General features: G+C 41.5%; 8 protein-coding genes and 2 long non-coding RNA genes across 16 annotated transcripts in view; 7 read left to right on the top strand and 3 right to left on the bottom strand.

Annotated features, from left to right (window-relative positions):
* Positions 1-6,570, top strand: part of arpc2 (actin related protein 2/3 complex, subunit 2) — an 8,752-nt gene extending 2,182 nt beyond the window's left edge. The window contains exons 3-10 of the mRNA XM_051427221.1: positions 227-339; positions 1,832-1,877; positions 2,144-2,330; positions 2,587-2,680; positions 3,412-3,538; positions 3,636-3,736; positions 4,823-4,923; positions 6,085-6,570. Coding sequence (XP_051283181.1) covers positions 227-339; positions 1,832-1,877; positions 2,144-2,330; positions 2,587-2,680; positions 3,412-3,538; positions 3,636-3,736; positions 4,823-4,923; positions 6,085-6,106 — 791 coding nt within the window. The 3' untranslated portion in view covers positions 6,107-6,570. The remainder of the gene's footprint in view (positions 1-226; positions 340-1,831; positions 1,878-2,143; positions 2,331-2,586; positions 2,681-3,411; positions 3,539-3,635; positions 3,737-4,822; positions 4,924-6,084) is intronic.
* Positions 6,571-7,460: 890 nt separating this feature from the next.
* On the bottom strand, positions 7,461-11,351 carry LOC127378391 (keratin, type I cytoskeletal 18-like). Of its 2 annotated transcripts, XM_051427206.1 has the most exons (8): positions 10,886-11,350; positions 10,700-10,782; positions 10,428-10,584; positions 10,178-10,339; positions 9,958-10,083; positions 9,039-9,268; positions 8,545-8,579; positions 7,461-7,793 (listed from the first exon to the last, which is right to left on the bottom strand). In XM_051427206.1, exons 1-8 carry the CDS (start codon positions 11,261-11,263, stop codon positions 7,702-7,704), a joined length of 1,263 nt encoding a protein of 420 aa, XP_051283166.1. In that variant the 5' UTR covers positions 11,264-11,350; the 3' UTR covers positions 7,461-7,701. The 2 variants fall into 2 exon arrangements, with proteins under 2 accessions (XP_051283166.1, XP_051283167.1); XM_051427207.1 differs by lacking the exon at positions 8,545-8,579 and having other exon boundaries at positions 10,886-11,351.
* Positions 11,352-11,524: 173 nt separating this feature from the next.
* LOC127378398 (keratin, type II cytoskeletal 8-like) lies at positions 11,525-16,710 on the top strand. Its single transcript, XM_051427214.1, has 9 exons — positions 11,525-11,810; positions 12,661-12,869; positions 13,064-13,124; positions 13,289-13,384; positions 13,828-13,992; positions 14,211-14,336; positions 14,432-14,652; positions 14,782-14,807; positions 15,672-16,710. Exons 1-9 carry the CDS (start codon positions 11,649-11,651, stop codon positions 15,677-15,679), a joined length of 1,074 nt encoding a protein of 357 aa, XP_051283174.1. The 5' UTR covers positions 11,525-11,648; the 3' UTR covers positions 15,680-16,710.
* On the bottom strand, positions 16,629-23,605 carry LOC127378399 (G-protein coupled bile acid receptor 1-like). The gene is made up of 2 exons (XM_051427215.1): positions 23,214-23,605; positions 16,629-20,495 (listed from the first exon to the last, which is right to left on the bottom strand). Exon 2 carries the CDS (start codon positions 20,455-20,457, stop codon positions 19,399-19,401), a length of 1,059 nt encoding a protein of 352 aa, XP_051283175.1. The 5' UTR covers positions 20,458-20,495; positions 23,214-23,605; the 3' UTR covers positions 16,629-19,398.
* Positions 23,606-28,107: 4,502 nt separating this feature from the next.
* On the bottom strand, positions 28,108-33,729 carry aamp (angio-associated, migratory cell protein). Its single transcript, XM_051427208.1, has 11 exons — positions 33,413-33,729; positions 33,128-33,268; positions 32,919-33,038; positions 32,073-32,212; positions 31,548-31,692; positions 31,346-31,429; positions 31,091-31,206; positions 30,896-30,990; positions 30,136-30,226; positions 28,929-29,083; positions 28,108-28,827 (listed from the first exon to the last, which is right to left on the bottom strand). Exons 1-11 carry the CDS (start codon positions 33,501-33,503, stop codon positions 28,752-28,754), a joined length of 1,254 nt encoding a protein of 417 aa, XP_051283168.1. The 5' UTR covers positions 33,504-33,729; the 3' UTR covers positions 28,108-28,751.
* A 9,150-nt stretch (positions 33,730-42,879) lies between these two features.
* Positions 42,880-98,229, top strand: LOC127378385 (histone deacetylase 4). Of its 5 annotated transcripts, none has more exons than XM_051427156.1 (27): positions 42,880-43,110; positions 46,328-46,746; positions 58,315-58,383; positions 66,601-66,926; positions 70,759-70,909; positions 72,404-72,527; positions 74,159-74,277; positions 81,008-81,136; positions 81,234-81,343; positions 82,128-82,262; positions 82,410-82,602; positions 84,175-84,398; positions 86,752-86,976; positions 87,487-87,682; positions 88,595-88,728; positions 88,830-88,932; positions 89,021-89,067; positions 90,030-90,137; positions 90,512-90,567; positions 90,878-90,965; positions 91,141-91,260; positions 91,802-91,899; positions 92,801-92,919; positions 93,052-93,185; positions 93,784-93,868; positions 94,026-94,170; positions 95,071-98,229. In XM_051427156.1, exons 2-27 carry the CDS (start codon positions 46,725-46,727, stop codon positions 95,108-95,110), a joined length of 3,300 nt encoding a protein of 1,099 aa, XP_051283116.1. In that variant the 5' UTR covers positions 42,880-43,110; positions 46,328-46,724; the 3' UTR covers positions 95,111-98,229. The 5 variants fall into 5 exon arrangements, with proteins under 5 accessions (XP_051283116.1, XP_051283115.1, XP_051283117.1 ...); XM_051427155.1 differs by having other exon boundaries at positions 42,880-43,114; XM_051427157.1 differs by lacking the exon at positions 42,880-43,110 and adding an exon at positions 43,206-43,299.
* Positions 98,230-99,694: 1,465 nt separating this feature from the next.
* LOC127378402 (ribose-phosphate pyrophosphokinase 2) lies at positions 99,695-110,444 on the top strand. Its single transcript, XM_051427220.1, has 7 exons — positions 99,695-100,003; positions 103,205-103,388; positions 105,467-105,565; positions 106,638-106,762; positions 106,951-107,124; positions 108,187-108,346; positions 109,212-110,444. Exons 1-7 carry the CDS (start codon positions 99,882-99,884, stop codon positions 109,302-109,304), a joined length of 957 nt encoding a protein of 318 aa, XP_051283180.1. The 5' UTR covers positions 99,695-99,881; the 3' UTR covers positions 109,305-110,444.
* A 1,189-nt stretch (positions 110,445-111,633) lies between these two features.
* On the top strand, positions 111,634-114,118 carry LOC127378417 (thymosin beta-12). The gene is made up of 3 exons (XM_051427243.1): positions 111,634-111,795; positions 112,962-113,071; positions 113,191-114,118. Exons 2-3 carry the CDS (start codon positions 112,972-112,974, stop codon positions 113,220-113,222), a joined length of 132 nt encoding a protein of 43 aa, XP_051283203.1. The 5' UTR covers positions 111,634-111,795; positions 112,962-112,971; the 3' UTR covers positions 113,223-114,118.
* Positions 114,119-115,563: 1,445 nt separating this feature from the next.
* On the top strand, positions 115,564-117,784 carry LOC127378428 (uncharacterized). The gene is made up of 2 exons (XR_007888048.1): positions 115,564-116,074; positions 116,679-117,784. It is a non-coding gene; the product is annotated as an uncharacterized LOC127378428 (long non-coding RNA).
* An 8,569-nt stretch (positions 117,785-126,353) lies between these two features.
* Positions 126,354-132,246, top strand: LOC127378427 (uncharacterized). Of its 2 annotated transcripts, none has more exons than XR_007888047.1 (2): positions 126,354-126,438; positions 130,638-132,246. It is a non-coding gene; the product is annotated as an uncharacterized LOC127378427 (long non-coding RNA). The 2 variants fall into 2 exon arrangements; XR_007888046.1 differs by lacking the exon at positions 126,354-126,438 and adding an exon at positions 129,387-129,972.
* Positions 132,247-142,186: the final 9,940 nt, after the last annotated feature.

The following is a 142,186-nucleotide window of genomic DNA, read 5'->3' as shown; positions in this document are numbered from 1 at the left end:
GTAAAGGTCCATCCTGCCAGTAATTGCAGCTAAATGGCACAAACTGTTACGTCTCACATGTGAAATTGATTTGAAATAATTGCAAGGGCATCGGCAGGAATTTAGGTTTCTAATTAAGGTGGCACAAGTACAAAATGTGTCAGTGTGTCAAGTTGCCAGAAGTAAAGGGTCAGGTTGTCCCTCATTAATCACCTGCAGGCTTTAATTCTAAACATCTCTGCTGCAGATTTCGATGGCGTCTTGTACCACATCTCCAACCCCAATGGGGACAAGACCAAAGTGATGGTCAGCATCTCCCTGAAGTTCTACAAGGAGCTTCAGGAGCATGGGGCTGACGAGGTACGACACACACACACACACACACACACACAAAAATGGATAGTCTGGAAAATGTTTCTATGTGCCTGTTCAGACAGAAACAGGGCCTGGTTTTGAGATTAAATACCACATTTTACATCCTTGAACACATGTGCAGCTACTGTATAAACACATCTAGCTCAAACCGGGGTGTCTGCAAGTCCTGGAAAAACCTTATAACGTCTGTAATGATGTTATCATATTCCAAGGGCTGAACCCTTCTTGTGTTTTCAGTCTTAAACTGGAGTTTAAAAAGTATTTTTTTAAAAAGGCATCGTGGTTTTCTGACGAACTGTTGCTGCAACTGGTCACGCAGACTATCTTCTCGGAGATCAACAGCCGCTTTGATCTTAGTCTTTTGATTTGAGTGATAATTTTATTTTGAACTGCAGTCTTGATAATATTTTTAAAAAAGCTGAATGAGGTTATGATTTCTATCTACACACACACACACACACACACACACACACACACACACACACACACACACACACCTCCACCACAAGAGCTCTGTTGCCATGTATGGAAGAAAGCAGCTGCTGAGGCTTCTGGTAGAAACAGGAAGTGAGTTTGTATGACTCACCCCCGGCGAGGAAGTGCTGACTGCGAGCAGCAGCCACTGTGTATGAATGTCTTGGCTGGCGTCCACTGACTTCCCTCCTTGTTCCCTAAAGCTCAAGAGCAGAGGGATAAGTGAATGGTTCAACAGTGTCACATTCAGTGATTCAGCCTGTGTAAAGTCTGGAAAGCAGTCAGGGGAAGGGAGGCCTGTTTTTGTTTTTTTCTCACACTTTCTTATCTTCTTATGTTTGACATATTTGGTTTTGCTGAAATACTGCTCTGATTTTAAATTAGGGATTATCTTTTGACTCCTCGTGGTACATTGTCGCCATACTTGAGCTTGATTTGCATGTTCTTGCTACCTGAGTTTTATTTGCATATTGTTGCGAAGCCCACTTCACATTCCACAATGACAGGTATCCATTAAAGAGGCCCCTGTGTTATAACCCCCCCACATACCCTGTTTCTGCATTTTGTTGCAGAGTGAGTTTTTTTTTCTGCTAGTTCTCTTCTCTTAAACCACATGCTTAGTCTCTGGGGATTCCCACAGTCTATGAAAATCACTGAAGTGTTTGTACTTCAAAATCAATGGTTAAGGTTAATCAAAAGAAAGAACCTAATCATCAATCCTCTTAAAGTCTTGGGGCCCTTTCTCTGTTCTAGCATCAACAAAGCAGCATCAGGGCCAACGTTAAGAGCTTTGCTTTTCAAAATTAAATTTTCAAAAGCTTTTACAGTTCCTGTATTAAAGACATTGTCTTTGCTGTGACCTACGATTTTGCCTTGAAGTTTACAATGTTAATTTCTTTTTTTATTTCTTTTGTTTGTGTCATGGCTTTTCTGTGAAGTTCTTCTTTTGAGAACTGTATTTAGAGAAGTGTGATATAAATAAAGGTCATATTTTTAATTTCAGCTGCTCAAGAGGGTCTATGGGAACTTCCTGGTTTCAACAGAGGCTGGTAAGTTACTGATCTCCTTTTTATAAATGACTGTCAACCTATGTTAGTTTGCCTTTTGAATTATTGATTGAGCTATTTAGGCCTCAATCAGATCAGGTTTAAAATAATCTTTCACATAGCACATAGAATGCAAACGTTGTTCCTCATTAGTATCTTTTCCTGTTATCTGTTAGTTTGCACTTAAATTAAACGTTGTGGCTGACTGTGAGCCATAACTCTTTGCATATTTTTCTATAATCTGTAATCATCGTCGCTCTCGGTTTCAGGCTACAACGTGTCCCTCCTCTACGACCTGGACGCACTACCAGCCAATAAAGACGAGGTCGTCCACCAGGCGGGGATGCTCAAGAGGAACTGCTTCGCCTCAGTGTTCGAAAAGTACTTCAAGTTCCAGGAAGAAGGCAAAGAGGGCGAGCAGAGGGCCGTGGTCCACTACAGAGATGATGAGTCCATGTACGTGGCAGAGAGTTTGAAAGCTTTCAGTATCAGATGTCTTATGAAGGCAGAAGGGAAGAGCTTGGTTTCAAATGGTCTAATGGTCTACAAATGTGTTTTGTAGTAGGCATTCTGTATGGGAAAAATGTTTTAGGCCTCACAGGGTCATGCTCTCGTTTTTGTGGTGATGCATTTACCTCCAGGTAATTCTTTACCTCTGACATGTCTTCTCCTTTTTTCTTTTGTCTTCTCCTGTTTTCTCCTGTCTTCTCAGGTATGTGGAGGCCAAGAAAGACAGGGTGACAGTGGTATTCAGCACAGTGTTCAAAGACGACGACGACGTCATCATTGGCAAAGTCTTCATGCAGGTGTGTGAGGCCACATGTAGTCCCTGAGTAAAGCTGGTGAGGTTATATTAGACTGAAACCCACTGAATTGAACATAGCACTCTTACCTATACTAATTTATTTCAGCTAGCTACATAGCTAGCAAGAAAGCTCCAAGAGGCAACTCCACTGTCCATTTCAGGCCTGTTTCAGTACACAGCTTGGCTAGTTTGTATTTCAGGATCCATTTTGTCCTTCAGCTAGCCCTGCAGATCATTCATTATTTGTTTTCCAGAGTTCATTCATTATTTGTCCAGTGAAAGAACTACCTCTGTCTGAATTGACGGCCTGTGCTATGCCATAACTTGAGCAGGCATTTTGCTAAAGAAACACTGTCAGCCTTCTTGCAAGCTGAGGCTACAGGCCAGCGTGTAAATGTATATACACATACATTGTCTCATCCATTATATTTTGCATACAAACGTCTGTTTGTAGAGCTTCAAAAGGTCCCTGTGGGGGAGGATGTGCAGACATGCCCCTTTTGCTAACATATGACAAGCCATATGATGTGTGCTAGACCCGGGTCCAGGGAGCTGGGAGCCAGCACATTATATATTTACATCCATGGTAAATCCACAACCTATGTTCCTCTACATCAGTATAGCATACTGCCGATCACATGACCAAACCAGTAGGGGGCCGGAACTGGCTTGCAGATATCATTCCGTGTGAATTTTCTTCATCTACTCTACACATACCCGTTCTGTCTGCAGGAGTTCAAAGAGGGTCGGCGAGCCAGCCACACAGCCCCCCAGGTGCTCTTCAGCCACAGGGAGCCCCCACTGGAGCTGAAGGACACGGACGCCGCTGTCGGGGACAACATTGGATACATCACCTTCGGTCAGTACCTGGCTGAAACCTGATTGTTAGCTCTGATTATTTTTAACTAATTTACTCATTTGATGCCGATGTTAATGCACTGTTTGGTTGTGTTCAGTCCTGTTCCCCCGTCACACCAATGCCAATGCCAGAGACAACACCATCAACCTCATCCACACCTTCAGGGACTACCTGCACTACCACATAAAGTGCTCCAAGGTCAGTTCAACTTAAACCTGGGTCCAATATCAGAACCAATGCTCGTTCTTTGAGTTTCCTCAAGGGTTTTCTTCAAAAATGCTCTGTAGGGTCAGGGAATGTTTGTGAGATGGAAATGGATACAGTTCCCCAATATTATCTTTAAATTTGTCATGTTTAAAGATTTCTGACTCACTTACCAAATAAAGCCTACCTAGCACCTGCAGAGGAAAAAAAACACCTTATTTTCCTGATATTTAATAGATGGATAGATATACTTTATTGATCCCAAGCTGGGAAATTGCAGTTTGTTTGTTTTTTTTTTTTTTTTTTTTTAAATGAGGCCTTTTAGATAATTAATGTAGTATTTTTTTCTTTTTCTTGGCTCTAAATTTGTAAAGTTTAAATGAGTCTGTTCTGGGATTTAAGGTTCTTAGGTTAGGGGCCACCCCAGCTAAATATATCTGTGGGGCTAACCTGTTGAAAACTTGCTCGACAGCTTTAATCACAGACTGCAAACAAGCCATAAACCTCATCTTGTGTAAAATTATGTCTTTTAAAGTGCCTTCCCCTCAATAGAAAGTCCAGCCATAGGTGAGATCAAACGAAGGCCCTACCTGGCAACGACTTGCTCTGCCACTTTGGCCTTTTGTGTACACATTACACAACATGAGACATCCTCCTAATGGTTCCTCAAATGAACTCTTGTCAATTGTAAACCCTAATCAAAGCCATATTTTGAATGCCTGACATTTCAGAGTAATGCATTAGGCCTTTCTGTTATTTTGCAAGTATCCGGTGTTCAGGAACGGGATTGTGGATGTTTTTACCTCAGACAAAAGGGAGTTTGTGTGGGTGACATGACAGATGGATTTATGGACAGTTGTGAGTGGGTTAAGCTTGAGGAAGAGTCAAAACAACCTTTCACTGTTGTCTTTGTCCCTGCTGCACACTGTGTTAGAGCACCTGACGCCAAATGTTGACTCCTTACTCTTCACAAACAAAAAGTCTGCATTCGCATCCTTGTGTAAGATTCATTCCACGATTAGAGGACGAGTTATGATCACTATTCATGATGAATACCTGATGGGGATCTCCCTCCCGCAGGCCTACATTCACACACGTATGAGGGCCAAGACATCAGACTTCCTCAAGGTGCTGAACCGCGCTCGGCCCGACGCCGAGAAAAAGGAGATGAAGACCATGTCGTAAGTAGACTCTACCCTCCCTTTCCTACCGACACCCACCTCTTCTTCTTCCTACACCATAGCTCAGATTCAGAGTCATCATTCACATCAGAGATCTCTACTGAACCAAAGCATTCATGTAAGAACAACAAGATAAGGGCTAAGGTTGACGGTGTTGTCAGCATGATTTTGCAATCAAAGAGGTTTTTTTTTTTGTTTGTTTTTGATGCCTTGAATCCTATTTTAGGATTTGGACCCAACTCTTTCATATTTAATCTGACAGATTCCTCCTCTCTGCCTGTTGCGCTGTGCATACCGTAAATGAAGACCTGCTGCAGTGTTCATGAATCATGAGCATTTTTATGGGTCTTCATTTAAGATGAACTATGAATGATTTTGCTAAATAAAAGCAGATTCGGCTTTGAGATACACCCACCTCTGCCATTTTCTAAAATGATTTCTCTTCTGTCTTTTTGTTTGTCGACTGCAGTCTGAAGCTCTGTATCTTTGTGTGTTTTTGAGGTGTGTGTATGTGTGTGTGGCCACTGTTTTTGCAGTGTTTGAAGTGAGTCAGAGAGGAATTTTTACAGCTCTCCGCTTTGCTAAAACAGTTGCACATACAGTTTTTTAGCTTTGTAGCTCTGAAATAATTGGAAAATATACACTGTCGGAATACAGAGAGTCTTTGTTGTGTGGTTAATGTGTAACTGGAATAAGTAGGAGGGAACCCCCATAGCTGCCATCTTTTGTGAGTTTCAAATATTTCACGACACCTGGGTTTGGCTACAAAACAACTAAGAAACCGAACCGCTAAGAAATTCTCAGGAATACATACCTGAAATGTAAGTGTCAATTGAAGACATGGCAAAGCTCAAAGCACTTATCAGTGAGACTTGGTCACGCAGTAGGCATTTGATGGTAACTGTGTGTGCTAAAACAGGCATAAACTACATGCCAATGTAAATGAAAGAGAAATATGACAATAAGAATTGCTTTCTTGCCAAGAGTTTGATTGGAACCGCTCTTATGTCAGCCATGTAACCATCCAAAAGTAACAACAGCGGTGGATGTTGAAATATACTGTAGTTCCTCCTGAAGGGTTTGAGGTGAGTGAGTACCAGGAAAGACCTTAAAAGTAAATCCTTTGTGTGCCGTCTAATATGTCTTTTGTTTGACTTTCAGTGGAAAAACCTTCTCCCGCTGAGTCCAGCCCCCCCACCAGAGAAATCCAAACCCCCCTGGACACGCCCAAACGCGCTACACTGAGACTCGACGCCACATCGGACAGGAATCCAGGACGCCTCTAAATGCCCCCGCCCAACCCCTAAACCGTGTCCAGTCTTTCTTTTTTTTTTTTAATGAATAATAATGTTGGCTCTACTTAGGGAAAGCCAAGGCTCAAGATAAATGGAAAAAGGGCATTCCTTGCTTTGCATAGTTAAAGAGAATTATTAGTCCTATATAAATATATATATGAAAAAAATGAAATGAAATTTTTGATACGATATCTTTTACTCCATTTGGTACTCTTTGCTTGCCCTTCAACCCTCACCATGCAATATCCATGTGTTGGATGATTTCAATCCCCCCTTCCTCCCTCTCTGTGCTTTCATGTCGTGTGTACCATTGTCATTTGAAAAAATAAAATAAATCACTCTTACAAAAAAAGCATCTGGTAGTCGTGTGTGCTGACTTTGTGACTCTTGTACAACCACTTATGACTATAGACTGTTTTCTCTCTTGAGCTCATGATATCCTCTTAAAATCATTGAAATAAACTAAAAACTATCCAAAATCTTTTAAGTTTTCACCTGACATTTTGCTTCATTTGTTTGCTGGGAACTATATTTATTTCTTAACATGCCAATTCTGAATATATGTATATTTAATGTGTAGATGGTTTGCATTTTAAGTCCTCATATGTAGGACATTTATTATTTTTTATTTTCATCCAATTGATGTTTAGGCCTTTTCTTATTTTAGTTTGTGGCATTCATCCTACTGCACGTGGAGTAACAGAAGCTGGATGTTTCAGCCACTGGTGGGTTACCTTTAGCTATTTATTAATTTCCTCCGTTGCCTGCTGGCTAACTAGCCAATATGCACTCCACATTGAATGTAGGCACTAAATACTGATTAAATGTAGAGATAGTTTTTTTTTAAAGTGGTCTTACATTGTGGTAAATTTAATATTTTGGCTTTTATTCTGGTAGGACTAAACAAGACATTGCATGCTGTCTCCTTGATGGGAATATTTCATAATTTTTAATTATCAAAATCCTCAATCATATTAATTGATAATAGCCTAGCAATCTGTTGGAAAAGAGCCCTATTTATTTCCCTGCTAAACACACACAAGTGTTTATTTTGCAAAATCATAATATATATATTTTTTTATTAGCTGCTGTACCTCATAATCTTTCTGTGTACACCCTGGCAACTACAAAAGTATCCCTGCTTGTGAATCCTTGCACTTTGTGATTGTTCAAATATATTGTATGAAGATAAAATAAGTGTTGCCGCGTAATTCACGTCTGAAAAGAGTGAGGAAATGAAACTTTCTTTCCAAAGTAAAAGTATTTATTTGATGACATATTAGTAAATACAACTTAACAAGGTCATAGTAGCTTTACAGGTTTATACTGTTACAAGCAGAAAAAAGCTCTTAAAGATCAGGCTTTGGCCTTCCTCTTTCTTGGGCTTTCCATCTTCATTCAAGAGGAAGAGGATGAATCCTTCTCATTTTTTAATTTCAGTGGGGCCGTTGCTCTGTGCTTTCTCGGTCTTGTTGATGTCTCCTTAGGCAGTTGCAGGGGCTTTATCTGCTCCGGCATCCTCTCCTGCCTGCACCTCCTGCTGCTTGGAAACCTCATCATCAGGCTTCTGTTGGTCTGGAAACAAGAATAATCAGATTGTACAGGTTCAGTGTTTAGCATCCTTTTGGTTCTTCAGATTTCCTTTAATATGTGTGTTTCTGCTAGTGACCAGAATGTCACCAGAGTTTGTCAAAAAATGATATATTTCCATATATATATTCTTTCTTTTTGAGTGATTTGATTGTTAAAATCATTACATTTATTCCCATGCAGTGTTAAAATTGGCTGTGATTACATGCAGTTACAGGGTGCAATGTGACGGTTGAGTGCAGTTTAGTGACATGAGCAGCTTTAAAGGGATCATTTTACGTTTTGGGAAATAATGAGAACGATGAGAAGATCCACAACGCTTTTATATGTCGTCCATTAAATATTCATCTAGGGCCAGCTGCCATTCGCTTAGAGAAACAGAAACAAGTTGGGTGTTTCTGTTTCCAGTCTTTGTGCTAAGCTAAGCTAACCAGCTACTGGCTGTATCCTTATATTTAATCAACAATATGAGTGGTACCAATCTTCCCATCTAACTCTTGAAAAGAAAGCATATTTCCCAAAACTATTCCTTCAAAAAGGGTTAGATTTCAAGTTTAACTATGGTTAGTGCATCCCCATAACATTCATATTTCATTCATTATGCAGTGAGGAATGTCATAAGCCAGGTCACTTTCTGGTGGCAGAGATAAACTGTTCGATCATCACAAACATGCTGGAGTCATTGTGATTTTATTTTATTAAGTATGTTTTTTTCCGGCCGGATTCCAGAACTTACCGCCGTCCAAGGCGTCCTCTAAAGCAAACTCCAAGCTGTTAGGGAAGAGGAGGATAAGTATGCTAAGGCAGATAAATCATGTTTTTGTGTGTGCTGTCCCTTTTAACCTTTTAAAGAAGCAGTTCAACATTTCGGGAAATACATTTTTAGTGTATTTCCCAAAATTCCAAATGCAGGATTTATGGAAGATTTACTCATTTAGTCCATCTCAAATTAATGAAAGAAAAATGCAAGAAAGATGTGATTTACAAATTTTAAATGTGAACTTTAATACCTGTTACTGCTGTAGTATCATATTAACACACAGTTTATCATGTTTTTAGCAAAATGGACAAGGGAGTAAAATCTGCAATATTTTCTGGTTTGTTGTTTTCTTTCGAAAGTATTAATTTTTTATTTCCTCATTTATATTTTGAACCCAACAACAGAATTTCATTTGCGCAAAAAATGATTCATCTAAAGCTCTAACATCATGACCATCTGACCATCCTCACCTTTCAACATCGGCCGTCATTCCATGAATCAGATGCTGGTAGCCAGCGATTTCCGCCTCCAGCTTCATCTTCACACACAGCAGGTTGTTGTTGTTTTCAACGAGGCGCTCCACCTGTGACCTCACTTCTGTAAGCTCTGCTTCCAGGTCCTGTATCACCTGGTTGAGAGGGCCCAGGCGCATACCATACTCCAGTTTGGTGTTCCTCAGGGTTTCCTCCAGATTGTGGATCTGAACAGGAATACATGGATCATTTTTAGTCATCGCATAACAGACCAAGAAGACAAAACCTTAATAGAACACATATAAAAGGTGACTGTGACTTCTCAGGAGCCTTGACCTTGTTTTTTTGTGCAAGAGCAGATCTGGGTGGCCTGTCAGACTAAGACAGATCACAGGTGTAAAGCATAATAACAGAGCCGTCAGGGATTCTTGTGTAAAGGCCAGGTAGGGTTAGAGCCCTGAGGGTGGTTTTATAATTCCTGACAGACTTTGGTTCTATTACATGCCTGAAATTTGAAAATTTCGAGCTTAAGGTTTGAGCGTGATATGAAGTATGACTGATGTCCCTGAATTTTGCATATGCTGTAGTGTGATTATATTATAAGTATAAAATAAGTATTTTACCTCCTACATTTTTACACAAATACCTGTACTTTATTCTCCTTACATGTTTAAACTTGAAGGGAATTCCAGTTATTTTTTGCATCATTGTGCCCCTTCCCAACTTCAAGACTGGTTCATATCACGCACAACAGACATAATGTGACAAAAACAATGTACTTTTTTACTTTTACTTAAGGAAAAGAAGATGAATCAGTGCTTCTACTTTTACCTTTTTTTCCACAAGTATCTCTACTTCTACTGTACTGGCTTGTGTGTGTGTGTGTGTGTGTGTGTGTGTGTGTGTGTGTGGTTACCGTGCTGTGCAGACTCTGGATCTTAATTTCCAGAGTCTGCCTCCGTTTGATCAGTTCCTTTAACTCCGTCTTTCCAGACTGCAAGTCCTCGTTGCTTTGTGCCTCCACCACCTTGATGTTTTCAAACTGGAGAGGGCAAGACAAGATGGGAATGGTGAGATACACAGAGGGGGAGAGAGGAGTTAGTACGGAGAAAGAAAACACACATGAGGTCACATACCTTGCTCTGATACCAGTCCTCTGTCTCCTTCAGGTTCTTCTGGGCCAGTTTCTCATACTGGGCGCGAATGTTGTTGAGCTTCTCGGCCAGGTTGGAGTCCTGGGAATCAATCTCCACTGTCACCACAGAGTTCTTGATCTTCTCACGCAGGGCATCCACCTCCTGCAACAGTTATAAGCATCAGACTCCACACAGTCCAATTTCATTAGCTGATTTTAAACTGTGAGCTTTTTCTTTGCTTCAGTCTCACCTCTTTGTGTTCCTTCTCCAGGCGATCAAGCTCCCCTTTCACCAAATCAATCTCTTTCTGGGTCTGCTGGTGGTTCAGTTTGGTATCCTCAATGGTCTTCTTCAGATCCTCCAAGTCTTTCTCTAATTCCTTCCGTGCCTTTGACTCATCCTCCAGCCTGCACACAGGAGGAGGAACCCAACAATGATCCACACAACCACTGACTCTTACACTTTAATCTCAATTGTCATCTAAATTGTTGACTGTTTTAATCTAGACTACATGAAACTCACTTGTTCTTGAAGTCATCATCAGCCAGTTTGGTGTTGTCAATCTGGAGCAATAGTTTGGCGTTGTCCATGGTGATGTCTTTGATCTAAAAAGAGGAATGATTGATAACCATTTTAACACCATTTTATTAGATTTTTTAAAATTTGCATGGATGTAAGCATGGAAAATAAATAAATAAAATGACCAACCTGCTTCTTGAGGTCCTCCAGGGGTTTCTCAATCGCATCCCAGTTGCGCCCCTCGGGTGCTTCTCTCTTGGCCAAAATGTCATCGATCTGTTTCTGCAGATCTCCGTTTTCCTTCTCCAGCTGCCTCACCCTGCCCAGGTAGCCGGACAGCCGGTCGTTCAGACCCCGCAGTGTCTTCTTGTCGTCCGCGGGGGCTGGAGGAGCGGCCGGGGCGGCAGGAGTTGGGGCAGCTACAGGTTTTGGTGGAGCAGCCGGAGCGGAGTCCTTTTCCGGCTCGTTGCGCAGCACGTTACGCAGCCCCTCCAGGCTCGCCACGGACACCCTGGAGCCCCTTCCCCCGGCTCCACCAAACATACTGGCGGCAGTGTTTGAAGGCATGATTGGTGCTGGATGTGAGAGAGCTGACACTGACTGACAGAGACTGTTTCAGACTGGAGAGTCACCTGGAGGATGGATGACAGCTATGTACAGGTAGGTTTTATACCTGTTTATTACACACCAATCCGCCCACAGTGTTACCATTGGCTCCCCACTCCTGGACAAACTGGTGCAGAGTCGAAATTCAAGTATTTCATGTTGACTTTTCCTGTTTTTTAACTATAACCACGCACTTGTCCTTTTCTGATTGGACGCATGCAGGGTTTTGGGGAGGTGATGGGTGGTCCTTGTCCACCTTAAAAGATGGTGATCCGGAGGGCTGCAGGTACCTTCACCGCTCACCTGTTCAGCTTCCAGTTGTCAGCTCTCTGCTACAAGCTTCAGAATGTCGAAACCAAGAGACTACAGCAGCCAGTCCTACACCCCCGGCACTGCGGGACCGGTGAAGAGCTCCCCGACCAACAACAGAGTGGACTCGTCGGGCAAATCCAGGGAGAAGGACGACATGGTTGGACTTAATGACAAGTTCGTCAGGTTGATTGACAAGGTTGGTAAATTATATTATTACTATTTGCGATATATCTTTGGTTAAATTAATTCATTTCCATATAAACACAATTTAATTTTATTATACTTTATTTTATACTTTTTAAAATGTTCTTAAAATTAGGCAATAAAAAAATACAGAAGTTATAACTAAATAAAAACCTGTGTAATACATGTAAACTATTAAATATGATTTATTTAATATAATTCAATAGTTTTTTGGGGTTATTTTCATTATTTATTTCAAAATATTTATTGATTTTGTTTGGTTTATTCAGTAATTTTTTTATTCGAACCGTCATACATACAGATCAATATTAAGTTCAAGATCAAAGTAAAAACAAGCCTTTGTGGAGGAGAAAACCTGTTTCCAGTCCTTGAGCATGACTTACGACAGCCTGCCTGTAATTCTGTGACCTGAGGCCATGAATAGGCTTCACTTCATGTAAAGGATGGTGGAGGTTACATGTAGGACGCCACCTTGTGGATAGTTAGATAACTGTAAGTCCGTGGTCTATAAGGGTCAGTGTGTCAACATAACCTGAACCACACTGTACTGTATTTAGACTGTGCTGCTTTCTGAGTAAATGGGTGAAAACAAACAGCACAACAACACCTATTTCTTTCCAAACAAACATGATAAGAAGCTACACATACATTTTTGGAGTGTGCAAAAAAATCCTCACCTGTCATTATCATAATAATAAGATGTAAAACTTGGCATCTAGCTACAGCATATATCCACACCTGGCATTTCTTTCTTACAGCTGTTTTGTTCGCTTTTTTTGTTGTTGTTGCATTTCTGTCCACCAGCGCCCCCCCTCCCTCACTTTGTCTGTCTCCTGTCTCAGGTGAAAAACCTGGAGGATGAGAACAAAAAGCTCGACACAAAGCTGAAGATCCTCAAGGAGCAGGAGGACTACGATGGGAAAATCGACGAGATCGTCAGGCAGATGGAGAACGAGCTGGAGAGGCAGATCGAGAACTTGCTCCGCGACCAGCAGAAACTGCAGGCCGAGCTGCTCAAGAAGCAGGACGAGGTGGAGGAAACCAAGAAGAGGTCAGCAGGTCACGGTGTAACTGATTTGACTGAATGACTGATTTTCTTTTCTAATTCACTGTTTAGACTCACTAAACCTCCACTATGTCTTTAAATAAAAAAAAAAACAAGCTGTGCACACATACAAGATGTTCTGATTTTGGTCGTCATTGGCACAATTTAATAATTCACCCTTTATTTTCTCTTGGTTTCAGCTATGAAGACGAGCTTCAGAGGAAAGCTGACCTGGAGAATGAGTTTATTGTCACCAAAAAGGTACTGGAACCATTTAGAAACAACAAAACTTGAAATACATGTACTATACAGGTTACCTTTTAAAGAATTTCAGACGATTTAAATCAATTGTTGTGTTGTATTGCATAAACTGTGCTGTATTTCATAGATATGTACATTTTTGGTTTAATGTGTGTTCATAACAGGATGCAGATGAAGGTCACTTGGCGACAGTAGATCAGGTTCTGGAACTGGAGGACCTGATGGGAAAACTTGACTTCCTAAGGCTTGGCTATGATGAGGTAAAGATAAGGTTTATTTTGTTTTCATTGGTCTCTCCCCTTGTTGTTCTTTCTCTCTAATCTGTGAAGCTACAACCTGTTTGACCCAAAGGAGACACTGTAACAACAACTTACATAGTTACATAACAGTATAATAATAAATATATCAATGTACTGTGACGGTGTGTTCAGGAGGAAACCAACAAATTATTTTTTGTGATGCGTATCTTCTCTAAATTATGAGCTAAGAGTAGTGGATAAACAGTTATGATGATGATGATGAAGGAGGTTTAAGCTCCTCTGACTTTGGTGTTATGTGAGACAAAAATGGTATGCAACCATAGCTGTACAGGACAACAGGTCATCAAATATAGTGGGAAAGGACTGTATGAGCATGAAACAGACAGACAAACTGACACTGAACATGAAACTAACTTTGTTGTATCCATGTCTGCCCCCTGCAGGAGATCAAGGAGCTGGAGTCCCAAGTCCAGAACGAGACAGTAATCTTGCGCGACAACAGCCAGCGGTCTCTGGACATGGACGAGATTGTCGACAGTGTCAAGAGACAGTATGCCAACATGGCCTCCCGTACCAGGGAGGAAGCCGAGCAATGGAACCAGAAAAAGGTGAGGAAAAGGAAGCTCATACCCAAAGAAGAAGACATAGCACTTGGCTTTTTTGAGCTTACGAAGTCAGGTGCTTATTCTACATGTCTTTACACCACTAAATCCATCTAATAAATTATTATGTGATTCTCAGTACAAAGCCTGTGAGGCCCGATACTGCATGAATTCTCAATATCATTCAAATTTGACTGTTTTTTCCCTTCTTCACCCCCACTTAGATGGATGCCATGGTGCTAAATGTAGGACAGCGCGAGATGGAAGTGCGTGATTTAAAGAGGGACATCTCAGACATGGTGCGCTTCATCCAGAGGCTCAATGGGGACCTGGAAGCTCTCCGAAGGAAGGTTGGGACTACACAGATGAAGTTCATATATAGAATTTAGGCTTAAATCTTATCCATCCAGACAGCCTCTGATTTTCTCCTCTTTTTTCCTGTTAGGAAGAGTCCCTGAAGAAGGAAATCAATGATCTGAGGACAGAAGGTGACGGAAACCTGGATAAGGCCCGGGAGGACATCGTCCAGCTGGAGGAGGCTCTGAGGCGTGCCAAGCAGGATTTAGCCGGACAGATCCGCGAACACCAAGAGCTGATGAACCTCAAGCTGGCCCTGGACATCGAGATCGCCACCTACCGCAAGCTGCTGGAGGGCGAGGAACAGAGGTATGTGAGCAGTGGGGATCTGGGTGAGAGCAAAATGCCTGAGCTTCTATTCCATGTGTTCTCTCATGTTTGTTGAAATGATGCATTAATGTTTTCACTAACAACTGTCTCTGCTCCATCTCTGTGAAGAATGAACGTCCTCATGCGCAACTCAGGTGAGAATCTTTTTTTCTCTTTTTTGTTGCTTTTTCTGACTTTTCTGGAATTAGCAACCATTTCTGGGTTCATTTGGTCGCTTCTGGGTGTGAATGACTTTTCCCCCACTGGTGCTGGACAAATGTAAAGATGTGGAAATCACTTTGACTTTAGGTTTTGTCACTTTTCAGACCTTACATGCACAAAAAAATCTATATAACATACTAACAGTGTAAAACACCCCAAAAAACACAATATGGTCTCTTTATTGTTGCAGCTGGTAAAGGGGAGGCTAATTTCAATTAATTATATACTGTTGGATAGCTTAATCTTTAATAATATTTAATATTTTATTTGTTGATAATATTTTGTATTAATAATCTCAACCTGTTATAGTAACTAAATTCATCAAAACATGTAGGGGAGAAAAAAATACAACATTTCCCCCTGAAGTGTAGTGTATAGGAAGTATAAAGTAACATAAAATGGAAATACTCAATAGAAATACTAAGTAAAGTACCTCAAAATTGTACTTAAGTACAGTACTTTAGTTAATGTACTCATGGTACAGTGTCCAAATGTACACAAAGTACTGCTTGCCCACTTTTAACTTAAAGCAACTAGCTAAAATCTTCCCTGTCAGGATGTTGTTTAAAGGAATTCTGGGAAATGTATGAAATCACTAACTGAAGTGGAGGTAGACCAAGAAGGTTAAGAGGTACCTAAAAACTAAATTGAATATAACTATAATATTTAGGCCAACAAAACAGTAGTGGAGAAAAATGGACATGGTGAGAGAAACAAATCCATATCATTCATACCAGCATTCTCATGACTGATTCATGTTTTGTGTCCCACTAAAATCAAACCTCTCTTTCGCTCAGATTTCTAAAAACAAACCAACCAATCCAAGTCCTTGCTTGCACGCAGACGTTCACCCTCCAGAGAAGCCACGAGCCCCAGAACCCACCATCGTCCCGGCCACCACCTATATCCCGACAGACGCCGTTATCCTGCCAGCGTACGGCTCCTCCAAGAAACGCCTGCTGATCCGGGTGGAAGTGGAGGCAGGAAGAGTTGTGTCCGAAAGTTCCCATTACACTGAAGAATGACCGGCACTGTCCATCACTCCTCTGTCTACAGCATTACAGTATATCCACAAAATGTGAATTTAAAATATTAAAATTAAGTTAAATTAAATTAAACATTCCTAAGTATAATTATGACAGTGACTTTCAACGCAATAATCCTTCGTTTGTGTGCTCTCTGGTAAAGTGAACAGTCTAACAATAGCATCTTGGCAGGTTTAACGTTTTTTCCTAGAATCCATTCTTGAAGTTGGAGACATCTTGTTTATGTCAAGCAGTGTTTTTAAGAAGGTTTTCTTGTCTGTGTTTGCATTTGCAAAGACTTGTGGTGTTCCTGGTTACGCTCAATGTATTTTTTCGGCTTTCTTGCAGCTGTTTGTCTCAAACCTCTGACAGCTAAGTTTTCTTAATGAAGTGACCCATAAAATGAGGATCAAGCAGGTGGTTAAAGGAGTGGTTCTGGTTTTGTGTTCTGGTGGTCCACATCTTGTTAATATCAGGAGGGACATACACAAAGTTGTTTCCTAGAATCACGAGAGGTCACGTTAAGGGCGGGCATACTTGGATCTGGCACAAAATGGCTTTTCATAATACAAAACCACCCACAAATACACTCTTTTTTTGTCTGTTTCAGTGGTGCTGATGGAAATGTTTTCTGCAAGCCTTGAATGCTATACATTTTATCAACTTTGGAACTGTTCTCTCTCCTATCTGCACCTTATATGTCAATATGTCAAAGCAATCACACGGAAATCAATACAATACAGTGTTTACTGTTAAGGTGACAAGTATTTGCAATGGAATACAATCAATAAATAAAGCAACATAAACAATGTGTCTGCTTTCTTCTTTTTTTCCATTTACTCACTACTATTTACTTAAAGAAATATTTAGATATTTGTGAAATATATTTATATTTCTAGCCTGGCTCTGTCCAAATCTACCCTTTAAAACTTAATGATTAATACGATAAATCTCAGTTGTTTAATCCATGCAAAAAGTGTAAAAATTACACACATCAAATGGCATATTGTAGTTATTACACTTTCCGTATAGACTAAAATAAACAATCAAGACATAACCTGTTAATTAATTAGCTTTGGAGGTGTCGGTGGGCAGATTTTGGTACCCCAAGGCAGGGCCAGGCGGCTAGCCGCTCCAGCTACATTTAACAGAGAGGAGTGAAAGTGGTGTCGATCTTCTCATTCCACTCTCGGAGTGAATATTTACAAAAATGTTGAACCATTACTTATATGTAAAGAATCCAGACACAATTTGGGCACAGTGTGTTTGTTAGATAAAACCGGTCAGAGGCTTTCTACTCATTAGGAGCTGGAGCCCGAAAGTCTCCCCCTGTCTTCATTTTTCCTTCCACCTCCTCCTCCTCCTCTCCCGGTTCTCCTCTGTCTTCCAGACACGTACGTACACAATATTCCGATGTGGAAAACAAACTTGGCTTAGCAAAGCAACACAGACAAAAGACATACAGAGTGTACCCTGACCCCATGATGATATCCCATCTCTCCTAATGTCCCACAACAGTTCAGACCTTGTTTGCTCTTTAATCTCATTAAAGTCTGCTTTTCCAGCTCGCCTTTACTGGCTGTCTCTTGTCCACCCACATACTGTATGTACCCATTTAAAACCACATCTTGATTGGGGGAACAAATAGCACGGCATACAATTTGTTTAATCAAGTCTCAAATAAAAATCTAATTTCCCTTGAATGGATCTTTACAGCAAATTAAAGTTTCATTCTTCAAATACAATTTGCAAGCAGCAGATGTTTCTCTGAAGCACAAGACTGCTTTTTACAGTATTTAACCAACATTTATCTATCATTATCATTTATATGGCAGAAACTGGAAACTCATAACTTTGTGGATTTTCATTTCCATGTCTCTTTCCTGCGAGTTCTTGCTTAAGCCTTAATCCCCTCATGTGTTGTAGATGTATGACGGACTGTGGATGCACCCTCTCCCCTCTTCAGCTTGCATACCAGTATATAGATAAACACTACTTAGGGAAGTAGGAGTAAACATTGCAAGCAGGTGGGTGAGAGATGGAGAAAAACTATGACCTCTTAAATTGATGTCTGAAGCAGGCAGCACAGAGAAAGGAGGATATACTGTACGTCTTTCCTCACAATGTATTCATGGTGAAGACGGAAGGAAAATCCAGTCTATTTCTCTTAGATATAACTGAGCTCAATTCAGCTTCAACATGAGATTTTGACCATTTTCTTATACTTTTTAAATTAATCTCTAGAGATATAATTTCTCCTGTCAGTGCGATCCTCATTTAAGATCTTAAAATGCTCTTTTTTTCTCTCGATGCACAGATCTTTATTTGTCTGACCTAATCAGCTCTTGAGATAGCAGTAATATCCAAAAGAACACTTGACTGTCTTATAAATAAAAGTCTGTGCAATATCAGAAATTTGTCTCAACTCTGTATATTTTATCTGTTCACAGAGCTGTCACACTTTTATCAACAAAAGAAGATATTCACAGATAAGATATCACAATCTGTGTATAAACTCCTGCCAGGTCAAGATAATTTGCGTTAGACAGATTTATTATTTTGCTCCTTATCTCTAGGAGGCTTAAGAGAATTCAGTAATGTCCAAATGAGTAGATATATTATTTATTATGAAACAAAGAAAAGATTATTGTGAGATTTTTCACATGAAATGTTTATGGAAATACAAGAAAAATAAGCTATATTATTATAATGTTACCTGCTAGACATCAGTACAGTAGCAATGTATGCATGCTGATGTCTAATTAGCCTCACAGAGTGCTAGTATGGCTGTGGCCTCTAAAAGGACCATTCAGACTGGATTTATTTCTCTAAGGGAGGTGGAGTGATTTCATCTGATTTTAATTCAGTGCGTACGTGGGTAATTTTCCACCCCCGGCCCAGTAATAATTACAGCCTTGTATTTTAAAGTGTACCTGTGAGGTTTTTTCCCATGATCACCTGCTTTTCCAACTGCATTTTATTTATCAGCCCAGTGTGAAATGTGACTGGAAGTTAACACCAACATAAAGGCCTGTACGATGACAACAATTAAAGCCATCAGGAGAGCAAGACCCCGTGATGGACTATAGCTCAGTATTGGTATTGTCTTTCGGCTAATCCTACAAAATGTCCATCTCTACGACAAAGCAAATCCTTATTTTTCAGTGGTTAAAAGAATGAGTTAAATTACGGAGAAGCAGAGACAATATTTTTACATTTTCTGTATCTCCTGATACAGTAATATTGTCAGTTAAATTATGAAAATCTGTGGTAAACCTTCAGAAAGTACAGTCACCCAGTGTAGTGGTGGTAAAACAATGGGTGGCCTTTTTTTGGGATCATTGATAAGTAAATTGTGAAAGAATCAACGGAAATGTGTTATCCCCCCCCCCCCCGGTGGCCTTAATCAGTATACTGTGGGCATGATGTTCATCAACCCTAGTAACATCATTTCTTGCGGAATACATCCTCATAAATATTCATATTCATCAGTCTTTCTTTAGACGGCCACTTCCTCCTCTGATCCCTGCGTCCGTCGCCTCCATCTGTCTCTGAGTTTCTGGAGAAGTTTGTAAGCTGGTTCGGTATACTGCCTGTTAGCCAGGCCGAGAACCAGCGGCACCACAGCCATGCTTCCAATACCGGTGCACGAGAGCACGATGTGGGTGGTGGAGTTCCACTTGGTGTCACTCATCAAGAAGGCTATGCAGACGTGCATGTAAATGAGGTAGGGAACCCAACATGCCAGAAAGGTCAGTGACACCGCCACCACGCAGCGAGTGTACCGCAGGTTCAGCTTCTGCTCTCGGTCCGAGGCCTGACTTCCTCGCTCCACTGAGCGATGGAGACGACAAATGTCCTTCAGCTGGCCTCGGGTGATCCATAAAACGCGGCCAGTCATGCCAGCGATGGTAAGAATAGCAGGTAAGACGAGTCCATACACCTCCAAGTAGATAAACGCGTTGGGGAATACTCGCCTGTACGAGCAGCATGTGGTTCTGTTCGCCGAACAGTTTGAAAGTGGCATTATCTGTTGGCTGCTTGGGCAACAGCCGTTCCAATCTGGCCCTGTCCAGTTATTCCACCCAAAAGCAGGTAGAGATGCGTACAGAAGCGGTGGCGCCCACACCACCAGCAATGCTAGAGGAAAACTACGATGCATCCACAAGTTATTGTAATGCAAGGGGTCGACGATGCAAATGTAGCGCTCATAGTGCACCATTACCAGGTTTAAAAGGAACGCCAGGAAGAGGAAGTTTGGGAAAATGTGAGCCACCATGCAGGAGCTCAAACTCAACTCCCGGTTCAAACCCATCAACGGTATGAAAGGCAGCGCCACGCCCGTGCACAGATCTGCCACTAACAGGCTGAGGAAGAAGTAGTTGGGCGTGTTGTGGAGCTGGCGGTTCCAGGCGATGCCCAGGATGATGACCAGGTTGGCCAAGATGATGGAGGTCGACAGCGGTATTGTGATGGCATAGATGAGCTGCTCCTTAGAGAGCAGGGCATGGGAGTCGTTGCAGTCCATCATGTGTGAAATCTGCAGACTTCCTCCCATTCACAGCCCGGCTCCACTCCCATTAAGCAACAGCTACCCTGTGGGGAAGGAGAAACCTTGTTAAAGAAGCGGTAGCGGGTGAACTGAGAGTTTATGCTAACCTATTTGGTGAACATCTAGTTTGTTGTTATTGCTCAAGATGCATAAACAGGCTTGTAGAAACAGAGGAAATGCAATTCAGTGGAGTTGAAAAAAGAGATTCAATAGAAAATGTAGCAGGCAGTGGAGCAGAGTGGATTATCAGAAATTGATTGTGGAATGAAACCAAACCGGAAAGAGAAGATAACAATACACTGTGAAGCTCAGAACAAGTACTGCAGATGTTCAAAGAAGATAAATACGTCAATTCAGGCTGCGGAGACTTCTTGAAAGCCAGTTTAATTTAATAAAAGCTTAACATTCCGTTAAGCTCAAGCAATTCCAGAGTTCAAGAGTCAACTCAAGCCTAGTCATGCTACCATGACAGGAAACTATAAACTACCACTGGGGATAAAGACAGACAAATCCTCCTGACTGAAATAAAAGGAGCATGTTGTCAAAGTGTAATGTTAAAGCTCAAAAGGGAAAAGATTTCAGACCCCTCTCAAGTAGAGAGAAGGAGATTTTAAATTATTTATTCTCACTGCATTTGAAGGGAAGAGCAGAGAAAGATGAAACGGGCAATATTTAATGTAGAAGATGGAGATAAAAGAGTGGAGGAGCTGAGAGAAGGACATTAATGAAAACAGCAGGAGCTTCAGGTAGATGGAGGTATAGTCCTGTTTCGGTTTAGTAATACACACACTGTTTCTGTCTCATCTGGTGATTTATGTTCACCTGCATTTTTTTATGGCTACTTTGGATAAATCATTGAGACCAAAATGATTGCATAAATCCATAACACCCCTACCCTGTATTTCATTATATGTATGCCTGTAGCAACAAACACAAAGCAGCTGTTTAAGATTAAGATCAACTGCAGTACTTTTATTAAATTTGCCACTTGCAGGGCATTTTCTCCACCAAGGTAAACCTGTTCTTCTTGTTTTATGTGTTAAAGCCTGAAGAAAATGACACAGAACACCCTGTTCGATGCTGTATATATATATATATATATATATATATATATATATATATATATATATACTCTGCTTCATGCTATATAACACATTTTCTCTTTGGCGTCTTTGTATGCGATAGAGAAACTTTCTGCAGGCAAGTCAGTGAAGAGGACAGTTACAACACAACAACTATGGCCTGCAGTGTTCCCGTCTCTCATCTCTTGAACACAGAAACAAATTTAACCCATTTGTTATCTAACAGCCACTGTCATTTAATAATTCATCAGATGGGACTGGATGGGATGGAGTTACACCTCTCTTTGTATCTACAGTATTATATTTTAGAAAGTGATACAAGGCCTTGGAGGCAATGGCGGAGGCGAGGGGTGGCCAGTGGTGTCCATGGCACCACAAACAGCACCACTGCTGAACCATTTCTCCACTGCTGCAGTTAAAGGGACTCTTCGCAGAATGCCGGTGGGAAAAATAATAATACCGTTGTACTGCCACTCCCCAACCCACTCTGTGTCCAACTGAGGGGAGAGCTAACATAGCTCAAAGAGTTTTGTTCCACATAAAAATGAATGGGAAGTAAATTCACGTCTAACAAGGTTGTGATTGTTAACTGAAACCAAAGTAAAGACTAAAACAAGGTGTGAAAAAAACATTTCAGTTAACGGAAATAACAAACAACACATAAGAACTAAAACCAAATGAGGAAACCCACTCTTGAAACTAACTGAAAATAAACTGAATTGAAAACTACGAAGTCTACGTAACTCTGATGCAAAAATCTGTTGTTGATGAAAGTGAGAACAGAAACATAGGAACCAAACTCCAAGCTGATGATGATGACAAGTCAGTCCAATCACATCCATGGATTCATTTTTGTAATCGTGGAGGAAACTATCTTGGAAGATGGAAACACTGATATTCAGCAGCTGGAAATATTCACATTTCTTTGATTTTAACAAACAAACAAAACTGGATTTTAACCGTCATAAGTCTTCATTTTGGGGAGAATTATCCATTTTATGGGGAGTATAGCAGAAGAGAAATATAATTAGTAGTGTAATAAGTAACATAAAAGTATTGCTTTTTAAAAGAGTAATGAGTAATAAATAAAACATTTTGAGTAACTACCCCAACACTGTTTATTATAGATGTTTAGCATAAGATTTTAAAACACAACTATTTGCAACTGTGCAACAATCATTTATATGAAAAATGAAACATTATATATGATAATGATGTTGGAGATTAACGCTGCAACATGTCCATTACATACAATCTGCAAGCAAACAAGCTCTATGAAGGGAACTTTATGGTATCAAAGTCCTGTCACAGTTTCAACAATTACTGTCTAAAGGCTCTTTAAAAGGTGGATACACAGAATCTAATAAGTCTTTCAACATTATTGCTTAAATGCAGTTTAAGATGTATTTTATGCTTTCTGCCTGGTTATGTTGGATATATCTGTAACTTTTGACTAAAATGTATTGTCAAGCCATTTTTTTCAGAAGTGTCGTCTTATAAGAGGCACTTGTAAAGAGTTTTTTCAAGAAATAAAATGGCGCTTCACAATTCAAATAGTTCAAATAATTTGTAACCCTGCAGTCCTGTAATGTAAAAACTGATGACCTAAAACAGAACACCAGAAATACATAATGAAATCTTGCAAAATATGAACTTTTATAATAAGAATAAGAGTTTTACCTTGGGCTGAACAATCCAGTCATGTACCCTTTGACAAAAGAAATCCTTTTGCTTCCTGTCACTCTCCTGATATCTTCAAGCCTGTTCCCCTGCATGTCATATCCACAAGTAGAAGGTGCAGCCTCCACCATAAACATTAGGAGCTTCTTCTTTATCCTTCAGGAGCTTCTTCTTTATCCTTCAGGAGCTTCTTCTTTATCCTTCAGGATCCTTTCTCAGTCAAGTCAGCCACAGCAGCCTCTCAAATCCTCCCTACAAACCAGAAGAGAGACGAAGCGGGCAGAAGAGTGAGGCTGTTCCTCTCAGATACTTTAAAGGGGAAGTGCACACTGAAGGAGAAGAAAGGAGGAGGTGACAGTGGTTGTTCTTTTATCTGTCTTTTTCCTGAGGGTGGGTTGCCTGTCACGCTGAAGATGAGGAAGCAGTGTCCACTAACCCTTCACCTACTAACTTTTTCCTCTTCCTCTTCATACTCTCTTTCATCCATTTTCCCCCTTTTAGTCACTACTGTTAGGACTGCAGTGTGCATCCATGAATGGGAGAGGATGGGAAGCTGTTATCACTGCAGCCTGAAAATGATAAGAACATTCCTGGGTAACATCAGTAGGTCTGGCATGTGGTTTTGGTTTCACACCTTCCATGATGGCCCCCAGACTCTCCGAGACAGCTTCTGCAACATGTATCAAAGACGTATGAAGTGGAAAAAACATCCAACTTTATGTATTTTTTCCTTTGTTACACATTTACAAGCCAAGAAAGAGGTGTGAACAACACACAGCATGAATGTCTCTCAGTCCTCCAAGAAGTTTGCAAATACTTTTTAGCATTCTCAGGTGAAAAATAATATTGTTTTCCCAAATATTTAAAAGCTTTACGGAAACTATGTTATTTAGAAGCGTGGACAGGAATGGAAGTTTGCGATAGGTCTATAGTTTTGAGGAAGTGGAGGGTATACATTTAAAAAAAAAATTAGAAATGTCTATTTGTTTAAATTCAACTTGTGAAAAAATAACATCACTTTACTTCAACATTAAGGTGTTAAAAGTGATTTTAGAAGGCTATTTAATCTGATACAGCGTGTCTGATACAGCCATACTGTACACTGCGTAGGTTAAAACAAATGCCAAGATATATTTGCTCCTTTTATTTGGCCCGGGACTGACCTAAACATATGCATACAACAGTGTGTACGTCACAATTCATAACAGCTGTCACACACGTCTCATATTTAAACACTGCGTTGGATGGAAGGCCGGTGGTGACCTGTTTTGTTGGCCAAACACGGAAGACTCCTTCGCTGATAGTCTGGAGCAGACCTGGTGCTGGTGGAGATGGATGAGCTCCAGTCAGATAATGGTTTTTAAACAGAAACGTTCCTGAGCCTGAGAGCATCTGGGAAGACACTACCCAGGGAGGACAAGCTGGACGTGAAACCACAACATCTTCAGATTACAAAGGAGGAGATGGAGCATCTTGGCTTTCCTGGAATAACAGGTCCCACTTAGCAGAACATCAACGATATGATCTTCTTTTCTTTTTTTTTATTTATACACAGTGGAAAAGTGGAATGTGATATGATTCATTAAAGGTGCATTCAGTCTTCTGCAGAGTTCGGCTGGCAACGGAGATCAAAGCTTTTTAGTCAAGCTAGCTGATGTTAGAAAAAAGGTGACTCTCCTTCCTCGCTCTAGAACACATTGAAGTGTTCTGCTTATTCAACACAGGGCCGACAGTGAGCCAAAGGCCACAAGTTAGCTGTCAAAATGTGAAAATAACATTAAATATATCTAAAAATACACTCATCTAAAATCTAAAATAAAAAAATAAAAATATTTCATCTATTTTGTCAGGTACAAACAGTTTTCATTGGAACTGGAGAAAGAATTATGTTGAATAACAACCAACATGTTGTTTTTGTAAATACACGTTTCAGTCATGGACCTACATTATATATATATATATAAACCATAGATATCTTACAGTTGCCAATGGATTCACGGCCTCTAGTGACAAACAGACTCTGACTGGGTGGAAAGTTCACCATTATTTTGTCTTTATAGCAGAGGTTCTGCCTTCCAGCTGTGAATATGGTCTATAGGCTACTTTATTTAAAGATACACTGAAGAGAGGACACATTGTTGATGCTAAAAATCCATTTTATTTCCTAAGGTTACATTGTTCTGTTGTGTTATAGAACATACATCATCTTATTGATATTTCTTTTCTCGTCTTTATTTGCATATTCGGTGTTGGGAAAGTAAAATTCCTTTAATACTGTGACACCCATTTTTCAACAAATAATTAGTAATTGTAACAGATTACATTTCTGAAGCAATTCTCCCAACCCTGAGGGTGTGATATTCCACTGATATTTATCTTGTAAGTGTTCACACTTCAACCGACACTTTTAGCAGTTTCAGGTGTCACATCTTCACCTTTAACAACAACAAACTTCTTAAACTCTTCTAACTAACTGGGAATAATTTAATTGCTTACACTGACATCGTCTTTTAGCTTCTACACTGATTTTGTTCAGGACACTTAGCTGAAGTGTAGGTGATAAATTGAGCTCTGAGATTTCAGATCTCTTCAGTTTCCACAGATATTTGAGTTTTATTTACTTAAATTGACAATTTTTAACAATTTATCACTAATAGGACTGTCTGAATCCCATATAAACAATATTTTAAGTATCCTGATCTCTTCTCAAATGCTGCATGTTTTTGTGAAACAGATGTATTTTAAATGGGTTTGTCACCTGCCTCCTCTTCCTCCAGACATGTTTACCTTGGCACCAGCACCTGTGTCTCTCTGCTCAACCGATTTGTTCGGCATCTGTTGTCAGCACAGCAGCCCTCCAAGAATATGAGCTGCGATTTAATGGATCAGGCTTCAGCCCTGTCCAGGTCTAAAGGTGATAATCCTTCTGGCCACTCCTCGCCTTTGTCTTCACACAGGCTGACCTTTGAGGCCAAACACACTGCTTTGACAGATGAGAAAAAGATCCTGCTGCCACTGAACGCCACACTTGACAGGTGTTACTTGAGCTGTATGAATCCCGTGCAACAATACACATCTTTCTTGTACTCTGTGCTTCATCTTCTGACTTTACACTTCCAGACTCAACCATGTGTTTTTTTTTTACAGTGCCTGCAAGAAGTGCACAAACATGTTTGTGTGTGCAAGAGTTTTACTGCCTTCCTGTCTGTCTGGGAGAGTTATGCGTGTACACATGTGCACATTAGGACATGCACAATGAGAATCTAGGTACAAGGAAGAAGTACTTGTGCACAGGACACCGATGTTTTTCCTCATTGTGATTGACAGCTGAGAAAAGGACGAGAGGGCAGAATAAGAGTTAAAAATAGAGTTTAAGGAATAGGACAGGTTTTGGCCTTGAAACAAGACTTTGAAAAATGTTTTCCTTTCTGTTAAGCCACTTATCACGGCCTGGATAACCAATCAAAGCACTGACTGCTCACCCCTGAATGTCATAATGCATTAATACAAGATATCGTATACTGACTGCAGTGAGTCACAGCTGAGGTGTTTTTTTTCCAACTTTTGCGTACCAGGAGCAACCCATGAAGTGCAACAATGTCGTGACCATTTCATTTAACATGCTCTCATTCTTTAACACGTACAGATATATATGTTAGCAAATACACTAATGTGACCAGCAGCAGCTTGGCCTGTATTAAAGCATTCACATAGCAACAAAGTGGCTGGTGAGTTAATGTATTTCCTGGTTGTAGGAAGGGCAGTAAAGTGTCATGATTGCCCTATTTTGCACAGTTAACAACATCCACTTGTTTTATACAAAGCGTAATTGCTGGAGAGGGATACACACAACAGTCGGCGGAGATCAGCTGGGTGCATGTTTTAGTTCATATACACAGGTCGGACCATTTTTATGAGACTAATAAGGAGGATTCTGTGTTTTCCCTTCCCTTTCCAGAAAACATTAGACCTGATTGGAAAACTATTTAAATACACGTTTAAGGCAATCAATAAAAATAGTTATAAAGCATGTTCATAATGTCTGTAATTGTACCTTCATAGTAACAGAAACACTTTAATTTCCGCCTATTTGGCATTTATAAGCAGTACACAAACATTTCATAAACAGTTTACAAAACACTTTAATAAAGTTGCAACAAGTGTTTATTAATGTAACTTCTTCTATGAAGATATATTATTACAACAACTGTGTTTTACTATATTGTCATTCATGATCTGTTCATACAGCAGCCTCCACTTATGGGCGTCCACAGGAGGTTTCATAGTTGTAGACAAATACATTTATACCACTGCTCAAGTTAAAAAAATACCTCATTATATTATCATGTATAATACTGTTGGAAAATTAAGTTTAAAAAGAGATCTAAAATGTTATTATATTTTACTGCATTTTGCCACTTTATGGTGGAATTCAACAGGAGTAATTACTTTAAATCTGATTTTAAAGCTGCTGGTACCTTGGGCAGAATAGATGAACAGATCTATTAAATGATATTAAAATAACTAAATTTGGACTTTTCTAAATCAAGGCCAACTACTATGACTGTACTCACCACTTTCACAATTACAATTTTCTATCTTTAATCACACGCTTTTGGGAAGATCTACTTTCTTTAGTGTCCCGTCCTATCCATACTGACTCACCTCCTCCCTTTACTCATGTCTGATGAAATAAATAAAACATATCTGAGTTAAAAATGAATCAAATGAAAATATAAACAATGAGTGAGCCCACTTAAATTCAGAACAAATTTACAGTAGATTGCATATTTTCCTCAGCTCTCCACGTCACAGTGACCCACAAAAGGACCACTTCACTGCTTTATCTCTAAACTGGTAACCACACATACAAAAAACAGACGCAAGTATAAACTATTTTCTCAGATGAGGTTTATGTGTTTTAAGAGGTGGGGGGCGGACATTAGTCACAAATGACAGTCCTCAGCTGAAAATGATTTTTCAAAGTTACCCAGAACAAAGTATATTATTTATTATTTGGTATTTACACTTGAGTCTACATCAAGAAAAACTGGCGAGATAATTTCTGACTGAACAATCTGTCTGAGAGCTGGAAGACCACATGCACACACCCTCAAGAAGTAAACTAGCACTTATTTAGGGAACAAAAAACTCCAATTAAGGAAAAAATTATAATCTTAACCAAAGGAAACTCCTCTTTTCTGTTTTATGGCTAAAACATTTTGGCGAGAACATTAAAAGGGATGTCAAAGGCAAAGGACTGTGATGTATCACTCTTTGAATTTTTCTTTGTTTAGTCTCTAAGGTCCTTGAGCAAAAGCACACTTGGAAGAAAGTAATGATGTTTTAAAGAATCAGATGTGAAACTCAGGACGTAGAAGATGGTGAGACCAGACGACATTTTAAAATCCTAAAGGAGAAGGGAAACACGTTCTCCATTACTGGAGAACAAAAAGTCTGATCATGAAAAGTCTATTTCTCCTGAAATATATTTCCTCTCCTCTTCTTTTCATCTCTCTCTTCCTCTTCCTGCTCTCTTTACCGATCAGGTCTTTGGAGGCAGAAGACTTTCGCCTGGTTGTCTCCTGACGCGGTTACTACAAGAGACGCTTCCCTGAAGACGAGATAGACAAAGACAGAATGAACATAAACTGTATATTTACATCCAAGAACGATCTCTACCAGGAGAGATAGAGCTTTGTAGCAAACTGGTACCTGTTGATGGTGAAGTCGAGGATCTCCGCAGTGTGGCCGCGGTACTCGGACACAATGTTTCCGGAACGAGCGTCCCATAGACGCAGTGCTCCGTCTAAGCAGCAAGTGGACACCACAGAAGAAGACTCCTCCCACTGCAGGTGAACGATGCCAGCCTGGATGAACACAGACAGAGATTTTTAGGTGTCAACAGCTGTGAACAGTTGACATTTCTAACTCTAAACCTATTTTAACCCTGGTTAGGAAGCTAATCATCACTATCCTGTTTTTAAACACATCCTGTTTTCAATGTAGCTAACACATATTGAGTAGAGACTGGTAATAGTGGCTAGAAGTCACACTATATGTTGGTTGCTTTGCTAACAAACCAGCAGATAAGGTAGCAAGGAAAAGTAAGGTGTCTGTGCTTGATTTGTCCCCAGCTAGACAAAAAGGACTGAGGGAAACGCTTGCCAAACTGTCTATTAAAGTGGCTCGAATTCATATTTTATAATATCAATGTATCTCATAAAAACGTGACAATGTGAAAGGGGTCTCTGCTAGTGATGATCCTACAAAGAATCACCTCAATCTACAGCTCCTCAAGGCTTTATGGCGAGCTCACTGTCTAGCTGTCTGGCTGCAGTTTTACTGTTTTGATTCACTGTCACATCTCTCAGTGTCATTTTCAGCCAAAGAAAGCTCTAAAAACCCACTGCACACTCTCTGCTCAGTCCCAACCACTGTGGAGTATTTAGCAGCTAAAGAGACAGATATTTCCCTCAGGTGTTGGTAGAGTCCAAAAACAGAGCTAAAGAGAGTGACTACTGGACTTAAATTCATCAAGTGACCAAAAAAACTCCAAATCAGTGATAATGTTGCCCTGTGACTGCTGGTTGTGCTTGAAGCAACTGTTTGCTAAGACATAAATGGTGATGATATGTCAATGTTCTGTTCACAATTTGTTATTGCAGGTTTAATGTGCAACTGTGCAAACTGCAAAAATGTATTCCTTAATTGTCTCTGTGTATTTAATCTGCACACAGGCAACATCCACTCAACTGGACCTCCCCGATGGTGCCACAAGTGGTTGCTAGGAGATCTGTGATATGACTGCAAAGCGTCCGTGCAGTACACAGTGTTAGGACAAGTGAGAATCCTTCTTGGTATGCGTAGGAAACTAAACTAAACACACACAAACTTCCCCCCTCTTTCTGCTGCTTCTTACCTCATGTTGGCACCTGTGCCTCAGGACCTGTGTGGAGAGGTCGTAAATGGCCAGAGTCCCGTCCAGGTACGCCACAGCTATGAGAGGCAGGCTGGAAAGGACAAGAGAGACATTTAGGAAACTGCAGCAGAGCTGTGAAACTGTACTGTTGAGCGCAAGCATCTTTTCTATTACAGTGTAGTGTTTCCTGAATGTGTAACCATTCATATTTGTAGTTTAAGTTAATGTTAATTGAAGTTAATTTTCTTTAATAGGGGGACTGCAAACCAAAGCGCCTCTCAATGTGATTTATAACAAGTACTCAGCCCTTTTATAGTGACTTAATGGCCCTTTTTAATCCTTCAAACTGTGATGAAAAGGCATTACAAATGCTCAATTTAAAATAAGGCTTCGATATCACACACCTGGCCTTCAGGACTGAAGTGGAATATGTTCCTGATGTAAATCAGACAAGAGCAGTGATCTAGATTACCGTTTTAATTAACCTGATTTGAAAATGCGAAGCTCAAAGTCATGGCTACAAATCGCACAGTTTGTCAGGCATTCAATTTACAGGCAGGAATTAGCAGCAAAACATTTGAGAAGCTGTAACCATTAAACAGCAAATGTTTTTTATTCATTTTGTTTTAATGGATTCTAAATTATGAAATCGTGACATCTGGATTCAGCTGGGTGCAGTTTAATGTCTACTTCATCTCCAGTCAACATGTGATGGCTAATTACTTTATGTAGCTGGTGGTGACAAACATTTATAACTCACATGTTGCAGAATCCCACAGATTCGACAGAGTTGGATTCTTCTCCGTCTTCAGATCCTTTGGCTTTGCCTCCGTCCGCAGGGAATGATCCGACCACCTTTAAACACACGCATGAAATTAAAAACACACACATTGGAAGCTGATAAAGAACAACAAACTTTCTTCTCTATCTTTTATTCTGTTGTCGTGACACCCACCTTGCCTGTGGCCGTGTTGATGAGCTTCGCACAGCCGTCCACTGAACCCGTCAGCACCAGAGAGCCGTCCTTGTTGCACGACAGGCAGGTCAGCGCCCCCTGGTGTCCGTCCTGTCCTGTTGAACGAGACAAACCCTCAGTGTAATAATTCTTAATGAGCAAATGCAGAGCAGAAAATCTGATGTGGACTGTGAAATCTGTAAAATAAAAAGGTAACAACAGGATGAAGCTACATTTGAGAGCTGAAAGGCTCACCTTTAACGATGTGGATGGCGTTTCCCTGCTTCAAATCCCACACACGTACTGTTCCATCCTCATAACCCACCACAGCCCGCTTACCTGCAGAAAAATAAATAAATAAATAAATACATAACTACACGTTTCACTTCAGTAAAATGAGCTCAATTTAAACGGCAAGACTTTTCAGGACTTTGTGTCTTGTTTTCCCATCTCTCACCATCGGGGAGGACTTTGCCACTGGTGGCCTGGCATGCGGAGCTCTGGAAGGTTTTACAGTCTCCTGAAGGGATCTTCCACATCCACATGTTGCCGTCGTCAGTCCCCGCCAGCAGCACCGGAGCGCACGGATGCCACTCCAACCACTGAGGAGGAAGCAGGGCAGACAACCACGAATTAACAGCCACTCTACACACACAAATTACTTCCCTCCGATTTCCACTACAATTTTCTACTGCTGGCCAATGAGCTGGTTTTATAATTATGATGGGTTGTGGGCCTTGCTAAAGGGCAACTCAGCAGCCGCGGATGAGGAAGGGGTGAATGTCTGATCATTCATTTCCACCAAAAGACCACAAATTCTCAGCCTGAGCAGTCACCCTCTCTTTTTTCCTCATAAATTCCTTCAGCCCCAATAAAAGACTTCACACAAGTGCTTACAGATGCACAAACTAAACAGACACACAGACACACGCTCAAACTGTTGCAGTCATTTTGGATTACACTCTCAAACACACATTCTTACCTCCAGATCTCCCACTTCAAAGGACCAGATCTCCTCCTTGCTTTCTACTTTCCAGACTTTAATCATGCCACTCATGTCACCCGTAGCCACCATGGAGGAGTCATGGCTGAACACTGCACATGTCACAGAGTCTTTGTGACCTGTGGAGACAAAAAAAATTGCTTTTGTAGACCCCACATAGGTTTTGTGAATTCTTTAAGTGTCACACAGATCATTTTTAGTGGCTGTGTCATGTAAAAAGCTCCAGAGAAACACCACAAACACTTTATTTTGATTCATGGATATTGTTTATGTTCTTGCTGCCCAATTATAAACACACAAGTCACAGTCAGCTGGAAGAAAAAGAAAGTTCTCAGTTGAGAATCACTGACTTTTACAAAACCCCACATGAGTCAAGAGAAGAACTGTTCATTTTTGCTATGTTGTGGCTTTTAAAGAACGTGATTTTCTATTACATTCAAATTACAGATAATCGCTTGCATTTGTGGGATCATTTTGCAACACGACAGACACTGGCATTTTGTTTTAGTGTAAACAAGAAAGAATTTGCTTTTGGAAAATGATGACGCAAGTCTTCTCAGTCATGTCAGGAAAAATATGAGGGGGTTTATACATTTTCAAATTGTTTTAGGTTTTCATTGTCGACGGGGATATATATATATATATAAAAAAAACAGCTATCTGTGGACAAACGTCATTTATACACATGAACTGCATTTTCAGATTTCACCAGCTGGGATGTAAACACAGTATTGTTTTCAGTGTGTCTGTTTTCCTGATGAACTGACTATAGGTGTGAAGGATTCTTGATGTGAGCACGGCCCTCAATCTGCACTTCACCCTCACCTGTGCACTCCATCAGAACTTCTCCGTCGCTCACCCTCCAAACGTAGGCCTTATCATCCTCTCCTCCCGTTACTGCCATGCTGTTCGTGGCAGGATCCAAACTCACGCAAAACACTGAGCCTGGGGGGAGGAAAGGAGGAGCAATTTTAACGTGTGACCGACTAAATCTGCCTCATCATAAGAGCAGAAAGCCCGCGGTGTGATGCTACCAGTGTGTTTGGAGAAGGTGAACTCGCTGTCATCTTGCTCTGCCTCAGCTTCCATCTCGTCCTCCGTCTCCCAGCCTTCATCGTCTGCGACTCCAGGGTCTTCTTCAAAGTCAACGTCCTCCAAGTCATCAGCCAAATCATCTGACAGGGAGAGAGAGAAACACAGTCACTAAATGTCATTTGCTGTTCACCTCTTCAGTCTAACCCCAGCTCCAAATCAGGTATTGGTTGCCACAGGTGTGATTAAAGGCGCAATAAGTGACTTGTAAACAGTTTTCTACCCACCAGGACCAGGCTCAGTCTCGTTCAGGTCGATGACTTCAATAATTTCCTCATCACCGTGGAGCTCAATCGCATTTTCCCCCGTGTTATCCATGCTGTTAGCCGGCTAAAGGCTAGTAAAACCACCGACAAGTAACCGAGCGAGTAAAGCTAGCTCACTTACGGAGGCCTAGTGTGGTTATAAGTCACACCTTCGCTCACAAATGGCTCATTTAAGTGTTAGGTGAAATTAGATAAACAACACTTAGACGTCAAACTAACTGCCTCCCCATGTTTTCCTCACGTTGCAGGTCGCAGCGACTCGAGGGACAGCCGCTTGATGATGACGTGGGGACACATCGTCACCGGTTGTTTACCTCCGAGTCCACAAGATGGCGGCGTTGCACAAAGTGAACATGTGACCGCGTTAATGCTCAAAAAAGCGGCGAGTTTGAGGAGCTGGAGCTGATTTATGAAGGTACTTCGACCCATTACTGTGTTATATATCCCCATAAAGAGTTTAATTAACACTAAACTTATCTGTTTTTGTGTTTTGTAGGTAACTCGTGTAGCACGGTAGCATAATAATGCTAACTTGTAGCTGCTAGGTTGTTCCTATGGGTGGTTAAAAATGTTATTATTACCATCATTATCTTTATTTATCTTTTATTATCTCTCTGTTTTTATGCTTTGCGAGCCTCTGACAGATGAATGTGAGAAGAGTTATTGTTTATTAGCTTTCACAAGGAGAGAAATACATGTGTTGAATTATAGTATTAGTCCAAATAGAGTTAATTTAAAAAAAATAAAATGTTACTAATTACTAAAAATATCAGTTAATCAATCTTGATAAGTTGCTAAAATAATAACGACTACTTTGAAGTAACTATTAAATATTTAGCAAAGTGTGCAGTTTGTCTATTTATTTATTGATTTCCTTTTTATTATTATTTTATTATTATTATTATTATTATCTTCTTCTTTAATTAATAATTTGCCCCTGTTGCTGGCCTCTGCCCTCGAGATGTCATCGTACAGCAGAAAGTCCTCCCACTCAGTTCCCTCATCACCATTATCAGTATCATCTTGCAGATAATGTGTTTTTCTACGTAGTTCCTATTTTTGTTCAGTTTTATTTGAGAAGCAGCACAGGAAGTGAAAGTCCTTCCATGTGCAAAATTTCTCTTCTCTTTCTCTTAAAAGTGTTTCTCACTGTGCGATTGTAATAATATGTCACTTTTCAGTCTGATCGTGACACGTTACCTCTATATCTCTTTTATCCCCGCTGTGATTAACACCCAGTGGCCTCCTCCGTAGCGAGTAGTAAGCTGAGCGTTCAGATGCTTATGAATCATCATCTTTCTGCTTCGCCACTGACAGCTGGAGTGCCACAAAACTGTAATTTGCACAGCTTTCATTACCAGAGCAAAGGTTAAGCAATGCATTGTGGGATTTTTAACCTAAAATAGTGTACATTCCATTGACACTTTCCAATTATTGAGGCCATTGTGGCACATAATGCCAATTCCACTGAGAACTCATATTAAACAGCATCAGAGACTTTGATGGATGTATTTCTACTAAAGTACTACTACCCAGTGAAGAAGAAAACAGTATTTTATGTATGGCTTGGTCAATCAAACTAATGCTGACTTTGAGGTTTTACCTGATTTACATACATTTATATCAATCAAGCCAAAAACATCATGATGAATTGTGCTTTTCATAACACAATATTAGAAATGCCATGTAGTTTGTTGCATTCACTTAAAACGTAAAGGTTTTCTTGATAAGGACCTGATAATTGGTGAATAATGTGTCTCATTCAAGCTTCTCTCATCTGGATTTTGGCAGCTGGACACTCAGATGACCCTGAAACAGTAAACCTGTACCCCTGATCAACCTCCTCAAGTGTCCCTGTGCAAACATACAACTCAGAATGAATCCCTGGCAGCTGCAGGTATGATGAGCCTGACCTCTGACCTTTCTGTGTAGGGTGTTTCGGGGGGTAAGATGACAAACTATCTAAGCTCACATCATTTAGGGATATTTGTGAGACTGCAGTAAACCACAGGAATAACATTAGAAGCAGAGCAGCACTCCATTCTGAAAGGAGCTCCCCTCTCCTCCTTAATCTCTCCATCTAAAGTTCCCTCGCCAGAGATATTTTATGAACACTTAACACAGTTTGTCTACTTCAGGTTTTTGGGGTTTTATGTCTCTCGCTATATGCTGCTGGCAGGGCTCAGGGACTGCATGCCCAAATAAGTTTTACTGGCTGCCCGGGCCCTCCATTTCAAGCCTTCCCTGGAAAAATACAACCATCTCATGATGTGGTGAGATGTGGAAACATCAGGGTGTACGTTATTTAGATATTTTAAGTCTGCAGTGAGTGAGAGATTTATAAACTCTCCGTTTGGTTATGAGTTACGCTGGAAGAGGCCGTTGAAGCCTCATGCTGGAAAGTTAGATGACATTAGTTACGACGCTGGTTGCAGCTGCTTTATTTAATCAATCAGTTTGTCGTTTTTTTCTGGCCGTCATACCCGCAAAAGACTTCATTCAGCTCCTGTTCACATAAGTTAAAAGCCTCTAACATTGTAGGATTAATTTGGGAATATTATTCAGGCTTCTAGACATTTTTACTACAGCGAGTTGTGGTTCATTTTGAAGGATGTTACCAATACTGATCCAAGAGCTGATGTTTTCCCAAATGATTACACTAACCCATTTTTATACCAAAACATGGCGAAACACTGTTTTCCAGGAAAAAGCCCCTGAAACAGCATTTAGACCAGACCCAAAACCCAGACTTAGGGAATTATTTTACGCTTAGCAGATATTTAAAAGCAGTGTGATTCATAAATAAAATTCTGTAAATGTGAATACAACATGGCTGGTCACATCAAAGATCAACAACGTGGCTGAATAAAGTATGAGAAGGCAGGTTTAATCCTGGTCAGGAGCTTAGACTGTATATACAGTCTCTGGTAAGGAGTTACAGGAAACAAATTCCATATATGTAACAGACATCATGAGTTATTTGACCTGAGCAGACATGTGATTCAGTCCCCCCGAGCAACAAAACATCAATCATAGGCTAAAAAATAGTGATTTAACCACTTTCAGTTATTTAGTTTGGCTTTTCCTGTACCTACTTTCAGCATTTCCGTAATGTTCTTTATACTTAGGGAGAAGAGGAGGGAAAGGTTTCAGCCTCAGTTGTAATTGGTGTAGCACTAATTAGCAAGCTAAGATGCTAAACTAGGATGGGGGTTAGAGTTGTTGTTGCAACAACACTCATCATCATCATCATCATCATCATCATGTCACAACCCCACACATTTGTGTTGTGACCCCTGGGGGTCTGCTCCCTCAGGTTACAATAATAAAACGCTGCTTACATTGTTGCCTCAGTGTTAATGATCTAATATGCCATATTTTATCATATGTCACTCGCAAAGGTAATTTTTTCTGTGGAATAATTACTTTCACTTTTTATACTTTAAGTATATTTAGCTAATTATTCAAAGTATTTTTGAATGCAGGACTTTTACTTGTAAAGCAGTATTTTTTTATGTTGTAGTGTCGAGTACTTCTTACAATACGCAGATTACTATCAGTCAAATTTTTGCAATTGTAAAAAATGTGTCTGCAGGGTCAGGAAATCATTTTACCCTAAATTTAAATGAAACACAACGATGCCTTCATGTGTAACAGCCGGCTGGAGGGTTGTTCAGCGCCAGTGGAGGTTTTCTTGCTTTGGGTGCTTTCCGGTTTGGTTTTGTCTCAGTCTTTTGAATCTGCCTATTTTTACCCAGGCACTCTGGAAGAGCACATTGGGTGGGCTTCTCTCTGCCGTCATCAGGACAGCAGAGACCAGGAGCGACCCGTCATAACAACATTTCTCGGTTTATCACTCCGGCAAGCTGGTTTATGTCTGAAAAGCAGGACACTCTGGGGTGCTGTTACTTTATAGGCACACACACACGGAAACACACACTCTGCCTGACCAAGACATGGAGGCATATTCATCTACTTTGTGTGTGTGTGTGTGTGTGTGCATGTGCGCTACATGCACCTTTACACACACACATGCACGCACACACAAACAGTATCATTAATAAGGCCTGGGAGCTGTTGCTGTGTGAGAGGTAATTACTCCATGCAGCTCAGCGAGGCTTTGATGGAAAGTTTTAGACTAACTGGCTCGACTGTAAGAAGCCTTGACTCTGCTTCTTTTTAACAAGAACTCTTTATGGCTCCTTTTTGCTCTCTTTTCTCTCTTAAATGCACCAGTTTCATGGCATCCTGGAAAGATTTTATGTCTCTTTTTCAAATATAAGCAAGCTAACACACAAGAAAATGGCTTAATTCACATAATAACACTGATTAATGTTGAATATGTTGTTGTACAGCACCATCACACGCTGTCAAATGCACTGTGAGATGTTAGAAGTGTTTTCTTTCTTGCTGGCAAAGCAAAGCTTCTTTATGACGCTGAGGTCTGCCTGCTTTGTCTGCACGCTGCGTCTGATTCATGTGGGACCGTGTTGGGTGAGATGACGGCTTCCCTTCTCAAACCACTAACAGCCAGTTGTGTGTGTACTGCAAGAGGTCTGGTCCACAGCCTGTGTGTGATGTGTCTGCTGTGGTAGCAGAGCGGTAGTTTGCGCAGGCCGTACACGCTCGCCTGTTGACTTTCTAGCCTGATTGCTGCTCCTTTTCCAGCCGCTGGCCAAAAACATGATGTATTTTTGGAACATCATTACTCAGGATCTGTGTTTTTAGCCAGAGCCATGTAAGGTTCTTTGGTACTGATGCTTTTAAAGGCATCATGCTCCAAAAAAAGAGGATTTATATCTACTTGCACTGGATGTAAACCTGAACTGGTTACTCCCATAGATGCAAAATAGTTAAACTAACATAATCAGCGATTTGGCAACCCGCGTGTCATGTTCACTGAATTGCAAATGTGCTGCTCCGGGCAATATAAGCCAATCTAATCCCTGCTTTGACATCACTGCTCTGGACACATTCACTGACACACACGCACGTATACACACATTTGAGTGTTTTATGCATGTCTGCGTCAGCAAAAGCCCATAGACAAACAATGCAGATGCAGATGTCCAAGACCAATTTGTGCTCCCTGACGTAACAAGTATAAACTTTGAGCTTTTGTATAGAGTGTGTTTCACAGTGATGTATAAATCTCTCTGAATATGATGAGAGGATTGTGTAAGTTGTTTAGCAATTTGTAACTTATCTGTAAAGAATCACCACTAACATAAGTCTTCACATTATTGCATCGATTAATATACTTTGCACGCTAAACTAAAATGGTGAACTTGGTAAACATTATACCTACTAAATATTAACATGTTAGGATTGTTACAGTGAGCCGGTTTGCATGCCGTTAGCATTTAACTTAAGAGCTGCTAGTTTGGCTGTTGACTCACGTTATTTACTAGCCTATATCTTTATTTATTTTTAAATGTCATTCATATTTCGCTAATGTCAGCTCAGGTTTGGTGGTTTCAGTTTAGTTTTCATTTAGTTGCAGTTCATGTTCTAGTACTTTAGAGAGAGGTGTGGTAGAAAGTAACTTAAGCACACTTTTGAGGAACTTCTACTTTACTATTTCCATTTTCTGCTACACTATACTTCCACTCTACTGTAATTCAGAAGCAAATATTGTACTTTTTATGCATTTATTTAATAACTTTAGGTAGGCCTACTAGTCACATTTTAGATTCATTATAATAATACAAAATATAATCAGTAGTATAGTATATAACCAGGTAGTTAGTTTTCCAGGTTTTTTCAGTTCTTCACAAATATTGGTTAATCTACATACAACAACAACATGAAACAACAAGCCGGAATTCTTTCTTTAAGTGGTTGAAAATGTAAATGTTGTCTCAAGTATGTATGTTATGTTTGTTTTCCTATACAGCATACAGAGGAAGAAGGTCTGCAGCCATACAGGGTTTAGGCCTGGAGTCAAGCACAACAACATCAGAGATGCCTCCAAGACCGGCAGCCTTACGTAACTGAGGCTCCTCTGTTGCTATGGATACGGCTGTCCCAACGGGCCTCCCCTCTACTCCAAAAGAGGAGCGACCTCGATTAATACTGTAATAAATGCAAGTTATACCCCAGCAGCACAAAGATGGGGCCGTGTTAAAAATAATCCACTTTTTCACAGAAGCAGAAATGGCAATAGTGACCTGGAGGGAAGGTCGATGCTCAGGAGAGAAAGCACCTGCCTTGCTGAAGTGCCCTTGAGCAAGATGAGGAATCGCTGGTGAACCTCGGATCTCCCCGAAGAGGATAAATGTAAGTGAAAACATGGTATTTGCCATGTAACAGAGGAATTGATAATAAACTATGTGATGTGTTATAGTGATACTATAGTCATGGTATGAGATGAAAACTGAAAATAAAACTAAGCACGCTTAATGGCAACTTTAACGTAGGTTAACTGCAGTTGCCTCGGGAGCCACGTGGAAAGTTTGTGGAGTGCCTAGCTCAGTAAAAATAATAGAAATTTTAAAATTTCCACGTACTGAGTCAGCTGTAACACATGAACACTGTTGCTATGTGTTGCCATTGAGATTGCATTAAGAAAGGTCTGAACAGTTAAGCCAGCTAGCTGTAGTTCACTGAAATTAATGGGAAAATACCAATTCTCAAAATAGAGATTAGCTTACTAAAAGTAAACAATTCAAACACTGTAGTCAGCTGAAAGTAATGCAATGGTTAAAAAAGTTAAAATAGTGAGTAGATTAGGTTCAATTAGGTCAAACTGATGAATAAATAGTTTCAAATAGCTAACTAATAGTACTGGATACGTAGTTAAATAGATATAGCTACGATATAGCTAATGCATAAACAGGTGAAAAGGCAAGGTAGGTTGATTTGTATAGCAGCTTTTAACAACAAAGCAATTCAAAGACATAAAGTGCATTAAGATAAGATATAAAAGAAACATAAGGAACTATAAAAAGGCACATTTAAAGTGGATTTAAAGAAGTATTGCCGTGCAGTTAAAGTTCAGTGCATTGTATGAGTAAACAGTTACAATAATTAAAAGCACTGGATTAATGGTGAAAAGAAGCTGTGGATAAATTAGTTCAAATATTAAGCTTATTCCACTCCAAGTGGTAGTAGTACAAATGCAAACTTTACCAGACCAACCAAAATATTGACGCTTCAATTGTGTTAAACCATTATTGTAACAATATCTGCTTTTATATAATCAATAGTGAACACAGTTGGAACATGAAGGGAGGTGCTGATGGAGTGGTACGTGAGTTTATTGATGCAGCAGCACATCAAACAACACAGGTTTGGAAGCACTGAGATAAAAAACCCACATACACAATTAGATACTGTAATAGGACATTACTATAAATAGGCTCCTTTGCCTATTTATAGTATTTATATGTAATAGCATTGTAATGTCCTTATATTACAATGCTATTAGAGCACCTGACCTTTGACATCCTGGCAGATGAGGGTTAGGTTGTATTTGCCTTTCAGCTATAACCAAAATATTCCAACCTCTATGTGTTTGCTGTCAGTGGAATATGAACATACACGGTGATTAAATGCAACAGTCTTGGAGTAACGCTGTTTGTCAAAGCTTTCTTTCCTTTGCTGAATGACACACTAGCACAAATTTTGGCAGACATGAAGTTTAGTCATGTTTCAACCACTTCTACTATTTGGTGGGTTGGCCAGGTCCATTCAGGCCCAGAATCTTTCCAAAATCCATCCAAAATTTCTCTGTGAACTTCACTGAGCCGTCAGAGGAGCCTGGGGCTACGAGAGGAACCAGTGAGAGCAGACTTAACTCATAGCAGAGCTGTGTAGTCTACCTGCACTTGGTGAATAATAACACTGTCTCTGCCTGCAGATGTAGCCTGGAGAGAAACTGGTTAGCATATTACAGTAATCAAGTCAGCTAAACCAGGCAGTGGTGTCGCAGTTTTGCCTGTGGGTGGCTGCTGAGACGCAAAATCAAATATAAAGTAATGGAAATAAAAGCATATTGGATTAGAGAAGGCGGTGTGGAAGGCGTTTCATGTTGCAATGAGCAAGAATTGGATAAAAACGTTTGTTTCATTTTGCCACTACTGGTTATGGAAAGTGTTGAATAATGGAAGGAAGGTTAGTGGTGTTGACGTAGCTCTCAGGCAGCAAATTACTTTCTATCATTGCTAATTACAACACCAAATGAAATGTGTGAAATATGTGCGATTATTTTATTTGATTAATGACGTATTGATTCAGTTGACAGGCTTGGATAACTTTACAATCTATAGGTCAATATTAGTGTTTTTTCAGCTTGTTTGTTCCTAACAACCAGTGAGGATACTACATAAAAACCACAGCAGAACTATTATAAAATCAGCATATTGTAGGAGAATAACATCATAACTCTGGAGATAAAAACGTAGTCATGATGAAACTACAAGAGTCCATTTTAAGTTACAGATACGAGCTATAAATCTATCGGACTACTGCAGGAGCAATGTGATAATGACGCAAGAGCAGATAAATCTATCATAAAAGCTATTAGAAACACACCACTGAGATGATCAGGCCAACTGTAAAGGATTATTATAAAGTACATTCAAGCTATTACAGTGGAGAAAAAATGCCATTAAGTATTATCAGGTACTTTTGAGTAGCATAGACACACTGATTATTGGTGTACCTATATTATAATGGTTAAAAAGAATATATGTCGGCATGAAGTTATAATAAATTCCAATATGAATAATACAGGAGTATTTAGGGACTGTGTTTTGAGATAAAATACAATAAATAGGATAAAGGTCTAAAGAACTCACTATAGACGGGCACAGAAACACTATATAGAGGCTATAACAATATTCTGGATTATAATAATGATGTTGTGGTCAATAAAAATGCCATAGAGCGGGAAAATCTTATTAAAAACTCATTACTGTGTACCACAGACATACAGGCTCCTATATGAGCATTACACAGCAGTTACAGTAAATATAAAACATCATAAAGTAGGACGAAGTTATTGAAAACAAAGAAATAATGACATTAGACAATATTACAGTGATATATCTTATAGTAACTAAGTACTTTTAAAGTTTTGAGGTATTTAATAATACAAAATATAATCAACAAATCCAAATACTTATTGTTACTATATATAGAATATAAAAGTAGCTCCACCTTTAAGTAACATGTTGAATGCAGCACTTTTACTTGTAACACTGTAGTATTTCTACTTTAAAGTAAAAGATCTGCTGAGAGGAGTTATAATACAGGACACGCCCTGAGACTTTTTCCTTATTGATGACACAGCCATAATTACAACCTATTCCTCCAAACACACACACACACACACACACACACACACCGCGCTGTACACTAGTAGATAATCACATTTTCATCAGGCTGATCCCGCCCCTGGTAAAAGTAGGGGCGCTCCATGTGACGCTGCTGGGGCTGTAACAAAAATCCAGTATGGCGGAATCTGTCAGGAGATGAATTTCTTCGTCTCCCCCCTCCTCCCCTCCACCTCCTCTCTCTCTCTCTCTCTCTCTCTCTCTCTCTCTCTCTCTCGCTCTCTCTCTCCTGCGCTGAGAAAAACCCCAGAGTCTAACATGGGAGAGAAATAAACCCCCAGTGGGACACATGTTGGGACGACTGGCTTCCTCCTGGCCCGTGTAGGTGAGCTGCTGGTGTGTTTGTGTGCTCTCGGGATGAATGTGTAGCCGAGCTGCGCCGCTTTGATGTTGATATTTCAGGCAGGGATGCGATGCACAGACAGGATTCATCAAAACAATGTCCGGCTGAAGTTTCTACTCCGCTCCGCTTCGGCGTTTTTCCCACGGCTGCTTTTGTATGCATTTCTGGTAGGAGCTGTTTCTTAAAAGCTACATATTTCCATACGGTTTGTTTCACTGTAGCGGGCGGGAAGTGTGTAGGCAATAAGGGAGGGAGGGTTGGTGGTGGTGGTGGTGGGGGGAGGAATGGAGAGGCGATGTTTATTATGCCGATTGTTGTTGAGCTATTTTTAGTGCACGGCCGAGCCTTGGGCTTTAATGCAAAATACATAGTGCCAACACGCCTCTGTCGCCTTGTGCCCGTGTTATTGGTGAGAGAAAATGCGTAAAATGAAGGTACAGGCCTGGGTAAAGTGTGTGTTTGAGTGTGTGTGTGTGAATGGTCCGGGATGGGCGGTGGTAATTCACTGCATGCGTCAATCTTTTTTTTTTTTTTTTTTTTTTTTTGTGAATGGGGGCGTACGGGTTGTTGGAGCTGTTAAAGCGACATCAAAGCAGCAAATGACGGCTGGTTTAAAGTGTCGTTAAGCGCAGGGAACGGTTTGTAGCAGGAAATATTGGGAATTTAGTCGTTAGATAATGTGAGAGTTTGAGTTTCGGACTGGAGTGCAGGGTTAGGTTGACTGAGTGTGCACACCGGTCTGTGATTGTGATTTATAGCAGCTACTGTCATAATTAATGCATGTTATTATGCTTATTGGATGGTAATTAATGCTTTTTTTTGTTGCTAGTTTTGATGTAATCTTTCACAATAACTCTGGTTTTAACCCATTTTTACAGGTTTGTGTTTTTTATTATTTCTTCACTTTGGGCTTCAGGGCTTGTCTCCCCAGATCTGTCACCCTGCATCAAGCGAGCTCTTTTTAGGGACAATGGCCTAGGACACACACACACATGCATGAATACCCCTCCCGAGACAGATGAGATGCCCTGGGAGAATGGTGTTGCATGAAGCCCCCCTGGAGTGTCAGCTACTCCCTGTGACACACACGTTCGCCTCGCCCACCCCTCCTTGCCTTTTCCATCACAAAGCACAAGTGTGCGTGCACTGTGCAGTGACCGACTTTTTTTGGGGGCAATTTGTCCTGCGGCCGCACTGTCTGGCCTCTCTAGTCTTAAGACCCACCCAGCCCCCCTAAGTTCACACACACACACACACACACACACACACACACACACACACACGCATCCTTCCTGCTTCAGAGGACCTCTGAGACCTTGGCCAACACACACACACACACACACAAGGGCGTGAACATGCACACTACCCCCACGCCCCCCTACCCACAACGCCCTGGGGCAGTTTTACCCCTTCTATTTGTGGTGGTAAAGTCGACTTGATGCTTTGGGCTCAAGCCGTGATCACATCTGACACTCCTGCTCCAGGCTCGAGGAATTCAGGCTACTCTCCGAAAACAAAGAAAAGAACAATCGTTTATTTCCAGAAACAGCAAAAAGACCAATCAGCTATCTCCAAAAACAAAGAAGATCATTTATCCCCAAAACACATAAAATAATCAAAGGTTTCTGCTCTGTGAAGTTCACATGTTCCTAAGACTAACAGAACTGTTCCATCCATTTCTACAGTGAAAACAGTACATCATACTTTTTCCATATTTTTTCTTAATCTTGGAGCGCCCCAGTAAAAGAGAAACTATGTCCGGGACAAGCAATTTATTGCCTGATTGGTTTACAGCTTCTTGCAGTGTAAGCACGAGGTCGAACTCGAGGTCGTATTGAGTTTTTTCGACGGTGGTCTTGGATCTGCATGGCAACAGTATTTTACTTTAAAAAGTCCCAGGATGTATTTCAAGGAGCAGGATTTCATAATTGGCCTGATTAAAAAATAGGAAATGAATGATTTAAAGGTCCAGTGTGTAACATTTAGGAGGATCTGTTGTCAGAAATGGAATATAATATTCATAGGTGTGTTTTCATTGGTTTATATTCACCTGAAAATAAGAGTTACCTAAGTTAGAATGAGCTGTTTCTATCTATAGAGGGAGCAGGTTCTCTTCTCTGGAGTCTGCCATGTTGCTCCACCATGTTTCTACAGTAGCCCATAACGGACAAACCAAACAGTGGCTTTAGATAAACCTTTCCAGTAGTTTCTGAAGGCTGAGCTGTAACTTCACGTTAGATGCCACTAAATCTACACAGTGGTTCTTAAAAGTTGTAAAATAAATACCGTTTACTGGTTAATAAGTTGTTTATTATTAATATTAAGACTGCTTTAGAGCTGATACCATTAGTTGATTGATCATTCAATCAACAGAAAATTAATTGACAATAATCACGATAAAGGATTAATCATGTAAACTCAATTTGTCTGACATCTGTGTGTTTTATGATAGCTAACTGAATATCTTTCACTTTTGGACTGTTCATCTGACAAAACAAGACCTATAATGTTCTCTAAGGTGCTTGTAACTTGCGATGGGCATTATTCAGTATTTTCTGACATATCCTTATTTTATTATTATCCTAATAATCTTTAGTTGCAGACCTAGATTGTTTAAAAAATGAATATAATTGCTTTGATGGACATACGCATGAGTAAGTCATAGATCAGCTCTGTTCAGTCAACAGTTGTCACTGAAAGATCAATACTATAAATAACTGGAAAATGAGCTGTGTGTATGTATGAGACATTCACAGGGATTCACCTATCCAGATTTCTCCTGATACTGACTGCGATCCCTCAACTCATCATCGATATCAGTGCTCTCTTTTTTATAATTTAAAACTTGCAAACCTCATTGCATAAAACTCATGTTCACGTGAGGCAAGGGACTGTTGTGGCACTAAAAACTGCGTTGGCAGCCCACTATGACTGAATCAGTGTAGTGGAAACATTAATTTTAGAATTAAATTGATGAATAAACTGTTTTTAATGTGGATTAGTCATGGCTGATACCGACAGAATATCTTGTTTACATGCTGCTTTGACACATTGATGTTTCTTGGTTGAATGCAGATTTCCAAACCTTAGTAAATCAAAACCTTCAAAAATCACACTGGTATAATTAGATCAGAAATTAGACCTTATTTTTTCAAATAAAAGCAGTGACATGGTCCTTTTTATCCCCTCTTATAGGTTGGTACCGGAGCTAGACAGCGAGCTGCCGCTCTGATTGGAGTAGCCAAATCAAAAGCCTCATGGGGATTGGCTGCTGCGGCTGGACGTCTGCTTCCTGTTTCCAGCCTTGAGGGATTCTTGAAGGATCGTCCTGAGTGTTGGATCAGCCTGAACACACACCTTAACACGCACACACACACACACACACACACACACACACACCACACACACACACACACACACACACACACACTGCCAGACATCCACAGTTTTGGCAGGATAACAGCCTCCTGATTGCTGCTCTGTAAATCACATCTGCACTTGCACAAACACACATCTGTTCTGCAATACACACAACAAGCCGGGTGCTCAACTGCCGCACTGCGTGGACCCCCACCCGACTGACCTGTCAGCGATGACATCACACAGCCACCAAGGTGAGATCTACCACTATACGTCTTGTTTCTTCGTGTGTGAGCATGGAATTGAGATTTACTTTCTTTTCTTGTGTTAATAATACATGGAGGATAAAAGTGCAGTATCACAACTTGACTTAACAGCTTTTTTGGGGTAATTTCAAGTCTTTATGTAACCGTTGATGGCAAGGTTAGATCCACGCATCATAATGGTATTGGCGAGTTAATTCTTTTGGCATGTGTTTTCACCTCAGGCAGCTGTTTGTGTGTTTTTTTTTTTTATGAATTCTGCATTTAAAAGCCTAATGTATCAGTTGGATTAGTGAAGTCGATCATCCTGATTTTAGTAAAGATTTTATGCATCCCAAGATTAAGTTGAAAAAAGTCATCTTTAACTTTGTTGTAAGGACTATAGTTCTAAAAGTGACATACAGTCAGACAGTAGGGGACATTTTGTAGCATCTTCTTGGCCTATGCACTGAAGAAACCCCAATCCATCACTGCTGCTGAAATGCGTTAGGAACACTGTTAAGTGTGGAGTAATGACAACGTAGCTCCTCAACACAGTCACGTTAAGGGAAATCTGTCTGCTGACACAGCTGCCATATTGATGATGTACGTGAACGTTTTAAACACAGACCGATTGCAGTTCGCTAAAACGCAATAAAACATTTTAATCTGGTCTTATGACTGTTAATTGGCTTGATTCAATATGAATGAGCTCCAGAGGGAGAGAGAAAAAGTCCATAACACGGGCTCATTAAGGGAGCCTACTTTCCTCTTTGACACCTAATCAAGCTCGGTTCAGAAGCTTCGGTTTGTGTTTGAGTGAGCTGATAAATTATTCGGTAAGCAGCTGGCAGATGAAAAGGTTAGCTTCCTGCCCCGGTCGTTATGGTACCTGACAGTGTTGACCGTGTTTACTTTGTACACCTGGGAGAGTGTGCGCTATAAATTCCACGGCTGAGGTAACCACCGGGTCCCCGAGAGACACGAATGAGCTGCAGCCTCAGCCAGGCGCCCTCAGCCCTCCAACATCTCCATCCCTGACACACATGGGCACACCACAAAGGGTAGATTAGATATCACATCTGTATCCTATTTAAGGTTCATACGGCCCTTCGAGAGAAGACACTTTTCACCGCGGAGTCGACTCCCTTTCGGAGTAGGGCCTTATATTGTTAGATTAACCTCAGATTAGTGCGGCTCAACAGGTATCATTAGACAGCTAATTCTAATTCATTCGCACATTCATTGGTCTCCTCTACAAACAGGGCTGAGAAAATTAATGCCCTGCTAATCCTAAGAAATGATTTTGACAGTGATTAATGCTAACATATGCAAAGTGACATGTTAGATGGTAAGACGTGTGTTCACCACCTTGAAATAATTAATAATATACAGTTAATTTATTATTCAAATAATATTTAGTAATCTGTGTCTGAGCAAAATTTTGTGTCTTACTGATTACTGTGATTATGTCTCAACAGTACATTTAGAAGTTGATATTGTAGATCACAACGTGAAATTAGCCATTATGCAGAATAATATAAATAAAACAAACTGATTTGACTCAGGGCTCTTCTTGCGGTTGAGAAGTTTAAAGTTTGTTGTTTAAGGAACATTTTCTGATATCTAAATTGAAGGCTGCTCGTTTCTAGCCTCTTTTGTGATTTAGAAGTTATACGTTTCTAAACATACGTCTAAATTAAATCAAACCAATTCAAAATAAAATTAAACCCGTCACAACCACGTACAGCCTTTTTACAGATCAGTAATTGCTTTTATTCTCTAAAATTTTCCAAAATGATACCTCTATCATTATTTCATCACAATACAATTCTGTTGGAAGAAGACAAACAGTGAGATTGAATCAATGCCCAGATCTGAACATAGCCAAAGCAGGAGACTTCCCTCTTTTCTGGCCACGGGCTGCAGCAGCTGATAGAGCAGATAAACTAACCAACTCCTGTGAAAATATAATAAGATTAAGCCGTTTTTTAATTTCCCACCCTGCCCTCCTCTACCTCTCATCTTCACAGTTTGCTTCCCACTAGAGGGCCAAGCAGGGCGACTCACGATCTGCCCAGCAATCACCCGTGTTAACTCACCTCTCACCAAAACAAAAATAGCTGCGGTCTTTTGTGTGCGTCCAGGAGAGACAATTCATACCAGCAGCTGCTGTTTCTCACTGTCTTGTTTTCCTCTGAAAAGCCTTCCGAGGAGACGAGCTCGGTCCTCAGAGTGCTGCCATGTGTGGGCGTCAATTTGAGGTGTTGCTTCTTTCGTTTGAATGACAGCTTAGAGACACACTTGTTGGATGCTGGTGCACAGAGAGAGACAGAAACAAGCAGCCAAGAGACATTTAAAGACATGAAATGTGAAAAATTGGCCTTGTGGCGCTTGTCGGGCTATGGCAGCGATGCTTACAGGAGTGCAGGGGAAGGAATTTGTTCTGCTTTAAGAGATGCATCAGTTCGATTTCTCTGTTATTGTTCTTTTGAGAAAGAGATGCAAGGAAATTGATCCTGTGGCTTCAGGTTGCATCAGGGTTGTCTGCTACTGCCACTGTTAAATTGAATTTGTTTTATATTCAGTGTAATTAAACAACATTGGCTTTGTTCTCAGGGTGAACAATGAGACTTTCAGATCCACGGCTTTGTTGTACTCTTGTGTTTGCAGTGCGATCCAAAGCTGCCAACTTTTTTCCGAGCTTGCTTTGCACTTATTTCCGATCATGTACCAGCCCTGTAAGTAAAGCCTTGTGTGTGTGTGTGTGTGTGTGTGTGTGTGTGTTCACCCTCATGCAGTAGCTCTGGCGGGTGTTTGCGAGTGTGCATTCGTGCCTACATGCTTGTGTGCCATTTTTGTAATCTGTAAATGAGCTTACTAGCACGCACGTTTTTGATCCAGGACTTACTCATTTTCTTTATTACAGCAGCGGTGGGATTTTTAGATTAAATATCATTTACCATAAATCTCTTCCTAGAAAAGTGAAATGTAAAACGCTTTGTCGGGTTTTATATTCCCAGAACAAAAGGGGGTCAGGCTGATAAGGCCTCCACATAGCAAACAGGCTGGAGTGTTTGCACAGGAGTGATTACTCTGTGTACCGAGAGCTTTAGCACATTAGCAGGCGACATTTGTTTTGCACCCGCGCTTAGCAATGAGCTAACATGCTGACCGTGTTCGGTTGAACCGGGCGGTTTCTGTAAATGTCACATTCAGGAGGAAGTGTTCTGGACGATAGCAGTCAGGCTAAATATAGAGTACGCTATATTTAATAAAAACACACGCAGAGGTAAAACAGAGGTATGGTGATCAACTAGCGCCACCTGCTTGCCACAATTATCAGTCAGATCATAGCAAATTTCTATATGTTTCCGTGGTTACCACCATGTTGAACATCTGTTGTGGAAGGAAGCATAAATGACTAACTTACAGCAAACTGTTTTAAAGTCAGTATGTTTAGTCAATTAATGATTGTCTTTGGATTGTGATTCATTGACACTTTAAAGGTTTATTTTATTACCGTTTTCTCAGAAATGTCTGAACTCAGGGTTCATCCCATCATTCTCTGGGGCCTCTCTGTGGTTGTGGTCACTTGCCAAGCACCCTTATCAGTTCCTGGTGACAATCTGTGTTGCCCTCTATACAGATAAAGAGGGAAACTACACAAACCACATGTGTCTGTGTGTTTAGAAGGGAAGCACGAGAACAAAACAAAGGCGATCCTCTATTAGAAACCAATGTATAAGGTAGAGATGGCTGCAGAATTAAAGGAAAAAGCTGAGTAAATGAGGGAGCGTAGGACAGGTTAACAAATAATATCAGAGTCAATAACTGTCTGTTGGGTTTGGCCAATACAATAACCAGTAATACTAACCTTACAAATCAAATAGAGACTATGTTATTTTAATAGAATATGTTATTTTAATGTATAGACAAACACTAATTACCTACTCCTTACTGACAATGACCGTCTTTCTTGGAAGGATTGGTCCGTAATCATCACTCAGTCTTTTACAACCATTATAAACCAAACAGTAACCTGCTGCACCACAGCTGCTTCATTGTGAAATTGATGCAGGCAGGATGAGCTGTAAGTGAAAATGAAAACATAAGTTTAAAAAGAGCAGCCGGCCTCCTCAGGTGTTACAGTGTCTTATTAAAGATGGAAGGTGATGCCACTAGCTGGCAACAATTTGTTTTAGTCTTAGTCAGAAAGGACCAGCTTTCCAGGAAAGTCTGCAGTGCTTACCAATGGAGTAAGAACTTGGTCTGCACATGAGTCATACACACACACACACTGTGGCCAGTAAATGGTTGGTAAGTAAGGTACAGTAGATGATTATTTGTGAATGAGAGGTTTGAACTTTACGTTGTTCTATGCAAAAATTAGAAATGAACACATTCCACAAACAAAATCAAAAGCATGTCTACAGCACGATATAAACTGTGCTCAGGTTAGGTTTTTACTGCTTTATTTTGCACTGTATGTGGGCGTGAGCGCCTTTTTATGGCTCTGAACTGGTGAACCTGACACATTGCTCCTTTCCTCGAAGGCTCAGCGGTATCTAGGTTGCAAGCGCAACAGTTTCGAGGTTTATACAGCCTTGAAACACAACAAAAACAGTAAAGGAAAATCAAATAAAGTAAGATAAACAGTAATGAGTGGGGTCAGGAGATTGCATCGTTTGGGCTGGTACATTACCTAATGTGTCTCAGGCACTGGTATATTTGGTGCTTTGGACATACATATTTATGTCTTGTAAACACGAGTTGGGTTTGCATTAGACAAAATTTGATTTGTGGACACTGGCTAAAAGGGAATACTGTTTTTTTTAGGAATATACAGTTCTGTTTGTACACCTGCCAGCTTCCATGACTGTTTCTTAATTGCATGCAATACTGTTACAAATACAGTGTCATACTAGCTTTAAACAAGCTGCCAAACTAATCAATCAGTGCCATAAATCAAGATATGTCGTATGAGAGGATATTAAAGCTTGTATTGCCACATGTTTTAAAGAGTTTATTTCCTGGTGGTGAAAACACAAATGCTAAAGTTGAGAAAAAGATATTTTATATTAGTCGCCGCAAACTGGTTGGAAAAAGTAGGACTTAACTTTAGCTATCTCACAAGCTAACCACTAGCACAAACTTTAAATAGGCATATTGGTGGGTTTTAGCTCTTAAAGGGCCGGTATACTCCGTCAGAATTGCTTGTCAGATGGTCACATACCTTCGGGCCCCTCCCCCACATACCTTTCTGATGTCGGATTAGGCGTTTCTGTGTCCGACCATTTCTGTAAATTGTCTCCTAGATGTATGAGAGTGGTATCGATATTCTCATTAAACTCTCCGCTAGAAAGCGAATAAGCGTAGTTCTCAAAAATGGCGAACTGTTCCTTTTAAGTATCGTAATTTGTGTTTTCTGAATCCTGTTTTGAAACTGGGTCTGCTGCAGATTGTATTTGTGTGTGTAATTGTGAGTGTCAGTGGGGAGTTTTGGCAGGATTAGCGAGGGACTGCTGCTGACGTAAACAGTACTACAGACAAGGTTGTGACACACACATGTATATACCCTGGTGTGGGGTTTTTCCATCGCTGGTGTGGGACAACTGACACATGGGACACAGAATGCTGTAATGTGCTGCACAGCACAAGCATACATGTACTCACAAATACAGTTTATACTGCTGTCACCTTTAAGAAATAGGACCTTTTGGCATTAAACGCTCTCATCCTGATGATTGTGACCTCTTGGATTCAAGTCTCTGGTCCCTCTGCATTGCTTGTCCTCACGATCCAATCTTAAGTGCTGATAAAAAAATCCTGGAGGTCGTGTCTAGCTCTCGCTCTCTCTGGGTCTCATACTTTCAAGGTAATTGTTGTCGTGGCCAAAACTAATCTTGTAGGTTTATTAGGGCAGGTTCTAATAAAACACAGGCTCCTGCACCATCTCCCTGCTGCTGACAGTCTTGTACTTTGCCTCACTGTACATGGCAGTGATAGAAAGAAGATTTATTTAGGATTTTGGTATTTTGCATTCATTTTTACTTGATTTTGGATTGTCATCTGAACCATCGTTGGGTCTCACCCCAGTCTTTGATAAACACTGCAGTACAGTACGCACACAGATCTCAGGCTGGCTATAAGTCTATACTATGGATTTGCTTTTTATTACACCTGCCAGATACTATTAACGGGGCAGCAGTGGCATAGAGATTTAAGGAACAGACTGGGGACTGGAAGATCCCTGGCTTGTACTGGCTGGTAAATGGAAAAAGTGAATGAAAAGCACTTCCCGGTAAGAGAAAATGAGCAAACTTAGGTGCCCTTCAGGCAAGACACATAATTCCTAACTGGTCCTGTAGAGCTATCACAGTAAGACTGTGGTTTCCTTGGGCATATGTCGGATATAAAAATGTTGAGAAAGCGGTGAAAAGGCAAGCTTCCTAATCAATCGTCTTCTCAAAAGTTCATAATACAGTAAAATAAAAAAGTAAAAGTTTCTCTGCAGTTGTTGCCTGAAGAGATGTGAGTGTGAGGCCAAAGTGTATTGATGGTTAATGCATTAAATTTACATTTCTCTCATCCCACTTTCCAGTGACCCCCCTTTTCATCCTCTTACCCACATGCATGCAGTCACACATCACACTGCTGAAATCCAGGGGTGAAGGGGTTAAAAGTTTTCGCTGCAATAAAGAGGGCCCGGCTTATCCCTGAGTCTATTTTTAGAGACACACACACAAGATATGCGCACGTGCATGCATGGCGAACAAACAATCATTATTTTTGGTCTCCCGTGTTGAATCTCCTCTTCACGATTGAGCAGTTTGTTGCCGTGTGTTGTGCAGCTAAAAATGGAGCACGGGACGAGTGCATGCATGACCCAGGCGCTGCCTCTTTTGTGCGGTGGTCAGTGTGATACGAGCATGAGCCTCATCCAGGGAAATTTAAAGCCTGATTGTCACGTTTGTCTGGCGTCCACTTGTGCTGACATGTTGTTTCTATCCTGCAAAACCAAATTACGAAATTGTGGCAGATTGCAAAATGCACTTCAGCGGCGTGTTCCCACAATGCCGCCGCACCCTCCCTCTCTCGCTGAAACCGGCGAACAGAGATGAGGTTCCTGCCAGCCAGACAGGACGTCAGTTCTGTCCTCCCATGTGCCACCAACTTGGCTGAACATGACTAACAGTCCATCCCAGAACAAACCCAGGGGGGTCTCTTGTGCAACGACCAACCCCCTACATGCACAAGCTCCGCTTTGTCCTTGTGCAAATGGGGTGCAGGCACCCATCTCATCCCGCTGCACCCATCCCCCTCCAAAAACAAACACCTAATCATGGCCTTTATAAGGGTGGATGTCCTGGTATATTAGAAAAGCTCTGTTTTTAATTGGTATGAGGACAGAAACAGCAGAAAGAGAGCATGAGTTAATGAAAGGAACGGGACACATCTTTTGTCCCCGTGTCTTTTGTCCCGTCCCTGTTGAGAAACGGGATACACTGTGTTCTGCCAACGAGCTGTCAGCGGCAATTACGGTTTACACTGCCGCCTCAGAGCCCTATCCTTGTGCCTTTTGACATTGTGCTGCACAGTGCTTGACAGGAAGCATGGAGGTCTGGCCTGGGCATCAAGGAAATACTACTGTTATGCAATTGGATCAAAGTATGATCATTGCTGGGACTTGAAACACATGAACACTTGAAAAAGTTCAAGTAACCAGCCATCAACCAAATGTTACATAGTGCACCTGTTACTCTGTATGCATAGTAGCTGCAGAGCAACTGTCATCTCACATACTGTGGGTGTTTGTTGTTGTAAGGCTTTAGGCCCAGCTACCAAGGCTTTACAGTTGCGTCACAAATCTCCTAGCAACCATGTGTGGCACCATTATGGATGTCGTCTGTGTGCAAATAGTCCCTAAATACATGAAAACCACTCAGAGTAGTAAAGAATAGTGAATGTGAAAGGCGATGTGCACAAGTCAGTTAAACAATTATTGAGTCTATCCATTTTCTATACCTAACTACTGCACAGGGTCGCTCCCAGAATGCACTGGGCAAAAGTCAGGGAAACACTTTTCACAGCTTCTTTACTGCAGATTTAGGTGCAGGAAACAGAAATCTGATTGTTAAAGTTTTATTTCAGTTTTTCAATAAATAAAACACAGTTAGTGAATCAAGTTTTTATGTGATTAAGTCCGATCAAACAGACCAAGGGTATCAACGTCTCAGCAGGTTTTATCCATGTCCACTTGAATAGCAGTTCTAAATTTGCACTCCTTAAATGATAAATGAGCTTGTAAATCACATACATATGTTTATTTGACAGCCACGATCATGTTAAATGTATAAATCCGAATTGCAGATTTAATTGCGGCGCCCAACACTTTGAATCTGAGGCTTACTCATGTACATGTTAATTTTTGTGACTTAGTCCATGCATTTCCAGCTCCAGCATCTCTACAATTGTAGTTTTTGGTCTCTTTATTGGTTTACTGACCTCATGACTTTAATGTGTTTTGGACTTGAAACAGACACTCCTAGTCTAATTATCAATTCCCAAGTAATTTGTGATTTTATATCAAGTGACGGCATTCTCCAAGAAGCACAAAGAAGCACTTAGACACCATGCCAAATTGCATTACCGCTGTGTTTTTCCGAATCTACCAGCATGAAATGAGGGTCAGATGGTTGTTTCCGACTGTTCACGGGACGCAAACTGGTGGCGGCTCACACAGGGGTCACCCATTCTCTTTTATCAGTCACCATGACGTCAGCCGCTGCCCTCGGGAAGCAAATTTGCGACCCAGAGGAAAAGGCTCTTCAAGGAGAGGCGTGTTTGATTAATCGTATTGTTCCTGTCTGGTTCACCTTGCTCACTGGAGTCACCCTGGACGAAGCAGCCAGAACGGAAGTGCACTGAATGTAATGAGGCTGGAGCATCCTTCCTCTCTTTCTCTCTGTCACTGTCTCTCTTTGTAAACGCCACAGTGGCGCAGACATCTCATTTCTCCTCCATAACAAAGGCCTCTGTCAACATACAGTATGCAGTCTCGGGGTCAAGCTTGCCTGTCTCTCCATGCTGTCACAAAACTACATTTTGCACTGCAGCGGAGAGAGCTCTCCACCATTTGCTTAGCTCATTACTCCAGCATCCCTCCCCGTTTACAGCGCAGATCATAACATGCATGTTTTTGACGAGCGGTAGCTGCATTAGCTTGAGTTGACTGACTCTCCGCCTGAGGCTAGCCGAGGCTATTTATAGCTCCCCGTCTCCCGATGCCTGCCCAGTGGCACCAAGAAGAGAGGAGAGAAAGAAAGAAAGAAAAAAGAGAGGGAGGGAGGGAGAAAAGAAGGAGCTGGAGGGAGGAGGGGGCCTGCTGGGTAACTAGGCTACATTCAAGATTGATGGACCCTGTTGCCAAGGTATAGGGCACTTCTCCTCTGCAAGCGTGCGGTGGTTGTGCATGTGGTTTGTTGCTTCATTACGTTGCTTTCCCTCGCTGGATGCGTGTGTTTGTACACACCTGTGCTGCCTCCACGTGCATCTCAGGTATCAAGTGTGCAGTTTTGGACTGAAAGCTTATACGCTCTGTCTAACTAACCGCAGACAAAGACATCCGTCCCCCTAATTTGCCGCACTTAAGTCGGAGATGTAAAGCTGCTACCAGCAATTCGATCAAAAAGTGGCGTAGAATTACTCCGAGCCACAGGTGTCATCACATCACAGATGCACCTCATTTCCATTGCAAAATCTGCCGGCGTGTGTGTGTGTCATTTGAATAGGCTCGTCAAGAGATATCAGCTATCACTGATGTGGATCTGTTTGTTTTGGAGAAGCAGGGACGTGTGAGGCGCCCTGACCACCTGTCTGCTCTCGCAATATTTCCTCACCTTTCACATGAAATCTGACACTGTGTATGTACAGTGTGCGACACCACAAATTTGACCTCTGTGTCGCAAAAGTTTGGAATTTGAGTAGCACCTGTTTTGAGGTTGTTTTATTTAAATTTTTTTTAAATCATAAGACATCAGGCAGCAATATCTGGCAGCCAGTGGTGAGAAGATTTAGGTAAATAAACCCATGTGTGTTGAGATTCGTTTGAACAGGACCAAACGTGATGTTCAAGTCCACACCCAAGTCCTCCCAGGGATTGGCGCATCAGGGGTGTAGCCATTCATGCAAGGTGGTGAGAGACGAATACACATACACAATCAGCGCACAATGCATTCTCCAGCTTCGTGGCTAATTAAGTGTGTGTGTGTGTGTGTGTGTGTGTGTGTGTGTGTGTGTGTGTGTGTGTGTGTGTGTGTGTGTGTGTGTGTGTGTGTGTGTGTGTGTGTGTGTGTGTGTGTGTGTGTGTGTGTGTGTGTGTGTGTGTGTGTGTGTGTGTGTGTGTGCGCGCGCGCCAATCTGGTCCAGGGAGAATTCCAGAAATAGATCATGCACAGTGAGACACTCGCCTGTTTCCCTCTCTTTTATTCCTCCAAAGGGATTTTACATGGCTTTTTATCTCGCATCCAAAGGGATAATTGCATGTTTGTGTGCCTCAGATGTCTTTAAGCCTTGTGCTCAGAATATATATGGATCAGGTGCCTGTGATTGCTAAAAATAGGTACATATATAGAGAACGTGTGTCAGTAGTCACAGATTTTGTGTGCAGCCGCGATGCATGTCAATTCCATCCCCTTCTCTCTCCTCCCTTTTTGCACCGTTTCGTTGTTTTTCCTCCATCGCCTCATCCTCCTTGCCTCCCTCTTCTCTCTCCCCTCCTTAACTCTGTCTTCCCCCTCTCCCCCGATGCGTCCTCCTCCTCCTCCTTCACCACCACCACCCCCTCTCTGTCGCTCTGCTTTTTATAGCCATGTCTTCCCAGGGCTCGGCAGCTACAAAAGCCTTTTCATGTTGCCACTATAATTACAGCCTACACACTTGCACTCACACACACACACACACACACACACACACACACACACACACACACACACACACACACCAACGGACACGCATGCATACACACAAACACAGGAGAGCAGCGCAGCAGCAGCGCTGTGTCTTTGTGTCTGCATGTGTGCGCGTTGTGTGTGTGCGCGTGCTCCGCATGTGCTGTTATACACAAAAGGGTGAGCTATTTTTACCTCTCTCCCTCCCTCTCTCCCCCCCCCCCACTCATCCCTCTCTGCTGCTGCTGCCAGCCACATTTGCTATGCTGAGCACAGGCAGTATCAGTCGAGCCCCAACATCCCTCCTCTCGCACACTGAACTCACACACGAGCCGATGAAGGCTGCTCCCTCGGTATCCCTCAGATTTCGAGCTTATTTTAGAGCACCTCTGCAGCCGAGCATCTCTGCAAATTCACAGCTCGCGTTTATTTCACCAGTCATGGATCAGGCGGTTGCTCAGGTGGCGGTAGCGGTGCCGCGGCATGTGCTCGCAGCTTTGCAGATGACCTGAAGCCCGCTCGCTTGGACTGTGGTCTTACTAACTGCCTGATTAGCAGGTTTGTTGCTGGAAGCTTGTCTAAATGTTGCGGACCATATTTGAAGCAGAGTGTGCTCTCTCTCCCACAGAGGGGATCCTGGGAAAGGAGCAGCCGCTGGAGGTTCTGAAGACATCGGCGCTCAACCACATCCCAACAGGTTGGACACTGTGTGTTTGTTTGTATGTTTGTGTGTGCGTGTGTTTGCATGAGCTTCTGTAAACCAAAGGTTGTGTATGTGCATCTACGTGATTTCACTATTAACCACATCCTGTGTGACTTTGCATGCATCTGAGGTGTTCCTAGGATGTGTCCGGTTGTCATGATTGTTTCAGTCCAATTATTGAAGTGTCCTCACGTTAAAGATATCTATTATTATGTAGCAGCACTGTGAAAATTGGACGTCACAATATGGTTTATCTAATTGATAGTTAATGGGTTTCTGTAAGTCTTTAAAAGAGTCAGTGCTTACTCTCCTCTACGTTATATTAATGCAGTTATCTCACAGTGCCATTTTGTTGAATGGAAATACAGCCGCCCTGAATGTAGGCGCTCTGTTTGAGAGCTTATGTGAAATTGTTTTTGGATATCTCAAGAGGAACGGCTGCCAGGAATATACAGCAAAACAAGCAATTGTGCATCTTAGTGATGTGTTTGCTGCAAGTTCCTGAGACAGTTTGGTTGTCCCAAAACAAATACCTACTACCTACCTTTTTCTCTCATGGACCAAAAATATTGAAAAATAGGTCTCTGCCTCTGAATCCCCATCTGATGCAAGTACTATGCCACCTTTGCGAGTCAAAACATCACAAAATGTTATACTGTATTTACAATAGCTTTCTCTACGGCCAGTGAAAATGAAGTAGGAAGGAGCAGTGATGAAGCCGTATAGAAGCAGACGAGAGTACAGAAATGAAAGGGGCACAGATGGAGATGAGGTAATCTGAAGGAGAAATGAGTCTGAGGTAATATATGCATAATGCATTACTAATTCCATAATGAGGACGCTTAAACTGTTCTATGTATTTCATTTCTTACCACAGAGTACAATTTGGATCTTCCCCTTAAAAGATAATGAAAATAGTCAAAGTGCAATTCATAATTTACCCCCCATGCTGCGCCTTAGCTTTCTGTTTCTGTGATTTCACAGAGAGCAGCAGTGAGCTAGTAGGTGAGCTCAGCAAGCCTGTTGCTTTGGAAAGAACAAATAAATAACTACTTCCTCTTTACTTTGACCCAAAGTATCTTTCTCCTGTCCCAGACTTTACTGAAGCCTCACATGTGCTCTCGTGTTGTTGTTGGGGTTATTTTCTGCGTGCCTCTGGCTAGGCTGATAAAATATTGAAATACACTGGAGTGACTTCATCAGATATTCTCGAAATCTGTTGTCTTGGATACGGAGCTGCTGGGGCCTCCACGTTCGGTAGCGTGTGTGACCCGGACTGTTTGGATCTGCTCCTCCCAGGATGAGGAGAGTGCACCTGTCTAAGGGCATTTATACTGCACTCTGTAGCATCCCTCCACTACAGTAGTTTCCTCATTGAAAATGCAAAATGCAGTTGTTAAAGTCCTGAATGCTTTGTCATCTAATCTTTATGTAATCAGATCCTGGTGGTTGCATTTAAGCACACAACATGATGCAGGGCTTTCAGTGGGATGCAAAGCAGTGATTGCTGCACCTGCAGGTAGCTCCATGACTCAAAGTAAACACCTGAGTTGTACTGGTAGTTTAAGGTGACTCTGCATTTTTTTGACACTTTGAACTTTTGTTCGTATTTATTTAAGCATTAACTTGATCTCATGACAAGGAAGGATAAGCCTTAAGCCTTTCCACTACGACTACCTTTCGACTACTAACGTTATTAAATAGTATTTAAGTTAAATATTTTTTATTATTATACAGTATTTTCAGTCACATTGCAATAAACTTTGCAGTGACACCAATATATTACCACAAGCATATTTTTGCATTATATTCCAGAAAAAGTTATCATATTGGCACATCGGAAAACATATATGGCGACGCCGATATCTCCAGGTAGTGAATGTATTTAACTATTTTCTGACCTTTTATAGACTCAAAAATGTTGGGCTACATTGATAAAGTAAAAAAAAGGTCTTCAAACTGTTCAAAACCAAAAGACATTCAATTTACGATTACATGAGCCAAACAAAATCCTCAAGACAAGCTGGAACAAGTGAGTGTTTGGAATTTTAATCACAGAATGAATCAACAGATTAATCGATAATGAAAATAAACTCTCAGCCATAAACTGTATGTGGTGTCAGGATGGGAGAAAGTCATGTCTGTTTGATCTGAAGTCATCCAGTGCTTCGCTGCTGGCCTCACATACAGGCTATCCCCATGTAACGAGCACGTTCCTGCACGTACTGCACCTCAACCGTCACACGTCGTCCACCTCTACGCCTCATGTGTTATGTCTCTGACTCTCGTTCACCCATCTCCTTCCTCTTAAACCGCTGTGCCACAGACCGTTGCATGATGTCACTGAGACCGCGACAAGTCGGCGCTCGCCTTTGGCAGAACGAGCCTCGCTGCACCTTGACACGTTCCTCCGTCACGCCCTCCATCCCTGTTTCTTTCCCTGCCATGTCAGAGTTCTGTCTCGTTTTTTCAAGAGGTCACGGTGCCATTTTGGAAAACAGATAATAAGATGTCGCTGCAGGTTTAAAACCAGGAAAAGCTCTTATTATCTCCAAGAGTTTGAGCTTGCATGGAGGTTAATTCAGAGCAGCTGAGAGAGTCAGCGGGAGAAAGTAACATAGGCTGATGTTCACCCAACCCACCCTCAGAGACCAATCAGCAAGCAGACCGCAGCTATTTTCCTCCATCAACAGATGTGCTACTTGTTGCCTCTCATCTCGCCCTGCTGCTAAATTCACAGTGAAACCCTGCACAGAATATTTCCTGTTCTTTGTAATCTTTTTGCATGGTAAAAAAAAAAAGGATCATTTTACTCAGGCCACTCTCAACAGCTCTGCTCGGCTCAGTATGACATCTATTAAGCCTAACGACTGTGGAGCTCAGGCAGTCAGATCGTGGGATATACACTCGGCGAACCGAGTCTCAAATCAGAGACGCCAGCCCTCTGCATTGTCTGGTATAAATAGATCTGCAATTGGAGCCAGAAGAGTTGTGGAGTGCGCCCGAGGGGTTGTAAACAGATTGTGATTTGTTGCGGAGAGATGGAGGGAAGAAAGGTGGGAGGGAGCAACTGAGCGGAGAAGGAACGCAAAGCAGGGCTGGAGGATAGGGCAAGAAGAAGCAGGATGGAGGGCAGCGAGTCGAGAAACCTGCTCAAAGGGAAGGTGGTGGAGGTGTAAAGGTTCAGAGATGGAAGCTGAAGGGAGAAAAAAAAGCTTCCAAAGAGTGAAATAACCTGTAGTAAGTCATACACGCACAGCGGTGGAGAGACACTTTGCGCCGAGATGTTCAAATCATGTCGTGGAGATTCTCTCTCATGCTTAAAAAATGTTCCACATGAAACGTCAGGAAACTTTTAAATGCTCAAAGGAAAGAAGAGAATAGGAACAGAAATGTGAGGTCTGTACTCAGAGAAAATACCTTCAGTTTGACAAACAGGAATTGAACTAAAGTCTTTGCTCTTGTCAAATTCGTGTTGTCTCAGGTAAGGTTGTCAGTTATGTAAGACTTTTCGAAGCTCCTCTGGTGTCCCGTGAGACGGCACGTTTGTCTTTGTTTTGGTGTTCTCTGAGTGCCCCCATATTGTCTTCTATCTGGCACACATCAGTAAACTGAGGTACGTGTTTGACGTCACTACTCGTATACAAAGATGTGCTGATATCAGAGTTTATCTTTGTCAAGTGGCAGCCAAGTTAGTCTGATCGCCTTCTCATTGGCCATAAATGTTTTTTATATGCTGCCGGTGCACCGTCATTTGTCTGGTTTCTCAATAGTTATTGAAGGAAAATAAGGTTTTTAATGAACTATACTGCAACTATTGTAGATTTTATTAAGCTTGACCTGTTAAAGGGCTGCAACAACTGATTCCTTTCATAATGGATTAGTTTCTTAATTATTTTCTCAATTCCTTGATCCAATTGTTTGGTTAAAAGTTATGCAAATTGATTAAATGTGTCAAAAACAAAGAAAATCAGCAAATCACATTTGAGAGACTGCACATTTGTCTCAGTTATTCTCATTTTAGAGTAAACGTTTTCTTTCAATCTTTTCAGCAAAAGATTTTAAATTGTAAATGTTTGCATAGACTTTACTGTAGTTTGGTTTATTTGAACACATTTGCATGAAAGCTGATAATAGAAATACAACAGATGGGACAGAAGAGGTCAAGAAAAGGAAAATAACAAAATGAAATGATAGAATAGAAACATAAAATGAGGAGTAAAGCAGAAAAAAGTAAAAACATCCTTGAATCCTAACATGTCTATCCAAATGTGCACATACATATACAACTAAACTTAATTACGAGCAACAAAATGTCAAAATAACAGACCTGTACTTTGTATTTGGACAAAAAACTACAGTAGCAAAATCTGAGATGACAAAAAAGAAACGATAACCTGTTTATAATCCCTGATTTTATTATGATCCTCAAGTATTTAAATATCGGGGGTGCCTCCCTGCAGGGAAAGTCCTTACTCTGCTTCACCTGAAACCATTTTGTGGTTTTATTTGTTTGGGAAATGCAGGCAAATACCAGGCCAGGAATTTGAGCACACAGTATTAAAACCACACGAGAGAGAGAGAGAGAGAGACACAGAGAGAGACAGAGAGAGTGAGAGAGAGAGAGAGAGAGAGAGGGGAGAGAGAATGGGACGTCTGCAAGTGTGTGGGAGAGATTCGATGCACTACAAGCGGCGTGGAGGGTTTTCCTCGGCCTTAGAAGCAAGGACAGCAGGTTGAGCGGGGGAAAGAGCAGAGAGGGTAAGGAGAGAAAGAGAGAGTGCTCTCTCTGTCTGTGTGTGTGTGTGTGTGTGTGTGTGTGTGTGTGTGTGTGTGTGTGTATGTGTGTGTGTATGTGTGTGTGTGTGTGTGTGTGTGACGTTGGTTCCTGGAAAAGCAGAGGGCTGCAGAATAAACAGGCTGCATGCCTGAGACTGCCCTGTGATGTCACCACTGGGCAAACGAGGGACGAGGGGAGGAGAGAGAGAGAGGCGAGAGAGTGAGAGAGAGCAAGATAGAGACGCCCATCAGGTTAAACGGGAAAGGGGATGAAGGAAGAGCAAAAAGTGACAGAGGTGGAGTGCAGGAGAAGTCAGATGAGCAGGAGAGGGAGTGTACTGTCAGTCTCTGTAACAGACTAAAGGAGGAAGGGTGGAGGAGGAGGTGCAGTGACAAGGAGGAGAGGACGGAGAGAGGAGGCCGCTGAAAAGAGGAGGAGGAGGAGGAGGAGAGCACTGATGGGTACGTTTTAACGACAGCATTGATTCCCACCTCCCTGTTCCTCTTTCTGTATCTCCCCCTTTTGTGCGGAGAGCAATTAGCGCTGCCGGTGTGACAGAGATGCCATATGAGGTGTGTTTGTGCATCTGTGTGCGTCACCATCAATAAGGGTGCGAGGCTGTTTGTGTTGTGTGCGGGTGGGGGGGACGGGACTCAATATCCGTAGAGGAACATTTTGTACGAGTGGAGTGTGCGTGCATGCATTTGTGTGTATGAGTTATGGATTTGCATTAGCCAGGATTGGAGCTGCAACGCTTTGACAAGTGCAGGTTTCAGTCATAATCACGTCTCTCCTTCGCTGTCTTTCTTTCCCTTCCTAACACCTCTGACTCAGAATAACTGGCTTGCTCTTAAATTGATATTGATGAGATAAAAAAGAGCCAAAAAAGATTAAAAAATTGGTATTTTTCCACCCGGACATCACCGGTCCCAGGGCATGTTTACCTTTGATGTCAGATTGAAACTGACCCTGAAGACTTAATATGGAGTCCCTGCTACTTTCAGCCTTCATCCTCCTTTGGCTCAGGATCTCAAACTGCAAAGTGACTCATACAGATGCAGGTACAGTGGTGACATAACTGCAAGAAGCACTTTTTGAGTCAAAAAATAAGTTTTGTATAGTTTTGATTATTTTTTAGATACAACATCTTTTACTCACAACTCTCTTTTTATGTTTCGATGCAAATGCGAACTTTCTCTACAGAGTGATTCAGGATTGTAGGTGTTAGTCTTTACTAACAAGCGCCGTCTCTCCTTCCTTTCTGCTCTCATCAGCCGCCCAAATGTAACCGTTGTCGCTTCTAAAATGAGCAAGGGCCAAAAGAGAGAGAACAGCCAAAATCTGAGGGCGTCGCTGCATTTAATTAAATATTGGGTTCCTTGTTAGTCAGATTCACAAATGGCAAAAAGCTTGTAGCTCCTTTTCTTCTACGGAAATGAATAGCCGAGGAGCGAAGAAAAAAGGCATCTTATGACGGAGAAATGTCAAAGCTTATGTCCTGTGGGTTGAAACAAATAGACTAATTTTCACTTTGGATGCAGATGACAAGACTGTGCCGACTACTGACTCATATGTTGTTGTCATCCCCCACATGACGGCAGTCCTTAAGGACCTGTTGCATGTTGTTGCTCTGTTCTCCGATGGCATGGCTGACAATAGCCACTGGGGGGTGCGTTTCACCTGCTGCACGAAAACACAAAATACTTTTTATACGCATATGCCTGTGATGGCAATTTTATAGTTTTGTCTGCGCTGAAGAGCTGTTTCCAAGCTTAAGTCTGCAATCCATTTAAAGGATCTTCTATGAATGCTTTACGGCTTTATTTTTCAAACGTGGCACGTCTCCGAGAATGAGAGTGTGTCTGTGTTGGGGCCCAACAGATGCAGGATATTTGGTCTCAAACACTGGAGTGGAAATGAAAAGATAGCAGCAAATTTTCCAATAAAGATGCTTCTAGCAAGAGAGATGTATCTTATTTTTGTCAGACATCCCTCAAATCAATGTGTCATAGTGGGGCTGGGTGGCTATTTGAGAAGTAAAGTGTATTTATGATCATTCCTAAAGGTATTTTCACACTTGGATTGAGTGCAAGTGTGACATCCTAAAAATAATCAGGAGAAATCTCTCCAGGATTCAGGCGTACGTGCTTCAAACAGTTGCAGCCCAAGTGTAAATTTGCCACTGGATAACGCTCTCCGTGTAGTTCCTCATGTTAAGTGCATCTGTGTGTTTGTATGGCCATGCGTGTGGCTCCGTAACCTTGCTATTAAGTGTGCCAGTGATGGCGTGTTTGCCTCTTTATTAACACAAAGTTGCAGGCAAGTATCTCTGGCTCTCGCTGTGCTCTCTGTAAACATGTAGGTAAATAATCAGCCAATCGACTCCTATTTATTCAGATTTAATGGGGAGGAAGCCGCGTGATTGGAAGGCTTCCTGTGCAGTGATTTGTGGGTGGCTGGCCCGGCTCAAGGTCTGCACCTCGCCGGGTCAATGCAATCTTTGTCGGATGTCGCAGGGCTTCATGTGTAACTGCAGCATCAGTCATAGGGTGTGTGTGTGTGTGTGTGTGTGTGTGTCTGTCTGTGTGTGTGTAGCAGTTTTTTTGCAGGAGAGATGTGGGAAAAATAGCCATCAATGTCACTTTTTCATTGCTACAGGTTTCTTTAATGCAGTGTGAAGCTTTATTGATTCCCATGAGAACATTCTGTGATCTTGTCTTTCACAAGGAGGTCAGAGGTCAGGGTGAGCTATTGAAAAACACTTCTTTAACTGATATGATTTCAAAAATGGAAGATGGTCACCAACATGGGGAGTACAGACTCATTACTTTTGACAGATATGAAAGATAAAGTCCCTTTGTATGGGATCGCTGGTCAAACAATCAATACATCTCAATTACAGGCATTCATCATGTTGCACATGACTATTAAGTTGTTTTATTATCGGGTAAAACTCTAATTTGATTTATCACTCTGATATTAGTGTTTGCGTGTTGAGTTTTAATCCTTTACCCTTAAAATGCATGTTTAAAAAAAGAAAGTAAACGCAGCTATGAATTTACTTCACAAAGATTGCAGAAAGTGAAAATTAGTTATTAATTAAAATCAAGCTTTTAAAACCTTTTGATGCCTCAGAATTGATGCCGATACTGCCAGATATCGCTGCAGTTTGGTGCACACAGGTGTCTTTTTATAAAGCTCAATTGTGCATCCTTGAGCAGGCTGACACATTAAATAACATTTTGAAGGGCAATTCTTTAATCCCATTCAGCTACACGTCATCTCTCCTTGCAGTTGTACTAACTACACAAACACCCAAGTGCCACGTAAACACCTTCTTGGACCAAACCATTTCAACGACCATTGTGTGCACAAAGTGTATGACTGCGACTCTGTTCCAACACCTCCTCTGTCTCTCCTCATCCCTACAGTGGACATCAACTCGGCGCTGCCCCTGCGTCTCCCTCCAGCCGCCATCCCCATGGACCTGCGCGTGGACCATCACCAGCAACAGCAGCAGCAGGTGTCCTCGCTCTCCCCGCCAGGTCAGCAGTCGCCGGGGTCGCTGGGAGGGACCGGCCAGGCCAGCGGGGGAGGCATCGTGGCGGCCTCGGTACGCGAGCAGCAGCTGCAGCAGGAGCTGTTGACCCTGAAGCAGAAGCAGCAGATCCAGCGGCAGATCCTCATCGCCGAGTTCCAGCGGCAGCACGAGCAGCTGTCCCGCCAGCATGAGGCCCAGCTTCAGGAACACATTAAGGTATACCTCATCATTTATTTATATCGTTTATACAACATTACTGAAGCGTAACTTGAGTATTTCCATTGAGAAGCAAACATTGTGACACCGTTAGTTACCAGTTACTTTGCAGATTCAGATTATTAATACAAAAGATAATTAGCTAATAATTCATAACAAATTGTCGATTTGCTACCCGTCACTATATTAAGTAGTTAAAATGATCTCCACCTTTACCAGCTACACAATTTGTGAGGCATCAATAATTATAATTCAAATATATACATTATTATGTATTCAGACATTCTTTTACTTTTGATATATTGATACTTGAATCAAATCTTTCATTCAGTAATAGATATTGCGGTTGCAGTATGTTCCAGTATATCACGTGTTGACCAGAGCATGAAAATGTCATGTAAATCAAATGATGATGGTCACACGGGGCTTACTTCCTGTTGCCAGTAGGTGCCGCGGGAGGTGCTTTGTTGAACTTTTGTCATTGTCTCCCAAAAACATTTACTCTAGTATAATACTGGACATACTGTCTTCTTTTCCTAAGACTTTAAATCAGCAAATCTAAACACATCTAACTTATACAACCATGTACAATTAAAAAGACTCAAATCACACCACTCACACAATCTGTATTTTGTAATCAGAGAAAGAATACCACTCTTTAGATATGATTTGATTCAGGGCCACATTTTTGTTTATATTCAGTAAATTTGACTTTTATTAGCATCATCTATCATTCAAGCTGTCTCAGCAGCAAAGTACATAAACAAATACAATTAAAGCTGCACAAAGAGACAAAGTTTTTATTTAACTCCTCCAAGAGGCAGGCTTGTAGCCCAAACCTATTTAAAACTTTACTAAACAAAGCAGAGGCAGCTCTTAATTTAGTCTGTTACAGGATTCTTCATTAACAGACTGAACTCACCAACAGAGAGCAGCTCCGTCAGCTTAAAATCTCTTTGCTCTGAGTAAAGAGGGAGCAGAGAACAAGAAAGCACTTTGGCTTCATTTACTTCAACTGCAGGGATGGATAACAGCAATATAAGGATGTGCTTAGATTCAGAGAACGTGTGAAAGAAAGACTTTTGTAACACCGGTGTGTTACATAAGTAAACCCTTATGCACCAGAGCTGCTGTAGCCTTTAAATATCAGCATCCAGTAGCACATACTGTATGTTCAGAAGGAGCATGTTTTAATACGAAGAGCTAATGTTTGACTCTTTCGATAGACTATTTGTTTTTCAGAACCTAAACAAAATGTCCCTTTGAGCCAGTATTGCGGAGCAGTACATGACATATAACAGACGAAGCTAGGATCACACGCTCGTATCGTAGTGACCTGGAAATACAAAGTGAATCTAGATCAGCACGCCCACACTCTGAAGCTTTAATACATCAGGGCCCCTGAGAGCACTGGAGAGCTCCTGTGGGGCTGAAATGTCATATTAAAATATTCTAGTGTTTGTTCTGTTTTAGGATATTACTGCTGTAATATGAATTGTAAGACACGCAGAAACAGCTGAACTACTTTTTTTCAGGACTTTCAATAAAATGTCTAAAAATAGATTGTGGGGGCAGTAGATTAGATTCTAACATGCAGGATTACTTTAGTTTGAATGTAATGATTTTAATTTCTTTCTTCCCTCTCTTTTTCCCTTCCTGTCTTCCTTCTTTCGTTTAATTGGTTCTTGCTTCTTTCTACTCTTCCCCTTCTTGTTTTACTTAATTTTTCTCTTCCTTCATTCCTTCCTGTCTTTCCTCTGCCTTATTTTCTTTCTCATTGCTCTCCTATCTATCGTGTCGCCCTTGCTTTCTTGTTTTTTTATCCTCTCTTTCTCCCCTCCCCTTCTCCTTGACTTCTTTTCTGCCTTTCGTCCTTCCCTGCTGTCCTCTTTTCCTCCTTTTTCCCTCCTTTTTCCCACACTTTCTTCTTTCCTCCTTTTTCCCACACTTTCTTCAGTTGCTCTTTCTCTCTCTCTCATACCTTAATGTTTCCTATCTCTTTCTTTCCTGTATTCCTCTTTTATTTATTCTGTTCCTTTCTCTCTGGTTATTCTTTCAAAATTCACATAACATTGAGTTTGATATCATCAGGTTTGTTTGCATTTCTACAAACCATCTGTAGTGAAAAACCCCTGTGCAATGCTTCAGGTCAGGCATGTTTCACACGCATTATGAACTATAGTATCTACTGCGGGAGCGATAAGTCCCCTCTGTTGGGTCGTTTTGTGATGTTGAGGCATGAGTGATGCTGCCTGAAGGGCTGTCTGGCCTGTGGTGGGGCTGCAGGACCACTCAAGTGGAAGCCAGTGACGCACAGCCTGAGCAGGGAGGCCCGGCCTCAATCAGCCCCATTCACAGCCCCTGTGTACACACACACACACACACACACACACACACACACACACACACACAGGCATACAGGCATTAAAACATACACATCCTCTCAAATATCAGCAAACACACAGTCACATGCATGCCCAGTTTGCTTCCACAGTAAGGGCATCAGTACACACACTTGCATATACACACACACACAAGCGCACACATCCCTGCATGTTGACAACAGGGAACTCTCATAAAGTGAGAGCTATCCTGAAGCTCTTCACAGCATTAGTCTAAAAGAGAAGGTTTGTGTGCACATCTCTGGTCTATTGAGCCACAGGGGTTTTGGGTGTATGTGTTTGTGTGTGGATGTGGGTGGGGAGGTTACTTTGAGCCTTCCCACCCACTCAATCCCCTATCCCCAACGTTGATTGAAAGGCAAAAAAGGATTGAGGCTCCGGACTGGAAGTGGGCCAGAGAGCCGATGTGCTTTTCTCACGAGCCCCGCCTCACCTTCCTCTCACCTTCAGCCACTAATTTATTCACAGACTTGTCTCAAACATTTGATTTGCCCTAACAATAAACACAAGGACATGTCCCAGCTACTGGGTGTCTATTTAGGGTGTTTAAAAACGCCATCAGAAGTTGATTACATCCAGTTACAGTAAACTGATCAAATATTGCCGTTGGGTGTGTGATGATAAGGGGGAAAAAGGCACGTCAGAGAAAAGTCATTATGGAGCCGGCTGAGTGCAAGCACAGACAGCTTGCCTATTTATTGTATATTACAGAGACATTAAAGAGTAATTGGGATACTTGATTTGGTGCCTTAGGTCGAAGAAATGTATTAAGGATCCGAAGGAGGTGAAGGAAGGGCTTCAGAGTGCATCTGTAGCATTTAATTGATGCTCTTATCCACAGTGACTCACTGTGAGTTTTGGGTCTCATTCAAGGACACTTCAGTGGGATGAAGGGGTGGTTGTGAGCACATTTTGGCTTTTATTTTTGACCTTTTGGTTACAGGACAAACTATCAAGCCACAGTCGGGCTTGTTCATTCCGTAAAAAGGCCTGAGGAGGAGAGCTTTTTACATTTAAAGCATGTAACAGATGCTCCTCTCGCTCTTTTTCTGGAGTGATGAGGAAGTGAGCAGATTGGATTGTGTGTCTTGCGAAAGCCTCATCCCCAGTTAAATTGTTTGTTTATTTAAAGGCTTAAGCTTGTGGCCTGAGGTTTTTATAGAATTGCAAAGGTTTTATTTTATTGCCTCAAACAGATGTCCGACTTAATTATTTCAGATGTCAACTAAAGCAGACCAGGAGTGGAATAGATGTTAAAAGACGTGAAAGTACACAGAAAATACAGACAGTACCTTTGTGTGCTAATTAACCATCTTCTCTACCCTATCAGGAACATAACATTTTATGTATTTATCAAGCAATTATTTTCCACATAACAGGCATTGGATGGTACATTTTTGCTGACATGATTCTGATGTTTCTTCCTGCAGCAGCAACAAGAGCTTCTGGCATTGAAGCATCAGCAGGAGCTGCTGGAGCACCAGAGGAAGATGGAGAACCACCGTCTGGAGCAGGAGCTGGAGAAACAGCAGAGGGAGCAGAAACTGCTGCTGCTGAAGAACAAGGAGAGGGGACAAGAGAGTAAGTTGCAGATACAGAACTGAAACAAGATGAGAAAAAAAGAAGCAGTGCCAAGCTAAGTTTGTTCCACCAGACATCCTTTGGGATGGCTCAAAGTTGTTGTTTTTTGCACATTTTCTAACATATTTACCAAAGTACAAAATCACACAAAACCACATTTCTCGTTGAAATTTGGAAACGCAACTCAGCCTGACACCTTATTCAGTTTGTACGTTTTTTTTTCATTTTCTCTCACCTTCCATGTAACATGTATTCACACATTGCCACATACAGCAAGCAGCAACAAACACTGGAGGGAAGGAAACAGGAGAATAGCGGTTGTTGGAGAAATTACTGCAAAAGGTTTCACACCTCTTGTCAGAAAATCTGTACTAAATATTTCTCACAAGAAAAGATATTGGGAAAACAGAAGAAGAAACAGCCACAACACTATGTTATTAGCTTGTAAATAGCATCCAGTTATTGTGAGCACACTTTATTTTAATATTCACAGCACTTGTAAATTACACCACTGCGGACAACAGACAAAAAGTTTAGTTTCCCGTTTTGATAGTCAGCCTGCTTGGGCGTCTGAACCATTTAGCAAGAACTCTTCATTCAAAATGCTCTAAGGTAGAAAGGGCTGTTGAGATCCGTATTCACAGTATGTGTGTGTGTGTGTGTGTGTGTGTGTGTCTGTATGTCAGTGTATTTCCATTTTACTTGGAGAACCTGCGTATTCACTGTGGTAAACGAGCTGTATTAGCTGGTGGCCTTGGCGGGGGCTAAAGCAAGTTATTACTGCTGCCTGCTGGATGTCTCTCAACAGTTCATTGAAAGCGAGTGGACAGGAGTCCTTGAGAGCAGTTTACACACTATATGGAAAGTGGTTACAGATCGAGGCTGTATCCGTGCGAGTCGAGTGTGTGAGAGAGAGCGATTGCTCAGTGTGTTTGCTCTCACGTGTACCTGAGCAACTGCTGTTGTTTTTTGCATTTTCCTAGCATTTTGTGTTGTTTTAATTTTTTTCCTCTGCATGTTTTTTTGCAAAACCCCCCACTCCTCTGGTTGTGATGATCAGGCTGCAAGGCTAAATGTCATTATCAATTAATCTGCTGAGGATTTTCTCAATTGAGTAATTGTTACAGATTGATTTTCTGCTTGTATTATATTAATCGACTAATCGTTTAAGCTCTAGATTGGGGTATCACCTGACATTGTGCTGTACTTATTAGGTTTGGAAGACTTGAGAAGACGTTTTAATTTAGCAAATCAACTTTAAACCCACAGTATTATGATTATTTTCATCATCTGAATCTCTGTTCAGATTTCCATAATTAGTTGTCTCAAGCTGCGAGATTAGTAAAATTGATAGTAAAAGTGGTGGCTCGGGGGTTTAAGACAATCAAGATGTAATCATAAATGTTCCCAGTTTGGACAGGGACCATTGATCGCCCTATCTATCTCCTCTTTGCCATACGGTATCTCATTTTCTTCTACATCTTCACTCCTTAGGTGCCGTGGCCAGTACTGAGGTGAAGATGCGACTTCAGGAGTTTGTCCTGAACAAGAAGAAGGCCCTAGCCCAGCGGAGCCTCAACCAAGGAGGCCTCCCTAATGACGCTCCCTACTGGTACCGGTGAGGAACCGTTATTGCTTTGAATACACAAAATCGAAAAAGTAGATATATAGATGCATTTAGATTTAACTCAGCTTACTCGGCTAGTGGTTTGCATTATACAGTAAAGGAACCTGGAAAACAATTTAAATATATTTATATTTCAATTCTTTGTTATGTTTGTAAGCAGTAGAATACAGTAGAAGCTAACTGCAGATCCTTATAAGTTTGGATGGTAATTCTCTCTCTGACAGCAGATGAATAATTTATTGAGTTGTGTCTTAATCTGTCATCGAGTTTCCCCTCTTCCTCACCTGCCACACTGTATGAGCCTGACTGAGAGATGGATTGAGCAGGGTTATAAAACAAAGATGGGAATACACATGCACTCACACACATACACGCGAGAGCAGGATATTGGAACCCGATGATAGGGGCTCTTACAGTGAAGGCTCGGCCTTGAATGTTTATTGTAGCATCTCTAGAGCCCTTTGCAGGTGTGCACATTTGCTGTTTCCTCTTTGTTCGCTGTGGTAGTCGCCCGTCACATGCTTTCATTGTGTCTGGGAGTAACCATGTACACTTTGCATGACTGGAAACATGGTTATGCAAAACAAAGAATTTAATATGAAAATAGACACACCAATCAAATTTATTTAAAAAAGAAAATCTGTCAGACTGTCAGTCATTAATGCTATTTTTTATTTATATTTTTGAATGAAGGAGTTGGAAATTACCTGACATCTCTTTTGGTATTTATACTGCTTGTCTAATGGGAGAGATTTTTGGTCTTCCTGGTTTGTTATGTATTATAGGATTATTATCGCTGATGCATTAATATGTGAGCATCATGTTTGTTGTAGGTGGTTGTCATGGAGGAGATTTTAATAACTTTATAAAGTGTTGGGCAGTTTGGCCATTTTTGTCTGTAATCGAGTCCTAAAACCGTATTTTGCACTGCAGTGTTTCTTAGTTTAAACAGTAGTAGTACAAGTAAAAAGGAGAATTGTACAGGACAAAGTGCACTAGTTGAGTAAATGTACTTAGTTACTTTCCACTTCTGCTAGCACAACCCTAAAATATTTCAACTTTGTAGTTGAGTGTCAGACATAGTTTCCAAGTTATGTTCTCCATGATTTATTTTGTCACGATAAAATAGCACCATAAAATGCAAATACATAACCATAGAAATAATGTTACATAATCTTGATGTCTGACCCAATAAAACACCCACAAGCGTTGACTTTTCAACAGCTCAAAGCGATACAGACTTTCTCTTTCTATATCTGTCTCTAATTTTATATTCCTTTCTCTCCCTAATATACATTTTCTCCACTCATTGGACTTATCAGCCCCCGTCAGTTTTGGAATAGATGAGTGTGTACATCCGCTTGTCAGGAACACACATTTGGTCTGAAGCCAACTCGGCTTAACTTTGCCTACAAACACCACCTTATTCTGTAGGCAGTGAACAGATGGCGGCACATGTCTGCAGGCCTTGCCAAGGGATTTGCATAATGCGTTAATCATACAGATCTTTGACTGTCATGAAGTTAGTGACTTTGTTCAGATTCATTCAGTCATCTCATGTCCACTGAGTTGATCTTAGTGGCACCTTTAACACAGTGTGTGTTTGTGTTTTTGTTATATAGCAAAACTCAGCACAGCTCTCTGGACCAGAGCTCGCCTCCACAGACTGGTGTGTCCACCTACAACCACCCTGTGCTGGGTGTCTACAACCCCCGGGATGACTTCCCACTGCGAAAGACTGGTACATCACACACACACACACACACGCTTACACACTTGGTTTTGGCAGTGCAGAGCTGACTATTTACTCCTATGCAGGATCACGGTTAGAGAGGATTACACACACACTTGCAACTGTAACGTCCAGTAGCTGCTATGCAGACTCACGTCTAGCATAATTTAGATGGCATCAGAGCTCTGCACCATTAATCACATCCACATTAAGCTGTCAGGGTCTCCCAGCATCCCCCAGATGAGTGTTAGAGAGAGTATAAGCGTAGGTGGTTCAAGAGTTCAATAGAGTGAGAGTTCAATAGAGTGAGAGCATTTTTCTTTTTTTTTGCCCTGTTTTTGTACCTGATGTTTTATTTGTTTTTAATAATTGTTTATCCTCATGGTTTTTTTTTTAAATCAGCTGTTGTTCAGCAGTGTCTTAAGAAACTTGATCTTGACGCTGACAATGTTAATAATGAGAAAACTGTATGACATTTGCTCTTTTTAGCCGAGAGTTTGGAGAGTGGAGTTTATATTTAGCTTGGGTCAGATTTGAGGTTGTTTGAGATTGACAGTGAGATTCAGCAGAACTTTGATATTTGCTCATATGCTATTTTGTGTTGTCGGACCTTCTCTGCTGCCTTTATTTTGTTTGATAATTGCATATTAAAACTAACTGGCCCTGACAGATTCTATTTGACGGCTGTGTCAGTTGGGAACATCTCTTCTAGTAGTGCAACAATTACTTTTGGGGTTCCCCAGGGCTCTATTCTTGTCCTTTATTGTTTTCAATCTGCATGATTCCTCTGGGTAGTAATTCACAACTGCAATATTTCTTTTCACTGTAATGCTGATAATACACACTCAGTAAACCCATCAGACCTCTCTTCTGTTTACTCATGCATAACCTGTCTTAGAGATGTCAAATCTTGAACGTCCAATTATTGACGTTAATTGCCTACAAAACCGCTGGGCGGGCCTAAAACAAATTGATCTGCTACCTTTGGGTTTATACTACCAAAACATTTTTTCTGCCACATGACAGAGTTTGTATTTTACCAGTTAACACATTCCAGCCAATTTGTGGTCCAATATGAGGACATACATCTTTGGATGGTTTTTGAGTTTGAGAACATTTTAGAAATATATTATAGCCATTTGTCAACTCAGGAGCATCATTGAACTTTAATTCATGTAACTTTAAATTGTTTGTTGTACTAATTAATTGACAGCCTTCCGTTTGTACAAAATATAGCTGGCAGGACAATTACAATTTCAACCTGTGGCCTTCAGAATTAAAAAAAAAATCACTTTTAAGTTTTACTTTCACTTTTACTGTTATCAGGGTGTCCATTATCCTTTAAGTACTTGTCTTTGGAAAAGTGCTATATATAAATAATGGTTATCAACAGAGTGTACTTGAACCTAGAAACACTGCTGCTTCAAGTAGTAACTATACAACTGCACAGAGCTGCATGTTTTCTTTTAAATGGGTTACAAATCTTGTCAAAAGCCTTAAGAGTTGCTTAAACGCTGCAAAATGCACCACTGGAAAAAAGTTCTCTTGTGGCCTACAATCTCACGTCCCCAGGCTTCAGTGCTCAAAGTACAGAAGCCTTTACAGAGTAAAACCAGCTGTTTGCAGTGTGTTTTTGTCAGGTGTGTATGTGTACAGCTTTGTGTGTGTGTGTGTGTGTGTGTGTGTGTGTGTGTGTGTGTGTGTGTGTGTGTGTGTGTGTGTGTGTGTGTGTGTGTGCATAAAGTGTGAGTGGTGTATGCGGTGGTGTAGCCGTGAAGCAGCGGTCGTCTTACAGTGCAATTATTCACTTAGCGCAGCGGCAGGCGGCTACAGCCCAGCCCTGTTGACTCTGAGCCTTTGGGCTGCTGGCTACGACAGCAGATAGACCACAGTTGACACTGGCCCACACAGCCACATTCCACCCTCAGAGAGGAGAAGAAGAGAGGAGGAAGAAAGGAAGAGAAATGGAGGAGTGAAAAGGTGTGGAAGGTGAGATGGAAAGGAACAGTGACAATCAGGAAGATGGAGAGTGGAGAAGTTTTTGGTGGCTTCACTGACCATTTAAAGCACCTCAAGAAAAACATTTGAGTTGGAGGACAGTGTTTTGTTTTGTTTTTTTAAAGCAGAGCAATAGAAGATGAGAGTACAAAACAGGGGAGCTGGCAAGCAGGATTTACACTAAATCCAGCAAGTGGCACAATGATGCCACACTCCCAAAAACCTGTTTCATGTAGAGAAAGAAAAAAGGCGGGAAAATGGTGGAGAGTGAAAAGATCATCCCTGGAGTGTCAGTTCGTCCCTTGATTTCTATAAGGCTGAGGATTGTACTCGGCTGCAGAGAGAGGAGAGAACCTGTGCCACCCTGATATTTGCCCACAGCGATGACGTGCTTTGCGGGGTTTACTTATGGTAATGCCAGCTCGGGAGAGGTTAGAGGCTCTTTTATATCACCGCCTGGCCATAAAGTAGAGGACTGGCACCCAGGGCTCCCAGCAACGGTCAAAGGAAGTAACAGCACGCTTTTGTGCATCTCCCATCTACCCTTTTACGTTTTTGAAATTTAGTGTAGCTGATACTCTTATGCACAGCACAATTAGAACAGTATGACAACAGATTAAGCTAAAAATTCCTTTATGATCAATAATATTAAGAGTCTTACAGTTCTCAAGATTTCAGTCCTGGTTGATTTGGCGTCTGTGGTTACTGGTGGTGGCAGCAAGTGGGGTTTAATAGTACAGCTAACACTCCTTGAGCAGCTACTTTGTCAGGAATACAACAGAAGAGCAACTGCTTTATCTATTTACAGTGCAGCAAAATAAACTCTCTTTGTTTTGATTTGACTTCATGCTGCGTATGCTAGAGTGGTTTTCCATAACAGCAGGACACTGTGGAAGTTGTTGGTTACCTTGCTCAGTTGGAGCCGTCCAGCCTCTGGTCTGTAACTCTTCATCTAACAGCTCACTGTGACTCCTCCTGTCTTGTCCATTACAGCCTGCAATAGTTTAAACTGTTGTCAAAGAAATACAGAAAATGACTGCTGTCTTGTTTTGTAGACACTGTAGCTGTAGGAAATGTTGGGTTAGTGTTGGCAGTAATTTAATACAGCTCTGATAGCAGTTAGCAGAGTGAACCGTAAACAGTGAGGCCGATATCAGTGAGACAGAATTACAAACAGTAACGCTGAATTATGTGCTGCATCATTTCCTTTAAATCTTGTGCTTAGGTAGGCGATTTGAATCCAGTGCAGGAGTGGTGGACTCTGCCACTAGCAGTGAAAACTACTGTATGCAGAATTTAAATACATTGAACGGCTATATCTAATAAAATGCTAAAGTATTATAACTTTAATGCCATTATGATACTCTATATAAAATACCAGTGGTCATTGAAATGTGTGGTGGAAGAAGAGTTGCGTGACGAGGTGCTGAAAACCATTCAGCCGAATGGAAGCCTTTAGAATCATTAACTGTTTTTAAACAGGACACATGTAGGAGTGAGTTCATCACATGAACATAATATGCCTTGTCTGTAACATGTTCTTACTTACACATGAATGCTTTAGAAAGATGTAGATGGGGTGGGAAAGTTTGAGTCCTTGACTCACTGCGCTCTTTGATAGAGACAGAGCAATGCACACTGTTCCTATCTTTTCACTGATGTCATAAATGTGTTTTTTGTAGCCTAACTGGGGCAGCCCGTCCTTCACACGGACACAAAAGCACATAGGCAGACTGGTACTGTACAGTACGTGGCCAGACTGAACAGCTCGCCCGTGAATACAAAGCAACATGCGGCTGTCTGAATACAGGACGTCACTCACTGCTTACTCAACCTTTCACCTCTGTTGTGAGGCCCATTTTAATTAAGCAACAATGCACCATTTGTGCATTGATATCATGTGTGATTGTATGTGCTCATCATGCTTTCCCAAACCCTACATATAAGTGGTAAAGTTGTAACACTAGGTATAATTTCCAATTATAAACTGCAATAATATTCACGCAGGTATTTTCTTTGAAATAAATTAATCTACAAAAATTACAAATAATTCTATACAATAAATTCCAAAACTCTGAGATTAAGAGAAGTACCATGGATCCAAGACAAACTTACTACCATGCAATCTAATTAACTATAACTATAACTATACCTGATTTTCTTTCCTGAACACCACCTTGTATTTTGGAGTTGCATTTCAGTAAGCATCACATTATGTTGTTTTCTCTTTAGTCCACTCAAAGAGCAGAGAAAACCTTTTCTCACAGGTATTGACATTTTCCTTTATCGATTCCCCTTGGCTTTGACTATACCTTTGCTCTGATTATCTGGGGTGCTGTCATATTGGATCATTCGCCTTTTAAAATTTGTTTTCACTCTGCCCTAGCAGGATCCACACACCTAATTACTCTGCTTCAACAGGCTAATTACTGTCCTTCTTTCCAGCACAGCCCTTTTCTCCGCTTCCCTCACAAACAGACACTGCCCTCACATTAAATCCTGAGAAAATATATCCTGTCATCAGTCATTAGTGTTATGATCTAATAACATTCAGCTTTGATTATTCATTAAAAGTTATGAGTACATTTCTTCTTTAATATGGATGTATCTTCAACTTTAATTCTCTATACAGAGTGGGCAGACAGTGAATTAAAGATGATGCTTCGTATAAAACATTTCTATCAAAGTTGACGCTTTCATTTTTGATTTTACAGAAGCAGACAGCAGGAACTAAAGAAACAGTGACGTAAACGTACATTAAAAAGTTTTAGTTTGAAGGCTACTTGGGTAAAAGTGTCTAACAGCTATATAAGTTGTAAAACTTTATTTTTATGCTTTTTAGGATAAATATTCCCCAAAAAAGAATTAAAAAGTCAAATAAATGCTGTACTTTATGTTTGGACAATCTAAATGGCATCTAAGCTAGGGTATTTAGCTTTTCACATAACTAGTGTATCTGTGTTACTTTATAAATACAGCTCCTTATTAATGTGGTATAATAAACTAGATGTTGAAGCATCAAAATAGTTTTTTCAACTACAGGAAAACAATCAATTAGCTTTGGCTAAGGCTAGCTGTGGAGTGAAGTCACTGTGGTTTGTTTTTACCTCTCTTTTGTAGTTATTGTGAATTTAACATGCTGTTTTTATTGGAATATTTTTTATATTAATATGAACAGATGTCAAATGGCTGCATTTGGGCAGATCTGTTACACTGTTGACCTAGATTTGACCCTTTAGTTTCCTTTTGCAGAATACTAACTAACTTCATCTTTATTGTTTCCAAAGATGTAAAAATCATAGAAATGATGTAGTACCAACATTAATTGGCTTGACTCGATCTGGACTGAGTTTTCCCTCACAGTTGGTGCTACTGTACCTTCACACTTCATCGTTCACACTTCACTCTTTATCACACATTTATTTTTACCTGACACTGTGAACAAGAACAAATTCATTTTTGACTAATGTTTCCTAAAAGGATTTTTCAGGAAAGTTTGTTCCAGGTCAGTCTGTGTATCTGTGCCCTCAGTTTAAAGTAAGAAATACAATAACAGATGAATCTGGTTATGTCATAATCAGGGTTAGTGGTGTACCACATTGGATTCAGTCCCCCTTTGATGATTAAAAATTGGATAATGAATACTGAATTATCCGAGGCTGTTGATTGGCAGGGCAGAGTAAACAGTAAACAGAGCATTAGCCTCCATGGCAGGAGCCAAGGTGACATGCCGTTCTCGTCTCCTTGTCTCCATTCACAAGTCTGTGGCAGAGTACACAAAAGACCAAAAGGCCTTTAGGCAATCAGACATGGCTCCCAAATTGGAGCTAATTGCTTGTGCAATTGCAGTGTCGTTGGGAAAATGGATCAGAATTTGGCATGTTCAGAAAGCATTGAAATAGGCGGGAGAAATCGTAAATGAATAGCATCTTGTAACAGTTTGTCTAGGAAACAGGTTTCATAACAGAGCAGCTGTGTGGAAGGCGCTCCATGACAGATCAATGTGTAGAGGCACCCAGTTTCAGATGAAAGTCTGTGAGACTGTAGCTCAGGTAACTCTCCCACCCTTTTGATTGATTTGTCCAAAGCTGCACAGCCGGCAGTTGTCTTCTTAACATCAGGGAAGCTCAACGGGGGTGTTGGAAAGAAACAAAAATCACCAAGTTACCAGAGGTAATGGCAGTGTTGTAGATAAATGATTGAAGTGGCACTCTACAGTTGAAGCTGGTTGTAAGTTTTGAGTTATTTATTCACACAAATAACACAGCAGCTTTTGACATTTCTCAGGCTACAACAAGAACCAGCGACACACCTTGTTACAACAGATAATCGGACGCAGGTGTGGCTCCTAATTAACACTCATTAAGTGAGACTACATTTAGCTTTGTTGGAGATGTTCACTCAAAACTTGAGGAATTGAGGAAAAAAGTTAAAAAAATTATAAATTTTGCTTAACTGAAGTGGAAAAATTGGTCATTAATAAAAAAAAGAATAAGTTAATGTTCTTGATGAGCTACAACTCTTGTTGTGCTACAGTGTGTATTTTAGAAATACATACAATACACATTTTTGTTTATAATGATGAACAATGACAATTATGAGATAATTATATAGCTACAATCCTCAGCTGTATCTCCATGATGGTGTATATATAAGTCCGTTTCTTACCTACTATAGGACTTCATTCAGACCAGGAATTAATAAACAAATTAATCATAATGTTTCTCTCCACCCGTTACAGCCTCGGAGCCCAACCTGAAGCTGCGCTCCAGGCTGAAGCAGAAGGTGAGCGAGCGGAGAAGCAGTCCGCTGCTGCGGCGTCGAGACAGCCCCATCACCACCGCCAAGAAACGCTCACTCGACATGGCAGGTGAGGGACACACAGCTGTCTGATGTTCAAAAAGTTTTATTTTAGGCGGCTGTGTTTTCTTCTATGTATTTGATTTGTCTGTGTGTGTGTGTTTCAGACTCTGCGTGTAGCAGCGCCCCCGGCTCAGGCCCAAGCTCCCCGAATAACAGCTCCAACAACATCCCCAATGAGAACGGCATCACTGTGTCAGTCTCCAACAACACGGAGGTAACACACACACACATACACACAAACACACACAGCAAGTAGCTAATCACTTCAGTGCATCTGAGGTTTAAACCAATGTACAAATTTACTGATATATTGAGTTGTTACTAACTCACAGACATACACTTTTTGTATAACTTATCCAGTTTATTCTTTCATTCTTATTTGAATTCATTATTTGAAGACAGTTCTGTAACTCCTAAACCTGGGAGTTGCTACTCATAATCCCATTTTTTTGTCTTTGACTGGTAAGAAAAGTTTAAAAAAAGTTTTAGATTAATTTCTGCCCTGCAGAAAATGAAAGTCCTTTTTTTTAGCATAAAACTTTCACTGCATTAAAAGTTTTATGTGTCATGGCATGAGCTGTAGACAGTCTCAGTTCAAAAATCTTTGTATATGAGATGAACCCTAATAAGCACAAAATCATAACAGAATAAATATACATTGCAATATTTGCATATAATCTACATAAACCTAAATGATGCAGCCTTTTGCTGTCAGACAAGCTTTGCTGTTTTGTGTTTTTTTAAACATGCACAAGGCTGAATGAGGGGTGTTCAGATGATGGGTCTGCAGAGGAGGAAGACAGCCGACGAGCTGGCAAGATGGTATTTGTGGCAGCCATTAGTGGCACTCAGGCAGTGTGGAGGAGGCTTGTGGCCGTGACGATTTTATATCGCCAGTAGGGTGAAAGTGTAGCTCTTTCCCCATGTGTGGACATCTAGTGCTGCTGTGTTTTTTTCGTGATGCAAACACAGATAAATCATTTAAATGTGCTTCCCAGGCATCTCTGGCCCAGAGGCTGTGCAGCGGTGCTGAGCGGGGCTCCGTTAACCAGCTGTCCCTCTACACTTCGCCATCCTTACCCAACATCACCCTGGGGCTGCCCGCCACTGCCACGGCCACTGCTGCTTCCAATGTAAGGAGGGAACTGCTGCCAAGCTGGCCAAATTGCTAGCAGACTGTGGATCTATTTATCTGTGAATTTGTCTATCTGGAGTTTACTGTCTGTGACCATTTATTCACAATCAGCCCTCGCCTTATCCCTGCTCTCCCTCTTTTCCAGGTGACGTCGGCCCAGCAGGATGGAGGCCTGCAGCCGGCCCTCTCCCTGAGCCCTCCCTTTCTCTCGGGTGGCCACTTGACCCCCTACCTGGCCGAAGCCGGAGCAGGAACAGGCGGGCACGGTGCTCACAGTCCTCTGCTTCAACACATGGTGCTCATGGAGCAGAGTCCGGCACAGAGCCCCCTGGTGACAGGTAGGAGTACTAATGGAAGTTTTAGTAATGATTAATAGTGATAAAAGTAACATTGGTAGCTCTATAAGTGGTAGTAGTTTTGATGAAATAGAAAAAATGGCAAATCACAAGAAGATATTATTCAGTCTCAGTCTCTGGTGACACAAAAAAGGAACTTTGTGTGCTACCTCACACTGACAGACATCCATTCATTTGCTCAAACTAATGAGCTCCTTTCATATGTGTGTGTATGCTATGAGAGTGTGACATGGTTGCATTGTGCGCCCTTTCCCATCAGCTCATTCACTGACTACCATTTTGCTGCTATTTTGAGCGGGGCATTAGCAGTGAATGGGCAATGACGCACACACAGACACATGTGTGAGTATCCGCGCGCAAAAAAAATTTACAGACAAGGACATGCGCACGCCCACACACAGGCCAGGAGCAGAGAGTTAAGTTTTGCTGATGCAGTAATGGACTTCTCAATTCAGACAAAGCAAAGACATGTCTTTTATCCTCTCCATATCCAAGTACCACATGATAGCTATTGGATGTATCAGCAAGCTTTTTCAGAAACAATTTGAAAACACTCTGCTAGTCATTTTCTCTGATATTTTCACAGTATTCAAGTGTCTCACATCATTTCCCGCAGCTCAATTGAGGCTGTTTTTCTTATTTTCCTCACCCGCATGATACACTGTAAATGGACTAGGATTTTCACTTTTCCAGGCTTGTATTATCACAATAAAAGAATTTCAGTATGGCAGCACAGATGGCTGTTTTTATTTGGTTCACAAATACATCTGCTGACTAATCTTAGGTCCAACACCAGTAATAGTGAAATTAGGAAATACATTTTTTTTGATGTGAACGCATAATAAGTGTATCTTGTATTCTTAGAATTAAGTTTATTGAATGCAGCTTACAAAAAAAGGTCAGGGTCTTCCTCAGTGACCACTCATTGTGGGCTGACAAGGCTTGAAAAGACCTTTGCTTGAGTTTTTAAGTCATTGTCAGTGGGGTTTTTCACTTCATTCAAACATGAACAATATAAACCTCTCCTTGACTGGACGACCACATCATAATTCACTGAATGGTCGTTCGTCTATGCTTCTAATTTTCAACCTGGAAAAACATGGTGGCTGTTCGGGTAGCCACTGAAATATTCTTGCAGACACAGAACCATGTATCATTATGACACCTAGCCTAAATACCTCATAAGGTTTGGGTTTTGGAGTGGCAGTGAGTCAAGTCATCATTAAAACACTCACCGTGAAGTCATGCAGCTTTTCTAAACAGCTCCACAAGTGTCGCACACCACCTTGATGTTCTGCCAGGTTTGAACTGGAGGTTTAGCTTACCCAAACTAAAACGCTGTCTTTTATGCAACAAAGCAGTTGTGCCTTAATCAAACCTACAACATCAAACACAGAGTGTTCGATTGAAACACAGCATTTTCTGTTCTTGTTTCTTAAACTCTCTCCCAGACAACTTATGTAGAAAGCTCTCCTAATGGATACATTTACATTCTGTCCTCTCGACTTTCACCTCCTTCTGTAACTAAAGTCTTCCTTCACGTTTGTGTCCAAGGCGTAAGCGGCCTCTCTATGTCGCCGGCATCGTCCATGGCCAAGCTGCAACGGCAGCACCGGCCCCTGGGGCGGACCCAGTCTGCCCCTCTGCCCCAGGGGAGCGCGGCACAGGCTCACGCCCAGGCCCTGGCCCTGCAGCAGCTGGTGGTCCAGCAGCAGCACCAGCAGTTCTTGGAGAAGCACAAGCAGCAGTTCCAGCAGCAGCAGCTCCACCTTAACAAGGTGAGGGGTGGAGACGCTTGGCTTTATTTTGTCATTCTTATTCTCCCTCTCATTCTATTTTCTTTCTTCCCTAAGCCTTCAATGTACAGTTTCCTACCCTCCCATGATTGTGTTTTTCTGTTTGTTGCACATGTTCTCATTATTATTGTTTCATAAGCAGTTTCCTGACTGTGCTGATGAAGGCAGGTGATGGAAGGGACCACAGATCTGACATCACATTCAAATAAACCAATAATTAATTAGGACTATAAGCCAGTGTGGGCCAGAACAGGAGCTGTAGCGTAGTTGTTTGTGTGGGCGGCAGCTAGTAACACAGCCAATAACGTGTTAGCTGTGGATGTGTGTGAAGTCCTTGGTTTTATTCTTCCGCTTTCTTTCTTTCTGTCTCTGTAGTGTTTTTGTCTGCGAGTAGGCGGAGGCAGGTATGGGTTAACATGTATAGCAGAGTGTGTGTGTATGTGTGTGTGAGAATGTTTGCATCTACGTCTCTGTGACTGTGGCCGAGACAGTTGCCACGGACTGTGAGGTAACTGTGAGCTGCCATGGCAACAGAGCGGAAACCTCTGCCTTATATGGTCAGGGCGGAAGCGAGCAGCCGCCGCTCTGGATGGCTTTACCTATTCGAGCAGAGTACTCGCGGGAGGAGAGGTGGGTGGATGAAACAAGGGATTTCCTCTCCTCCTCCTCCTCCTCCTCCTCCTCCGCCTCCTCCTGCTCTGCTCCGCTCTCTCTCACTCCCTCCATATGTTTCAGAGCTCTCCAGTGGCGGCTTTTTACACAAACATCTCAATAACAGCCTCTGGCACGCCAAGGAGTTTTGTCAGGACAGAAATGAAAATCTCCACTTAAAACACTGTTTTATTCTGTTAAATTAATCAGAATATACAAGCTGTTTTTTTATAATGTGAGTAGTGGCGTTAATTTTGTAATTTAGTAAAGTAATTGCTAACTTGCTAAATTCATAAATACATTTATCAAACAAAAATGTAAAATATTCTCTGCTTTCAGACCCTTACATATGAAGATTTGCTGTTTTTCTGTATGATTTAAACACAATTGAATATCTTTGGATTGCGGACTTTCAAACTATTTCTTGATACAGATTCTGGAACCAAAACTCGTACAAGAGCTCTCTTTGTCGCAAATGCTAAGGAATTGTTAAACATTTAGGAAAAATATCTTTATTTGCTTTCTTGCCAAGAGTTACATGACAAGATTGACACCAAGCACGTGAAGCTATAGCTAGAACCTGCTCAGCTTTGCTTAGCATTAAAACTAGAAACAGCTAGCCTGGTTCTGTCAGAAGGTAAGTTTTTTTCTATATCCTAATGTGAGGGCAAACATCAATTTCAACTTGTCTTATACTGTACATGTAATGCATGTGGTTTGGGCTGTAGGAGCTCATCGTAATAAATGACCAGAAAATGCACTCAGTAACATTTGGCTAATGCCTGGTCTGCGGGGGCCGGATCGGTACAACCCTAAGTCTAAATCTTCAGGTTTTGGACTGTTGCTCAGTTGTGAAAGTAATGATGGATTTTTCTTTTTTTTTCTGGCATTTTATAGACTAAAAGACAATTTTAATAGTCAGGACAAAAAGAGGAGGGGGTGGCAGGGTTCGAGGGTGGAGGTTAAACATGGGTGAAAACAGAAGTTTGTTTGGATACAGAGAAGACAGGAACAGTAGAGGGGTGGGGAGCTTGAATGAGTGTTGGTGAATGCTCTGACGTCAATGCTGTGTCAGCTCTGTGCCAGGGGACCCAGAAGCTTGCAGCTCTGGGAAACACACACACACATACACATACCTGCATCTGAAGCCCACTCTTGAGACTTCTAACAAACACCTCATCTTTCTTATTGTTCTCTTAGTTTTAAACGCTCATACACCGTGGAGGCCAGTACTCCGCAGCCTTGAATGGCACTTTTGAATGGTCCACGTCAGTGAAAGTGAATGAATAGACAACTGAATCACTACTCGGTGAACAGCAGGCCCCAGAATGAGTCGATGAAAAGCAGCACAACGGGGAGTGTGGAATGTCTCTGTTCGATGAGACACATTTTGCCCCGGAGTACAGTCGGCAGAGCGGCCACTCACATTCAATTAGAACGGATAGGTTTGAAATGAGCAAGACACCAATCTGACTGAGTAATCCAAATTAAGCTTGTTAAAAGAAGAATGCTCCAGAGAAAGGAGTGATTTGCCAGGAATTTGATTCAGAGGAGAGCTTGCCCGTTTGTCTGAAAGCAGCCTCACACGTTGGAGGGGATTTGTCACATCCTGCTGTTTTATTGTGAAATAAATTTCACATTGTAGAATCATCACCCTCCTTTCTCTCCCCTGTGTTTCCCGCAGATGATGACCAAGCCCAATGAGTCCCCCGTGGGCCGTCAGCACCAGAGCCACCCGGAGGAGACGGAGGAGGAGCTGAGGGAGCACCAGGACGGAGGGGCTCTGCTGCCGGGGGTCACCATCAAGCAGGAGCCCCCCGACCCGCAGGAGCTGCAGGAGGAGGCGCTACAGCAGCACAGGGAGCGCGAGCGGGAGAGGCAGGCAGAGCAGGAGCTGCTCTTCAGACAGGTATAGAATGGGGAGTTGAGAAAGTGAAAAGTGAGACGTGCTCTGTACACAGCTGTAAAACAACGTAGGCTGAGAGAATCAATATGAAGTTTCGGAGAATTGATCCAACTCTACTTGGCACTAATGTATTGTAGGTGTTCCTAGGGAAATCCTGGAGAATTGAAAGAAAAAACAGACACTGAAATGTATTTTTGTGAAAATGTTGCCCTTATGGCATCTCTGTAATTGAATGCTGAGGGGAAACTGAAATGGTATAATTTGTTTTGGCTGCCATCTTTTGGCCATAAGTTGCACTTGCAATATAGAAAATGCTGAATCCCTTTTCTTCCCTTTAGTCCCCTAATACATGTACTCACTGTGACACCTGTAGAATTCATCTTTATTTGTGTTTTCTGTGTGTGTGTGTGTGTGTGTGTGTGTGTGTGTGTGTGTGTGTGTGTGTGTGTGTGTGTGTGTGTGTGTGTGTGTGTGTGTGTGTGTGTGTGTGTGTGTGTGTGTGTGTGTGAGTAGCAGGCCCTGTTGTTGGAGCAGCAGCGCATCCATCAGCTGAGAAACTATCAAGCCTCCATGGAGGCTGCCGGCTTGTCAATCTCCTTTCCGGGACACCGCCCCCTGTCCAGGGCCCAATCGTCTCCAGCCTCAGCATCCTCCTTCCCAATCAGCGTCCCCGCTAGCGATCCTCCCGTCAAACCTCGCTTCACCACAGGTCCGCACCGCCATCCTCTCTCACTGAACCTCTTATCTACTTAGCTGCAGCTCCTTTTGCTCACAGTCTTTGATCTTGAGTCTGTTTTCTGTTTGCAGAGCAGCTGTGTTGCTCAGAATCTGTTTACTTATTATTTCCACAACTATAGTCTGACTCTGGTCTGCCTGAAGCATGCATTTGAGAAATTTCCCTTCCTTCCTAATGCACAGGGGAGTGAAAAGAGAAACTTCCATCCAAAAAGCAGGTGAATTGGCCAAAGAATGGTGTAATGGTTCCGGCCTCCATCTGGTAGCAGTAATAATGGAGCTAGAGGAGCTAATCTTGGCAAAACCTCTTCTCTCCCACTTTGTCTTCCTCTCAGACATCTGACTCTTTGAACAAAGAATACATTATAAAGAGAGCTGAGAATAAATGAGGAAGGAATGAATCTTCTATCCGCAATAGACGTAATTTGGAACTGTATTAAAGATTTTGCATTCATGCACCATAGTTAAGATATTTTTATCACTGTTTGGCCTACTTTACTCCCACTCAGTTCCAAACTGCATAGAAAATGTAGTGGAAAAAGTTGCACCAGAATGAGAAAATCAGGCTTTACAAGTTTTAAATTTTGAAAGAAGTTTCATTAACAGAAAATAACGCTATTGTTTGGTCTTTAAAACATCAGAAAATAGTAAAAAAAAAAAATAATGTCAATCCAAGCCCACACAAGCTATGTCATCTTCAAATTACTTGTTTAGTCCAAGTAGTTTGCAGAAAACCAAAGACAATTTACACCAACATAAAGCAAAGACAAGTATATTCTCACATTTCAGAAGGTGGAACTGGACATTTTTGCAAGAGAAAATCTCTCTCTTCATCATCATAATCATTTAATTGTTAATGAGTGTATGTCTCTGTGTGTTCCCTCAGGTCTGGTGTACGACTCTCTCATGCAGAAGCACCAGTGTATGTGTGGAAACACCAACAGTCACCCGGAACACGCAGGCCGGATTCAGAGCATTTGGTCTCGGCTGCAGGAGACCGGGCTCAGAGCGCAGTGTGAGGTGTGTTATAAGTAGAAAAGACTTTACAGTGAACATCACACAAAGTTGTAAACTGCATATGAGAGTTGTATCCCTCTGCCTGCGTGCGTGTGTGTGTGTAGTGTATCCGTGGGAGGAAGGCCACGCTGGAAGAGCTGCAGACGGTTCACTCTGAAGCCCACGTCCTGTTGTACGGAACCAACCCTCTCCGACAGAAACTTGATTGTAAGCTCACACACACACATACGCAGCATTACAGTTACTCAACTGCTGATATTTAGTCACAATTCAATTATTATTTCCTGATCACCAGGTTCAATCACTCCCATGTTCGTACGGCTACCGTGTGGAGGTGTGGGGGTAAGTAACACTCACAATAAATAATACAAAAGTTTCTCTGTTGCACATACGGATGCTAAAGATACACAAAATATAATGTAGGTCTTGATATATATATATATATATATATATATATAAAGCTAACAGGTCACTAGCAGTTCAAAAATGATTACAGTATTTTAAAACACAATGAAAAGGCAAATAAAAGAAATAAACTGCAGTAATAAGTTGTCCTAAATTTAATGCAGGAAATAAAAGTTTATTAGAAAAAAATGTGAGAAGCATTAGGAGGACGGAAGAGTAATAGTGTATGTTAATTGGTTTTAGTGAATAAATACAAAAGCAAAGAGAAGGGCAAACCTGCAGCTTTTTTAGTTTGGTTAACAACTTGAACCTGTCAATTTGTAACATTTCAGTTGCTTTAAAGGCACACTATGCAAGATTTTTACCTTAATATAACAGCTTCGAAGTCATTTCGATGGTAAACGAACTCGTAGTATAGCGAATCATCCCGATAGCAAAGCGTTGGCAGAACCAGCAATGCAAGTCTGAAAGGTGGCGCCCCGCCAAATCTCCCGAGAATCACAAATTGCTTTACGGCACAACGTCACATACATCAGCGACATAAGAAGCAGCCTCAATGGAAGACACTAGCAGGCATTCACCCAGACGTTGCCTGGTCAGTAGACATCTGCGGAGTCTATCTTTGCCTGTTCGATGTCCGACTGTTCCATCCTACTGAACATGTACCGGTATACAGGGGGGAGGGGATCAGGCCGCGAGTGCAGAGACGCAGAGCCGCATATAGACACGGCTCTGGTGAGTGCTATTTGCAACAGTTAACGTTAAATATAAGTACTCTGCAGCGACTCTATGGGTAGCTGTTTGACAAAACCGGAAAACTGCATAGTATACCTTTAATTCCTTGAATTTCTCTCCATAGTGTCGATTTAGCTCTGAGAATTGTGTTTTTGTGTCTCTAGGTGGACAGTGACACCATTTGGAACGAGGTCCACTCCTCCAGCGCGGCTCGTCTCGCTGTCGGCTCGGTGGTGGAGCTCGTTTTCAAAGTGGCTACTCGAGAGCTGAAGGTAACTATGATTTCACCCGTCTGGTTTTTGCAAGAGAATGCGTGACCTTCATCGGTCTTGACTTTGCGTCCTGAGGAAAACACGGTGAGGTAGATTTGTTTTAAAAGCAGGACATTTCAAATGATTCCACCAGGATTCACTCTCTTGAAAAATTAGGCTTCTGTTTTTTTATGTTTGATTATTTCCCATTCAGAAGCTGCATTAATAAACATTACAGCCTCCCCTCTTTATGTTTTGAGTGTATTGTGTATGTAGTGTGTAAATGACAGTGTTTTTAGCGGTGGTTCACCACTGCTCATTGTACACAGAGGAAACACTGAAGGGTGATCAGTGCCGCTGTGGCTGACTCCTGTCGCTCCTGTCTGTCTCCCCAGAATGGTTTTGCTGTGGTTCGCCCTCCTGGTCACCATGCAGAGGAAAGCACTCCCATGTAAGGCCACAGCCGTCACCACACTCAGTTGGAGACACTTAATCTATGCATATACAAATACCAGCGCTGGAACAGGCTCGTCTGGAATAGAAATTACATAAACCATTGAGTTTATTTGCACATAAAGTACTGAGTGCCTTTATTCTGGCAGCTGTTTCAAGACTGCTTTATTTATTTTTCATATCCTCCCTACAACGTGTTTGAAATGCACTATAAAAACATGAAAACGGAGCAGGAAAGTGCTGAGGCACAGCTGAATTTCATAACAAGCAGGACGACTCAGCCCTCCTTCTCTTTGCTGGTGTTTCAGGGGTTTCTGCTACTTCAACTCTGTGGCCATCGCAGCCAAGCTGCTGCAGCAGAGACTCAACGTCAACAAGATCCTCATCGTGGACTGGGTCAGTCCCTAGTGTAACCACATCTTTATCATTTGACGTTTTGTGAACAGCATAGAATTAGTTTGCATTAAAAACAAGTTAGATTTAATTGAGTTTCCTCTATTGTATGTTTTTTAAAATGCACACAGCATGGAAAAGTTTGTGATTATATCATGTGTGTACTGTCTAACTTCAGGACGTTCACCATGGCAACGGCACGCAGCAAGCCTTCTACGATGACCCCAACGTCCTTTACCTGTCTATTCATCGCTATGACGACGGCAACTTCTTCCCTGGAAGCGGAGCACCTGACGAGGTGAGTGTGTGTAACCTTATTAAGTCTCACCAGACCTGAGTGAAGCATTCCCAGTGCATTGTTGGAAACATTTTTCACAAGATTCAGTTTTTTTTAGTATTCTAGTTATGTTACATGACTTAATGGAAGATTTGAAGCTACAATTAATGAATCAATCAATGAATCTTCAGTCTATAGAATGTGAAAATAGTGAAAAAGTGGCGGCTGTTTGTCCGACCAACACTCCCAAATCCAACAATATTCAATTTACAATGATATGAAGAAGAGAAAAGCAGCTAATCCTCATATTTGAGGAACAGAAGCTCATTAAATGCATTAAATTATCATTTTTTTAGTGCTATAAACCTTATATGTGCTCTTGTATTAATTAAATATAATTTCTCGCAGATTCCATGTGTATTAGACCAAAAAAACGGAAACAAATACTCCCCAATAAAGTTAATAATATGGAGTTGTATTAAAAAACAAAGGCAAACTTAACAGTTAACAGCCCGTAGAAGGTTGTCCTGTGAATGTGAGTCACATGTGCTTCTGTCTGCAGGTGGGCAGTGGGCCCGGAGTCGGGTTCAACGTCAATGTTGCTTTCACCGGAGGCCTCGATCCACCCATGGGAGATGCAGAGTACCTTGCTGCCTTTAGGTACCAAATACAACATCACCAAACCACACATACACAAAGCAGCTTCACTGCAGATGACAAAATAGAGCCTGAGGGTCTTTGATTACACTTCCAAAATGTTTATACTTAACATTAATTTATTATACCAACATCATGCAAGTGTGTAAAATCTGGAAAACAAGCTGAATAAAGTGAATGTTAAGTGTCCTGTGAAAACTATTTATCTCCAAAGATCAACTTCTAGTTAATAAAAACAGCTGTTTCCAGTATTTTTAGAAAAATCTGTTTTTCCGTTTTTATTTTTATTTTTATTAAATCTGAGAATTTCCTCAACCGATGAAGAAACAATTAAAGATGTTATGTTTTAATCTCAATTTCTGCCAGTAGATGATTATTTTATTGTTTGTACAGCCACAAAACTAATGATTATTTTTCATTTATTTTTCAATTAACTGTTTAATCGCTTGGTAATTTGTCACAACATTTTTAGAACAATTTCTTAAAGCTCAAGTTGATCCCCATTGACTGTGTATAAAGATGGACGACATAACAGCTCCCCAAAAGTGAAGCCAAAACATCTTGATCGCCCTCTGGTGGCTGACTGCAGTATAGGTCATAAAGCCTGTTGCCTCTATGTTAGCAGATGGGACATGAGACAAACTAAAAATAATTGTTTTCGACTAAGCTCAAAACTAGATAAAGATACAGAATTAAAAAAAACATCCCAAAAAGTCTGGTTCATAAGGATTTAACAGTAAAATAGTTATTTAATGAATTGTTTGAGGTGGATTGAGGAGTAAATGTTTGCAGGTTGATTAAATGAGTTAATTTAACTTTGTGCTGTTTGATTATCTTCTACATTCACATTGAAATATTATCTGTTACTCTGTATAATCGCTGTACTCCACCCTCCCACTCTCAGGTCGGTGGTGATGCCCATAGCCAACGAGTTCGCTCCGGACATCGTGCTGGTCTCTTCTGGTTTTGATGCTGTGGAGGGACACCCTCCACCACTGGGCGGTTACACTTTGACGTCCAAGTGTGAGTACAAGATTATTTAAAGTATGTTTCTTATCTCACATGAGAAAGGTTTCTGGGAACAAACTGCTAAAATGCCACTTAGATTAAACTGCTGTAGCATATTGAAGATTCATTCATGATACCTTTCCTCAGGTTTTGGCTATCTGACCAGGCAGCTGATGACTCTCGCTGGAGGCCGGGTGGTCCTGGCACTGGAGGGGGGTCACGACCTCACCGCCATCTGCGACGCCTCTGAGGCCTGCGTCGCCGCCCTGCTAGGCCAGGAGGTAAGGAGTTCACTTGAACAACAAGCAGGATCTGAATCCTAATTAATGTCCCTCGTGAAGCCAAACGAATGGGACAGAGTGGGGCATGTTTGTCTGGTTGTCAGCCAGGTGCTTCACATCTCTAATGTTGAATCAGACTCAGAAAGTATCCATTGTTGCTTCCGCTGTTCCATTATTTAAGATCTACCTGGGGAAGTGAATTTAATAACTAGAGATTTCATTCATTTCATTTTAATCCCTTTTTAATCTGCTGTGTTGGCAATGAAATGGAAAAACAAACATTATTTTCAGGACAAAGTTGCACTAATCTCGTGCAAATGTATCATTACTTCAGCTGTAAAACATGAAAGCATTAATTTAATTAGATGAGGAAGGTTTACCTCGATAAAGTGACGTTAGGCATTAATAGTGTTTACACCACCGTGTCACACATCTGGGATTCGGGACGCAAATAAAGTTTGAATATGGCCCCTGAGTGGAGTGAACTGATGTTTTGGTGCATTTTTTCCATGTCAGCTCTTTGTGGAAGGTATTGGACATGCAGCCTGTTTCCATAGTTGTGTTTACATTCTCTCTTTGTGTTTTTTGTCCCGTGCAGCTGGATCCGCTGCCGAAGGCCATCCTCGAGCAGAGGCCCAACCCCAACGCTGTTCGCTCTCTGGAGAAAGTTTTAGAGACTCACAGTGAGTTCACCCTCAGTTACACTAAAACACAATTACACACGGACAGGCAATGAGTTTTTTTAGATCATGTAGAAACAGTAACTGGTCACTCTTGTCAGGTGGTGTCTTGGGGTTTGCTTACATGTTTTTGTGTCCAATGTTTCCCCCGCACTCTCAGGTAAGTACTGGCGCTCGGTGCACCGCTACTCACCGCGGCTGGGACTTTCCCTGCTGGAGGCCAAACGAGGAGACTCGGAGGAGGCGGAGGCCGTCAGTGCCATGGCCTCTCTCTCCGTGGCTAACACCAACGCCATGGATCAAAGGTAAAAATCACAGCTAAAGACACATCTACAGTTTACGTTTATAAGCTTTTACCTTTCAGTTCTCTGAGCCCTGTGCTCCTCATAAAGGCACATCTACTTTCTCTACTTCCTGTGTCCTGTAGGTGTGGTTAAAGTCAAGCCTGACAGTCATCCATTAGGGATAGTATATATTGAGCAAGTGAGATAAATGAAGAGTCACATAGCAAATAATACAGTCAATCAACAATGTATCTCACTTGTTACGTTTGGATTTATAAGTCAACAAGGTGAAAATACGATACTAAATATGTTGAAATAACAACCTCAAAAGAAGTCAAACATTTAAAAAAAATTAAATATTTCTAAATTATTTGTATTTATTTATTGGTTTATTGACATGGGAAAGGGCACATTACTGTACTAACATTACTGTAAATGTGCCAGCCAAGATGCTGCTTTTCATTTGCAGTCCCTGGGCAGATGTTAAAAAATAACATTGGATTAAAATTACAAAGGTTATTGAAATCATTAATTAGAATTCAGAGAATATTAATGTTGGTAAAACACACAGGACACCATTATACTACATCGCCATGTACTAATTAAAACAAGACATGCTAACAATGAAACAGGGAATAACAAAGAATCAATCAGTGAATGTTTGCCTCAGAGTTTGGTCTAAATTAAATCAACTGGCCCATTATTTTACAGACTTTGCTCATCTTATTGGAAGTTTGTGAAGAGGGCCCTCGAAAAGTCCCACATAAATGTGTGAAAGGTCAAGAAGAGTTACTGTTACTTGCTCTGCAATCAGCGGCAGAGTGAGTCCCAAGTCTGCGGAGCAGAGCTGCAGGTGGTTGAAGGAAATCTGACAGCCAGCCGGAGGTTTAACCTTCATTTGTGTGTCTCTTTGTCCACCAGGCAAGAAGAGGAACCCATGGAGGAGGAGGAACCACTGTAACAGAGGGAAACACGAGGGTGTCACACTGTTACCATTGACCTCTCCGGAGAACGCCTCTTTGAGCTGCGAAGAGTCTCGACTGATCCCTTCATTTAGTCCCCCTAACCCCACTCACCACGTCAGTCACCTTGATTGGCGGCCCCTCGGCCAAAAACGAGGGAGAGGGGGTGGGCTCAGCCTCAGAGTAGGGAGCCAATCAGGAGACGGAGGACTGAATTGAAAAGAAAAAATTAAACATAACAGCGTCGCTCGGCGGCGCTCGCTCAGAGACACTCTTTTTTTTTCTGTCAGTCTTCGCACCCCCACGTTAGCCCACAGCGGCTAACCAAGTGACCAAGGCAGCGGGCGAGTGTATTTGGAGATTGGGGCGAGATCAGGTCTCGTCATGGAGCGGTGCAGAATCATACGGTGCTTTACACAGCTGCCTTCTGACCACATATAGTATGGACACCAGGGACAGCAGACGTTCCCAGCTGTCAACAGTGTGGGAGTTTCTTTTCTCTTTTCTCAACTATTTTTCCCGACAAAACAAAGGGCATCGCGGCAACTGACGTAATATTTCACAAGATGCGTTCACTGTGGACTGCCGAAGTTTGAGTAGGCTTTTTGCAAAGATTTGATGACGAGACTGTCGCCTCGCTGGAGCAGCCTGTCGTTGAAAAAGGTTGAGGAGTGCCTTGGTGAGGGGGTCCGCTGGATCGTTCAGGAAAAGATTGCCTTAAGTCAAAAGATTTTTCTCACTGAGGAATCGGCGCCAGGGGAGGGAGACGGAGAGTTTCCGGGTCCTTTTTGGGGGGACAAGAATGACAAAAATAAAGCAAACAATCTTTCAGCATGTTTACTTGGAACGTGACGAAGACAGCATTTATGTCTCTCACAGCCTCTCTTGAAGAGTTACTTTACTTTTGGATGGATCTATTTTTCTGTAAAAAAAGAAACGCTTTGTAAAGGTAGTTGCCAGCTTCAGTAGAAAAACGGTGCAAACATGGAGACCTTCAAACAAGGAAATTAGATTGAAAAACTCTCAAAAAGGTTTAGCCTTTGATGTAGCTTCCCTTTAACTGAAGTCATTGCTTTGTAAACACATAAAGCATGCATTTGAGCAGAGAGACCAGACATTTTCGCAAGATTTTTGAATGTTATCCAAAAGTAAAAGCCAAGCAAGAAAAGCCAAAGCATGAGTTTGCATTTACAGTAGTACTTTCACTCCACTTAGCTGGCAAGTCGACAAACATTTCTTGTATTGGCCCTTTCAGATAAGGCTCCCAGTACCCAGTTCAATGTTTACTAATTTAATCCTTCACAGATCAAGTGAGCATTTCTGTACGTGCGCCGATCGGCCTCTCATGCTTTGCCGGTTGGCAGCTACCTTGGTTTGCTAGTGTGAGCTAAACATTAGTCATGTATATTGAATTGAATATATTTTGAGAGGCAGTAATCGAGTATTGCCTGTTTGTATCTACATGTATGAGTTCCACACCAAGTGGTCAATTTACAATATCAGAAAATGTGTTTGGTAAGCGTGTCCACTTTTTATTTTTTATTTTATAAGATTATTTTTCTAACTTTTTTCATCCATAGATTTTGTTCTGTGTTTTTATCCGTTTTCTGGATAGTTATAGGGCTGCCATTCACACACTTAGTACTATTGTCACCTCTTGTTCAAAACTTTCTTTCTTTCTTGTATTTATCAAAAATAAGGAGCAACTCTTTCTTTCTTTCTTTATACGGCTCTCTCGGCCTTTCTGCATTTTCATCAATTGTGTATTTATAACATGTACTGTTTATAGGAGATTTGTATATGGAAAATTTATAAATGTACTCTAACTAATGACAGCTATGATATTGTGAGCGACAAACAGTATGGTGTACGATATTACTCCATGAACTTTTAAAAAAAAGCAGCATATTTAACTCGTCATCGACTGCACTGTTTTGCCCTCACGTGAAATCATTACACGGCACTGCAATTGACCTTTCGAAACACCTTCAGAGTAAAACATTTGATCACTTTGTTGCCTAACTGATACATTTTCCTCTCCTGCATGGGTGATATGCACTTAACCTTCCGACTGTGACAACACATCCAAAAAGAGGTTTAGAGGCCGTTTTATGTAGCTAGCTGAGTTTAACTGGGCGGAGGGGGCACGTATGTTGAAAAAGTGGATTTTTATCTAGTTTTGGATGGAAAACATCAGCCGATTATTTTAAAATCTCTTTCTGAGTATGTGTTGCACTATCATGTTTTGACTCTCCATAACACCAGTCTAACTCCTTCTAACTATCATGCTTATTTTAAGTTGATATCATTTTATAAACTTGTAAAATTTGAGCTTAAGTTGATTTTTTTTTTCATGTCTAACAAAACATTCCACTTGTTACTCATTTAATTTGGCTTTTTTTTTTGTTGGGGGTTTTTTTTTGTAGAAACTTTAATACTACTCTTTTGTTTTTGCCGTCTGCTCGCGCCAACTTTAACTCTTTGCATGGTTTGTGAGTCAGCATGCCTGCTTGTCTATGTAATAAAAATGTATTTGCACAACAGAAGAAGAACACTGGAGGACTTAAAAAAAATAAAACCTCCCACGGCAACTCCCAAGAGCACCAGGCAGGATGGGTTTCTTCCTCTCTGGTGTGCAAACTATTCAAAAGACCTTGTCCAAATGACTCCACTGAGAAACATTTGATATTGTTCTTATTGAATATCGTTTCCAATAAGTGATTTTAACATGATTCAGCACTTACAACATGTATGGACTGTGCTAAAGAGAAACATGCTCTGCCAAACCTCTGCTACATTCACACCTTAAAAAGACTCTCCCAAAGAATGTTCCTCTTTCAAAGATCTTTGAACGGGCGCTGTTACGGTAGAGAAATGACGGCTATCGGTTTTGGAAAAAGGGCATCGTCGTTTTGATTGTCACACCCACCTCGGCCAGTTCTATATATATAACCACTGTGGCTCAAGAGCAATTCTCGGTTTACATGTAAATGGATAAAAAACTTATTTTTTGTTTGTTGTTTGTCTCTATTGATGAAAAATGTTATCTTTCTTTGGGACCTACGCTTTGGACATTTCATCTCTGACGTCATCTATAAAATATATTTCTGAAAAATAATCTGAGCTCGTGTCATTTCTGTTTGCAGGTTTTGATGAAATGTAAGAAGAACTGGGGTTTCAGAAAAAAAGGGTCAGGATTGGGGAACTTTTAGTGCTATTTCAGGATTTTTTCACATCAATAACAAGACGCAGATACACTCAGAATCAACAGAGATTGTCTTATCACTTGTGAAGACATTTAAAGTGCGTTATCCCTTCATCCCTCACAGGAAGGCAGAAATTCAGATTATCTAACTGATGATGTTAAATCAGATTATCAGACTGACAGAAAACCTGAGGAATACTCAAAGTCCATGTTAGCACAATCCAAGTGTAAATAATCAGTGCTGCTGCTTGTAGTTGAATTCCTGAAATGTGTTTAGTTAGACAGTTTAACCCTCAGTGTTTTTTTTTTTTTACAAAATATCTCAGATGCAGATCTTCCAGCTTCTGGATCTGAAGACCATAAATTAGCTGCCCAGCACATGACAGCAATGATGGTAAAAAGTATGCCACGACTGACTGAGGCAGACAACATACGAGAGGCATGAAGTCTCAGCTGACTTCTTGCTGAGTGGAAAATCTAATTACAAGAACCAATATCACAAGTGTGCCTGTTGGATGCAGTCAAAGTCCAAAGAAGCAACCATCAGGTGACCACCTCCTCAAATTAAACATTCTCTGCTCACTAAAATGTCAAGAAATTGTGAAAAATTCCCATTATTATTTCCAAAAGTCCAAAATATTAAAATATTCAGCTTGTTTTGTTGGACCAAGTGCCAAAAACCCAAAGATATTTAGTCTATTATCATAGAAGACAAATAAAACCAGCCCAAACTGTCTTTTACAATGAATTTGTTGGCTTTTTTTTATTTAAAAAATTTTATTGACCACATTGACACTGCTGGTTTATTTGTAGCAATAAGATATTCCTTTACAATAAAATAATAATTAGTGCATTAAAAAATGATTACAAGGGGGGAGGAAGAATAAGAATGACAATAAATCATAAAATAGTTGAATGAATGAATAAAAAGGGTACGAAGGTAATATATGCATGTGTCTCTTGTCATGAATAATAATTGTTTAATGAATAATTAATGAGAATATGAAATAAATAATTCGTTTGGAGGGTTTTAACAAGCAATGTGGGATATTTTTATATTTGAAAAATGATATATATATAACAATAAATATATATAATATATATAGCACATACAACAATACAAATGGGTTTTTTTTTAAACCAGATAAAACATGAACATAATAGAATAAAACATCTAGTAAAAATATAAAACACTTAACACTAAAAAGCCCATTTTTAAAAGTGGTTAAACAGATTTAAAATAATAAATAGTGTTTGTTAATCTTATAAATAGGCCTCAGTGTGTTTAGTAAACAATACAGCAGCGTAATAGGTGTGTCAGTGGACTCCTACACTGTCCAATGAGGGGAGGGCACTTCCCTTTACCATGCAAACACTGTCCTGATATTTCCTCTCTGCACACTGTCCCCACCGCCGCACCAGTGCAATGCCAAAGCTGCAACATTAGCAACCTAATTTTCCCATCTTCATAACCCTTAAGTGGGGAGACCTGTCGTACTTTCTCTTTTCTTTTTTTACTCTTCCTTCTTCCCTTTTCTCGAGCAAGCCGCAGCGGCTCTTCGGACATGCCTAACATCGTGCTTTTTAGCGGGAGCTCCCACCACGACCTGTCCCAGAAAGTGGCTGATCGGCTGGGGCTGGAGCTGGGGAAAGTGATCACGAAGAAATTCAGCAACCAGGAGACATGGTGAGCAGATCTTTGATTCACAAACGACGCTTGTTGTTGTCTTTGCTGGTGACAGTTTGAAGCAGTATGCGTGTATTTGAGCTGGCAGGGCGGATATAGTTGCTCAGCCTCGGTATCACATGTGGGTCGGTTAGCTCGAAGCTAACAATAGTTTACTATTCAGCGGGCAGCGCTGTAACTTCCACACGTGACCAGCTAGCCGCATGTAAACACACCCGGCTAGCAAGCTAACTCCAGTGCGCCCGTTATCGGACAGTTTGCTGCTCTCTTTTTTTTTCTTCATGTCGTTGAGGTTTTTGTTTTTTTTAATAAGTGTGCCTGGCTGGTTTGTGTAGCTGGTGGTGGGGGAAAAAAGAAAAAGAGCCAGACCGGCAGAAACAGAGAGGTTGTGAATTACGTAACGTTGCATTGAGTCCGCTGCGTATCAAGCTAGCTACGCTAACTTTACGTCTGGTTCCCGACGTAAGTGTCGGGCCAGAGTTTTGTCCATGTGTTGCAAAGTGTTTCCCCACAGTCCAGTCTGGTACTCCTAACTATGTGGAACAAACCAATATATGTGAAGAGCTAGCTGTGTGTTTGTATTAGCCCGTTAAAGTGTTAACCCCGATGAGTTAGCTGCAGTACAGTAAACTGGGGGGGGAGAGTGTGTCCGATAATAGATGCTGGCTAACTTACTGTCATGTAACTTAAATGTACCTTAAGCTGGCTCACAAGGCATCTGACAGCAGAGCTAGAAGCACTAAAACAAATAACCTCGACCACAGCAAACACGCAGATGGATGCATTCAATGTCAAACATTGTCTCTGAGCTGAGAGGATAACTCGCAGCAGCGGTTCAATGAGAATAAAGTTATGTGCAGGTAGCTCTCATTACTGCCTGTTTGGACGCTAGTTAACTCTCCACTGCTTAAATCACATGCACTTAATTTGTGCTCATTTCCTAGGCTGAGCCGACCATTAGTTGAATCAATGACTGCACGCTAGCAGCCTGTCTGGTTTAATATTAGCATCACAGAGGACTTTTAGTACTTTTACTGCCTGTTTTGCTGCCTGGGCCTTGGACAGAGTTCAATCAGCTCATGTAGCTTGTTTGAACCCTTGTGCAGGATGACCTTCTGGCTTCATGTTGGCCTGGTTGCTTGACTTTGTCCACCTGAACTCATCACAGCTCAGTGTGTCCACTGCAGCTGTACATTCAGCATATATCTGCATGTATGTGTGGTTTAGGGTGTGATCAGTGAGCAAATCCATCTCATCTGAGTGCATTTTATTCTGTTATTTCTCGTTATAGGAAACCATGGGCTGCATTAATGTGTTTTCTGATCCTGTGGCTCAGTGAGCACGGCATTAACATTGTCTGAGTTGGATTTTATTCCTGCTGGGGTCACTCACTGATACGCTCACTTTATTGTAATGCACTCTGGATAAAAGCATCCAGCATTCACCAAATGAGATGTTCTTCCGTAATCTTTCTTTGCATGAGGACTAAAGAGTGAGCTCCAGCACCACAGCATCCTCCATTAAATGCAGTCGGAGCTTGTAAAGGTATCTTGACCCCTTTATCCCCTGTAAGACCCTCCCGGCTGGTGACGTTTCCACCCACAGCTCTAAAATCCAGGGTGAAACTGTTGATTATCCGTGCCGAGGTTTCTCTCCAGGGAATACAGCTGTTTGGGCGCCACAAAGTGCAAAACAAAGATTATTTTCTCGTCCTTGCAGGCTAACGGGGAGGTGAGAACGGGACACAATAATAACAGCTCTTCTCACAGCTTCAACACTGGTTTTGCTTGGTGACTTGCTGAGGTCAAGGACAGAGGGAGTGGATTCCTGGAAATTAAATTGTGGGAATACTTTTTGTTTGTTTGCACTGGAGGAAATATACTAATAAATATTTTATTGACCTTGTTTGGGGTTTTGAGCACAATCGCTCTAGTGTAGAGCAGTGATCCTGATTTATAATACATATCCACAATTTTATTCAAAGATGGCAGGGCTGCGGCAAAAGAGGACAGTTGAAGATTAAAGTACATTCAGGAAGAAAATAAGCCTACAGTGGTTATATGTGCAGGATGTTCTGTCTATTAGGTACATACACTATACAGCAGTAATATTTATATTTTAATACGTTGCAGAAACCTACTGTAGTAGAGGATGAGCTGAAAGAGAAAGAAGCGGAAACACACCTGTAATTTGAAAATACAATTTCACAATAGAGATTTCTGAATGTGAAGAAGTCCTAATGATCCTGTGAGCTTTACTGACACACTGTCCGTAAATATCCTGGATGGAGGCAAACTCACAACCACTGATGCTCCGGGCTGTCCACCGTCTGTAGCGCCTTGCAGTTGAGTTGTCGTACAGGCGGGCTTGTGTTTATGGGCCTTCCTCATCACGTGGCATCAACCTCACAGGAACTTCAGTTTCCAGCTGCACAGTCCTAGAGCTCGGTGTCAAGTCTGGAGGGGACTGACCAAAAACAGACCACAGAGAAAATGAGCCTTAGTTACTGATCAGATTAGTAATCTACTCCTAAAGTAGTATCAAAAACAAGAACCAGCACCTATAGCTGTTTCTGCTGGAGCTGAAACAATTAGTTAATTAATTGTTTGACTAACTGAAAAAAAAAAAGATCTCAAATTGTTGCCTTTGGTAGCCAAATCTTACATTTCAAGCCTGAAAAAGAGGGATGCTAATAAACTAGCTCAAACAATGTGAGTGGCAGCCTCTATCCACAGCCATTTTCTACCTTTACAGTCAGACTGTGGCCTCTCTTAGAAAAACTCCAGGCCTTGTGACTGCACAGACGGGCCCTGACTCTCACCCTGTGCAACTGTACATGTCCAGTGGTCACATGACGGAGGCCTGGGTGGGGAGACCTGGTCATGTCCCACAGAGGAATGTTTCACACACACACACGTGATCTGTTTCAGCTTCTGTGTGTGTGTGGGGGAGAGAATGACTGAAGGGACTCGGCCCAAACATGTTTCTTGACTTCCAAGGCAGCTGTGTCATACGTAACTTTGTACAGGTTTTGGCTGAATCAAGGCTGAGTCAGTGCTCCTGAAGGCAACACTGAGCTTGATAATAAACTGTATTAATCTGAGAAGATTGTTGCAAAATGTTAACACAGTTGTCTGAAATCTTTGCTCTTGACCTCTGACCCTGAAGCTCACACCTTTCCCTACTTTGTCGTCCAAACAGTGTGGAAATCGGCGAAAGCGTGCGCGGCGAGGATGTGTACATTGTGCAGAGCGGCTGTGGCGAAATTAACGACAACCTAATGGAGCTGCTCATCATGATCAACGCCTGCAAGATCGCCTCCTCGTCCCGCGTCACCGCCGTCATCCCCTGCTTCCCCTACGCCCGGCAGGATAAGAAGGACAAGGTAGAGAGAACACACACACACACACACACATCAGCACCCATAAATCCGTTTACAGGCCTGGTTTAACTATCCAGTCCTGTTCAACTGTGAACCGTGATTTATGGTGGTAAATAAAATCTGAAGATGGTGACAGCAGCGGGTTGTCTCATAAGTATTGTACTTTTAATGCAGACATATTGCTATGGAAACTATAGCTGCAACAATTAGTCAATTGATGGAAAAATAATTGCCCCCTACTTTGATCATTGATTATTCTATAATGTAATTTTTCATGCATACAATGCAATTCAATAATTTTTTTGGACTGCTCTAATACAGAGACGTCTTTCTTTTCTCTGTTTCTTATATTAAACTGAATATCATTTGGCTTAAACTGACAAAACAAGCGTTTAAAAACATAACCTTGGCCTTTAAGAAGCCCTGATGGATATTTTACACTAATTACAGAGTCTTAGGTTAGTACTGCCAAATAGTAACAGCCATAGTATGCATACAGTGCTGTGATCTATTATATAAATTGATATTTTGGTGGTATTTTAACCTCCCCTATTCAGTATAAATTGTAAACTATAAAATAATTGTCAACAGATACAACTGTAACTCCTCCTGTGGACACAGTGTAAGTGGAGACTGCTTTATAAACAGATGATGAATGAAAATGTAGTAAACCTCAGTTGTAATGATATTAAATATGTCTTTATAAGAGAAGTAAGAGGTCTTCTTTATAGGAAGACATTACGGTGTTGCAACTCACTTATTATGTGTATATATATAAATCCTGGGGGTATTTCCCCTACAGCAGGTTGAGCAAACTTTGCAGTGACGTATGCATGAGAACACTCTCAGTGAAATATTCCTGCAGCGCTTCAGTTTGCCGCTCTCGGAAAATCTGAAATTGACCCATCAGACATTCCAGCAGGCCGAGAAACGGGTTCACACAACCTGCTTATCTTGTAAATCATTATCTTGTATTGCCTCAGGTGTTAATGTAGCTACAACAGCAAATTGGGTCCATATGAAGCAACAACAGAGCTGAGGTTTTTCCACTGAAGAGTGTTACAGTAAATTATTCTCACGTTACTCCTCTTTTCTTTCCCTCTGCCTGCACAAAAGCGCCAGTTATTCAGTATGAGCTCGCATTAATGTAACATGCAAGGGTCAGAGCTTCTGCAAACACATCCTCATCTACATGTCGACTTGAGGGATGCAGGGAAGTTTTTTATAGATAAAGATTTCATTCTGTATAAACATGCCACTTGATGGCTTCCTGCAGGACTGTGTGGGTGTGGGGGTATGGGTGTGTGTGTAAGTCCAGCTCACATTTCACAACACTGAAAGTTTTTTTGATGTTTTCTCAAGAGGAAGCTTGATGGTAAAATCCTCCTGTTGTAATGGTTTAATAATGTTCTTTAAATTAAAAAATGTGCCATTATAAACTGGAAAATTAGCAAAAATGACTTGTATACATTTTGATTATTAAAACGTATTTGTTGGAGTACATGGAACAGATTTTCACATTTTCTTTCCAAGACAGAAAACAAAAAAATTTTATTAATGACTTTTTACTTAACTGATCTAATCCTGAGACTTTTAAGTCATCACTGACACTGTAGACTCTTCACTTTATCCTGTTGCATTAAGCATCAAACCTGGATCTCCAAACTGCATATCCCCTGAGCCCTCGCACAGCTCAGCCATCGTCTCCAGGTAGTCGAGTGTTGTGTCAACAAGCCCTGCAGCCCGCTGCCTGACGCTGTACATCTACACAATGTTGGCTGGTTATGGTGACCAACCATAATGGGAAGGTCACGGGTGAAGTTTGGCAGCTACAAGTCCTGATAAAATGTCCTCTCAGCAAAATAAGGCTCAATGTCAAATGCAGGAAGTCACTGGGAGTTGAAATCAATTTTGAAATACACTATAAGTTCACCATAAAGGGTTCTAGGACTGTATTTGCATGAAATAGAAAAAAGAAATCCTTCCAGTGTGGGTTTTTTTTTTTGTTGGTTTTTTTAAAGTTTCAATATTTCTTTCTTACTTACTTACCTCAAGCGACTGTGTCTTGATGCTTGTCCCAGAGTCGAGCACCCATATCAGCCAAGCTGGTGGCAAACATGTTGTCTGTGGCCGGCGCCGACCACATCATCACCATGGACCTCCACGCCTCACAGATCCAGGTCAGTACACAGCAAAGTGTTCATTTGATTTGAATTTTAGCCCTCTTTTATGTCACAATTAAGTCTGTAGATAAATTGACTACATGTCAGTTTATATAAATTATTTTGTATTATGAGTATTTTTACTTTAAAGAGCAACTTGACACCGGTTTTAGCTCAAACATGCCCCCTTCACCAATTCAGACAATGTTTCCAAACCCGGACTGCTAGCTTAGCTTAGCTTAGTGAGGCTTCAGGTTCTCAACCTTTTTGGTGTCAAGGGACCCCAAATTGATACACATCAGGCTTGTATGTGATAAGATGTAGTCTCAGGGATCCTGATCTGATACTTTTTACTCATTCCATAACTGTCTATTGTGTAGATAAACAGTGAAGAATGGACAGAATAAAGAAAAACCCTGCGGGTCCCCTGATCCCGGGTTGAGAACCAGTGGAATATGAGAGATGAATGAGTGTTAAGAAGAGCGTTAACAACAAGCATATTAGTTGTCGTCGTTGTTGTAGTAGAATTTGTATTTTTATAATGACTTAGCTTACTTGCGACTTCATAATGATAAAGGTTGATTTCTCTATTTATGTCGGCAGTTAGGAGGGGCCAATGTAGGGCTGCACAGTTGATCGAATATTAATTTGGCATCCCATAATTAAATGAACGTGATCATCTACGATATTGACGTTGAGAATGAGCAGAAGGCTCATAGAAAACTCTGCTCCATATCAAATTAAGTGCTTCGTAAACTAAGAACCAGCCCACAGGGTGTCTCACACACCTTGCAGCTGCAGCCTGGATGCTTTTATCCCTGGAGAAAATGAAGTATTAAATTACTGCTTACAAAAAAACGAGCATTTCCTACGGCTGCAGCTTCACATTAAAAGCATTTAACTGGCAAAACAAGTTGACTTTATTTTGAAGTAAGCTAGTCACAGGTCTAGATTGAGTTACATTTGTGCTTCATGCTGTTTTATTTCCTGCGCTGACGTTTGTTTGAATCTAAAATTTAGTGCATTAGTTAGTGGTGTTGTCCATGGAAGGAGGAAAGTAACTGTGTGCTGTTGTATTTGTTTGTTAAAGGGATTTTTCGACATCGCTGTAGACAACCTTTACGCAGAGCCTGCTGTTCTGCAGTGGATCCGAGAAAATATTCCAGAGTGGAAAAATTGTATCATTGTGTCTCCAGATGCCGGCGGAGCAAAACGGTAAGATAGCAGAGACCTTGTTGATGTGCACAAGTTTCTTTAGACGGTACTTTGTTTGCAGCTTTCACCATTTAGAAGGCAAGCTCCAGCTGGTTGCCTCGACGAGGTTAAATCAAGTGGATCGCAATAAAAGTCAGCAGTTAAAGGTGTCAGTGTTTAATGGGTCCTTCTGTTTGTCCTCGGTCCAGCGTGACGTCCATCGCAGACCGTCTGAACGTGGACTTTGCCCTCATCCACAAAGAGAGGAAGAAGGCCAACGAAGTGGACCGCATGGTGCTGGTGGGTGACGTCAAGGACCGCGTGGCCATCCTGGTGGACGACATGGCCGACACCTGTGGCACCATCTGTCACGCTGCCGACAAGTGGGTGTCATTAATGGTGCTGTCCATTTGTCTCTTAAAACCCCCAGCCCGAGTTGGAAAGTGTAAATCTCGTGACATTTCACCGAGACACGCCCCCTTTTGGTACCTCACAGTACACTGAGCTAAACGAGGACACCGCCCATATTGAGATGTATTTTCTTTGTATTTGTACTACGCTGGTCGTTTTAATGTCGATTTTAAATGCTCTTACACACTTGTTTACATTGCTGCTTTAGTCCGGTCACCAATTTATGCATTGCACGGTGTTGCTGTTCGTGCAATACAATGTAAAGTTTTGTTTTCGAGCTGGTTTGCTAAATAGGCTAATGTAGCTAACAATAACACTAGCCTGCCACTGCCCCTGGAGGCCCCTGGAGGCCCCTGGTGGCCCCTGGTGGCCCCTGGTGGCTCGAGACAAACGCCACAGCACTTGTTGAAATTGAAATAGGCGAAAATGGCAAAATATTATTGAAATGTAAGACTTGCAATAACGGAATTATTTGAAATGTTAGTGTTTCTGTAGAAAACCATTATTATTTCACATTGAGCTTGTTTAGAAGAGCCACAAACAATAACAACACAGCTGCTGCACTTCTTTCCGACTCGTAATGCCCAAAGACAACTGGAACGCTATAAGTGGTACAAGCCAGGCAATTACGTCACGTTCTCGCGCCAGAGTAACTCAGGCGGGGGATTTACGAGACAAATGGATAGCACCATAAGATCCTTTATTTATTCTACTGTTTGTCATTATGTTGTTGGTGTGATGGACAAACTAAGGGCGACACTTTAACTAGAGATCACAGCCTGTTAAGTGTTGGAGGGCGTGTACAGACTTCTGCATAAGGATGTGTGGTGACTGCAGCTTATTGATATTAAACTGATAAGCTGCTTTTATCAATTGAGAGATTGCAACACAAGTGCGTGTACAACAGAGCAATCTCCACGTCATGAAAACTCCACAGAAGGTGAAGTGAAAAACTGGCACTGGTTTAGAATGACATGAATAATAAAACGAGTAAAATACATTTTCCATTTACAGTTTTTATCTTCTCCTTTCAGGCTGATCGATGCCGGCGCGGTAAAGGTCTACGCCATCCTCACACACGGAATTTTCTCCGGTCCGGCTATTTCTCGCATCAACAGCGCCCCGTTCGAGGCCGTGGTGGTGACCAACACCATCCCACAGGAAGAAAAGATGAAAGCGTGCCCGAAAATACAGGTACACACACACACACACACACACACACACACACACACACACACACACACACACACACACACACACACACACACACACACACACACACTATAAGTATATGCAGTATTGCCCCAACACTTGAGTAAACATTGTGTTGCATATAACAACAGTGTTCTCAATTAGATTTTTGCTCTCTCAGCCCATGTTATGAAGCTCTGCCTATTAAAATCCAACCCACTGACACTTGATGCAGGATCATTCTATGCAAACTGTTCTTGGCTCATCCTAAGTGAGCTAACTTGAGTTAGCACCTAGAATTTTACTGTCGGGGAAAAACCTCATCAATCACAAACATTTGATGTAGCTCTGTGAATGAGTTTGTACTTTGTAGTCCATCTCCCACTTCATATACAACTCTACAGGGTTGTTTCATTGTTGTTTCTTACACATTCTGTGCTTTATTTGTTCCTTATTCATACGTTATATTCACACCTGTATCTGGGTATATTGTCTTGATAATCACATCCGATCCATGGGAACTAATATTAATAAGCACTGATTGAATCACAGGAAGCAATTCCATAAACGGAAGATTTCATTTCATTTTTGTGAGGGCAGACTCTCTAGCTTCTGCTACTTGTAACTTTTGTAGGACCTTGATAACATATCCAGATACATTTTAATACCATGTGTAAATGGGGTCAAACTGGTGCTTCCTAAGTATTGTTAAACTAACATTGTTAAATAACAGCTGTTGCCTTTATCATCAGTACGATCATATTTCACCCTCAATCCCCCAAAATACCCTTCACTTAATGGGGAAATAGACACAAAGTTGTTGTTTTTTTTTTTTCTCACATTGGACTTTCCTTTCTGTTTCCTTCAGGTCATCGACATCTCAATGATCCTGGCGGAGGCGATCAGGAGAACCCACAACGGCGAGTCAGTGTCCTACCTCTTCAGCCATGTACCCTTGTAAAGACCGAGAGAGGGCGACCCCCAGCATGCTCTCTCTCTCTCTGCTCCCCTGTCAGGCCACTCTGCTGGCACTTCTTTGCCACATATCCTCCAGAAAGGCCTCGAAAAAAGGGCCCGATGGTTTTGGGCCAACCCCATGTGACTGTTTAAAGGTCATGCCCACACATTGTCTTTTGACATTTTCACCCAGGAGACCGAGAGAAATATCACTTCCTTCTCTGAAGACCAAGTTTGTATTTATGAGTATCTGTTGTCTTTTCTTTTTTTTCTCCTCTTGTTTCAGTTTCAGTCCTGCCGACCTTGAACACAACCGAGGCCTGGCCTTCACTTTAACCAAAGGGTCCATTATGTAACATTTTGTATTATTTGTACCTCCTATTGAACTCACTTTAAATGAAGCATTCCACTATGTCATGTGATTTGAAATATTTTGGCCCCTTTCTGCTTCACAAGGTAATAAAAAATAGTTAGAAAAAAGTGATAAATGTGCCCCTTTTTCCCCCTCAAGTTTTTGCTTTAACAGCTGCAAAATGTATTAAAATATTAGAGCCTAACCCTTAACTAGCTAATGCTATATTGATTGTAATAGTTTATGCTTAGCGCCATCATCAGGCCACAGACGGTAGTTTAAAAAGCTTCACCACTAGTGGACATGTGTGGATGTGACCACAGACACAGACAAGTGTAAAATTAGAGAACACACTTAATTTACTCACTCTCTTCAGGGTTTTTGTAGTGAACCTCATGAATGTGCGATGCATCTTACCTCTGCAGTGTAATTTCTCCCACAATAAGCTGCTGTTAACCTTCTCTGTCAGTGCTATGAAGTCCAGAGACAACTTTCCAAACTCTCCGGCAGGTCTGTTGTTAATTAAAAGTGTCTAATACGAGGTGTTGTGGGTGCTGTGCCCATGTTCCAAAAGGTCATGAAAACAAATTGAGCCCAAAGCTTGATTATAGTGTTAATACTTCAACCGTGATTTGCTCTAAAAAAATTGTCTAATTGTCATTGCAGCTGTAATGGGTCACTTTAGTTCCAATGAGGCAGGTTTCACTGGTTACCTGTAGGTGATTTTTTTTTTTTTATATGTAACACTTCCAGTTGTTTCTTTGACAATAAAGCTTTGACAATGGCTTACAATGGTCCTGCTCTTGTGTCTGTCCTTTTTAACCAGTAATTAGTTGGTTGTTGATTCTTCTGAGAGATTAATCTTTTCCTACATTTCTCATAATGCAACTCAAGAACATCTCTCTCCCTCCCTGGTGAACGCCAACTTCTTTCAAACCCTCATCCTCCAAGCCTGAGGTGATATGACCCTGATGAAATCACTGTGATGTCATCAGAACTATATAAGACATTATACAACAGTTTTTACTGTTGATGACTAATAAGTTAACATTTTTGTGCAAAATTGTGAACATTAGATTGATATGATGGCGTTTCACTCATGTTGGCACACTAATGAAACTGAAGTTGAGGATGAGATAAAAACTGAAAATGTACTTATTATCTTTATTCAAGTACTCAATCAACATTTCAGGTACTTGCACTGTACTTGACTAACAGCTGGAGTTGCTGGTTAGCTTTTTTTAGATAAAAATGTTAAACAGGATGAAATGCCTTGTTACGAGCCCCTATCATATTGTAACGTGTCTATGAGCGTTTTCCCCTCTAACTTCTTCTCACATGTATAGGGAATTTTATGGCGGGACTTTTACTTGTGGTATATTTTTTATATTAATGAATTGCCTGTAGTTCAATCAGCAGCTCAATATTGTCAAAGGTTATGGTCGGCTTCACAACAAAGCTGGTAGGAATTCTTTATTTTGCAGACACTTGGAAATGTATAGTTGAACTCAGAACTTTTTGGTCATAAAGGTTTAAAATGATGAAACATTTAGGAAAAATCTTTAATATGAAAGTGTTAACACATGACATCACAAACACTGAGTTGCCTTCATCTGAAGGAGCGGACGGCCACCAGGGGGAGCCATTTCTACACGCATGTGCACCCGGAGCCGCTGCAGACACATAAAAGTCATGAGGACAAATAAAGAGCCATTTAAGTCCCATTTTTCAGATCAAATGCGGCCGAACTAATGCTTTCTTTTAACTTAAACAGCTGTAGTGATGGTAACCAGAGGTGTACGGGCACCGTGCTGGCATAAAAACTGATTCCATGGAAGCTCGGAGTGACGCATTCAGCAGCACATTGCTACTGTACAGCGCAAAAACACATGAAATGGATTTATTTACATTTCATTCCTCTGGGAGATGATAATATGAGGCTCATTTCAGGGGTTTCAGTGTTTGCTTTCAGTATGAGCATGGAGGGTTTGTGTCTCTCCAGCAGGGGGATACGGATGATGGGAACTGGTGATGTCAGATGTCATTAGCATATTTCTGACTATATCTAATGCTTGCGCAAAGACGCGCCACTACTGCTGCAACGCACTGACCAGAGACCTTCCAGCCGTCAGCCGACACTTTGGTAAGCCCCATTCAACAAATAATTTATATAGTTTGAGCTTCATTATCTGCAACTACAACAGAGTTAAACTAATATTAATGCGAGGAATGAGATACAGGCGCTGGGGAAATATGTGCCAAACAGATAACCAGGGATAAAAACGGGAGATAATATCGGTTTTAAGTGAATGCAGCTTATTTTTATGTTTTAATAGGTCATAACAGGGTGTAATGTGACAGCAGGGCAGACATGTGTGGTATGTCTTTGTCTGAAGGGCACACATTCATGCATATCAGCCTGTTTCCTTTGTTGCAGTTTGTGGGCGAGCTGCATGCGTCTGGTTCTGTTATTAAAAAGATGCTTTGACGCGTTCACGGCGCTTTATCGGGCTCTGAACTCGGCTGCCTGCTGTTTTTTTGAGCATATTTCGAAATTTTGGAGTTGAACTTGGATTTTAACACCAAGATGAATGTGCAAAAATGCCAATCTGGGCGGTGGTTCCTTAAGATTGCACCCCAAGGGGAGAAGTACGTGACAAGTGAATTTGCGGATGTTGCACAGCCTCCATGTGGAAAGCCCCTACGTGACCGCTCATAAATCAACATTTTACCTCCAGTGTACGACCGTTTTTATTCTTAAAATGTTATTTTTTAAAGACTATTCACACACAGGCATGCCGTCTTTCTCCTTTTTTTCATAGTTTTTTCTCTCGGTCTGCCCAGCATGGGAACTCCTATTGTTATGTAAATGTCGGGTTGGACTGGCTTCATTGTCTGGAGCAGCCTGTGTCCCCTGTGTGCAACATCCCGGGCTGTGTGTTGGATAACGGGATGGATGGCAGTCAAATCACTCTGGGCAGAGCCGCAGGCGAACAAAAGAAGGCGGACGCAGCCGCGCACATTAGAGGGAAAAGTAGTCTGCGGTTGCGCATGTAGTTAACAGATTTTTTTTCGGCCACTGAGATTTAGGCAACGCCCTTCCACTGATAAGAAGTCAGATTAGACCACATGCTTGAGTGCTTCATACCTTCAAAAGCACATTAACATTGTGACAGTCTGATAAATATACATTAGATATATTTTTCTGTAATCATTCTTGCAGCTTATAGGTGACAGACACCTGTAGTTTGGTGGATTTATCAGCAGCTGGCTCTCTGTTAAACTGTGCTTCCTCTCTGATCTCAACAGATCTGCAACAATGAGCGACAAGCCCGACATTTCAGAGGTGACCAGCTTCGACAAGTCCAAGCTGAAGAAGACAGAGACGCAGGAGAAGAATCCCCTGCCTACAAAAGAAAGTAAGGCTGCACTTCGGACACTGCTGCAGAAAATGGAGCCCAGGCACAGTGTGGCTCTTTATCCAGTTTATTTTTTTTACTGTGGGGTTCTCATATCTTCCTCTCTTTTCCCTCCACAGCCATCGAACAGGAGAAGGCGGACACGTCGTGAAGCCCCTCCCTCCCGTCATGCACTGTACACCCCCACCCCCACCCCCCCTCCTCCCGCATTGCCTTGTTTTCAGTCACTTCTTTTAGCTGTATAACCTTGTAACCGAAATTATGAAACGACAACAATAACCAAGCTGCACAGCCTGCGGACGGATGATGCCTTCGTCAGGGCGGTCGGCCCCGTCCCCCTCAACGAATACCACCATAATCACCTTCACGCTCGTCTTTTCTGTCGGGGCAGATGAGGAGGATTTGTCTGATGCGGAGGGAGGGGAGGGGGACTGCAGAAGGTGCATGTCTCTTCTTCACCACTGTTACCACCAACGCCGACGTGCAGCAGACAGGGCCCAAGGGACGAGGGCGTGGCCTGCGTCCCAGGAAGCTCATCATCGTATCGCCACCGACACCCAACTTCCTGTGTGGCTGCTTTTGCGCCAAAGCTGAGGCGTCAAGCTTTTTTGTTGTTTTTATTGGTTTTTCGTCTCCTAATCTTCGGAAAATGCACAACTTTGTTTGTACGCTGGCCAAAATGTAAATGCCCCAAAAATTGATACTGTTGTCTGTCACAATGTTTTTTATTTTGTACACAAGGATAAAAAAGTGTAACGGATTCCATCTAGATCTGGGAGATGCTCAAATGGACCTTATTTACGGTTAAATTGTAACGCCCTTTTGTCAGAGTGATTCGGGATAGCTTTTGTGTTGCAATCTGTCTTTGAATTGTCTCAAATGAGGAAAAGGAAAAAAAAAATACAGGTAATTGATTCCATGTGTTTGCTTTCAACTGTAGATCAAAATTATTTGGAGTTCCAGCAGTCATGTTACTCTGCCACAAACCATTACCAGAAATGGAAAACCGTGAAATGTTGTAATAAAAAAGAATTTGTTACTAAAGAACTGTACTGCAGCGTGCTTTTTCTGCCACATAAATCCTCATTGAGTCAACATGGCTGCATATTTTACCACAGCCCCTCACACTTTAGAAGAACAGTTAGCCACCTTTAGACTGATCGTCTTTCACACTATCTTACACTCATGCCAAACAATCCTTTAATGTTACTTAAGGGATGAGGCTGTGCACTATTGAAAGGCTTAAACTTCTCTGCAGCAACCCTCACAGGGATTTACCAGCACAGGAGACAAAGTTTGTGTCCCTGTGTGAAATGAAAGCAACTTGTCAGACCACCTGTCACGAAGGTCTTTGACGAAGTTATGATGACCACTGTCAGCTTAAAGCTCACTTTAAAGTCAGAGATTATTGCAGAAAGACTCAAGCCTTGGAGCAAAATAGTTCTGAAATCCAGGAAGTTGACTCTGTCTACTGAGCAACTTTGATCCTTTCAGGGATTACTATACAAAGCTAAAAGCTAAGGATGATTTAATACAATGTAAATACATATTGGATGCATGTGTATGTCAATTTTTTTAGCTGTACTCTGTTCTTTAAAGTGCCAGTAGTAAAAAAGCAGAAAGAGAAGAGTTACAGAAGTATATCAGCAGCATTTGCTCATGTATTTATTATCTGGGTTTGATGCATTGGTGAGCAATGGCTTATGGGACAGCGTGCCCTGACCCAGAGTACAGGGTGTAGCCTCAGCGGGAGATTTACTCAGCCCTTCGTCCTAAACTGCCTTCGTCCTAAATTAGCCACCGCCTACAAAGCCTTAATGTCATTAACATGACATCGCTGACATTTCCTGTAAACGACATGCATTGCATATATGTAATGCTTTTATTTCATTGAGTGTGTTCAAATGGGCCACAAATCGACATTTCTAAGCAGGTCAGATGCAGCATTGTTACAGTATTTAACTCTGTGTTTCCTGTGGCGGATTAACACGACATTTACAGAGTGCATATTGCAGAGAGAAAGCATCAAAGTCTCTCAGCTGTTTCTGCCCACGTCGGTGAGATTGATCTCAGGTCACGTAATGGTCTGCAAATCTTACATGTTAGTGTAAGTGGATTGGTGTTAAGTCAGTTGCTCTTAATAAGGCATTAATCTGCATCGAGGAGGAGGGGTAGATGTGGAGGTTAGTGTGCTAGTGCGGTGAGACTAGGCCAAAGCCTCGCAGGTCCTCCCTCAGATGGGATTAACACCTCCCATCTCCCATTTCTCCCTCTGCCTCTCCTCCGCATGCTGCAAGGCTCCACACAGGCCTGCATCAGAGCCTCCTGAGAAAGTGACGGAGGATTTGAGGTGGAGCAGCAGATGGGTGGAGTCACTGTCCAAGGGGGGACGAGGGGGGTGGGGGATGTGTCAGCACCAAGCCTGTTGAGATCCGACGGGTGTCCTGCCCGGTAACCCATGGCAACAGCTGCTGCTGAGTCACTTCCTGGTGTTGGGCGGTTGGATGCTTGTCTCATGGAGACTGTTTCTCCCTGGCAAGCACTCATCATTAAACCTGTGCTGTTGGCGTGATTCGAATACTCAGGAGATTATGAGCGCAGCACATTCTGCTCTGTTGTCTGTTTTTAGACATATTTGACCATCTGTCTCCTGCAGCCTCCTGTCTCCACTGAAGGAATGTATTTGAAAGAGGCCTGATTAACTGAGGGACTGATGACTAATGATTACCGAACACACATGGGCCATTGTTGAAGCTCTACTAGCAGGCTGTTGCACTGTGGGCTTGTGGTGTCTCTGCACTTAGTAGTAGCTGATGGACCTTTGGGGAGTGGTTGTGGTTAGTATGTGGCTTCAAACACTGTTTATGGCCATGCTAGTGCCATGGCTTCAGGTGTGGAAATGTTGGTTAGTCGGTCGGAGATATCTCAATAATTCTTGGATGGATTGCCATTAAATTTGGCACAGACATCCATGATGCCAAGAGGATGATCCTGATCACTCAGGTAATCCCCTTGCCTTTTTTTGTAATGCCACCAGCAGGTCAAAATACTTCAACGTGATTCGGCACGCAGACGGACTGATTTGTTTTTTTCTGATCTTTGAATTAAAGTTAGAGAAGATATTGCACCACTATGCCTCAACGGTGATGGCAAGAATAGCATGCATGTATCTTTATTAAAGTGTATTAGATCATACATCAACAGCCTGATTTCACGTGTGATCAATTAGAGGCTGAAAAATAGAAATATTTCGCACCCTGGGTTGGGGTGTCAGCTAACGTGCAGTTGGTACTTTGGCTGTTTGGTGCGAATTAACAATTTTTCGTGAACTGTCTAAACAACTTTTGAATAAGTTGCCATGAACTTTGGTACATAAATTCATGTCCTCCTCTCTAGCGCCACTATCCGGTCAAAATTTAAATGTATCCATTGCTTTGGTTTATACCTGCAAACCCATTAATGTAACAGCTTTAATTACTCTGTTTAGTGCTAAACATCCGCATGTTAGCACAGGTCCAGTGCTACTAGCACGGCTAGAGGAGGGGAGAGAAACCAACAGCCACATATCAAGTGTTCTCCTGTTATTTGTGTTATATATTATCTGCAGGTAGTCAATTATCTCTCGTCACTCGCTGGCAGAGACAAACACAGGGTCTGCTGTGGATTTCCATGGCAACTACCCACCCAGGAGCTACATTCGGCAGTGCTAGTGAAGCCGGATGAGACTGCCATCGACCGCACGTTAACACCTCGCCATTAGCTGTGTTTGACGGCAGAGATACAAAGAGACGGAGACAGGAGACTAAACAGGAAAAACATGTTTATTTCATTATTATGGCTTCCTGTCCAACCATATCTCTCTATGTTGTCTGTGGTGTCAGTATCAGCAGACCAATGTGAAAAAACTGCAACCTGCAAATATGCAACACTTGTTCCTTCTTTTCTGCTGTGTTAGAGGCCATCGGATACAAATGCTCACCACTAGTGCTTTTTATCGACGTAACCCTAACCCAATGACAAGCACATGAGGTATGAGCAGCTACGTTTTGGGGGTCGAGGGCCATGTGTATGTTAGCTCATAGGATAGGACTTCAGAGTGTAATTTAATACAGCTCTCAAAGCGCTCGGGGAGTCCCACACGGCAGTATGGACAAAACCTTACTAGGAAGAGGAATAACTTTTTAGGGGGATTTTCTTAAAACAGAATAGCATACCATCATGTACTCATACATACACAAGTCAATGCTATCACATAATGTTATCAATTACCAACAGACTTATTATCTTAGATGGTAGTAGTGCAATAAAATCCATCTTATCACATCAGTAAAGGCGGCATGGAGACATTTTAATCCTTGGTTATATCTGAAAATACACCAAATTTGGATATATGTCGGTTTCACTGGACAGCGGCAATGTGCTACATTAACTTAAAATAATATTTGTATTATATTTGCCCTGGAAGGGGATTTCCTTGATTCTTGTCTAATGTGACCTGTGAAGCCCTCTGAGAGTGTTATTATGACAAAGGGTTACACATTTACAACCTGACATGAAACATTAAAGTGATAACATGAAACAAAACGGGAAACTGTGCTATTATGTTATCATTTAAAGTTCACTGGTTCAGTTTATTGGAAAATTGCCTTTTTTGTATTTGTTCCAAACTCATGCTTAAGCAAAGTACTGGATTAAACAACTTGTTCAAATGGAGCTGTATCCATGCTGGTCCTGGAGTTACTCTCATATTAAGTACATACATTAAAATGTTTTTATGCATCAAAACAGAACTCAAAATGTTTCACCAGTCATGTCCTCTTTGTGCAATGTGTTTACAGATAAGTGCTGTTCTGCGTCCGGAGTTAGCAGGGAAGCAGGAACTAACTTTTTATAGCACTTTTCTGAACAAAGACACAAAGTTCACACACACACAAGCCAACACTTAGCTGTAAGAAACAGCAGACATGCACTGTTGGCTACAGGAAGCACAGAAACAGCTCAAAACCTCCACCTGTAATGGCAGTGCTAGCTATCTTGTTGCATAAATGATAATTACAACAGATCTTGTGGATTTGTAAAAGTCAGTTAAACAGTTGTATGACCGCTAATTACACCATCAAACTGATGCCTAAAAGCACAGGCGACTTGTTAAGAATCAGTGGGGCAGAGCACGGGCGTGGTCCTACATTACAGACAGGGCTTTTTCTGCAGGAGGCTGAACTGCTTGTCTATAGCTTGGGTTGATTACCCCAGACATGCTCTATTAGTCTGGCCCCAGGTGGGGCCCCGATCAATGCAGTCTAAATGGTGTTGACGTTCACCATTGCTTGTAAATGCATTAGCAGAAGCATTGCACAGAATCGATGCCACTGCATAGACAGCAGAGCACATCACAGTGCGTCAGCTCGACTCATTGTGACTTGATGAGGTGGTCCAGAAAATATCCACTCCGAGGTGATGACTGAGAGTGAGTGTGAACAAAAGAGTGAGTGTGGCTCGCACTTCTGCAGCCTTCATGCAGCCGTGCATGCATGCACATGATCCTATAGACAGATGCATGTGCGACTCGACTTCATGCATGCGTGCTTCTCCTTGGTGCATCCGTGAGATGTAAACACAGAGAAGCTCTCAGTGGCCGCTCTCCTGAGGGTTTATACAGTATGACAGCTTTGACATTTCCCCCGAGCAGCGAGGCTGTGACTGCCACGCTGCAGACGAGGCGCTTCCTCCCTCGCTGCAGGCACAGATCTGGGCCACTCTCTGCAACTCTTCTTCCTCCTCACAGAGGATGATATTGCTGCTGCAAACACCTAACACTTTTGGTTTCTCTTTACCTTTTGTTGCAAAATCCCCTTCTTAGCTACAAATGTGGAGCTTTTCTATGTTGCACTTTTTCATAAACTGGATGATTTCCAGTTAATTTACAAATGAATGTGGGATGTTACATCCAAAGATGCCAAAAGTTGCAAAACAGCACATTAAAAAACCATGCCCCCCTTTCTAAACCATTTTTAGTTCCACTTTGCGACGCAGCATCACTAAAAATTCTAACTTCTGCTTTTCACATCTGTCAAAATAAAAAGAGGCATATGCTGCATTGGATGGACAAAAAGGACTTAAATATTCTTCAGACCTACATTAGCAAGACATTTAAGAGCATGACCGAGAACATTTTATTTGCACTGTTACTGTAATAAGTAGAATTTAATATCTGGCTTTTGTGTCAGTTCTTACTTGAGTTTGACCACCTTGTTGTAAAAACTCTGTGGCACACACCTGGTCCTATTATCAGAAACCTTGATAAAAAAAATTTAAAAAAACCCAACAACTTCTTTTAGTATCTGAGGCAAAAAGAGAAACTCAGCAGAAGTAAAAATATTTCTGCTTTATTAAATTTAAACCTGTGGTGTGTGTGGTGCCCAGAGAACTCTCCAAGGCTGAGTTGCTCGCTGAAAGAATGTTGATCATGAGCGTTAATTACCCTGGCAGTCCCTGCAGAGAGCTGCTTAATTATTGCCCCCTTGTTAATAACAAGCTTAGTCATGTCATGTCCTTAGATTAATCAGCATGAGACCTGAACAGACAGCACTATGGAGCAGAAGGTCGGGAATATACCCTTCAACCAGAAATTCCAGCATTTGTCCTGGCAAGCATCCACCCTACTGAAGACACTCCCTACCAGCTCCTGCTGTTTTTGTAATGTAGCATGAACCTTTCTCTCTCTAGAGGCCTGAGGGAAAGCAAAACAGGATTTCCTTACAGGTCATCAATAACACAACACATTCGTAGTACTATGGTGAACGGAGCGCAGTAATTCAAGCACATTCTGGAGTCAGACACAGCTGTCCCTTTTAACAACTTTATTTGTGTTTTCTAAAGGACAGAATATGTAGTTGAAACTCTAGATCCACATTCAAACCTTCCTGGTAGTGACTGAAATAGTTTTTTTATGCTCAGCAGCCTGAACCAAAACTAAATCTACGGAAGGAAATTGCCATGGTTCAACCAATACAGTATGTGCCTCGGCTTGTAGCATCTATGGATCAAATATTCTTTTCTATGTTTTTGCTTCAGCTCTACATATGCAGGTGAAATGCCCAAGGACACCTTTTCAATCCACAGTGTTCCTGTTGCACAAACAGTGATTGAGGATTTAGTTTTTGGAAAGGCGCCTTTCACACTGTTCTGACTTGAGCTGCATCTGTTTGATAAAGTTGCACTTCTCCTGCTAGAATTAAGAGAAGTTGCTGGCCTTTTTCCTCATGCTGCTGCTCACAAATGAAAAAGGAGGAACGGTGTGTCTCTCAGTGGAGGTGCAAACAGTTTGTGTCTGTATTATCGGGTTGGAGTTGTACTGATAATTTAATCTGTCTGTGCCTGTGTGTCACTTGTAATTAGCCAACACTACCTTTCTGTTCTGCTCTTTACATGGCCTAAAGGAAGGGTTATTATTAAACACATGAATAACAGAGAAGCATATGAAGCATACTTTTTGCCTTCTATCGGCTCATTATCTTTGTTTCGATGCCCCGAGGTTAATGGCATGCTCATATTGCTCTATCCCACTGCTCCTCATCTCTTTTTCTCTTCAGGGCTTCAATAAAGTCTCCTCATGCTGTTACATCATATGTGACATGAGACTTGTTGCTCAAACAATGTTGCTCAAAGGCCTCATTGTGCAACGCCTCGCTCGGGTCTGAAATTCACACAATACTATCACCTAATGAGTCAGTTAATGGGTGTGAGTTGCACACAGATACTCAGAGATGTCGGGGGGAACATAGTCGCGTTAAATATGTTTTAACAGAGCGATCTCACACCACAGACACTCACAGCTCTGATTGAATCTCAGAAGTTCAAGTTGACACCACACCCATAATCCACTTAACCCTCATAAGTCATGGCTGTTTGACATGGTGTTTATTTTTTATTTCCTGTTGGCAAGGTCAGTCAGGTGGCGATAATGCCTGCTGGCATGGCAGTGAGTCATGCTGAGGCAAGGTCAGCCCGAAGCTGTGTCAACAACAGCAAAGCAGCACACTTACAGTGCAAGGTAAGACAACAAGGAGCTGGACCCCTGCCATCATCCAAGAGGTTGGGACCATGCGCAAATCAAAATTTTAGTCCCTATAATTGTGGTTAATTCAGATGACAGTTTCCGACAGTTAGAATCTAGAGAATCTGCAGTTTGATTTGTTATCCAGACTCCATTTAAACAAATATATTGATGGGATTAAGGATGCAGCTAAAAAGCTATAATGAGTAATACAGTTTAATCCACAGCAGTGTTAGTTGCACTAATCTTTGCCATAAACAACAGCCCCCATTCAAATCCGTTGTGCACATTAAAACTATATAATGTTGCACATAATTAGTTTTATCATGCAAGAACCACGCTTTCCAATCTTCAAGCTACATTTAGAAAACCATCTTCTAGCTGTAGCTTCATATTTAGTGGTCAGCTATGGTCAACACGTAAAATGAGAGAAGGCAATTTCTTTAAAAACAGCAGTGTGAATGCTGGATGGACAGATGGATCATGAAGATGAAATGTGGAGGGAGTTACGTTGCAAGAAACGCACTGGAATAACAAAGTATTGTGAATGCACCTGGACTCCCACCAATAGGTAAAATTTGATGTCAAATCCTGACTAAATTACAAGAATCTGTAGTTAAGCTTAGTTTAGGGATACCGTGAATCAGCAGAGACTCCAAGTTAGTGCGCCCAGACACAAAATAGTTTGGCACATAACTGAGAGAAAATGTGCTAATACTGTACGTCAGCTTTAAAAGTGCTGGTGGGTAGATTATTTTTTACCTTTGGACAGAGCCTGGCTAACAGTTTCCCCCCTGCTCCTTGTTATTATACTAGGCAAGGCAAACCATTTCCTTGCTAAAGCACCATATTTGGCGTACAGACATGAGAGTGGTGTCAATCTTCTCGTCGAGCTCTTAGTGAGTTTAGGGTTATCCTCATTAGTAAAGGCAGTCATGATCTCAGGTATTTGTGTTCAGAGATAGGCTGAAAAGTGGCACACCCCACTAAGTATGTGTGGCCTGCTGTGTTGAGAGTGAAATAGAGGATTATACCGTACAGAGCATCACACACATACACACATACACACACACACACCTGCATTAATGCCCACGGACCCAAACACGCTCTCTCATGAATGCCAAGAGATTTTAAAAGCGAGATTTTGGCTGATTTTCCCCTCGTTAGCGGAAAGTTCTGCCTCATCCTGAGATTTATTGGAGCTTTTACATCTGAGAATGGCACGCTGGGGGTGTGTGCATAGAAATATAATGATGTCATTGATCTCAGGGCTTATTTTCCCTCCGCTGAAAGTTGGATGATCATGAAGGAATTTGCTTGGTTTAAGAAGCCAACCCTTTGCCTTGCAATGGAATCTGCTTCTGCATAATATCATTCATATTAATGTATTATACCTTATGAGCCTCATCGTCACAATGTAAACTGTACTTAAGTGTGCTTAGAAGAGTGAGACGAGGAAAGAAGATGAGAGAGATACTGAACAGTTTGAGGTTTCCTTTAAATGTATCAGTTAATTATGTCAAACAATAGCAGAGCTGGTTTATATCTTGTGGAGCTCGAGGTCAGCTGCAGCCTTTGCTGTCAACCATCCAGCACAGTCAAGGACGTCGACACAGATGTGCACAACACAAAACCTTAATTTACCAGTCTCTCCAGGCATCCAAGGAATTCTGAACCACGTGTTGTTTTGTCTAAAGGAAGTGAATACTCTCATTGAGATCGCTCGGTTTGGCAAAACACAAATGTTATCGCAGTAAAAAGGGATGCAGAATGTAACCTGTTGTCACCTTCCCCTCCAAGTGAATGGAGATATTATTACATGGCTTTTTGAAACATCAAAGGTTTTTAAGAGGTAGTTTTCATGCCTGAAGTCGCTTGGGAGGAAGTTGCAGGTTTGATAAAAGTGTGTTAGCATAGTAACATGTTTTTTTTCCCAGCATCTAGTTCTATGAAGGCTTGGTGGTGTGTGTGAGTGTGTTTCCCGTGTTTGCATTGAGATAGTTGTTGAATCTCTTCAAATCTGCTGGATCACCGAGCCTGACCTTTGACCCTGTTGTGGTTGGCAGCGAGTGAATCCAATTTCCCGAGAGGGATCAACTGACTATGAGATTTGTTATCATCGCAGTAGTTTGCAAAATTGATTTGGAGTCGATTTCTTCTGTCTCAGCAACCAAACCCACACTTAATGTGAATAGTGATTTGTCAGATGTAGTCTTTGTCCAGTTTGATGCTGCCAAAGGTCAGTCGTTGAACCCAAACCCACAACACTGCAAAATAAATTCTTCTTGTCTTAGTCCATGTCAGGATTCTCAGTGGTTTTTACCCCTCTTGGAAGAATGAGCCCTGATCACTGCCAAGATCTGCTCAGCTTCCTCTGCTTCCTCCTGAATGTCACAGCATGCCTTTCCAGCACTGTGTTTAAAAAATAAAAAAAAAGAATATGGTCTTTTGTGGGTCCAAAAAGGGAAGTCTGGCTGCACTTTACTTCCTCTCACTCTGTATAAGTAATTACTGTGTTTCAGAATTAGTTTGTATGACATTTTAAAAGGTAAAAAAAAGAGTTTTGCCTCATTTTAAAATGTCACAGGATGTAAAATCTTTACTGCAGAGCATCTAGTTAAAGAATGATTCTTGAGAGCTGATAACAAGGAGGAAGTTGCACATCAACATGATTCATGGTGTCTTAAAGGTTCTGCTAATATCGTCATACTGTCAGCACGGTCAGATCACATAATGATTTAAAATCTTCAAAATAGGCACAAATTAAGTTATGTAATAATACCATAAGATTCACCACATCGAGGGCCATGTTTGTACTTTCTGACAAATATATACACCACCTAGCAGTCAGTTGGTACAAGCAGTGACTGTTCTGTCCCCATCATGCATGGCTTAAGTCAGAGAGGTCTATACGCTGTCTCCATGGCAACAGACATGCAAGGTCTCCATGAATATGTGGCCTAAATGATGTTCAGCCCTTCGCCGTTTGATGCTCGCTGTAAACGATAAATGTGTCTCACCTATAGTGTTCATCCAGAGAGCATTAATGCTCCCTCATAAGGGTGTGTGGGGACGCTAATGTGGAAACTCGCTCTGCAGGGACAACAAGATGTTCACTTGCTGGATGTTAAATCGGTAGTCTTAATGAGCTCAGTTATCTACAGAAAGAGTTGCGTGTTGTGTCGGCTCTTCATTGATTTATCAAATCACTGTCTTAACTGTCATGGGCTACAATCACAAATTATTGCTGCACTTAAAGAGCAGTAATGCTTCCCAGACTGTGACTCACTGATAGTGTGTTAGTAATCTAGGTCAACACCCAATCAATAAAGATAACAAGACCTGATTTAATCACGGTGTACATAGTAATCTCAATTGTAAAAGTACGTTCAGTGTCTATTGTTGAGGCGGTTTATCTCGGGAGATTAAAGTAGTGTGCATGTGAGCTAACAGATTGTTAGTGTTGTGGATGTCTTAATATTCGCAAACCCAAGAAGAAACCATAACGATCTAATTTTGGAAGAGTTTTGTGTAAAGAAACTAGCCCTCAAGGCCTCTGCAGGTTCAGTCCTCCAAAACAAGACCCACTGGACTTATTCTGCCCCTGCACCTGGAAGTCAAGGAGCTGATTGCTCTTCCTGTTTTTGGGTGCAAGTCTTTGGCTCAGCTGCGTTCCTTTCTGCCAAGTTTCCTCCATCAGAGTATCAAAGGTGAAACCATGTTGTTCTGAGGTCTGGATTCATTAATTATGGAGGTTTGTGGGCAGAACATTTGTTTATAGCGGTAGATAGTTCCCATGAAAACAAGCCAAAGGGACAAAATGTGAAGAGGTTACACACGTCTGAAGAAGAACCAATGAGAAGAGAGAGATGACTAATGAGAGTCCGTGTGGTTGCACACAGTCGCTGTTATTTGGTGCACACATGCTAATGGTGCTCTGCTTGTACTGTAAGTCAGCAGATAGGACTTCCCGCAAGCTGTCGTAATTCCCCAAAATGCTCTCTTTAAAGATTTGAGCCGTTGCTGGGTGAATAGAATCCCAGATGCCTGAGTGCCCCTCCGTCTTTGCAGGGGGAAACAGCCGGTCCCTGTGTCTTTTTGTCCGTTGAGGCCCCCTCCCTACATAAAGGCTTTAGTCAGACGTGTGCCTACATTCCCTCGCCCCCCACCTCCACCGTCCCAATCCAAGTTCGACTGGACTCCTGCCCAGATGAGCACCAACTCACCCTCTTTGTCTTCAGATCGGGCACATGACCTGCTCTGGCAACTGGCACCGTGGGCTGAGCTCCAAATGCCACCCACGCCCCCATTGTTACTCGTGTCCCATTTTGCCTCCTAAAAGACTCTGTGCGCCCCAGCGTAGGCACTCCGCCAAAATGGGCACTACAGCAATAATGGCGTCAGTGCTCATGTGTTAGGAGTGCGCAGTAACCGCCTTGTTGGAGAGCCTTGGCGGGCACGCTTCGGCACGGCGTTGTTGTCGTCTGGATTGTCTCACCATGACGAAATTAAGACAAATTTTCTTTTGAAATGATTTTATCTTAACAGCAGCACATTTAATCAGTCACTAAATCTCTATTATCTTTGTTTGGCATGCATACTGTAAACTGTAAAACCTGTTAATTTAATTCGAAGAAAGAAAGTACTTAATCAGGAATGTTTTATGTAACTTTCCAATCTAAGCTTGTGTCACTTAAAATTACTAATTAAAGCTGCTTAATTAAGAATGTTTTCAACTTACAAAATTGAGTTAGTGTGACTTAAAATTTATATTTTATATATCAGTTTGACCAATTTTTTGGAGTTTAAATAACTTATTGTGTTACGGTGTATATAATCTATGCAAAGACATGTTTTAAAGAGTAGAGATCTGCAATTTGGTGAACTAGTTGTGCAGGATTTTATTAAAACCAACCTATAAGCACACATTTGTTTCACTTTCTGATACGAGCCAATTCTGAAATATTTGTTTTGTTCTGGCGTGTGTGTTCAATAAAACGTGGTAAACCACTTCAGAGAAGAAGTGAAAAACCCTACAGGCCTCGTCTTCTGAAATTGCTCTCATCAGAATGTAAATGTTTATATTGGCCCGGCGAAAACTGAGGTTTTCGTCCCATCTGTTACACAATAGATTAGCATTCCGATGTAGTTCGGAACCTCGCAGGATGTAGGCGGGAATAACTGATGTGGGAGTGGAGGGAATGTCAGCTGTGAGCTAGAGCGCCCCCGCCATCCCGGAAAAACAAATCGATGGACAAGAGAGGTGATCGTTGGATGATATTTCCCCCTAAAGCCTGCTTTAAGGTTGCAGGTAAGCGCAGAAAAACTGGATTTCTCCAGTTTTTAGAACATTGCATTGATAATTAATTCAGTCCAACAAAAGCAGCTGAATGAAGCCTTCAGTGCGGGATGTGTAAAATGAAACTTGCTTTATTCCTGCAGCCAAAATATTCACCAGTGAGAGCCAACTGAGTGAATCCCAACTCAATATCCCCTTTGTTTTTATTTGATTAAGAGGGAGTATTTCTCCACACTGCAGCTTGTTATGAACATTATCTGGCCCTCTGCTCCGGAGAGAAATTTGAGACAAAATAGCAGAGGATTAACATGAGAAACAGAGAGAGAAAGTTGGGTGAGGAGGAGGCGTAGAGAAAAAGAGGGCTTGCCACAATTCCAAAGAATCCTCCTCTCCTGCTTCACCCACCCTCCCCCAGCTTCTCCTTCTCAGAGGTCAGAGGAGGGTTGCTTCCCAGAAACTGGCCCACCCTCGATCGCTCTCTTTCCATAACAAATCTTCCCAAACACAAGAGCACTCGTAGCCCGAGAAGCTACAAAACATTGAGCCTGATAGCGTTGGATGGGTTCATACAGGCTGTATGTGAGGAGTGAGATGTGTCGTCTGCTGTCTGCAGTGTTTCTCAGTCTGTGTGAGGTCCCCTCAGCCTTTTGTCATCTTAACATAAAACCCACTGTGAGATTTGCTTTTGTTGCTTTCCTGAGTTGAAGCCCTGAGCATGACTCAACTGTATTTTTCCATTATGCATTATGCTGCTAGATTGTGACTGACTTTGTGTAATTAGTTTCTTTAAAGGTCCAGTGTGTAACATTTAGGAGGATCTACTGGCAGAAATGTAACATAATATTCATAGGTTTTCACCTAAATATAGGAATTGTTGTGTATTTGTTACCTTAGAATGAGATGGTTTTTTTTATCTAGAGACAGGTTGTACATGTTTCTACAGTAGCCCTGAATAGACAAACCAAACACTGGTTGTAGATAGGGCCTTTCCCGTTTTCTGTGGCCACTGTAATTGCACCTACACAGCCTGTTCTCACTCCCAGGTCATCAAATAGAGACGCAAGGGGTGTTGAGTTACTTGCAACTTGACTGGTAGATGCCACTAAATCCTACAGACTGGTCTTTTAACGACACACATTTTGGTGCTAGAGGCTTGGTGATGTTGGGACTACATGCAGAGGTGGTGAACTGTTGTAGCTGAGGAACTAATTGCTAACGTGCTAGTAAGCGAGGAACATGCCAGCGCTAGTCATTCATTACAGTTATTTCCTCTGTACTGTTTATTCCCTCTGGCATTTTGTTCTCATGATTGTACATCCTTTCTAAAAAAATAATTAAACCTATCTAGCGAGCTTAATAACTGACAGTTATCTTGGTTGGTAATGAGACGATAAGTTCACACAGTAGATTCAGAAGAAGATGTATATAGAGGTGTATTCATTCCTCTTTTGTGGAGTGGTTTATATTCCCACAGAGGAATGTTAAAGAGTGAAAGCGGATGGTGCAACAGAGCATCCTCCATTTTGGACTGTCTGGCTTCCTATTCCCTCAGGTTGACACAAAGACTTGAATTTACTTCAAGCAAATCTACTGATCACAGTTTTTCATCTTTTTTTTTACACAAAGCAATGTGATCATCCAGCAAGGTGCTGCTTTGTAACATAAACGTGTTGTAATAGTCTCATATTACAAACTGAGCAGTGTTTTGGTGTCTGCTCTGATGAGCTACTCTGTTACTCAAGCTGAACTTCTTGGAAGAACTTTTTGAACGCCCAGCAGGCCAATTTCAGTTGCATTCTGGCACTAGAAGACCAAATGTGATTTTTTCTGGCCCAGATATGACTTCTGGATTTGGATAATATTTTTGTGAGTAGATTTAGAAATAGCTTCTAGTGACTGATGCAAAAGAACTGGACACGTAAGCAGTGTGCCTGTCTGTGATTTGCACGGTTCAGATACTAAATGTGCAGATGCACGTACTTTATTCATCTGTATCTTGATTTTTCTGATAATCCACTGTGGGAAGGTTAGGTTCCTACCAAACTCTTGCTGTACCTGAACCGTTCCAGCCTGTGGGCAAAACTAGGGTTGTTGAATAATGCTGCTTGAAGTAATTACCTGCCATGTTCAGTTAAGTAGTTAAGATTGTAAGACCTAAACCAAACAAAGTGGTTTTATCAGTTTAACATAGCATGGAAAAAACTAAGTGAATCCAGAGTGTATACGCTGCCTTTGAAGTCATGTTCGTCTTACTAAAGGAAACAGTTCAGTAAGAGTGTTGACATTGTGACAATGAGTGGAGACAAATGAGAGCGGTTTTAAACAGCTTCGAGCTAAATAGGCAAAGTCAATCTCAAAAGGTACAACAGAGTCTTTAAGCTGGAGGATGAATATACAACCGTTTCAACAGATTCATGTCACATTTACATTCCTCCAAGTTAACAGGGTGATGAGATTAGATAACTCAAACCTCAAGTTTGCCTACAATGCAGTCTCTTTCAGCTCATCAGCATCTGATATGGAAACAATAGGCTAATGTTAGCGACTGGCAGCTTCTCGCATTCCTGCATCCACCAGACAGGTCGCCCCATGCACAACCCGTAGCCATTAGAAGCTAATCAATTTGCACAGTGACGGGAACAGCGCTGCTAAATGGAATCTCTCTTTTGCACATCTATGTCATATCAGGGCTCGGGCTGGGCTCGGCAGCAGGAGCGCTTGGTTGCCAGAGGGTTGAAATGGTTGGATTGCAAGGCCGGGCTCGGTGCCGATAAATGGGACAACTGGTGCTTCTAGCTACAGTGAGGCCGCATGTCGGGAAAGCTCTCTGCACAGTGACGACTTGCTTTCCCCCCCATTGCTTTCAATAGAAGGACATGCTTGTGCACGTTCCTGACAGCAGCAAGAGCTTAGGATGAGCTTAGTTAGCATAAGAGAACAATGTTTGAAATGCAAATTGACTGGCAGCCAAACCTGGCCTTAAAGCTAAAGGTTAAGTCTCCAATTTTATTTAAATAATGAACTGGCTGTGCTGAGTTTTTCCAAGTGATACCTAGTGTTAACTGAACTGCTAAGCGAACCAAATCAAAAAGTATATTAACTGGCACTGACCTCCCCAGCATCCACCAGACTGCCAAAGGAAACACACACAAACACTCACACACACACTAATCCACCCTGACAAGATGCTGATCAGATAGAGCAGAGTGTTGCCACATACTTCAGATAGATATGCAGGTCCTGTCAGACTCATGTTTGTGTGAGTGAGTCCTCAGGCTGGATCTTATATAACTCCTGACAGGCAGAGACAGACAGTCGCAGAGATGGGGTTTGATGTACCTCAGGGCTGTACAATCCATCCTTTCTGATTCCTGCTTGTCAGAGCTGAGGTTGACAGAGCTTACCTATATTTTAAGCATTTGTCTGACACTTTCACCCACATGTATGCTGAGTTGGCAGGCAGGGGTCCCAGCAAGGACACAGACGTGCTAAGAAAAACGTCCAACTCAAGAGGAGCTGTCATTTTACTGCTTTATTGACAAAGAGGTAACGTTACTGGAGTTAAAATTGACACATTAAAGGAGTAGTCATATTAGGAGATGAGCTGAAGGATAGATAGAAGTTTTTGGTTTCCATAGTCAATTTTCCTGTTCATGGCCACTGCACAGGGGGGGAATTTTAGTACCACTCATCCTTTTAAATTTTATTAAGACTTAAAGTTGTGCATAATTAAGGGAACGGCCCCTGAGCTGTAGAATCACTTCCACGTTTTAGAAGTAAAGTACATACAGTTCTGCTTTGAGTCTCTGCAAGTCTCAAGAGTCAATCAAGAAGTTTATAATCTGGGGAACCACAGTATTTATTTAGTATTATTTATAGATCCTCTTCCCTGTTTTAAATAGACAGTCTACAATTAACTATAAATGAAAGTGCTGAAGGCCCACTATTAGATCTGCTTATTGAAACAGGCGACAAACTTCACCCTGCAATTCAGGTCTGTGATGTTGATACAAACATATTATCTCATAGCCAAATATCAGTTTTACACCATTTTGAACAACTCCCACAAAGCTTTTTTTAAAATCTTAAAGTAAAACTGGTTAGACACACGTTCCAAGTCATGGTTGAGTACAGTATGTGCTGCATTGTGATGGAGATTCAACACCTCACAAATAAGCTTCTTAGTGACACTTTTTTTTCTCATTCTGCAGGTTTGCACCACTATTGAATTTGACTGAAGGTTGTAATCTGTAAATAAAGCAGCTATACACGAGTGGGAGTGGACGAACCTCTGAGGAATTGAAAACTTGTGGTGAAAATGCGAGAGAAAAGGTCACCGGGAAAGAGGATCTCCTCACACACAAAAGGAGAGCAACCTGTTTTCATGGGAACTGGAGCAGCGGTGGGGATGTTCTGTTTTGTTTGCAGGGCCTAGGGTGCATTGTCAAAACCACTGTGTAAACTTCCTCCAAATCTTAAATGATACTGCGATCTGGTCGACATTTAAACATAATCACAGCTGGGTAAAAAGCAAAGAAGGTGCCATTTTAGGATGGTTCTTGAGATCAGATTTTGGTGATTTCCATGCCTTCAACTGCTTTAAAACCTGATTAAAAAAACCCCCTGAAAAATCCACGGACACCAATGACAAGTTTTTTTCTTTCCTGAAAGAAATATGTGTTTATGTTCCCAACTAAAGCGACTTCCCCTGTGTTATGAAAATGTTGATCCGGGATTACAGCTCATCTCTGTTGGGCCATATCAGCGGCCACCGGCAGTCATTTTAATAAACATACAAAGGAAGCGACGGAGAATTAACTTCACCACATGAACAGATTGCAGACTTAAATAAGACTCTCCTCCATTTATCAACACTGCGTTGCCATGGAAATGCTTGCCGGGGCCAAAAGTGAGCAGATGGCCCGAGAAATCGATGGCTGCGACTCAAACTAGCTGATCCGCTGATTTGCTTCAGACTCGGGGGGAGAGAGTTTGGACTCGCTCTCAGCTTGTGTGAGGGTGTTTGTGTGTGTGTGTATTTTTGCATTGTAAGATATGGGGCAAACATGCACAGACCTGCCACTATCACGCAGTACAAGGGCTTGTTATCTCTCTCTCTCTCTCTCTGACAAGTCAGACATTCCCAGTAGTGTAAAGAGTGGGTGTGACATGCCTGCTAGCAAATGCAGGTGAGCTGAATTAAGAATTTGTGGTTGCTAAGAAATCAGTGGATATAGGCCTGCTTACTTGTTAAAAACTGTAATATTATTTTTAGTTTCAACAAGCACAAAACCATTTAACTAACCTGTGCTGACGTTAGACGTTGCTTAGTGATTTCAGAACTGTGTGACTCTGTACATTACTTCGTGTTGTGATTTTATTGGGCTGAAAGTTGCCAGTTAACAGGTTCACAGACCCAGGATGTGGTTGGAAGGAGAGTACAGGTGATAAGAACAAGGAGGTACTGAGATGAAACATTATCCTGTTGTACCCAAACAAAAAAGAGAATGGAGATCTTAACGTATACCGTGCTGTTGATCCACTTCGGTCAACTGCTGTCATGGGAAATTAAGCTGAGACACTGTTTTCACAAACATACATGTGAAAAAGTTGTTTGAAAAATGGAAAAAAAGCAAACCAATCCAATAAGAACATTTTTTGAATGCATTTTAACATCCATGCTCTTATATAATCTTATATAATCTGCTCTCAACACCACCATTAAAATGCTTTTTTCCCCTGTTCTGTTTATTATTTCACTAATACTGTGGGGCTTTTATTTTGGAAGCTGCTGCACAAATAAAGATTAATCTCATTGTTTTTCTCTTTGTTTTCCTGTTACAGCCCTGCCACTGTATTAATGTGATTATTAATATCAATAGACACAGAAAAAACAGTCAGTCAGACAGACAGTCTGTCCTTAATGCAACTTTCCAATATTACCCATAATCCACCGGGATGCATCTGTGGAGACCTGTCCAGTTGTCATGCTCAGAAGCAGCCAATCAGACCTCATCTTATGTAATCCCTGCATTCATCATCTAGCGGCACCGTGGAGGCAGGCAAATTGTGGAGGAGTGGTTCGCATGTGGGAGCGCACACACACATACACACACACACACATACACACACACACACACACACACACACATAATTCGACCATCATTTTATCTTTGAATCAACCTTTAACTAGACATTGCCCATCAAGACACATTTCATTCTCTTTTATTTTGTCTGTGAGTCTTTTGGCCCTTTTAAACACACACACACACACACACACACACACACACACACTACACACACACACACACACACACACACACACACACAAACCCAGTCCACTCAGACCAGCCATAATTGCGAACATTCCTCTTCCCCGAGCCAAACGTCTCCTGTTGTGCATTCCTCAGACATTAGACCAAGCCGCTGCAGCAGATGGGAATTACTGTAACCGCTTCTGCTTCACTTATGTCATCACACACATTGTATGTGAATTAAGAGTGACGTATAAATCTCTGGATGTTTGGGATGTTATGAATGACGACTGTGTTTTGTTGGCTATGTGAAGCACTGGGCATGTGCACTATGGTGGAAAGTAACACTTCTGCTTATTATACAGCAGGGGGATTATGGCAGTAAAATTGTTTAATAGATTCTTCTGGCCACAGAGAATTTGAAGCCCATTTTCCAGCATGCTCTCACTCCCCAGTATAAATCTCAGAATAGGCCTATGTTTACATGCTATCAGCAGAGAGACAGCTAGCATGTGGCTGATTTTCCTATTTCTAAATACCATTTACCTTCATTTTCATTTGTGGCTTTAAACTGTGTCACATTTTTTGTGGCTGCACTGTAGATTCTTGGGATGTGTAACTTATATATGTTCAGCTGAATCCTCTGGCCCCTCCCTAACCATGATGAAATAGGTAAGGGAATTTGCAGAATTTGTGGGTTTAATTATGCTTTAAGAAAAGTTTTATGTACTACAAGACTTCAGCAAAATTCACCTAGCTTCAACTTGACTCTTGGAAATGGTCCTAATGGCACAACGGCAGGAAGTAGCGTTTAAAACTGCAATGTGCAACATTTTATCTTGAGATAGGAAGTGTACTGTCATTCTTGCCTTCGACTGATAATGGTCCAGTTAACTGTCTGTTAATGCGATTCCCATAGCTAAAGAGAAAGTTTTTCATCTTGTAGCATCATCCCCTTCCCCTCCTACCTCCCCTGAGCGCCTTTCTGCCCGTTGTTCTTTTTTTCTGTCGCTCACTGTACAGTATTAACACACCCGTGGCGGGAAAAGCCAGGCGTGCCATTGTCTGATTGGGGGGCACCGTTAGCTGCGGACAACAGCCGACCAATAAGAGGACCCCCTGCTGCGACAGCTGTCGTGCTGTTTCACTGATCTGTGGGCATTCCTGCTCATTAGCAGCCTTTGTTGTTCATTCTGTGTGTGTGTGTGTGTGTGTGTGTGTGTGTGTGTGTGTGTGTGTGTGTGTGGCGCATAGATGGGTGATGAATTGACTGTGGCAGGTAAAGTAAGAGAAAGAAAATTAATATGCATGAGACTTCCCGGACAGCCAGAAAAAATGTGTGAGGGCATCTTTGTGGCTGAAAACCAGCCGGCTGTTTGTGCACAGCAGGTGCACGGAGCATAGACCTATCAACGCCTTTTCACTGTTTGAAGTGTCACTGGTTTGAGACTCCACCTGTGGTCGGGGGTCCATTCTCTTGTTGTCATAGCGTGGGCGTCGAATGAATAAGCTTTTTCCTTTTGGGACTTCCAAGCTCAAATCTGTCGCTCTTACCTCACACTTCTCGCCAAGTGCCAGCATTCAACCATATTTGGACACAAATGCTCCCATTTTCTGTGTTCTCCTAATCTGGCCCCTTATCTCTGCTAATCGAAGCTATGATAACAGACACTTTGGGCTTCTTTCAGGGAAGAGAGAGAGGGAGAAAGTGAGAAATAAATACTGTCACATTTCTTCTTCAAATAGCTCCCAGAAACTCCAAGGAATGTTAAATGTGGGTTCATCTGCCACACTGTTTGCAGAAAAGAGGAACTCTTATTAAGAGCGTATGCATTCTTTTACTCAATGCTGAGCTCCATTCATCTTTCACCCACTTTTAATGAGAAGTTATAGGTGAGATTATGGCTGAAATCTTAAAATTTCCTGTTTTCAGGTGCAAAGAATATTCTCAAAGTAAAAGAAAAACAAGCAAGAAGCAGTTATTAGAGAAAGTATGTGTTGTAACATATAATCCTTCTGAAACCCAGCTGGTTTTTGGATTTGCTCACCATTTTTAGAGCAGGTAAAATGGTTTTCAAGCATGAGGTCAGCTCTAAAGAATGTGGGCCGTCCCTTCCTCTGTTACACTGAAACCAACCAGATAACCTTCCCATTACAAGGACAATATGTTACCACATCAAGAGGGATTTTTTCGCTCAACCACACGCCCCTGAGCTGAAGAACCTCTGTTTTGGTACAGAGAGCAGTCATTGTTTCAGGAATGTGGGAGGGATGGTGTGCTTATTAAGGCGAGGACAGAAGCTTGGGCCTAAAAAGTCACCCAGCAGCATCTAACTGTATCTAACTCCTTATATGATATCAGCACATAACTGTATTGCTGAATATATTTACTTTTTAACCCCTATTCTTCATTAATATCATGTCCTATCCATCATGTTCTCTAGGATTGTGTTTCTGAATATATTACTGCTTTGTTTTATGTCATAAAAAAGAAACAAATAGGAAAAAATATACCTCCAAATGTGTGCAGTTTTCACAGGGATATGTCACCCATGTGCATGTTTGCTTGCAATGTGTGGGTGTATTAACAATCCTGGTAGTTTCAATGCTGCTGTGTTTTGCAGGGTAGCTTAATGGGCAGGCAGTCAACAACCTGCTTGACACTGAGCTGTCATTGTTTTGTTTTAATTGGCTCATGGTCAAAGAGCGACCCTCGGGACAAACGCTAAGACCAAACACGGTGTCGCCACTGTATAACTGAGGCAAGTAATATTTTACTGCATGCTCAAAAGGTTACCAGTTAAATGCTGCAGGTGACCGTTTTAACCACAGAAATATATTTTTTACGCATTTGATGGTGGGTGGATTCACAATTTGTCACATTTATCATCACATTGCACAAGTATTAATTAATTAATATGTCAGGGATGAGGACTAAAAGTTGGGTTATGCTCAAAAAGAACTAGTGCATTGTCCCGTAACCTACATGGATTTCCTCCAGGAGCTTTTGTTTCCTCCCACAGTCCAAACACATGCAGGTTAGGTTAACTGGAGAAAAAAAGTGTGAATAGTTGTCTGTCTTCATTTGTCAGGATAAACTGGTGACCTAGCCAGATTGATTGATTAACCCAATCTTGAAATCAATGAACACAAAGAAGTTCCAACTTTGGATACTTATAGTCTGTCTTATATAGCTATACTATTCATGTAATTCAGTGCATCATGGTGCATGTGTTGTAATGAGCATCTAGTTTTCTTCAACATGTCTCATCTTTCTTCTGCTGTTTTTACTTCCTATTTCACAGCATTTCATTGCTCAAAAGATACTTTTCCTTGTATCTTTTCTGCAATGCATTCTGGACTCTGGAATAGGTGCAGAAATTGGTATCTTATCCTCCTTTTTCATGGATTACTCAGCAAATTATTGACTGTAGAAAGACGATATTCTGTGTGCATGTGGTATGTTTTATGCATGTTTTTTTTATGAAACTCAAAGTTTGTTGTGTTATCATAATTAATGCGTTGCCAGTTCTCTGTGGGAATGCACTGGACAACAAAATGGGCTCAGAAATGATAACAGAGAGGAAGAGGACGACGAAGAGGTTCATATAGAGAACTGAGAGCGAACTCTCTCCTGCCTAAACCATCTCCACTTCTGCATTCGCCCTCGAAGAGGAGGAAGTGGGAGCGCTGACTTCCTGCTGCTAGCAGCGGTGGGCGCAGGAGTGGGGGCGGTGCCTACCGTGCGTCGACAGTCCTTACCCAGAAGCCTTTGCACAAATTTGAACTGCAGAAAGACAGGAAGTGTGACCCAGGCTTGATAACAGCGGGGGCGGCTATTTCTGAAAACGGCGAGCAGAGAGCAGACAAGGAGGTGTCTGTTCTGTTTCCTGTTGGTTGTTTTGTCAGATGTGTGCGGCTGAATGTGTCTTTATGTGTTAAAATGAACTGTTTGTGCTCTGAGGTCGCCACACCAAATCAGTGACGGACAAAGAAACCTCTACATGAGCTCAGAGATGGCTTTGGAAGTGTGTTTTTGCAGTTTAAAACTATTATTCCTCTTTTTCTTATCACTCAGGAGTGCTCCAAATCATTATTTCTTTGCTACCTGTACAGTTAAGAATACAGCTCCGTATCAAACTATCAGAGGTCAGAACCTTATCTTTATTTACCTGAAGGAAAGACTTCAGGCCTCAAAATGGCCTCCAGATATTGTTATTCAGCTTTTGTAGCCAGGGTTTAAAGGCTGCTGCTGACTCCACATCAGTCTTGGTTTGATAAAAACCTGATGTGGAATTTTGGCCCTCGCCTCCTTCCTTCCTTTTTTCTTCCCTGGGATGCCAAATAAGGCCAGTCTGCCACATCTGCTGAAATTCGTGGTTCGCATTGTTGCTGTCGCTCAGTGTCTTGGCGTCTCGCTCTGACTCAAAGAGCGAGAGAAAGGCAAAAAGTGTGATGTTTGTGTTTGCCCTGCTGACTTGATCCCCTTATTTTACTATGAAATGCATGACATCATCTGGTTTCTTTCCCTCCTCCCCCTTTTTTCTCTCTCACTCATCTATCATTCTGCTCTTTTTTTTTTTCTATCTCCTGCCTCTTTTTTTTTCACTGTTATGTAACTACGTCGAGGCAGCCAGATTGTGAACCTTTGCACCGCACGGGGAAAACATTTCCCCTTTTCCACCCCTGGCCACAGCTGCTGTGTTTCACTGACTGTCAGTATCAGAGTACACAGTTAACCCAGGAGTCTCCGCACTTCTTTTGGTATGTTCAGATGAAGAAACAAAATGGCCTAAAATGGTAATTTACTAATTCTCAATAGCTGACGTAACTGCTGGCTTTTAAAGAGGTTATATTTGTCTAAGCTTTAATGCTTACAAGGAGGTTGGGCACACAAGAATCAACTGATGCTCATAGGATTAACCACGTTTTGTTGCTTTAATAGATTATTGTGAAAAGATGCGCCTGCTTTGTGCATCAAATTGAATTTCTCTACACATTTGATGAAATTATATCACTTGTTGTCAATGCAAATCAAATTTATTAGGTCTTATTTCAAAATATTTAGCAAGTTGGACTATTTCAGCCCTGCTAGCAACTGTTTCCAGTTGATTTAAGTAAAACAAGATATGACACCTTGCTGTAGACTACACAAGTTCTCACCATTTTCCTGTTTTATGTTACTTCCTCTAAGCTGTGAAGCAGCACATTGTGTGTGTGTTTTTTTTACTTTAAAGTTCCCCTTTTGGAATGAGACAAGTGCTACATGTTGGCTGACAGCGAGGAAGTGAGAGGCTGCGTTGTGGTTTACCTCAGATCAACCCGAGTAACAAAGGACTTCAGTTCAAAGCCAAGGGGAATGAAAAGAGCATGACCTGCACTCTGTCTTCAGATGTCCCCACTTAGTGTATGTGCATGTGTGTTTCATCGTGCAAACCTCATTGTAAGAGCAGCCTTCATCCTCTGAATAGAGTTGCAGAAAGGCTTGAAATTCAATGACCACCACCTTCCTCTGTCACGTTTGCGAATCACACCAAAGATTCCACATGTTCAGCAGGTTCAGAGGTTAACTATTTGCAAAAGTAACACGACTGGAGGAGAGGACCTGCCTTCAGACAGCCAGTCATCAGATCTGTGTGATGTCCAGAGTTAAACAAATCTTGACTATAGGGTGTGTGTCCATGCGGTGCATGTTTGGAGAGGTTTGCTTGACCTCTGCACTGTCTAACAGCTATGTGAAGCAGTACTTATGAGCTTTTTTCTTTGAACATGCTCACAATGACAATGCTAACATGGTCATGTTTACCATTTTCACTGTCTTAGTTAAGCACATTAGGATGCAAACATTTGCTGATTAGCATTAGATATTTGTTCATAAATCAAAATGTTTTACAAATTGAAATTTTGACCTGATGATGACTATGGGGTCCCCAGAGTGCTTAAAGTTCAGCCTGAAGGGATCTGAACCAAATTCTATGGCAATCCATCCAAACAAAAAAGTAGAGTCCTTTAAGTAAAACTACATTACGTCTGCTGAACAGCGGCCACTGTGGCCACAGATGGTAATTACAAGATAGTGATATAATGAATTTTAATTATCCAAGATTCTCTTCAGTCACTGTTTTAAAGACATCACCATGTTCATCTGTCGCATGCTAATGTAATGTAAACGTTAGCAAACATACTCATTAAAGTCAGTTTGACAGCATCTACAGTTTACTAACACTAGCTAACATATGCTACTGGTCATACCAGACCAAGTTAGGCTGTAGCAGCAAAAATCCAGAGTGTATAAAATAAGAAAGAGTGTGTATTCTTGCTTATGAGTTTAACTTTTCATTGTCTTATTTATTCGGTGAAAAGTAACAGTCTCCCTTTAAACCCTTTTCTTATATGGTGGCACTGAAGAGCTAATGCAAAGATACTTCAGTGAATTATTTTTGTTCTGACCAAAGAATTGTAGGTGCTATAACACCCATTCTTCACACATGATCCATCCACAGCTTTTTCTCATCTCATGGTTTAAACTAAACAGTGTGTGTGTGTGTGTGTGTGTGTGTTTGTGTGTCTGTCCGTGTGTGTGTGTGTGTGTGTGTCTCTTTATTGATTACTCTAAGGGTAAAAGAGAGCAATGTGGTGACTCCTGCTCTCAGTTGGCTGTTAATATCTTTGCCACATGACCATGCAGGAATTTTTGGGAGCGTGTGTGAGCGTGCACATGAACACATGCATACAGTAAATGTGCGTGTGTGTACATTCCCATGGCTTGTGCCCAATCACAGTCTGAAAACACACCTCATCCCACACTTTTTCTCACTTTTTTTCTACCTTCAACTCCTCTTTCCAAACAGTATGTCAGCCCTGCGGCTAACCAATTCTGATTCTCCGAGTTCCTAATCATGCATCCATCAGACGGCTGAAACAGAGGGCAGGCGCCGAGAGGAGAAATGGAGGATGTGGGAGGGAGGGGAGGAATGTGTGGGGCAGTAAGAGGAGCAATGGCGTGGAGGAGGAGAAAGAGAGGAGAGGAAGGTGAAATGCAGGAAATAAAGGAGAAAGAGAAGGTGGAGAAAGAAGGGGAGAGGGGAGAAGAGAAGAATAAAAGGTGGAAGGGGTTAAGAAGTGTCCTGTCCACGCGCTCCGCAGGCCCATGAATCTTAACTGTGGGATATCTGGAATTCAGACTCAATCACCCAACGGAAATTACAGGGAGGTGGGGGGAAGAAAAGGGGGAGATTTCAGGCTAAAAATGTAGAAAGGACAGTACATGCTGCCTCTGTCCTTTCCGTTTTGGGAGGAATACTTTGAGCACAAGTTGGATCATTGCATCGTACAGAGATGAATCCTCTCACTTGAAATAATTCCTGCACCAAAACTTGAAAAATGCAACATACATTTATCATTATCTCATGCAGAGGGACTTTCTCATGTTAATCAGCAGCAGAATCATCTCAGGATTTAATACCAAAGTTGAGAGAAAAAACAAACAAACCCTGGATATCTAGCTGCTGCTTATCTGAGTGAGAGACGAAAAGCCTTCTGGTACAATGTTCATTTACACACAGGGTGCCGCCCTTCCAGACAATAGCACTTTCAGCGCTTATCTTCAGTCTACTTGATCGCACCTGTTTAAACCTTGTCATACAGGTAGATGTTTAACTGCGCAGATTGTCTGTGTGTTTACAGCTCATTATTGGGTAACAGGGAAGTTGTGTATGAATTTATATGACCTGGACATTCCACTACAGTCATATAGAAATGCAGCGATCAGTCCGCCTCACCTGAAGGTTGAGTTTAGTCTGAAGATTAAAGTTAGAGATGGGAGAATAAAGTTGGAAATGGTTGTGGTTAGGTTATAATTAGAGGTGTCTGGGAATGATTTTTTTCTTCCTTTGTATACAAAATTTCTGCAGAAGATGACTATGATTAAATATAATAATAATAGTACGTAGCATGGACCAATGCCATATACCACAGCATTTATACTTTAAAGGTCCAGTGTGTAACATTTAGGAGGGTCTATTGGCAGAAATGGAATATAATATTCATAGGTTTCAAGAATCAAGAAAAAAGGGCCTCACAAAGGCAACTGATTAGCATCAAATGGTAAAACATGTACAGTAACAAGAGACATTAAAGTGGAACCAGTACAATAAAATAAAAGACATCAAAAGTCAACTGAAGTCAAATTAAGTTAAAAAGAAAAAGTCATGTAAATCTCTCCAATAAAAGTATGACATTTAAAAGATGATACTGTCTTTAGTTGATTTAAAGCTCAACTATGTAACTTAGAGGAAATAACAGTCTTTGTTTTACAAATGAAAACCTTATGCAGTTTAATACACTGTAATGTTATACACAGATATTTCGGTGTACTGTTACTGACATCTGTTACCGTGCCGTCATGAGAAATTAGTTGTTCCAATTTCAAGAATTTTAGACTATTTTGTCCGTACTGCTCACTTGGAAGGACTGAGACTCCTGTTGGTGCCACTTTATCTCTCGCACCCACAGCTGAACCAAACACACACCTGTGCACAGTTTGCACTGCAGCCTCACCCCTCCACAGTGATCACATTACAAAGGTTAGTCCAGTAGATGCTGCACAACTGTGAGCAATATAGGAGGATGTGGTTATTTGTAACCCAGGGCCCACTGGTGGAGGATTTCCCATTAGGCCAAGCATGTGTCCAGTTGGTGTGTGTGTGTGTGTGTGTGTGTGTGTGTGTGTGTGTGTGTGTGTGTGTGTGTGTGTGTGTGTGTGTGTGTGCGTGGGAGAGGGGGTTTCATGGGAAAACAAATGTGATGAATCAGTGTAGATATTTGTTTGTGCACCGGAGGGAACATATGGTTGTAACCACAGAGGATTGGTACGTCACATCCTTCCTGGGAAAGTCATGTATTAAAATCAATACTCATACTTTATTTTAATGTTTTCAGGTCACTGCCTTTGGTGTATAGCGGGTTAACAGAGCTTGTTAGTTGACAATGACATTATTGCAGAGCTAACAGTTGAAAGATTCAACTTTCTCTTGAACTCTTTCCAAGAGAAGCGTTGCATCACATCACCAGAAGTGTTATGAAATTCAGTTTCTTACTGTGCCAGAAGCAACATAAACCGCTCTGTTTCCCCACAAACAATTGAAGAGTTACTGTATCTTGTGATCATGCATTCGACTCTTTCCTCCACTGAGAAAATCACAAACAAGCTGATATCAGTTGTACTTCCTTGTTGTTTCTTGCTTGGACAAGAGTTTTATCACAAAAGGACAATGTTATGATTGACCATAACAGACAAAACTGTTTTTTCTTGTTGCTCGCCTGTTTATAGAGTCTCATTTCCTGCCTGAAGCAGTGCAAGACTGTTAATAAGTACAAGCTTACAACTGTGACACATTGTCTAATTTATAACACCTAAAATAGGAACTCGAGAAACACAGAAATCTTTCAGGGTGTCAGTCAAAACAGAAGGAACCCTGTGGCAGAAACAGAGAGAAAAGAAACAC

This window comes from Dicentrarchus labrax, unplaced genomic scaffold (assembly GCF_905237075.1).
Source record: "Dicentrarchus labrax unplaced genomic scaffold, dlabrax2021, whole genome shotgun sequence".
Lineage (NCBI taxonomy): Eukaryota > Metazoa > Chordata > Actinopteri > Moronidae > Dicentrarchus > Dicentrarchus labrax.
The sequence above is the reverse complement of the archived record's forward strand: the minus strand, read 5'-3'. Positions and strand labels throughout refer to the sequence as shown.

What these genes read in the sequence shown, in the direction of transcription:
- LOC127378385 (XM_051427154.1), top strand. Translation starts at nt 58,269, where the DNA reads ATGTTGCGGACCATATTTGAAGCAGAGTGTGCTCTCTCTCCCACAGAG. An exon ending in CAAGGAGAGGGGACAAGAGA is followed by an intron (nt 70,910 to 72,403) that starts GTAAGTTGCAGA and finishes TTCACTCCTTAG; the next exon opens with GTGCCGTGGCCAGTACTGAG. An exon ending in ACGCTCACTCGACATGGCAG is followed by an intron (nt 81,137 to 81,233) that starts GTGAGGGACACA and finishes TGTGTGTTTCAG; the next exon opens with ACTCTGCGTGTAGCAGCGCC.
- LOC127378399 (XM_051427215.1), bottom strand. Translation starts at nt 20,457, where the DNA reads ATGGGAGGAAGTCTGCAGATTTCACACATGATGGACTGCAACGACTCC.
- LOC127378391 (XM_051427206.1), bottom strand. Translation starts at nt 11,263, where the DNA reads ATGCCTTCAAACACTGCCGCCAGTATGTTTGGTGGAGCCGGGGGAAGG. An exon ending in TGGAGGACCTCAAGAAGCAG is followed by an intron (nt 10,783 to 10,885) that starts GTTGGTCATTTT and finishes TCCTCTTTTTAG; the next exon opens with ATCAAAGACATCACCATGGA. An exon ending in TCCAGAGTCTGCACAGCACG is followed by an intron (nt 9,269 to 9,957) that starts GTAACCACACAC and finishes ATTCCTGTTCAG; the next exon opens with ATCCACAATCTGGAGGAAAC.
- LOC127378402 (XM_051427220.1), top strand. Translation starts at nt 99,882, where the DNA reads ATGCCTAACATCGTGCTTTTTAGCGGGAGCTCCCACCACGACCTGTCC. An exon ending in TTCAGCAACCAGGAGACATG is followed by an intron (nt 100,004 to 103,204) that starts GTGAGCAGATCT and finishes TCGTCCAAACAG; the next exon opens with TGTGGAAATCGGCGAAAGCG. An exon ending in GGCAGGATAAGAAGGACAAG is followed by an intron (nt 103,389 to 105,466) that starts GTAGAGAGAACA and finishes TGCTTGTCCCAG; the next exon opens with AGTCGAGCACCCATATCAGC.
- LOC127378417 (XM_051427243.1), top strand. Translation starts at nt 112,972, where the DNA reads ATGAGCGACAAGCCCGACATTTCAGAGGTGACCAGCTTCGACAAGTCC. An exon ending in TCCCCTGCCTACAAAAGAAA is followed by an intron (nt 113,072 to 113,190) that starts GTAAGGCTGCAC and finishes TTCCCTCCACAG; the next exon opens with CCATCGAACAGGAGAAGGCG.
- LOC127378398 (XM_051427214.1), top strand. Translation starts at nt 11,649, where the DNA reads ATGTCGAAACCAAGAGACTACAGCAGCCAGTCCTACACCCCCGGCACT. An exon ending in GTGGAGGAAACCAAGAAGAG is followed by an intron (nt 12,870 to 13,063) that starts GTCAGCAGGTCA and finishes TCTTGGTTTCAG; the next exon opens with CTATGAAGACGAGCTTCAGA. An exon ending in TGGAAGCTCTCCGAAGGAAG is followed by an intron (nt 14,337 to 14,431) that starts GTTGGGACTACA and finishes TTTTCCTGTTAG; the next exon opens with GAAGAGTCCCTGAAGAAGGA.
- aamp (XM_051427208.1), bottom strand. Translation starts at nt 33,503, where the DNA reads ATGGATAACACGGGGGAAAATGCGATTGAGCTCCACGGTGATGAGGAA. An exon ending in TCAACACGGCCACAGGCAAG is followed by an intron (nt 30,991 to 31,090) that starts GTGGGTGTCACG and finishes GTGTGTTTAAAG; the next exon opens with GTGGTCGGATCATTCCCTGC. An exon ending in GGCACAGGTGCCAACATGAG is followed by an intron (nt 29,084 to 30,135) that starts GTAAGAAGCAGC and finishes GTGTTCATCCAG; the next exon opens with GCTGGCATCGTTCACCTGCA.